This window comes from Hemicordylus capensis, chromosome 1 (assembly GCF_027244095.1).
Source record: "Hemicordylus capensis ecotype Gifberg chromosome 1, rHemCap1.1.pri, whole genome shotgun sequence".
Classification (NCBI taxonomy): domain Eukaryota; kingdom Metazoa; phylum Chordata; class Lepidosauria; order Squamata; family Cordylidae; genus Hemicordylus; species Hemicordylus capensis.
The window spans coordinates 449773834-449916521 of record NC_069657.1 but is presented as its reverse complement, the minus strand read 5'-3'; the positions used below and the strand labels follow the sequence as shown (position 1 = coordinate 449916521).

The window sequence follows — 142688 nt, the reverse complement described above, 5'->3', positions numbered from 1 at the left end:
AATACAAAGAATATGGAGGCAAGTGTTATCAGGAATCAGATTAGGGGAGCCCATCAGCTATCATCTTTTGCCGGATGCCAATTGCAGCTGCACAGAACTTGTCAACGATCTTTATGGTGATGGTGGTGGTGGTGTTAGAGTCAGATAGCAGCAATTGAATATAGAAGTGATTTGTACGCCCCGGAAGCTTGTTCAGCAGTGGAGAAATAAGGGCAGCACGAATGTCTCTGTTGAACAGGCAGTATAGAAGGGCATGTTCAGTGGTTTCAATTTGCTCTGAGCTGCAGGGGCATAATCGCTCTGCGTACAGGATCTTTCTGTATCGACTCTCTATTACTGCTGAGGGGAGACCATGGAAGCCGGCCAGAGTGAATGCCGTTCTGTAGCTTGGGGCCTCAAGTTGAGAAAGGTATGTTGCTGAAGAGGCCCTATATCTATCTAAGCACCTCACTTATACAAAATTTTGGGGCACTGCTGAGATCGGCTTGGCACTCAGTGTCTATAATGCGCTGCTTGATGATAGCTTTTGCCTGATCATATCCCATGTTCCCTAACATGGAACTGGCCTTTTCCACAGCTGCTGCACTTGGAGTCAACACATTCAACAAGCTGTCTACCATGACCCCAAGATTCCTCTCCTGGTCAGTCACTGACAGCTCAGATCCCATCAGCGTATATGTGAAGTTGGTGTTTTTGCCACAATGTGCATCACTTTATACTTGCTTACATTGAACCTCATTTGCCCTTTTGTTCAACAACTGTTTGAATTGTACTCATGCTTACCAGAGTCCACCAACCCCCTGTTTTCATTTTTTTTAAAGAAAGATTTCATCTATCTATATAATTCTCTGGCTAATCCTGTGCGTGGCAGCTCTCGCTAGATTTCCTGGCAGAACAGAGGGAGCCTCTCTCCCTGCCAGACTTCCAAGGCGTTAGAGAGGTCGAGGTGGAGGCACCACTGCAAGCCAGCAGAAGAGTGCACATTAGGGATGTGCACGAACCAGTCCTCAGGGCATGCTAGAGGCCTGCGAACCAGTTTGACGGTTCGGCACTGGAAGGGGGTGTCACTTTAAGGGTGGGGGGTTGTACTCACCCCTCATGCCGCTTTCCCCACCGCCAGCGCTCCATTTCTAAGTGAAATTTTCAGGGTGGCAGCAGTCCTCCCTGCCACCCCCTGCACCCTTGTTGCCTGTGAAAAGCAGAAGTAACTTCCGCGCATTCATTCATTCATTGGAGGCGCCACTGAGGGGCACACCATGCAGTGTGTGTGACGTGTGCGGCACACATGTGCAGAAGTTACTTTGGCTTTTTGCAGGCAACAAGGGGGCAGGGGGTGTCAGCGAGGACTGCTGCTGCCCTGAAAAATTCACTTAGAAATGCAGTGCCGGGGGGGGGGGGAGTGGCAGGAGGGATAAGTACAACCCACCGCCCTTATAGTGACACACACACCTCAGCGTCAGACCGTGCCTCAGCAGTCTGTGCACATCCCTAGAGCACGTAAGCTCCAACCTCCAGCCTCCTAGTGAGGAGGTCAGCCAAGAAGGCGGTGGCACGGGCAGCAAAAGCTCAAGGGATTGTGTGTGTGTGTGTGTGGGGGGGAGAGAATAAACTGGCTGAAGCAAGTGGATGAAATGAAAATGAGGCAGGGAGCCAGATCAATTGTGGGGTGGTGGGGCAAGGACAGAAAAAACTAGGAGCACAGATGCTCTGGGCTGGGTCAGCTAGTTCTAGTTTAATACTTTAACATGGTTAGCGTGTTTTGCTCCCACCCCACACCTACTTACCTTATTGATTTAGGCAAGGCAAGGTTGTGTCGTTAAGTTGGTGTTGACTCCTGGTGACCACAAAGCAATGTGGTTTTCTTGGTAGAATACAGGAAGGGTTTGCCATTGGCTTCTCCCATGCAGTATGAAATGATGCCTTTCAGCAGTTTCCTATATCGCTGCTGCCTATTCTAGGAAACACACCAGTGGGGATTCAAACTAACTGTCTCCTGCTCTCCAGGAAGGTTGCTTCCCCACTCCACTATTAGGTGGCTCACCTTATGGATTTACAATAAAATATGTTTTCTACTCTCTCACCTAAATTCTCTTGGTTATAAATTTTTGAGAGACAGAGGCATCAGTGAATGGTAGTGGAACCAGTTTTTTTTAAAAAAAGATAAAAATCATGAAATGGTGGTAGTGGGTGTTCAAATTGTTAAACATATAGAAGAATAGGCCCCGCTGAAAGAGAAACAGCATGGCTTCTGCAAAGTAAATCTTGCCTCACTGACCTTATGGAGTTTTGAGAATGTCAACAGGAATGTGAATAAGAGTGATCCAGTTGACATAGTATGCCTGGACCTCCAAAAAGCTTTTGATAAGATTCCACACCAAAGGCACTTGAGTAAACCTAGCAGTCATGGAATAAGGGGACACGTAACTGGTTGAAGGACAGGAAACAGATGGTAGGAATAAATGGACAGTTTTTACAATTGAGGGAATTAAGACGTGGGGTCCCCCAGGGTTCTGTGCTGAGACTGGTGCTCTTTGATTTGTTCATAAAAGATCTAGAAGTTTGGGTAAACAGTGAGGTGGCCAGATTTGCAGATGATACCAAACTATTTAGGGTAGAGAAATCCAAAACATATTGTGAGGAGCCCCAAAAGGATCTCTCCATTCTGGGAGAGTAGGCAACAAAATGTCATACGCAGTTCTAAGGAAGTGTAAAGTGATGCACATTGGGGCAAAAAAATCTCAACTTATCATATATACTGATGGGGGTCTTAACCTATTAGTGACTGATCAGAAGAAGGATCTTGGGATTGTTGTGGACAGCTTGTTGAAAGTGTCAACTCCATATGCAATGGCTGTGAAAAAGGCAAATTCCATGCTTGGAATCATTAGGAAGGGGATTGGGGGAAAATGTTGGCAGGTGAGTTTTACCCATGATGGGTTTTGTGATTAATTAGCAGAGCACTAAAGAAGCTACCCACTCCAATTACAGAATAGAATGCAGAGTTTGTTGCAGCTATTTATAGAAGACAAATGAAGATTCTTGTAGAACCTAAATACTATTTATTGGTGAAGTATACTTTGGATAGGAAAGACCTAATCTTATCTATAGGCTACATAATGCATAGGTAGGGAGACAGAGAGAGATGTTTCCATCTGATCTAAGAGGAAAGGAAGGGATTCTGATTCTCACAGGAAATGCCTGAGGAGTCACAGCAAGGGTCATAGAGCAGAGGTAAAGCAGGGACAGGTAAGGAGACCCTCACTAGCTACCTCTACTCCCAATGCCCCTAGTGGTCATTAGCATGGATGTGAGAATCAATTCAGATACAAAACGATTTGTACCTGAATCTACCTGTTTTGGGCGATTTGTAAGCTTCAGATTGGTGACTTATACCCTCCTAAGCTTCAGATCGGTGACTTACAGTGTGCCTCGATTGGCTGGTGATTCCCCCCTGGTTCCAGATTGGCTCGTTTCCGTTCAAATCTTGTGTTGCCCAAGGTGAATGACCCCACATGGCTAGGGGAAGGGTCAAAGAAGGGACAAGGGTGAGGGGAGTTCGGAGTTTCAAATGTACTTGAGGCAGGCAGGCAGCCAGCCACCATTCTGCCTCATGGGAGGAGAGAGAGAGCCAGAAGAACTTTGCCATGCCTGCCTGGAGTGGGCTCTCTGCTTTTTGTTCCCACTTTCCTGATTGAGGAAAAGAGAAGAGAATTTTTTTTCACCCCCCTTCCTGTTGCTGAGAGAATAACTGCCTGTGCAAATTGATGTGGCTACAAAATGATTTGTACCCGAATCTACCTGTTTCAGGAGATTGGTGGACAAAACAAATCACCCCTGTGCTAGCTGGCCAGGTTTGGACCCAGAACAAATGGGGGGCAATTCAAGTCGGGTATAAATAGAGTTTTAAAAAATCAATTCGTACACATCCCTAATTATTAGGATAGTGAGTGCAAAAGGTCTATGCATTGGAACTCCATATGCAACAAAAAAGATTGCTCTTATACAAATATATGATGCAGCCACATTTGCAATATGGTGTAAGGATTTGGTCACTGTATTTTGAGGACACTGTAGAACTGGAAGAGGTGCAGAAGATGGCAACACAGATGATCAGGGGCCTGGAGCACATGCCTTATGAGGCAAGGATACAACACCTGGGGCTCTTGAACTTAGAAAAAGATTTCTGGGGAGTTATGATAGAGGTCTATAAAATCATGCATGCTGTGGAGAAAGTTGATGAAATTTTCTGCCTCTCACGTAACACTAGAACCAGAGGTCATCTCATGAAATTGGCTGCCAAGTAATTTAGGACAAACAAACTAAAGTACTTCCACACAAAACATAATCAATTTGTGGAATTCTCTGTCACAAGACATTCTGACAGCCAGCAGCCTGGATGGTTTTAAAAGATCAATTCATGGAGGACAGGTCTATCAGTGGCTACTAGCTATTGGCCACCTCCAGCCTCAGAGGCATGCTTTCTTTAAATACTAATCCAGGGGGTCAATGGCAAGAGAAGGCATACCTTCATCTCTTGACTGTGGACTTCTCAGAGGTGCCTTGGGCCTAATCTAGCAGGTAGTTCTAAACAATCCAGCTTGTTTAAGTCTAAAAAGTTGACATCAACCCAACTTGAGTTTCCCTCCCCATGTGAAAGTAGCCACATACAACCCACTTCACTACACTCAGTACCTCAGTTTTCAATGGCTGTTTTAACAAACATCTTTCTCCAATAAGGTCTACAATGACTTTCAGCCAAGTAGCAGCAGCTCTTTTCTGCCTCTGCTAAAAAACCCATTCTAGATAAGATGGCCACAAAGGAACTTGGAAATTCACCAATGTGCCACAGTGGCTAGAGTGTTTGACTAGGACAACTGGGAGACTGTTTTAAATCCTTCCTCACAGGAGGAGTAAGGATAACAGGGCGTGAGGGCAGGGAGAAACATGCCTATAACTCAGCGCTCCTTGGAGGAAGGCTGGGGCATGTTCTAAATAAGAGTTCTTTATAGAAGGACAGCTACTGAGCATTCAGAAATCTTTATTTAAATTGATTAGATCCATTCACCAGTTGATTAAGCCACTAAGACTACTCGTTGGTCAATAACCTAAACACAACTGTCAGGTATGTTTAAAAATAACTCAGTTCTGTTTCATAAAGAGAAGTTTAAAAAGACACAATCGTAGTTTTAAAAACTATGACTAAGACAGTCATAGTGACAGATACTTGTTGCCGACTCCAAATAATGCCACGGCCCTATCACACCATGCCCGCTCCCACCCCACCACCCCGCATTCAAAATCCAGTCCTCTAAGAATGGTTGCCAGTCATCCACTTCTGCTAAAAGGGATTGCATTTCTTTCTCCTCCATTCATGGATTGGCGGCCACTGTTTCAGCCATGGGGACCCTGAATTCTGCAACTCTCCAGTCCCTGTTCAAGCTGATGAGTGAAAGCCTTGATGTAATTTTCTCTGCCCCGATTAAGCATTCATTCCCAAGAACCTTGTCTGAGTACACAGTGGTGGGAGGACATGAGAAATACTGGAGTGCCACTACAGAGAGGGAGGGCCAGGTGTGCCGCTTGGTGTTCCAGTAGACCATGGGATCCAAGTCCAACTTGGTAGGGTCTATCTTGTCCTGCAGGTAGGATTCCAGTTCTTTTCTTGCCACCTCAGTCGCTATGGATGGGTCTATGGTTCCACCAGACGAAGAGCAAGTTGCATGACCACTAGACACGTTTCTCAAGTATTCCTTCTCGGTCAGCAGTATCACCCTTTCCTTCACATGCTCCCTTCCCTGCTCCACATCTCCCTTTGGATATATCCACACACACTCCCTGAAGTGTGGATGGAGGAAGGCTGCATTCTGGTACAGAGTATTTTCTCTGAGGCATTGCAGGTGCTTGCTATTTCCCAGAGATTTCAGCAGCTCAGTGGCTAAGGGGACAACAGCAGCAGCATCTTCCAGTCCCTGCAGCTCCTGGAGGTATCCTTTCACCCCACTTTCGAGCATCTGGAGTGCATGAAGGATTTGTCCTAGTGTAACATTTTCCTTCCTAACTGTAGTGATAGTATCATCAAATTGCTTCAAGAGATGGATTAGATGTTGCATAAACCTCCAGTCCTCGGGCGCAAGGTTGCAGCCCGCTTTCTCCAGGTACTCATGAAAGGCACATTCTTGGGCAAGAAGAAGTTGCATCACACGAAGGATGGCTCGCCATGTTGCTGGTGGCTCTTGTGGCAGCTGTTCCCGGGGGAGACCATGCTTGGACTGCAGTTCGCTCACGGCTGCCTCGGATTGTTGGAAGTGTCTGCAGATTTCCTGCAGGGTATACAAAAGCTTTGCGAGTGAAGCATCTTCCCCTGCCACTTTTATCATCACTACATGTGTCAGCATATTCAGGCAGTAGGCAAGGGAAGGAATATGTGCCAGACAACCATTCTCCACCGCCTTTGCTATTTGGCTATAATCTGCAGCCACATATCCCACTTCCAGCTGCAGGGGATGGAGCCAGTACTCACTCATCCCTTTTAGGAAGCGGGATATTCTTCCAGCAATGTCGCTTTGCTGGACTTTCAACAAGCCCAATACTGCCTGGCGCCTGCAGAGAATCCCATCTTTATCCACAACCCAGTGTGCTATGAAACATATAAAGCACACTGTTGGTACAATCTCCCAGCCATCAATGGTGAAATGGACCAGAGGACAGAGGGCCTCTCTCAGCCCTTGCTTAATTGCTGCAACGAGGCTACATTCCAAGGCTGGCATAGCTTGCGTGGCAAAGAAACTAAATGGAGGCACCTTCCACTTTGGGACCTCCAGAAGTATAAACTCGTGAAAACCAGAATCCAATAGGGGGCATGGATGTGTTATATCTGCTAGCATCAAGGTAAATTCCGTGTTGTACAGTGCCACCATCGGGTGTGTAGGACCCCAATGCTCCGATTTCTTAGACTCACCAGCAGGTTGCAACTGTGCAGCAGCCCAGGCAGTTTGTTTTTGGAGTGCTGGTATCGTGATTGCAATGAGTGAGTGGTAAAGCTCCAGATGCACAAGCAGTGTGGCTGTGCCCAACCTCTTGAAGTTCTCCTGGGAAGATAGCTTGACTTGCCTCTGGCATAGCTTGCACACAGCCACATTTGTTTCTGTTCTGTGCCTCTCAAATTGTTGAAAAATGACAGATCTGGTTCTCCTTTGCTTTGACTGCAAGCTCTGGGAGGGTTCCACCTGCTTGGCTGTAGAAGCATGTGCACCTTGGAGCATGTCTTGGACACTCTGGAGTCCAAAGACAGAAGCATTACTTGCACCAGCAGATGTGTGGTACGTCGCTGGGTCTGCATCGCTGCCATGATGGCTCTCTACACTAGAAGCCGAGAACGAAGCAGCTCCAGGTTGAGCGAGTGGCACAGGGACAGCATTCTTTGGGTTGGCCGAGCATAGTTCATCTTCCTCAGAGTGACAAGGCTGCACATCAGAGGTCTCCTTTTCTGACAAGAGGGAGAGTTGTTTCCCGAGGAGATCCTCCAGCTGCTCTCTTGAAGAGGGAGGATCAGTGTGGCTTTCTTCTTTCCCAGATGCCCCAGGAGCTGGGAGGGAGTATTCCAAAGGCACTGGAGATACTGGATCTTTGTCTTCTGGAATGGGTGCCTCTTCTGGATGGTTGCTGAAGCGCCTCATGGTGGAGAACTGCAATGCAAGATGGAGACTAGCTTACAACAAGTAATAACAATAGTACTAGGCTTTATATACCCACCCCACCCCCAAAGAGCTGGAGTATCCCAATATCCAAAAGTGCAATTTCCTGGGTCAGCCTTGAACTTACTGGCTTGTCTTAGGCAACACCATCAGGGCAGATCATGACAGGCAGGGGCCAAACCTTTCTGCTAATGTACATTTAGAACCTTCTCCCAGAAGATGTAAGCAACTTACTTTATTGGCTGTCTTATAAACCTATACATGGACTGGACAGTCAGGATCAGGTCCAACCCCCCAAATTTGAGTTGGGGTCCTTTGGATCCTTCTTGATTTCAGGGTTGGGATCGGATCTGAGTTGGGATTGAAGAAACCAAGGAAAAATTAAGTATTTGCAGATACTCACTGTGAACCAGCAAGGGGGAAAAAGCTAGCACACCAGAGAGTTGCAGGGGAAGTGAAGTAACAAAGAATCTGAGGGCAAGTTACTACAGACCAGAGACCTGCTCATGAACAGCTGAAATCAAGGCATTTAAGCTCCAATTTGGCCAGACACCCCTCAACAGGCAATGGCCATCTTAGTTGTGCCATTTCATAACAGCATGTCTTTGAGGTCTAGTTACTGAGCTTGCAGAGGCAAATGTCCTGTAACAATTTCACACACACACGACCCAGAATGCGCAAGTGGTGTACAATGCCACTGTGCAAAAGCACAAGATGTATCCTTAAAAAATATTTGCACATCTGCCTATGGAGAAAATGGGTAGATGCTCCAGGGGAAAAAAATTGTCCAGTGAGAAATCCATATTTTGTGAGCTTCAGGGCCATTTCAGGGATAGTACCAACAACACATTATCCCCCAGGGTTTATTTCATGTATACATTTCCCCCTTTTAAGCTCTGATCCTAGTCCTGGAAACACCTGAAAAGTGTTTCTCACAGGGCTAGTGAAGCCTGTCACCATTACCACTCAGGAAGACATGTCAAGAGGGGTAGCCATTACACTAGAATGGTTTAAGTCATCCAAGGCCGACTGGGCTTGTTCCCCATCACATGGGCCTTGTCAGGCTTGCGTTAAATGAAGGAGGCTATTGTTGTCAGCCATGCTTATTCTGCCTGGCTCCCAGGAGCCTACCTGTTTGCAGTAGCATCTCCAAGCTTGGAGATTGCACTTTGGACATATCCGGGAGCTTCACAGCAATGTGAGCTCTCAATTTATGGCACACAGGGGGACAGGTCACTTAATTGGTAGTGGGCTAGTCACCCCCCCAGTTTGGCTTCAGATAAAGCAAATTGGAACAGGGATTAGATCCACACACCCCTTCTTCCTATGTGGGGGTTCCAGCTAAGTAGACTCCCAAGGCCATTCTGAACATAGAGTGAACTCTCTTAACTCCCCTCCTCCTATTGCAAGAAATAGCAGCACACCAATGAGCTTAATCCAAGTAGGAAGAAAGGAAGATAGTGTGGTGTAGCAACAGTTTCCCCATCACAAAGGAGATGAGTCGCTGACATAGGTCTAGAGGTGTACGGATTGAAATTACTGAGTTATTGGAGAGTCAGTCCCAGCACGGATACTCTTTAATGCCCCTGCATACTCTGATTTTCATCACAATCCCACATTGTCACACCCAGGAAGAGCAATTGTTAACAATGCATTCCATGCAGGTCCATCCTGGCACTTCTAATCAGCAAAGCATGACAGGAGGAATGTGCCTCCAAGGCACATTTTGGGGTATAAGTATCCCTAACTTGATGACCCAGTGTGCTCTCTTGTGCTTCACACTTTGGACTCCATCCTGTGCTTCTCACTGGAAACCAACTGCAAACTATTGTCGTCCTTCCTCGTGCACTACACCAGAGACTCCAACAAGCAAATCTTGGTGTCTCCTTGTTTATTCGATCGTGTTTTATACCTGGGACTCCATTGGGACCTGCAATCCCAAAAGAGAGCCTTAAAACACTATCTGGATCAGTCTGTGTGCCAATCCATCCAGCTTGCCTTGCAAGCATAGGAAGCTGGGCCCATGGAGAAATCCTTCTCATGGGCATCCCTCATTTCACTCATCTACACCCCTCCTGCTTCCAATCCCATCGTCTCGGAGGAGCGAGACGCTGAAGCCTAGAAGTCCCACCACCCAGATCAAATTAAGTTGGCCCTTTGCCTGGCAACTAGGCTTAATCTTTCCTTCTCATATCCAAGCTACCCACTTTCTCTTGCCCGCCTGGGAAACTAACCCAATTAGACCTCAGGTTAAGAAGCTTCACTGAAGTTCATATATTTAGAAAGTACTTTATTGCTCTTTGAGCCACCAAATGGCACAGCAGGAAATGACTTGCCTAGCAAACATGTGGTTGCTGGTTTGAATCCCCACTGGTACCTATATCGGGCAGCAGTGATATAGGAAGGTGCTGAAAGGAAAACTCATACTGCATGGAGAAGCTAATGGTAAACCCTTCCTGTATTCCACCAGAGACAACCAGGGCTCTGTGGTCATCAGGAGTCGACACCAACTCGATGAGACACTTTACCTCATTGCTCTTTAAAGTTAGAAATGCCTTTCTATAGTTAACCTGCATAGTAACAATATTTTATTGCTTTAATCACACAACTTTTTTGCTGTACTCCCATTCTTTCCAATAAATTCTTCTTCTTAATTTTAAAACTATATCTTGCCTCAGCCCAGTCATTTCTTGAATCCAGATGTTGGCACAAATTAAAACTGGTGGAACTGACCCTCTTAAAACAAATTCTAACCCCTCCCCCCAGCTAATTGCCCATGAAGCCTGAACATTGAAAGTGGCGATTCTCTTTATTGAGCAGGGGGGAGAGCATCTGACCCTATCCAAACCAGCCCAATAGCCCTCCCATCACTGTTGCTGGTTTCTATCCTATGTTTCTTTTTAAGATTGTGAGCCCTTTGGTTTATTTCTATGTAAACCCTCTTTGGGAACTTTTGAGCTAAAGCAGTATATAAACATTTGTTGTTGGAGTACTGTCAGAGGGAAGTGGTTACAGATGAGGAGTTAAGTCTCAGTACTGCCGTTTGGTTTTACCACTCTTCAGCCTTGTACCTCATAATTGAGAGGGAGCTGCTGTGCTCCTTCAAACAGTCAGAGGGCCCAGGAGATCCAAAAGCTGCATGATAGAACTTAGGAACATAGGAAGCTGCCATATACTGAGTCAGACCATTGGTCTATCTAGCTCAGTATTGTCTTCACAGACTGGCAGTGGCTTCTCCAAGGTTGCAGGCAGGAATCTCTCTCAGCCCTATCTTGGAGATGCTGCCAGGGAGGGAACTTGGAACCTTCTGCTCTTCCCAGAGCGGCTTCATCCCCTAAGGGGAATATCTTGCAGTGCTCACACATCAAGTCTCCCTTTCATATGCAACCAGGGCAGACCCTGCTTAGCTAAGGGGACAAGTCATGCTTGCTACTACAAGACCAGCTCTCCTCTCCTTTCTTCTGCCTAGGGTGTGGTTTTATGTAGCATTTGAGGGTGGAAGAAGCACCTGTGGGTGGAAGAAGCACCTGTTGATCTTCTGACTGTACTTGAGCTGCATGACAGCCAGGACATTGAACATCCATGGCTCCCATCCCTAGCTGCACCACCTATTGAGTTTCTGCCCATCATGCAGCACTTAGAGCTCCAGGCACAGTGGAAGCATGGTTGTTTTGACAACGGAAACATTGCCCTGCTTCCATCACACCTTCAGGACTCAGCAGCTTTGCCCTGCTACATGAGTTACAAGGGTGGAGGGTAGTAAAACCAAACAGGAGCACCGAGATTGACCAGCTCCATGCTAAATGATGGAGGCCACTTTCAGAAGCCTTCACAGCTGTGAAGCCAAGGCCTTGGTCACGGGGGAACAGGCCAAATCTGCCTCACACACCCATTAAGCCATTCAAGTGTAATGACTGCCCTTTATTTTCAAGACTTCTCTCCCTCCTTGGGTGTGGGGCAATTTCATCAGCCCTGAGTGGGGCCCTTCTCAGCTATTTTCAGGGCAAAAGACAAAAAGCAGCATTGCGTATGGGCCAAACACTGTTCACTCCCTTCTGTTAAAAAAAAAGAAAGAAGAAGGGTAGAGAATTAAAAAAAAGTTTCCCCCCTAAACTGGCATGCCATATTAGGGGCAATACATTTGGCAGGGGCAAGTCACAAAGCCAGTTTTGATATCGGGCCACTGCAGGAGAGCACAGTGAGAATGTGCGCTTTCCTCTGCTGGGAAAATGGGTGAACCATTTCTGTTCAGCATTTTGACAAGAGAAGATGGAAAACCATCCTACTCAGCTCTCACATGATCACCTTCCCCCTACCTTGAATCTTACAAATACACAACTCCCAATTGGAAGCAGGCACAGCTCTCCTCCCTGAATGGGCACTCCTCCAACTTTGTTGAGTGTCATGAGAACAGCCCTGATGGTTATGGAAGTAGCAAGAGAAGAGAAGTAGCGAGAGAAGAGAAGTAGCGAGAGAAGAGAAGTAGCGAGAGAAGAGAAGTAGCGAGAGAAGAGAAGTAGCGAGAGAAGAGAAGTAGCGAGAGAAGAGAAGTAGCAAGTGGTCAGCTCCAGTAGCTCCACCATAGAGATAGGGAGATATTTCTAAAAAGTGAATTCAAGGAACACATTTCTCCACAACCCTGGGATGCTCAAACACAGAACATCCAAGTCTCTTCCAAAATCCTAGGGAGAATCATCCTGAACTCCTTTAGAAGTTGCACCAGCACATCTGCTGCCAACTCCAAGCTGTCCAACAAGCCACTGCAAGAGCTCCTCCACCAGTGCTTTAGTCCATTCTCTCTTCTCCCTTTTTGCATAGGGGAAACTTACATTAATTGGTGGGTGTGAGAAACTAGACCTTGTGTGCCTAGCAAAGTACGTAGACAGGCCTTGATTGGTTTTCCATGTATCTTTAAGATCTGCATAGAAAAGAAAAAGAGGGAGAAGCTAATTCACCTTTTCCTCATCACACCACTGCATTAAGAGAAGCTACAACCCTGGAATTTTCTCTTTGATGCAATTCTAAACCTGGAAAAATCCCTAGAATTAGAAAGTAGCAAACTAGATTGCTTCTTCCATCAGATAAAACAATTGCTCACCATCACCCCAAGACAGAAAGAAAGAAGAAAAAAGCCCTACTTACTTATTTGCCCACACCAGAATCAAACTCCTTGAGAAACAAACTTGTAATAAAACACACTTTAGAAGAAGTGGGAGGAGCTCTTTTTATGCCAGGTTGCAGAGGCCCAGCCAATCCCATGACAGCAGAGTAAATGACAAACCAAATTGGTCTCATTGGAATGAACGGAGAAGGCTGCTCGCACCTGTGGCTTTGGGGATTGCTTTCTAATCAGTGTTTCATTAGAGGCGGAACAAAGTGAGAGAGTAAGAAAGCAGAGAGAAGGAAAAACTCTGGGAGACAGAAGAAGTTGCTCAGCACAATAAGGAGGAGGAAGGGAGAGAGAGAGATTGGATAGAGGAGGTTAAGCAGACTTGTTCAATAATAAAGGATAATCATTAAAAGTTTGTTTTATAGATTCCTAGTGTGTGTGTTTTAATTTGTTATAAACAAATAAAATTGTCCTCTTCTGAATCAGAACATGAGTCTATTCAATTAAAGCCCCCCCCCCCAGCATCCTTTGGTTTACAGGGTTAGCTATAAGTATGGCAACTCCAACTGAGCTCCAAAAAGCAAAGGAATTCAATGGTCTGTGATGTTTGCACCATAGGGTTATGAGGCCTGATGTCCAGTCTGAGATGTTTTACTGACCTACAGAATCACAACCATGGGGACACAATTTGGCTTGGTCCTCCATGCTCCAGTCTGCTATCATGTTCTCTGGTGGCAACAGCAGAAATGAGATTAACGTTAGAGGCTCATTTAAGAAAAATTTGATAGGAAGAGCCTCTGAGCATATTGTGAGTAGGCAACAACTACAATCAGGAAACAACTACAAACCATCTCCCTATCTTGATTTGGGGCTCAAAGACCAAGGAAAAGTGTGACGGCATCAAGGACAAGTTGTAAGAGAGCACAATTTGTGACATTGCACAACACCATTACTGACCACGTGGCACGTCTGTTATGGCATCAGTCATAGGTTCCAATTTCCTGGCTTTGTGGTGCTTGAGCCAAAATGAAATAAACTCTGGGCTTAATCCAGCAGGTTTCTGTGGTTTATGAAAAGGAAATTTATCATTACAGGGTTGACAATCCAATAGGCCTGTGCAAATTCAGATTCAAAATCCTGATTTTTCCCCTGAAATGGCCCAAATGGGTAAGAATAGGTAAAATCTGGATCCATTTTTAAATTAGATTGATAAAGTCAGAATTAATTCCAAAATATCAAAATTAATTTTGGAAATACTTTTGAAATTTGGAAATAGCAAAATGGAATAGGAATTTTCCCCAAAGAGGATAAAAGCAGGGGGGGGGGATTCACCAGAAAGCACAGGTTGGTCCTAGAGCCTTGAGAATTTCCACAGTTGTGAGGAAGGAGGTCAGGGCTCCCTGTAGTGAATTTGAAGAGAACCAGGCAATCCCCTTATTTTTGGTGAATTTTTGATTTTTATTTTATTTTTGTTAAAAATCCCTAAATATTATAAAATCTGCCATGTTTCCTACCTGTGTTTGAATCAGAAATTTCAGAAGTTGCTGCTATGAGTAAATACCTAATGAAAATAGCTTGTCTCAAACATAAAACCTAATACAAATTTGACAGATAGTAATATACTGCTTTTCAACATAAGTTCTCAAAGTGGTTCCTGTAGAAAAAATAATAATAAAGATGGTTCCCTGACCCTAAAGAGTTCACAATCTGAATAGAAGGATAAGATAGACACCAGCAACAGCCACGGGAGGGATGCTGTGCTGGGGACGGATAGGGCCAGTTGCTCTCCCCCTGCTCAGTAAAGAGAATCACCACTTTTTAAAGGTGCCTCTTTGCTCATTTGGCAGGGCTTTGAAAAACTAAGCAGAAGCAAACAAGCTCATCCTCATTTAAAATGTAAATGTGCTTTAGAGAATAGAGAATGGTTGGACAGGATTTTGTGAATAGGCAGTAAATAGGCAACATTTCACTTGTGAAGTGAGTAGGACTTAAGTCAGGTATAGTTTCCCTGTCGGTATTATGAGAGTTTGGATGGGCAGCAGGAAAGTGAGGTAACGCTGAAACCTGAAGGAGTCACTCTCTACCTGACAGACATTTTAATTGATATACTGGTGACACAATATGTATAATGGATCTGCAACAATACTTTCCAAAGTTCTGGAATCTCCAAACCTTTGTTGCAGTTTTTCCCTTTTAATTTGCACAATAAAAAGACCTGGAGAGAAGTATTGTTGCAGATATTTAAATGTTAACAAGACAATGGGGGAGTGGAGAAAAGAGATGCTGCAGGCCTGGGCAGGCTTACTCAGAAGTAACACCCACTGAACCATGAAGGACTTTCGGTCCAGACTCCAAAATTGCCTCGGTGCATCTCCACATGTTAAGTCCACAGGCATACAGACTATTATTTATTACTAAGCAAATCCACTCCGCTTTCCCTCCCCTCTCTCTGCTGTTACCATTTTGGGAACTTGGGTTGAAAAGCAATATATAAATATCTGTCTTATCCATAGTATTCTGTTATTGTTGTGCCAAGAAACTTCTTCTGTATTGCTCCACTGAATCATGGAGTTATTGCTGCGGTCTGTTTCCTGGCTGTCTCACATTTAGTTCCACTCAAGAGAAACCTGAATCAAACTTCAAAGCCCCAGGTGTGACCTACGTGTCTCAATCAGTTCAATAAGACCTGGTGAATCTGCTATTCTCTCTGCTCTCAAGGGATTGGCTGGCCTCCTGCAACTCTGCCAATCTTCGGTTTGCAATAAAAAATGTCCCTCCTCCTACCTAGTCCAGAAAGCCTTTTGTTACAAGTGGCTACAAGGTTGTTTTTCAAGTGGTTTGGCTTTAGCTTGGATGAATAAGTAAGTGGGGCTTTATTTTTTGGTCTGGGAGTGGTGATGGTGAAGAACAATTCTTTTAACCCAAAGAAGCAGTAATCTGGCCTGTCAACCTTCTTGTTCTAGGGAGTTTCCCAGGTTTAGAGCTGCATCCAAGGGTTTTATCTGTTCCCAGTGCTGTGGTGTGATGGTGAACAGCTGTAGCTAGCTAGTTTTTCCCCTCTTTTCCTCTTCTACACAGCTCTTAAAAACATCCAAGAGCCCAATCATGTTCTGAATCAATAGCTCTTGCCAGAAAGGAAAAGATCTGGCTGGTTGCAACCACTGTTCCATGTAAACCTATCCCTGTAGAAGGGTCAGGAAGAGAGAAGGAATTAAAGCAGAGATGAGGGAGTTCCTGAAAGAGCCTCTTGTGTGGCCTCGGAGTCTGAGAAGTGGCTGCTGTGGAAAGGCAGCTTTAAATGAGTGATTCACACTATGTTGCTGTGGATTTTGAAGCAGAGTTGGACTTGCTGTATTTGAGAACAGAGGATACTGATTACTTTGGAGAAACTGCCTGCTTAATCTGAAATATCTCACTAGCTCTGTGGAGGAGCTGATCATATGCTACTTTCCCCACTTGAGTAAACCTAGAGGATGTTTGCATGAGTAAGGTTGAAGGAATGCCCAGCCAGGGGAGTCAGCTGTATCTGCTGGGTGCTTTCCAGATTCCCCACCAAATGTCACTTCTGTTCACTAAGCGTGTTTCTGTACTGCATGTGTTTTGACATCTTAGTCCCTGTGATGTCAGTAAAGTGACATTTACCTTTCCAGTGCCTCTTTTGGGATTTCATCCTTCCATTTTAGTCCTACAGCATTACGTGTGTGTTGCAAATGAATAGCTGTATTTTCCTATTGTAGGATGTATAAGCTATTTAGGTTTTCAAAATGATCCTGCTGTTGGAAGTAAAGGACTTTACTCTGTCTTGTGTTTCAGTGACAGAGGGGGACAGACTAGTGAGTCAGAGGGCTAGAGAAGTTAAGACATTGGTCATCCCTTCTCTATTGCTCTGACACTATCCTTTTGGTATGTAGTTTGCTACTCTTAGGACTAACTGCCTGCCTGCCTTGCTACTTCCTTCCCTTCCCTTCCTTCTCCTTTGCAACATGCAGGCTCCTCTCTCCCTGCACCATGTGTGCAGAGATGCATCCAGCTAGCTAGCTAGATGAGAGATCCTATCTCTCCACTTTACTATCTAGAATGGAGTTCACTAATAAATACTCCTTATATTGATTTGAAACTATGAACTGGCTCCAAGTTATTTTGCTCTCAGTATACACACATGCCTGGGCAGACGCCACTGTGTTGTGCCTCTGAGCATTCTGCTATATTAGAAGGGTATCTCTTACCAGAGAGAATTCCCAACAACTGACAAGTTGAAGCATTTTAGTGCTGAACATTGTGTAATTTGGAAAGTGCCCTGGTTATGTGTATGCTGCTGATGAGCACTCCTGTGTTTGCAAAGATCAAGGGAGGGGGATCATGTGGGCGCTGGGTAGAATGGTTTTGTACCCACCTGTGGAAGAATGCTGGGCATGGAAATGGGGGTTGGCCATTCCTGCCCCACCCATCTCTCACAAGAGTACTCTCTCCTTCTCCTACCATGAACTCTGCAAACACACAACCACTGATTTGGAGCACGCTCAGTTCCCCTACCCTGGCTGAGCACTGCTCTGACCTTCTTGAGGGCTGTGAGAACAGCTCTATAGTCTTTATTGGTGTTTGTCCTTCCCACTTAGTTGTCTTGTTCGCAGCATCACTTGAATCTAGGTTGAATGTGGGTTACTGACATGAAGGTGATGGTACAGACCACAGCAAGGTGGGGATATGTTGAACCTTGGAGCATAACATCCTTGGTATGGGTTTACAAAAACTTATTAATAATAATTAATAATGGTACTTAACATGGAACCTTGATTCAAATGATAGTGGGAACCAGGCCAGTATCACTTGACAGAACATACTGCTATATGTTTCCTCCTTTCCACCAAATCTTACCAAAAGGTGTGCAAGGGTTCTCTTTCTCCTTTCAACACCCTTTCTCCCAAGGCCTCTTAGTCCAGGCTCCAAAAATACATAGGTGCACCTCTGGATGCAGAGCAAGGCGTCTCCAGTCTCTGACTCAAGTTTGCCAGCGGCTGACACTGAGCTCAAATGACATTCTTGCCCCTGGGCAGGGGCAGAGCCACCATTGGGCCAACGGGTTCAAAGAACCCGGGCTGCCGACCAATCAGGGGCCATGAGAGTGGCCCAGACACACACCCCGCATCTGAAGTCAGATGCAGGGAGGCTAGTTTAGCTCCCGAGCGGGGGGCTAGAAGCCTTTTCAGGAGCTAAACAAAGGCTGGCGCTGTGTTTGCAGCGCCAGCCAGGAGCAGCTCTTCCCTGCAAAGGCAGGGAATTAGCTTCTCGGATGCCCCATGGATTAAAGCCATGTGTGAATAACTCCCTGGAGAAGAAAGGGCAGTCATTACACTTTAATTCACATGTCTGGGGCAGAGCGGGCCTGTTCCCCTATCATATAGGCCTTGACTGTGACTACTTCTCTCTGACAGGGCCCATTTCTTTCTTTAGAGCTGCTAAGTCTTGATACTCATATTTGGTCTCACTACCCTCCAATGTTGTACCTCCATAAAACTAGGTGGATGGAAGCTGCTGGCCTCTGAATGTATGATGGAAGCATGGTAATGTTTTGGCTATACAAATGACTGTGCTTCCACCATGCCTGGAGCTCTGTGTCTAACAGCTGTATGATGGGCAAAAACTAAGTAGGTAGACTTGAGTTGAAGCGGTGGAAGATCTGCCTGTACTTGAGCTGCATGACAGCCAGAAGATCACCAGGTGCTTCTTCCACCCTCAAATGCTACATAAAACTGCCCCATAGGCAGTAGTCCTAGCATGCTACTCCTGGGCCCTTTGTCCTTTGCATAGGACTCATAGCTCCCTCCCAACTATGAGGTACAGGGTTGGAAGGGAGTAAAGTCAGACAGGAGCTCGGAGTTGCATGAAGGAGGCCACTGTCGGAGGGCAGCAATCACAGCTGAGGCCTCTGTGATGAACAAGCCACAATGAACGTGAATTTCTCACTGGCTAACTCTTCTTCCTGCCACATGGACCAATGCTCTTCCTCACTTATTCTCTATAGGTAGATGAACCAAGTTCTCTTGAGGATTCTCCTTCCTGTGCTCTTGCAGTACAGTACTACACAGCCCTTGTACTTGCTGGATTCAGTCTCTTTTTCTCTTTTTGTCAGATTAGCACAGGTAACTTGCTTCTGCATGCTCACTAATGAGGCCTGAAAGACAGACATGCAGTTGTGATGTGACAGCTCAGCTAAGACAGCGGTTGCCTGTTTACAGGTGTGTGGCAAAATCTGGGCTTAAATCTTGACTTCAGCTGTTTATGAGCAGACGTTGGCCAAAAAAATCTTGTAACCCCTTCCCCATGAGTACAGAACAAATAGGTAGATATTTAGAAGTGATCCATATTTGAAAGGGAGGTTTAAAAACGGTTCATGAACACCCCAAATTGCAGATCGCTAGCTGATAAACTGCCCTTAACAGTTTATGTACTGCTTTTCTGAAGCATGTAACAATATTCAACTCTTTCATAAAATTAATCAAAAGGAGCACAAGAAAAAGCAATTCGTGGGAGGCTTGATTTTTTTTTTAAAGCACATTGCATTTTAAAGCACACTGAGAGAGACCAGGGAGGAAGATTGCTAAGGTCAAGGAGCAATTACCATAATAGGTTGGCCCCTGCCTTTCCCTATTGGCCTGATGGTATTGCCAAAAGCTGGCCAGACATGGCTGACACACGAAATCATACTCTTGGTTATAACATTACACCTGGTCTTGGTGTGGAGCATGTGTGAAGAATAGTATTGTTACTACTTGCATTAACCTGGTGTCTCTCTTCTCAGTTCTCCACCATGAGATGTTCCAGTAACAGCCCCAAAGAAGTGCCCTTTCCAGAAAATGAAGATCTTGAACCTCCAATGCCTTTGGAGAAATCTCCACAAGCTCTTGGGACATCTGGGAGAGAAGAAACCACAAATTCTCCATCTTTACTGATGCAGCTGCAGGACCTATTCAGCGAACTTCGCTCCATTATGTCAGAAACGGAGAGCCCCGGTGAGCAACTTTGTAGTTCTCAGGAGGGAGATGGGCTATGCTCCACCAACCCACAGGATGAAGTTCCTGTACCACCAACTGAGCCTAAAGCTGCAGCACTCTCTGCCTCCTATCATGGTGGTGATGCAGGCCCAATGCTGTACCCTACATCTGCTGATCAAAGTAATGCTACCTTCCTTGGACTCCAGAGTGCCCAAACTTTGCTCAGAGGTGCACACACATCTGTAGCTGAGCAGGGGGAATCCTCCCAGAGCTTGCAGCCAAATGAAAGGGGAACCAGATCAAGACTTTTGCTGCAACACTTTATCATGGGGGTAACAGAAGAAAATGTGGCTGTGTGCAAGTCATGCCACAAGCAAGTGAAGATTGGCAGGGAAGATGGCTTAGCGAAGTTGGGCACAGCCCCACTGCTTGTACATCTGTTGTTTTACCACCCAAACATTGCGGCGCAAATGCCCACGTTACAAAAACGAACGATATTGGCAGCTGCACAGATGTCAACTGCTGATGAGGCATCAGTTGGGAAAAGAGCCCATTGGGGTCCCATACACCCAATGGTGGCACTGTTAAACACTGAATTTACCTTGATGCTAGCAGATGGAATGTTTGCATGCAAGGTAGTGGATAAGCCTTGTTTCCGGGGCTTCATGTCTTTGGAGGTCCCGAAGTGGAAGATGCCTCGAGAGAGGTTCTTCTCCAAGCAAGCTGTGCCAGCCTTGGAAAAACACATCGGTGACGCAATTAATCGAGAGCTGAGCAAGTCACCCTGCCCAGTGGTCCATTTCACCATTGATGGCTGGGCCTCTGGGCCAACCACAGGCTACATATTTTTAATAGCACACTGGGTTGCAGATAATGATGGGGTTCTGTGCAGGTGCCAGGCAGCGTTGGCCATATGTGACATGAAACAGAGCAACTTCACAGAAGTAATATCCGGCAACCTAATAATAGTGAAGGCCAACTGGCTCCATCGACTACGGCTGGAAATAGGTTATGTGGTTGCAGACAATAGCACAATAACCAAGGAGGTGAAGGACTCTTGCCTGGGACATGTTCCTCCCCTTGACCACTGCTTGAATGTACTGTTGCGAGTAGTGATGGCCAAGGTGGCAGTGGAAGATGCTCCCATCGCAAAGCTTTTGCATACCCTGCAGGATATCTGCAGCCACTCCCAAAGATCCCAGGCAGCCGCCTGCCTCCTGCATGAACTGCAGTCCAAGCATGGTCTCCCCCATGAAAAGCTTCCGCAAGAGTTACCAATGAGATGGCAAACCACCCTTTGTGTGCTGCAACTTCTTCTTGCCCAAGAGCGTGTTTTCCGTCCTTTTCTAAAGGAGCACACTGACTTCTGGCTCACAGCTGCAGATTGGAAGCTGATGCACCATCTAACCCATCTCTTGAAGCCATTTGATGATACCATCACTATGGTTAGGAAGAAAACTGCTAATCTAGGCCAAATCCTTCATCAGCTCTACTTGCTTGAAAGCGGGATAAAAGGATGTCTCCAGCAGCTGCAGGGACTAAAAGATGCTGCTGCTGATGCTGCTGTCCCCTTTGCCTCTGAGCTGCTGCAATCTCTGGAAAATAGCAAGCACCTGCGACTCATAAGAGAGAATACTCTGTACCAGAATGCAACCTTCCTCCATCCGCAGTTCAGGGAGTGTGTGTTTATATATCCAAAGGAAGATGTGGAGCGGGGAAGGGAGCATGTGAAGGAAAGGGTGATACTGCTGACTAAAGAGGAATACTTAAGAAACTTGTCTAGTGGTCATGCAACGTCCTCTTCACCTCGTAGAACAGACCCATCCAAAGCAACTGAGGTGGCAAGAAAAGAACTTGAATCCTACCTGCAGGATGAGATAGACCCTACCCAGTTGAACTTGGATCCCTTGGTCTACTGGAACGCCAAGCAGCACACCTGGCCCTCCCTCTCCGTAGTGGCACTCCAGTATTTCTCCTGTCCTCCCACCACTGTGTACTCGGAGATGGTTCTTAATATTTCAGAATGGATCCGATCAGACAAGTTGCAGGGCAGTTTTGCACTCATCAGCTTGAATAGAGACTGGATATCTGCAGAATTCAGGGTCCCCCCATGCTACTGCTGAGACTGCGGACGCCAATCCATTAATGGAAGAAAAAGAAATTCCCTTTTAGAAGAAGTGGTTGCCGGGGAACCCTTCTCGGAGGACTGAGTTTTGCATGCATGAAGGGGCATGGAGTGATAGGGCTTTGGGCTTATTTGGAGTCCACAACAAGTAGCTGTAACTATATCCTTTTTAAAGCCATGACATTTTTTTAAAGTCTCCTTATAAAACAGAACTAGGTTATTGTTTTTAAATGTATCCCATGCTAACGTTTGTAGACATTTTAAGGTTATTGACCAATGAATAGCCTTAGTGGCTTCATCAACTGCTAAATGGATCTATTCAATTTAAATAAATGTTTCTGAATGCTCAATAGCTGTGTCTCTCTTAAGCAGGGATTCTCAACGTTGGGTCCCCAGATGTTGTTTGACTTCAACTCCCATAATCCCCAATCAAAGGCCACTGGGGTGGGGGATTATGGGAGTTGAAGTCCAATAACATCTGGATACCCAACGTTGAGAATCCCTGCTCTAAAGAACTCTTATTTGGAACATGCCCCACCCTTTCTCCAAGGAGCTCTGAGTTATATGCATGTTTCTCTCTCTCCCACCCTGTTATCCTCATGACCACCCTCTGAGGGGCGTTAGGTTGATGGGGGCCTAGACCACCCGTGGAACTTCATGGCTGTATAGGTATTTGAACCAGTCTCTCAGTGGTCCTGCTCCAGCACTCTAGCCACTGTCACACACTGGCTCTGGAAAAGGTTAGATTATTCTAATCTTGCCTCCAATGATCCTAGGGTTCAGGATGTCTACCTTGGTGTAGTGGAATAATACCTCCTCTTAACATAGGATGGAATGGCTGTCTCCTTCCCTGGCTTTATGGGAAGGAATAAACTTTTCTTTGCTGATGGGAAATTTGTGGGGCATGAACTGGGTTTCAGCTCTGTCTCCTGTTCCCACCATGGTGCCCTGGTTCTAAGAACATAGTTGAGTCTGGCTAGGTTCTTAACAAGGCTTTGTGGGCTGGTTCAGATATAGTAAAGGGGCCTTCACAAGTAAAGGGGGCATCCCTATGCTAATGGTGTGGGGGTGGAGAGAGAAACCCACCTCCATACCTTAAGAGCAGGCCTGCTCAACTTTGGCCCTCCAGCTGTTTTTGGACTACAACTCCCATAATCCTCAGGCACTGTGGCCAATATCCAGGGATTATGGGAATTGTAGGCCAACATCTGCAAGAGGGCCTAAGTTGAGCAGCCCTGCTTTAGAGGAAGCCCACATTGGAGGCTGCGGCAGGGGCTCCTCCAAGCCCCCACCAGCCTCCCAAATGATAGCCTTGGTGGGCTGTGGCCCATTTCAGACCTCTGCATATGCACAGAGGCCCCAACTGCAGCAAATCATATGATTCAAATGGCCTATGTGCATGCGTGGAGGCCACAAAATAGCCTCTATTCAAGTGCAGAGGCCCGAAATGGGCCACAGTTAGCCCAGGCTGTCATTTAGGAGGCCAGTGGAGAGGCTTGAAGGAGCCACTGCCCTCCACTGCCTCTGTTTCTTTGCCACCGGCTCTGCTGAAGGCTGACGCAAGATGCTTTCTCTCTTGTCATCTGCACATCCCTACCGGCGGGGAATATACCCATACAATCATCCATCCCCTCCTACTTGCCAGAGCATAAAAACAAGGAAAAGGTAGCATCCATTAAGGAGAACCCGGAGATGTAAAGGGCAGCAATCTATTATGGGTATGTTCAGTGGCTATGCCCTCGGTTTAAACCTTTAACATGATCTATTTTCTAGAGACCAGAAAAAGAGACACCAGTAAGTGTCCACAAAACACACCCCTGACTGACTAAAAGAAAGAGGCCAGGCCAGAAGAGCTTGCATGATTGGGTCCTGAGGCGCCAGCTCTGGTCTGAAGGAGAGGAGAGCTTGTCTTGTGGTAGCAAGCATGACTTGTCCCCATAGCTAAGCAGTGTCTGCCCTGGTTGCATATGAATGGGAGACTTGATGTGTGAACACTGGAAGATCTTCCCCTCAGGGGATGGAGCCGCTCTGGGAAGAGCAGAAGGTTTCCAGTTCCCTCCCTGGCAGCATCTCCAAGATCAGGCTGAGAGAGACTCCTGCCTGCAACCTTGGAGAAACCACTGCCAGTCTGTGAAGACAATACTGAGCTAGATAGACCAGTGGTCTGACACAGTATATGGCAGTTTCCTATGAGCTGTTAAGCAGCCCTTCCCGCACCTTCCAGGGCGGTCCTGCTCAAGCCTTGCATGGCCTGAGGGGGGCCTGATCCAGCAGGGATGTCCTTATGTAAAAGAGCTTAGCCTATCCCCACTCTTCTAGTTTTTGGAAAACTTAAATTTGGGGCTTGTCTGCTGTATTGGGGCGGAGGGAGTGTTGGGTAAAGCAGCATTTGATTTACTGTTCATGGTAAAACAGGCACAATTGAAGAGGATCCAGAATTTTCTGAATCAGAAGATTAACCTCAGGAGGACCCAGGCTGGGTGAAGGCCTACAGATTTCAGGACAAAGCAGCAAATACCAGATGTTAACAACATCCTGAAGGGATGAATATGAAGTGTGAGATTTGTGGGATATATCTAGGAAGATGGCCCTTGCTTTTTGGACACTAAATGTGAAGCAGGTGTCTTGTTTTGCTATTAGAAAGCAAGTTCAAATTTGAAGTGAAAGCATACTGCCTGCTTGTTTCCTCATTCACAACTTCAGCAATTGGTGAGAGTCACAAGATGGGATCACGCTACCAGTGTAACGGAATCTAATACCCCTTATTTGTGAATACTAAATTTTAAAAAAGATTTCCTTTCAGTTCCAAAGGTTTCCACCATTTCCACTTCCAACATTGGGCCACAGAGTTTTGCAGAAGTTTTCCAGGGAAGGGGTACCTCCGGCTGGCAACTGGGTCTTGGGGGAGTCCCGCAGAATGGCAACCAGCCTGGTTGCTGTATAGGGGAGAGGTGTGGCACTCTGGAAATAACTTTTCCATGACACAATGGTGCAGCTGTTCCTGCAGCCCGGGGTGCGTATCATGCAAATTAATTTGTGATAGCCTTTCTGGAAGATGTTACCTACCCGTAAAGGTGGTACCTCACAAAGGCACATGGCCCCCACCTTTTGCTTGGAGGGTGGGGTGGGTGGTTTGGCCCACATTCTGTGCATCCAGAGTTTAGAGAAGGGGGGGCTTTTCTGCACCTGTTTGCAATGGTGGCATTGGGAAGGGTTGTGGGGATATCCTCCTTGCCCCCTGGCAAACCCTGCACTGAAGCATTCCCTGCAATTCAATGGCAACCTGAGAGCAGCAGGGGACTCGCCCTAGGGGGAATTAAACGGCCAGCTGCTCAGCCATGAGTATTAATAAATAGCATGGAAAATGGTTAGTTACTGATTAATAGAAGGATTTCTGTGTCCCCCTTGTGGGGTCCTCTTTTAATCTCCCTGGGTTTAGTCCTCCCACTCTAGGAAGAAGGGATTTGGGACACCCCCACCCATTCTCTCTACCACCACCACCACCACCACCACCCAAGAAGAGAGGATTGGGCCCATCTCTTTCCACCTCTACTCTTCAAATATAGACGGAATGTACCTTGTGACCATAGCCACACCTGCTGAGGCCTTTCTTTCCCAAACAATAGCCCATTCTTCTTATGCTTTACAATGGGGAAAAGGTTCTCTTGGCAAGGGGAGGTAATAAAGGGGATATTTGGATCCTTGGCCCCCACTGCAACAGTGTGCTGACAGACTGCAACAGCTCTCGCCTCAACTGCTCCCACTTTGGGTTATTATTTCTGCCTCAGGCGTTAGTGCAGGCAGGTGGGATACCCATGGTCCCTAATAACAGGGAATCCCTCCTGTGCATCCAAAGCCACCTTATCAATGTCCCCTTACCTTCTTTCACCACACATCCTACAAAGTAGCCAAACTCTTCCGCATCCCACCTGGTCTCCTCTTCCTAGTTGGTCTCCCCTCCCCACCCGTAAGCCCTTGGGGCAATTCCCGAATAAAATGCCAGCAGAGAAGAAGCAGCAAATATCAAAATTCCCAGACACTCCCCGCCTCCCCACAATTTCCTACACACATGCCTGGTGTAGGGCAGGTAGCATAGCCTGCAATCTTGGAAATGCTGCTGCCATTCTGTGTAGACAATACTGAGCTATATGCCCCTCCTAACTGAGCAAAGAGGCATCTTTTTAAAGTGGTGATTTTCTTTATTTAGCAAAGGGAGAGCAACTGGCCCTATCCAGCCCCAGCACAGCATCCCTCCAGTGGCTGTTGCTGGGGTCAACCTTATGTTTCCCTTTAGATAGTGAGCCTTTTGGGGACAGGGGACCATCTTATTTATGTAGTATTTATTTTTCTATGTAAAGCGCTTTGAGAACTTTGGTTGAAGAGCAGTATATAAATATCCGTAATAGTAGTCATAGTAGTAGATGGACCAATGGTCTGACTCACTATAAGGCAGCTTCCTATGTTCCTAGATATAAGCACACAACAAGTTTTGTGGGTAGAATGTCAACACTTTATTTCCCAGTACAATCCTAGAAGGGTTGCAACAAGTGTGGCCATGTTTGTTCTAGATCGACCTGTTAAGGGGCTACATGTGCACCTGTTTGTGGCACCCAACCTTCTCTCAATTAAAGAGTAGGATGCCCTTCAGGCACCAGGAAACTGAAACCTTGCAGGTGGGCTGATGGAAGATGCTCCCATGTGTGAATGTTGCTCTTACTGCTTGTGCCACCTCCAACATGGGGTAGCTGTGTTGTAAGAATACCATCTCCCTAACCAGGATCCCTGTCAGGGAATTGGCCTGTATTGAATGTCTAGGGATGAAGGATAGATTGGGACTTCTGTTGGTGTACAGATCACCCCAGTGCCCAGCAGAGTACCTAACTGAACTTACAGTCCTGGTTGTGGAGGTGTCATTGTGGTGGCCCAGGTTACTGGTGGTATGGGACTTCAGTGTTTTCATTTTGTTCATTTTGGGACTGTATTGCTGAGCACAGCTCAGGAGTTCATAGCAGCCATGACAACTATGGGCCTCTCCCAATTTGTCTCTGAACCAATGCATAATGATGGTCACATGCTCAATTTATAAGCATGATAAAGGCCAAATAAATGAACTTGGTCTTTTACTCTGATCAGGGTGGTGTCCCATGGGTGGGGACTCCTGTCATTTCCCACTGTCATGGATGGATCACCATTTGGTTGAGGTAGGACTGGCAACCACAATCTACCTCTGCAGGGTGAAAGACCTCATAGGTTGGTCTGCCCAAGGAGGTTATTTAGAGCAGTAGACACAATTGCTCCTAAGTGACCTTTCTGACCTGCTTCAAAGTCAGTCCCATGGTATTTGGAAGAACTACAGGAGCTGAAGTGGAGAGGCAGACAACCAGAGCAAGTGGAGGAAGACGTGGCAGGATCTGACAGATCACAACAGAGAACATTTAAAGATCTTTGTTCTGGCAGTGCGGGTTGCAAAGAAGCAGGTTTTTTTTCTGCCCTGATTGCTTCCACAAGTTCATGTCCAGCAGAGTTTTCTAGGTTTGTGAGGAGGCTAGTATCTATGACCCTATCAATGAGGTTCAGAACTTCAAAGCGGTTCCTGATGTTATCCTTGAAAATGGTGGGTACATTCTCAAGATCATCGTGGGAGCTGGATAGGTTTGTTTTTCCGCTTTAGCTTGACTTGGAGCTTGCACATGAGCAGTTTGTGATCGGTTTCACAATCGGCCCCCAGCCATGTCTTTGCTGTTATAACTGAGCTCTTCCACCTGCTTGCACCAATAATGTAATCAATTTGATTTCTATGTACTCCATCTGGTGATGTCCATGTGTATAGGTGACATTTTGGTTGTTTGTAGCAGTGAAGAGATCATTGGCTTGGCAGAAACTAATAAGTCGTTCTCCTGCTTCATTTCTGTTTCCTATGCCAAACTTTCTGTGTTTTCCTCCTTACCTTTTCCAACTTTGGCATTCCAGTCTACAACCACCATAATCACAACTCACTTGCATGTTCTGTCAATTTCAGACTGTTCTTGAGCATAAAACTCATCAAGTCTCTCTTCTTCTACATCAGTTGTTGGGGAATAGACTTGAAGAACTGTCATGTTTATTTTTCATGTCCTGAGTAGTAAACGGTATAGTTTTCTGACTGAAAGTATCCCATTCCAGTCCATTTTAATTCACTGATGCCCAAGATGTCAATCTGTAGTAGATCAATTTCATCTTTCACTGTGTCACGCTTTCCCATATTCATGCTTCTTACGTTCCATGTCCCCATTAGCAGTTACCCCTACTAACTGGGCATTACCCCTGCTAACTGGGCATTACCCCTGCTAACTGGGCAAAGAGGCACCTTTTTAACATGGTGAGTCTCTTCATTTAGCAGGGGGAGAGTAACTGGCCCTCTCCACCCCCAGCACAGCATCCCTTCAGTGACTGTTGCTGGTTTCTGTCTTGTGTTTCTTTTTAGATCGTGAGCCCTTTGAAGACAGGGATCCATCTTATTTATTTATTATTTCTCTGTGTAAACTGCCCTGAGCCATTTTTGAAAGGGCAGTATAGAAATCGAATTATTATTATTGTAATTCTGTCCTTGCTACTTCAGATTTTCCAGAACAGGCAGAACAGACCTCATCTAGAACAGGCAGATCAAACTCATCTCCTGAGTTTTGACCCCGCACAATAAGTACCTCCGTCTTATCTTGATTCAGTCTCAGTTTGTTATCCCTCATCCGGCCCATCACTGACTCCAGGCAGGCATTTAGGGAGGTTATGTCTTCTCCCAATGAAGTTGACATGGAGAAAAAGATTTGGGTGTCATCAGTATAGTGAGAGCACCCTGCACCAAATCTCCTGATGATCTCTCCCAGCAGTTTCATGTAGTTATTAAACAACATCGGAGACAATACAGAGCTCTGCGGGACACCATATGAAAGTTCAGATTTTGAAGAACAACAGTCCCCGAGGGACACCATCTGGAATCTGCCCGAAAGGTAGAAGCAGAACCACTGCAGAGCAGTGCCCCCCCTCCCAACCCCCTCAGACGCTCCAGAAGGATACTATGGTTGATAGTACTGAAAGCCACCGAGAGGTCAAAGGACCAACAGAGTCACACTCCCTCTGTCAATTCCCAATTAGAGATCATCCATCAGGCTGACCAAGGCAGTCTCCACCTCATAGCCCACCCGAAAGCTAGTCAGAAATGGGTCTAGATAATTGGTTTCCTCCAAGACTGTTGAGCCGGGAAGCCATGACCCTCTGTTACCTTGCCCAACCACAGGAGGTTGGAGACAGGCTTGTAGTTACCAAACTCTGAGGGATCCAAGGCAGGCTTCTTTAGAAGTGGTCTAATAATTGCCTCCTTAAGACAAGGAGACATCCTGCCCTCCCTCAGAGAAGCATTTATGATCTCTACCAGGCTTCCTACAACAATCCCCCTGCTAGATATTATAAGCCATGTCGGGCAAGGGACAAAAAAATAGGTAGTAGGCTGCACCACACCAAGCAGCTTGTCCACGTCCATAGGAGTCACAAACTGGAACTGATCCAATCTAACCACACAAGAGGCATTGCGGGATACCTCCACATCAGATTCTGAAGTACTTGTGGAGACTGGGTCTAAGTCGGCCCAAATACGAGAGATTTGTATTTCTCCAGATTCTGGTTCAAAGAGGGAGGGGCACGTACTAGCCCTCCCATAACCCTGAACTCCTCTGCCGGATGTGAAAATTTTAATTTGTATTTTTAAATTGTAAACTGCGCAGAGCCATAAGATTTGGGTGGTATATAAATGATAAATAAATAGAAATCTTCTCCAAAGAGTCTAGAAAATTGAGAATTTCCTATTGCCCTTCAGAATATTCACCAAATGATTCTCACACTATCATTTCCAGAAATTGTGTTTTCTGGAATAAAGGTGCCCTGAACAGGCTTATTTTCAAGTTTCTTAGAAAAAAATCAGTTAAGGTAGAGAGCCTTGGATTAATCTTTAAAATTTATAAACTTTCTTTGTTGGAGATTGCTGCAAATTCATCAGAATGTCCAAAGCATGTCCTTCAAACAAGTCAAGAGATCTGGTTGCTCTTGTTTAGCTAAAAGCAGGCTTGGAACTGCAAATTAACAAAGTCTGAGTCAAGGCCTCTAGACTTCTCTTTTCTGCCATGCCAAAAAGTTATTTTGTTCGTTAAATAGAATATCAGACACATTATAACAAGCTGTATCCTCCCCCCTTCCACCCGCCAATGTATGCTCTAAGTATTCTAGAGTTCTGAATTCTTTGTTTAAGTGTCCCCAAGGAGCCATCTATGAAGCGATGTGAATTCAAATTATTCCTGTGTGAAGCGATATGAAGAATAACTATTTGCAGATCTGGAGAGTAATTCTCCAAAATATTCTCAGCTCCTTCTAGATGACGAATGTGAGACTATTCTTGTTTAGGTCAAACAGGTTGACATCCACCCATCTTGAGTTTCCCTCCCTACTTCACCACTCTCAGATGCCGCAGTTCTCAATGGCTATTTTAGTAAACGTTAGCCTTGTTTCTAGAACCAAGCACCTCTCCAATAAGGAAGCTTCTCTTTGCAGCCTTTCTGCAAAACTTCTCTAGATCAAATGGCCCAGAGGAACCTGGAGACAGAGCTGGAACAAAGTTCATGCCTCACAATTTTCCCCATCAGCAAAGTTAAGCTTCTTCCTCCCCTAAAAGCCATGGAAGGAGATGGCCATTTAATCCTATGTTGAGGAGGCATTATTCCCCTAGCCCAAGGTGGGCATGTCCTGAAACCCAGGATCATTTGAGGCAAAACAGTGCCTAGACCCAGGATCATTTGAGGTGCAACAGTGGCTAGAGTGTTGGACTAGGACCACTGAGAGCCTGGATCAAATCCTTCCTCATGACACTAAAGACGTGCTAGGCTGTAAAGTATGTATCAGTTATGAATATGGATAAGAATGGGTATTTTATTAATACACAGAATAGCTTCACACACAGTTAAGGTCATTATATAACCTATTTAAGAGATGACAAATGGGCTCTATTTTATGGCTCTGATAACTTTGCAGGAGATGGCTAAATTTTTTTATTTTTCAGTTTTTACAACAAGGGTCTTATACATAAGAATAATGTGCCTGTAAGTGAGCAGGGGAACTTGAAGTCTAGAGGAGTTATGCCCTCATGATAGCACATGATAAAGTCACTGGAGAAGACATCAAGGTTGAAACATGTTTAACCTACTGGACAAGACTTTAAGGAGACTTGGCCACAGCATTGAACTGACTAGCTTTTAAGAGGATTTTAGCTGGCACCATTTTACTACATATAATTCGGGTCACTTTTATAGTATTTTATTGGTATTTGTATGAGGATATTTAATACTGTATTTTATTTTTTTAATAATGACCTTAATTGTGTTAAGCTGTTCTATGTAGAACTTTCAATTCCTATTAAAATACCCATTCTTAAAAATATGATGAATAAAAATATTCACTGCATATATATATATGTTCTTTCCCTGATCTTTTGGGTGGTTTGGTTTATCTTTTGGAACAGGGATACACCCTGTTTTGTGTGTGATTAGAGATGTGCACCAACCTGTTTGGTGTTCCATTGAAGGACCCCTGAACAGGTTTGGAACCTCTACGTTCAAACAGGTTCAACCTTGGGAGCAGGGTGGCTTTAAGGCATGGGGGTGTGTAATCTTACCTTGCCTGCTGCATTTCCCCCTCCATAGAGCTACCTTAAACAAATACTGGTGTGGGGCAGTTGTATTCCCCCTTGCCGCCGGACGGTTGTATTTTCCCCTTGCCGCATAAAACGAAGTAGTGGGTGCATGTGGGCATGCATGGCGCATGTGCGGCGGCCACTTCTGGCTGTGCATAAAACTAGTATTTTTTAAGGCAATGCTGGAGGGGGAAAGGTGGCAGGGAAGGCAAGAACACCCTCCCCATGCCTTAAAGCCACCATCCCGTGTCTGGAACCAGTTCCGTGCACACCCCTAGTTGCAATTATGTCAAATCCTTCCAGGGCCTTGAAGCTCACTGAGTGGCCTGGGGCCCATCAGTCTTTCAGCCTAACCTCCCTCACACGGTTGTCATGAGAATAACAGGGTGGGACAACAGCAGTTCTTTAGAGAGGCACAGCTACCGAGCTTTCAGAAATCTTTATTTAAACTGAATAATCAATTTAGCAGCTGATTAAGCCAAGAAGACTATTCATTGGTCAATAACCTTAAAAATGTCTACATAAGTTAGCATGGTGTAGATGTAAACACAATAACCTGTTTCATAAGGATAAGATTTAAAAAGATATGTCATGGCTTTAAAAAGGATAACCAGGAGAGTCATAGTTACAGCTACTTGTTGCGGACTCCAAATAACCACAAGGTCCTATCACTCCATGCACCTCCAAGCACTCAAAACTCAGTTCTCTGGAAGGATTCTCAGTCAGCCACTCTTGCTAAAAGGGACTCCATTTCCTTCCCCTCTGTAGATGGATGGGCGCCCATCGTCTCAGCAGTCGCAGGGGGGACCCTGAATTCCGCAGATCTCCAGTCTCTGTTCACGCTGATGAGTGCAGAATTGTCCCGCTCCAACTTGTCTGATTGGATACAACTTGAAATATTAAAAACCATCTCCGAGTACACAGTGGTGGGAGGACAGGAGAAATACTGGAGTGCCACTACAGAGAGGGAGGGCCAGGTGTGCCGCTTGGCGTTCCAGTAGACCAAGGGATCCAAGTTCAACTGGGTAGGGTCTATCTCGTCCTGCAGGTAGGATTCCAGTTCTTTTCTTGCCACCTCAGTTGCTTTAGATGGGTCTGTTCTACGAGGCGAAGAGGATGTTGCATGACCACTAGACAACTTTCTCAAGTATTCCTCTTTAGTCAGCAGTATCATCCTCTCCCTCACACACTCCCTTCCCCGCTCCACATCTTCCTTTGGATATATAAACACACACTCCCTGAACTGCGGATGGAGGAAGGTTGCATTCTGGTACAGAGTATTCTCCCTTATGAGTCGCAGGTGCTTGCTGTTTTCCAGAGACTGCATCAGCTCAGAGGCAAAGGGGACAGCAGCATCAGCAGCAGCATCTTTCAGTCGCTGCAGCTGCTGGAGACATCCTTTTATCCCACTTCCAAGCAAGTAGAGCTGATGAAGGATTTGGCCTAGATTAGCAGTTTTCTTCCTAACCATAGTGATAGTATCATCAAATGGCTTCAAGAGATGGGTTAGATGGTGCATCAGCTTCCAATCTGCAGCTGTGAGCCTGAGGTCAGTGTGTTCCTTTAGAAAAGGACGGAAAACACGTTCTTGGGCAAGAAGACATTGCAGCATACGAAGGATGGCTTGCCATGTTGTTGGTAACTCTTGCAACAGCTTTTCATGGGGGAGATCATGCTTGGAATGCAGTTCACAAAGGAGGCAGGTGGCTGTCTGGGATTGTTGGAAGTGCCTGCAGATATCCCGCAGGGTATGCAAAAGCTTTGCGATGGCAGTATCTTCCACTGCCACCTTGGCCATCACTACTCGCAACAGTACATTCAAGCAGTGGTCAAGGGGAGGAACATGTCCCAGGCAAGAGTCTTTCACCTCCTTAGTTATTGTGCTATTGTCTGCAACCACATAACCTATTTCCAGCCGTAGTCGATGGAGCCAGTTGGCCCTCACTGTTATTAGGTTGCTGGATATTACTTCTGTGAAGTTGCTCTGTTTCATGTCACGTATAGCCAATGCTGCCTGGTGCCTGCACAGAACCCCATCATTATCTGCGACCCAGTGTGCTATTAAAAATATGTAGCCTGTGGTTGGCCCAGAGGCCCAGCCATCAATGGTGAAATGGACCACTGGGCAGGGTGACTTGCTCAGCTCTCGATTAATTGCATCACCGATGTGTTTATCCAAGGCTGGCATAGCTTGCTTGGAGAAGAACCTCTCTTGAGGCATCTTCCACTTCGGGACCAACAAAGATACGTAGGTCCGGAAACAAAGTTTATCCACTACCTTGCATGCAAACATTCCATCTACTAGCATCAAGGTACATTCAGTGTTTAACAGTGCCACCATTGGGTGTGTGGGACCCCAATGGGCTCTTTCCCCTACTGATGCCTCATCAGCAGTTTGCAACTGTGCAGCTGCCCATGCAATTCGTTTTTGGAACGTGGGTATTTTCGACACAATGACTGGGTGGTAAAACAACAGATGTACAAGCAGTGGGGCTGCGCCCAACTTCGCTAAGCCATCTTCCCTGCCAATCTTCACTTGCTTGTGGCATGACTTGCACACAGCCACATTTTTTCTTCTTACCCCCATGATAAAGTTTTGGAGCAAAAGGTTTGATCTGTTTCTCCTTTCATTTGGCTGCAAGATCTGAGATGATTCAGCTAGAGACTCAAGTGTACTTCTGAGTAAAGCTTGGGCACTCTGGAGTCCAAGGAAGGTAGCATTACTTGGACCAGCAGATGTAGGGTACAGCATTGGGCCTGCATCACCGCCATGATAGGAGACAGAGGGTGCTGCAGCCTTGGGCTGAGTGGGTGACACAGATACTTCATCCTGTGGGTTGGTGTGGCATAGTACATCTCTCTCCTGAGAACTACAATGTTGCTCATCGGGGCTCTCCGTCTCTAACATAAGGGAGCAAAGTTCTCCGAGTAGGTCCTGCAGCGGTACCAGTGAAGTTGGGGGACTGGTGTGGCTTTCTTCTCTCCTAGATGTCCCAAGAGCTTGTGGGGATTGCTCCAAAGGCATTGGAAGTTCAAGATCTTCATTTTCTGGAAAAGGTGCCTCTTTGGGGCTGTTACTGGAATGTCTCATGGTGGAGAACTGCAAAGAAAGAGAGACCAGGTTAATGGAAGTAGTAACAATACTTTTTCCACACATACCTCACACCCAGACCAGGTGTAATAGCATAACCAAGGGTATGATTTCGTGTGTCAGCCATGTCTGGCCTGCCTTATGCAATATTGTCAGGCTGACAGTGGCCAACCTGTTTTAGCAATTGCCTCTTGACCTTAGCAGCTCATAACACAAGAACACAAGTTCACAGAAGGTAAGGTCACACTCAGTTCTACTCATGAATGGGGAGCTACTCCTATGTATTGCAATGAAATGGGGAGAAAAACTTTAATTTTTTTAAAACAATAAATTCTACAAACTTGGGGCTCCCTGGGGGGAATCGAGGCCAGACCTGCCATATCCCCAGACCCACTTTGGGGTGCCCTGGCACCCCTCAAAGGTGGGGAATGGGGCATCCTCAAATCCCCATTATTCTCTATGGGAGAAATGCAGAAAAAATCTTGAGAATATAATTAATAATCACAGGAGTGTCCGATTGCTTTGGCATTCAGTGGGTGGTAGGCACCCCTGGCTGCCTACCACCCACCTCAGTTTTGTACCCCTAGGTACTCCACATAGGGAATAATGGGCCAGTTCAAATCCCCATTATACCCTATTTAGAACCTTTTAGAGCCAGTTTGAATTCAAACCTGTTTGAGCCAGTTTGGAGGTTCTAGAGGCCATTTTAGGTCCTATCCTCCATTTTGTGTTACTTGTTTTGCTTGATTGTCCTTTGCTGAGCTCATGCTTTCCCGATTGGCCAGACGGGTCTGGCTCTCTGGTACACTCTAGAGTAGTGCCAGTGCTTGAGAACTGGCACCCTATTGGCCAGGGGGAGGGCCTAGGTGGGGGCTCCCAAAGGAGGGAGTTTCAAATCCGCTTTAAAGGCAAGCCTCTGGCCAAGAAAAATCACTGTGGTTGCAGTCTTCCTTGGTTTCCTTCTGGCATGGTGGTGGTGGTGAGAGTCTAATTGGCAGACCTGGCTGTATTTTTGCAAAATGCATGCCCGAAGAGAAGAAAAAAGATTTGTGTATTCTCCTCCATCACTGTGGTGTTTGTTTGTTTGCCTTGCCCCTCTTTTTTTTGCAGTTCCTGTGATGCCAGGTTGCTTTTACGACCTTGTGCCACTGTCTTGATAGGTCTCTTGTTGGTATGTGTGCTGTTTGGTTCCCTTGGCTTTGCAGTTGTGTGGGCACAGAAGCAGCAGGTCAGTTTCTGTGGTGTGTGTGTGTTTTTTTTTTAAGTTCTTAGCTGGGTGTCTGTTCAGTTGTGTCACTGTGTATTGGTAGTGTGGCCTGCTAGGGGCACAAACCTGGGGTGGGTGGTAGGCACCCATGGTTGACCACCACTCACTGAATCCCCAAACAATGGGGATTTTATGTGATTGTTTTTAAAATGCATTTTTTTTAGTTTCTCCCATAGGGCACAACAGGGGCTTGAGGTGGCCCATCCAGCTCATTTCTCGATTTTGGGGGGTGCCTAGGCATCTCAAAGTGGGTCTAGTGGCACAGCAAGTTGTGTCAAAACTCCCCTCTAGCAGCCCCTCTGAGGAGCTTTGCATAATATTATATACAAACCAGAGAATCCACTCTGAGTTAAACTGTTGAGAGGCCAGAACTAAAAAAAATCCCTGGTAAAAAAAACCCTGTAAGCCCCACAGACTTGGGGCTGCTTGGCAGGAGTTCTGGCACAACCTGCTGTGCCCCCAGACCCAATTTGCCCCTTTTGGGGTGCCCAGGCACCCAAAAAGGGGGGGATGGGGCATCCTCAAATCACCATTATTCCTTATGGGAGAAGTGTAAAAACTGAAAAAATCTTCAAAAATTCATTAACAGGAGGATTTAGACTCCTGGCACCCACAGAGCCCTGTGGTTTTCTTTAGTAGACTACAATGCTAACCCCTGCTAACTTGGCAAAGAGACACCTTTTAATGTGCTGATTCTCTATATTTAGCGGGGGAGTGTAACTGGCGCTATCCACCCCCAGCACAGGACCTCCAGTGACTATTGCTGGTGTCTATCTGCTGTTTCTTTTTAGATTGTGAGCCCTTTGGGGACAGGGATCCATCTTATTTATTTATTATTCCTCTATGTAAACCACCCAGAGCCATTTTGGGAATAGAAATCAAATAAATAAATTTCCTTTTTTAGATGTGGTGAACAGAATTGTATGTAATACTCCCGGTGTGGCCTCATGATAGTTTTGTATAAGGGCATTATAATGTTAGCCGTTTTATTTTCAACCCCCTTCCTAATGATCCCTAGCATGGAATTGGCCTTTTTCACAGCTGCCACACATTGAGTCAACATGAGAGCTCCTCCTAGACAGCGAATAAGCACTGTCTCCCTCATTTCTCTCAAGAGCCTGTAATGCTTTATTTTTTATCAAGCCTCCCACACATCTCTTTCTCACGTGCTCGTTTTGATTATTTAACTAAGATTTTAGTTATGGGGGAAAGCTGAACATTCGTTCATTCTTCAGAACTGCAGTACATAAATAAGGGCCGCTTATCAGCTAGAGATCTGCAATTTGGGGTGTTCATGAACAGTTTTTCCCCCCTCCCTTTCAAGTCGGGAGCACTTCTTAATATCTATCTATTTGTTTCGTACTCATAGGGAAGAGGTTAAAAGTCAGCTTTTTTGTTTTGGCCAACATCTGCTCATAATCAGTCCAAATTTGGCCACAGCCCCATAAAAAGGCAGCCGCCATCTTAGCTGAGCTGTCACAGCACAACTGCATGTCTGTCTTTCAGGCCTCATTTAGCAGGGGGAGAGTAACTGGCCCTATCCCCCTCCAGCACAGTACCTCCAGTGACTGTTGCTGCTGTCTATTTTGTGTTTCTTTTTAGAATGTGAGCCCTTTGGGGAAAGGGATCCATCTTATTTATTTATTATTTCTCTGTGTAAACTGCCCTGAGCCATTTTTGGAATGGAGATAGAACTGCTAATATTATAATGCAAAACTATTGTGCAGCCACATCTGGAGTCCTGTGTACAATTCTGGTCACCACATCTAAAAAAGGACATTGTAGAACTAGAAAAGGTGCAGAAGAGGGCAAGCAAGATGATCAGGGGCCTAGAGCACCTTTCTTATGAGACAAGGCTACAACACCTGGGGCTATTTCATTTAGAAAAAATATGACTGCGGGGAGACATGATGGAGGTCTATAAAATCATGCATGGTGTGGAGACAGTGGAGAGAGAGAAATTGTTCTCCCTCCACATAACACTAGAACCAGGGTTCATCCCATGAAATTGATTGCCTGGAAATTTAGGACCAGCAAACAGAGGTACTTTTTCACACAATGCATAATCTACTTGTAGAATTCTCTGTCACAAGACGTGGGGACAGCCAACAACCTGGATGGCTTTAAGAGGGGGTTGGATAACTTCATGCAGGAGAGGTGGCTACTAGTCGTAGGGTTACAGGCCACCTCCAGCCTCAAAGGCAGGATGCCTCTGAATAGCAGTTGTAGGGGAGTAACAGCAGGAGAGAAAGCATGCACTGCCTCTTGCCTATAGTCTTCTCAGATGCATCAGGTGGGCCACTATATGAAACAGGATGCTGGACTAGATGGGCCTTGGGCCTGATCCAACAGGGCTATTCTTATGAGCTCAGTATCTGCTCCAGGCAACCCTGAGCCAGAGATGGGAGAAACCTTGCTCTGTATCACTGTGGCAGCTCACCAAAAAAAAAAAAAAAAGAGGCCACTTGCCTGCTGGGCTTGGGAAGTATTGATGGGACTGGCTGGAACAAAGTACTGGAACTTGTAAGTCTGACATGTGACCAAAACATCCAATATGATTCCATCTGACCTTTTAAAGCTTCAGTTGTTGACCTGCCTCCTGAGCAACTGAGGTTCTGTTCCCCGACTACCCCATAAAAGACAAGGGGTGTTGAAAGGAGGAAGAGAACCCTTGCATGCCTTTTGATAAGATTTGGTGGAAAAGAGAAAAAATATATAGCAATATATTTTGTAAAGGGATACTGGCTTGGTTCCCACTGTCATTTGAATCAAGGTTCAATGTGGCGCATCATCATTAAAAAGATTGTGTGAACCCATACCAAGGTTGTTATGCCCCAAGATTCAACAGATCCCCACCTTGCTCTGGTCTGTACCATCACCTTCATGTCAGTAACTCACATTCAACCTAGATTCAAGTGATGCTGCAAACAAGACCACTAAGAGGGAAGGACAAACACCAAGAAAGATTATAGAGCTGTTCTCACAGCCTTCAAGAAGGTCAGAGCATTGCTCAGCCAGGGTAGGGGAATTAAGCATGCTCCCAGTGAGTGGCTGTGTGTTTGCAGAGTTCATGGTAGGAGGAGGAGAGAGTACTCTTGTGAGAGATGGGTGGGGCAGGCATGGCCAACCCCCATTTCCATGCCCAGCATTTTTCCACAGGTGGGCCCAAAATCATTCCACCCAGCTCCCACATGATCCCCCTCCCTTGATCTTTGCAAACACAGGAGTGCTCCTCAGGAGCAGTCTCAGCCCTGCTTCCCTGCCTGGCTAGGCATGCCTTCAACCTTGCTTAGGGGCATGCAAACAGCCTCAAGTGGGGGAAAGTAGCATGTGATCAGCTCCTCCACAGAGCTAGTGAGATATATCAAAGAGGAGAAGATTAAGCAGGCAGTTTCTCCAAAGTAATCAGTATCCTCTGTGCTCAAGTACAGCAAGTCCAACTCTGCTTCAAAATCCACAGCAGTATAGTGAGAATCACTCATTTAATGCTGCATTTCCACTTCTCAGACTCCAAGGGCACACAAAAGGCTCTTTCAGTAAATTCCTCATCTCTGCTCTGATTCCCTCTCTCTTCCTGACCTTTCTACATGGATAAATGTACATGGAACACTGGTTGCAACCAGCCAGATCTTTTCCTTTCTGGCAAGAGCTATAGATTCAGAACATGATTGGGCTCTTGTATGCTTTTAAGAGCTGTGTAGAAGAGGAAAAGAGGAGAAAAACTAGTTAGCTACAGCTGCTCACCATCACATCACATCCCTGGGAGCAGATAAAACCCTGGAGTTTCCACCTGGATGCAGCTCTAAACCTAGGAAACCACCTACAACAAGAAGGTTGACAGACCAGATTGCTGCTTCTTTGGGTTAAAAGAATTGCTTACCACCACCACCACTCCCAGACCAAAAAATAAAGCCCTACTTACTTATTTAGCCAGACCAAAGTCAAACCACTTCAGGAAAAAATAACCTTGTAGCCACTTATGACAGAAGGCTCTCTGGGCTTGGTAGGAGGAGGGACCTTTTTTATAGCAAGTCCAAGATTGGCAGCGTTGGAGGGGGCCAGCCAATCCCCTGAGAGCACAGAAAATGGCAGATCCACCTGGTCTCATTGAACTGATTGAGACAGGTAGGTCACACCTGGGATTTTGGGAGTTGTCTCAGATTTCCCTTGAGTGGAACTAAGTGAGACAGCCAGAAAACAGGCTGCAGGAATAACTCCAAGATGCAGTGCAGTAAGAGAAAAGAGGTTTCTTGGCACAATAATAACAGAATATGATAAATATGACATATTTGTATATCGCTTTTCCACAAAAGTTCCCAAAATGGTAACAGCAGAGGGAGGGAAGAGGAATAAGTAGATTTCCTTAGTAATAAAAAATGTCCTTTATGTGTGTGAACATAACATGTGACCAACTCCACTTGCATACAGAGTTGTATGTTCATACAGAGCACACATATTGTATGTACATTGGAGATAATGTGCGAATAGAGCTCTTGCCGGCGTGGAATCTGAAGGCAGCAGGGAAGCACATGACCTTTGTTGCCTGGTAACATTAAAAAAAAAATTCTGCAGAATCCATGTATTCTGAGATGTCATCATTGGCTGCGATGTAATTCAGTTTCACTGCTCGGTGTGTGGAAGATTTTCTAGACTGAAGCACTGAGAAGAATTTCATTAAAGAACATCAAGTGGGATTAGTGCAGGGGTTCTGGCGCAGTGAGAGAGCAACCTGCCTAAAGAGCAGGAGGTTGCCAGTTCGAATTCCTGCTGTTGTGTTTCCCAGAGTATGGGAAACTCCTATATCAGGCAGCAGCACTATAGGAAGGTGCTGAAAGGCATCATCTCATACTGCATGGGAGGAGGCAATGGTAAACCCCTCCTGTATTCTACCCAGAATACCACTTTAAAACAAAAACATTTATATTCCACTCTTCCTCCAAGGAGCCCAAAGCAATGTAGATAGTTAAGTTTATCCTCACAACAACCCTGTGAAGTAGGTTAGGCTGAGAGAGAAGTGATTGGCCCAGAGTCACCCAGCAAGTATCATGGCTGAATGGGGATTTGAACTTGGGTCTTCCCAGTCCTAGTCCAGCACTCTAACCACTACACCATAAGAACAGCCCTGCTGGATCATGCCCAAGGAAGCCCATCTAGTCCAGTATCCTGTTTCACACAGTGGCCCACCAGATGCCACTGGAAGCCTACAGGCAGGAGTTGAGGGCAAATGATAACATTTCTAAAAAAAATGGAGCGCCAGTGGGGGGAAAGCAGCAGGAGGAATAAGTGCAACCCCCCCACCACCCTTAAAGAACCACCACCACCACCCCCGGCACCGGACCAGGCTACGTTCGAACCGGGTTGGAGGCCTCTATAATGGATCTGTATCTTTTATGTGTGCTTAACTAATTAATAAGTTCAAAGAAGCTTTAAATGTTTATAAATCCTTGAGTTTGGCATTAGAATTTGTGGATGACACCAAACCAGACAGAGTGGCAAAATCCAATATGGATTATCAGGAGCTCCAAAAAGATTTTCCCCAACTGGGTGAGTGGCCAAAGAAATGAAAATGTGGTTCAGTGTAAAATAAGTGTAAAGTGTTGCACAGCAGCTGTGAAAAAAAGATAAATTCCAGACAAGGGGTCATCAGGAAGGAGAGTGAAAATCAAAATGTGAACATATGATTATATAAACCTATGATGTGGCCTTATTTGAAATGTTGGCTGTCAAATTGAAGATGGGGTACCATCTGGCAACTTTAGGCCAAGATTCTGGACTATTTTTAATGCTCTCCAACTATTTCCATGTTGCAGGGGGTGCACAGAATCTAGTTCATGCCACCACTTACCTTCCTACCAACCGCCACCAATTTGAATCTCCTCTGAATCTCCAGACAGCGAGCTTTACACTGCAAGAAGTGGTGTAAACTGCAACCTTTTATGGTGCCAGTTTAAAACTGCAGTTGAAATCCATTGCCTCCTACAATGGGCAAATACACCTTTTTCTTCTTGCAACTCAGAAGTGACGTTATAGGGCTGTATTGCAGCAATAAAACACGAAAGGCGGCATCAGAAATGTGAACAGCACCTTGCTTACAGCGCAGGGGCAGCAATCTCAAGACACAGGCAGTATGGAAGGACACTTAAGGTGTCCGCCATGACATTGCGTGCAATCTGGAAAGCACCCAGTGCTGGCCAATTAGAGGGCTGCGCATGGAGCCCTCCTCCCCATACCCAACCATCAGCTGTTGGGCGAGTGGGTAGTCTATGAATGCAGTTTATGCTGCATCTGCCAATCTTCCTGCTTCCGCACCAGCCAATGAGAAGTGCTCCCACCCACAAGGCAGGCAGGCAGGGATCCTACTACTAGGCCACTCCACTCTCCTGAAGGGTTCCCCTGTAGTGCCTACCAGTGCCAGCCAGCACCAGGAAACTCTTCCGTGCTGCTGCTGGCACAGGTTCTCTGCAAGCAGTGCCCCTTCTGTCAGGCGGATGCTGCTGCAGAGAGCCCAAAAGTGTGTGGGGGTCCCTCTTGTGCATGCGCTGCTGCCTCCTGTGCCTGCCTGTCCTCATTCAGAGAGCCATCCTTCATGAAGCCCAGAAGGACAGATGTGGGACTTGGCAGCTGTGAGGGCTATTCTCCCCCCCCCCCCGTTGCCCGGTTAATGAAAATCTCTCTCTCACAATCTGTTTTGTGAAAAGACAGTTCTTGTTGCACACCGTTTTCTTTTAATCTAATCATAAACCCTTGATTATTTTATTTATTTATTTTTACACTTATTTCCCACTTTCCCCCCCAGGGGGCCCAGCGTGTTGTACATGGTTAGGTTTATTCTGGCAACAACCCTGTGAGGTAGGCTAAGCTGAAAGATAAGTGAGTGGCCCAGAGTCACCCAAGTGTGGTGGTCTACATTTGTGGGTCTGCTTTGGGCATATGCCTTTGGACGCCTAGGAATGCTCAAGCCTTCGAAGGAGGGTTTTGCCATTTTACACCCTGCCCCCAATGAAATCATATGTGGAAAGAGAGGTTTATCCCACATCAAAATAAAGTGGAGAGTGGCGGCTTACTTTGAATCCTTTACAGCAGGGATTCTCAACGTTGGGTCCCCAGATGGTATTGGACTTCAGCTCCCATAATCCTCAGCCCCAGTGGTCTTTGGTTCGGGATTATGGGAGTTCAAGTCCAATAACATCGGGAGACCCAGCATGGAGAATCTCTGCTTTACAGTAAGGGATTCACCCCTGTGAACTTCCCCCACCTTCAGGATCACTCAGATGGCCAGTGTGCATGTGCAGCAGCCTCTAAAATGGCCACTGCCAGTACAAGGAGGCCCAGAACAATCTGAAAACAGACTAAAATGGTCCAGCTCAGTTGATGGGAGTCCAGGGGGATATATATATATCCCCCCTATGTGCCACAATAGATCATCCTAAATTATTTTTTAAAAGGTTTTGTAAACTGTGGACTGTGGACGATGCAAGTCATTTAATGGTACTAGAGAAAGACATGCTGTTCTGGTAGCCTCAGGTCTTAACACTCACATCAATTTCGGAGGATGAATACAATGGAAGGAAGCCCGGGCAGGGGCGCGGCTGGGGGAGTAGGGATGTGCAAAATGTTTTGGGCACAGAACGATCTGTGCCCGAAACGACTAATTTCGGGTGATTTGGAGCCGAACCGAATCACCCCCGACGATTCCTGAAAAATATCGGACCCGAAACGAATCACCCCTGTTTCGGGTCTGAATTTTTTGGGTGTTTCGGGTCTCCTTTTTGTGCCCCAGAAAAGTGCCAGCCTTGTCGTCGTCTTCCTCCTCCGTTTTCAGTTTGACGTCTCTTTGAATTTCCCGCCTTTTTGCCTCCATTGATTTCAATGCAGAAATTGCTTTCCTGTTACTTTAATTGAAAAGGACCTGGGGCCAAAAGAGCGGGGTGGGATGATAGTGCCCAATGGATGGAGGCTACCACCCGAATTCAAGGGGGATTGGGCAGAGGACTGATTTTTGGTGAATTTCTGAAGTGTAAGCGTTTTTAAGGTTTCCCCCCTTTAGGTATAATCGCTTCATGTTGGGGGGAAAGGGGTGGCCTAGAGTGGGGTGGGCTTAGTGGTGGTGCGGGGTAGGGGCAAGGAAGCTACCTGAATTTTTTCAACGGATTTAGGCAGAGGGCTGGTTTTTGGTGATTTTGTTTGTTGGAGTTTTGTTGCTTCTGAGGTGTTCTGAGTGTGGATTCTGTGATAGCAAATGAGATTTTTCAATGACACACCATGAATCCACTCTCATCTGCTATCATAGAATCTAAACCTTAGACATGTGAACTTCAACAATTAACCAAAAATCAGCCCTCTGCCCAAATCCTTTGAAAAAATTCAGGTAGCTTCCTTGCCCCTACCCTGCACTACCACCAACCCCACACCGCTCTAGGCCACCCCTTTTCCCCCGACATGAAGTGATACATCCCCCATTCTACCTAATGGGGGAAAACCTTAAAATGCATAAACTTCAGAAATTCCCAAAAATCAGCTCTCTGCCCAATCACTCTGCAATTGGGGTGGTAGCCTCCACCCATTAGGCACTACCACCCCACCCCATGCTTTTGGCCAAGATCCCACTTTCTGCCCCTGATCTGCCCCAAAGACACAAAAACTTCAAAAATTCACCAAAAATCAGCCCTTTGCCCAAACCCCCTGAAATTTGGGTGGTAGCCTCCACCCATTGGGCACTACCAACCCACCCCATTTTGGCCCCAGGACCCATTTTTTTTACCCAAATCGATTCAGATTCGGATTCAGGTTAATCCGAATCTGAACCGAATCAGGGGTGATTTGGGTGGCCGAAATTCGGGCACAGAACAGAACAGGGGTGTTTCGGTTCGGGTCCAAACCAAAACACAGAAAATCCGAATTGCACACTCCTATGGGGGAGTCAGCCATGTGACTTGCCTCTGGGGGCCCCCAAGGCAGTGGGCCCCTGGACAAGTGTCTGTCCCTTGCTCTATTATAGTTACACCCCTGGTTACAGCTTAGGAGTTAAGGCCTATGTGATGGGGAACAGGCCCAATCTGCCTCAGGGAGACGACTCAAACCATTCAAGTAGAATGGCTGCCTTTATTTTCATATTTCTCTGTTCCTGGTGGGCTTCACCTTTCACCATCCCTGACAGAAACCCTCAGCCATTTTCGGGGCAAAAGGAGGCTCCCCCAGCTTGCTCAGCACAGTTGCTTCTTTAAGAAAAGAAAGGCAGAGAAAAATCAAATAAAAATATTTTCCCCACATTCGTGTGCCATAGAGGAGGGATCGTGTTTCAGTTATAAAACCAGGTCTGATATCTACACACCGCAAGAGAGCAGAGGGAGGTTGTGGAGGACTTGGCCCTGCTGGGGTTTGTATACACACTCACACACACACACAGACACGCCACACCGCCTGCACGTGACTTTGAGCTTCAGAAAAAGAGAGGAATGCACACCCAGCTGGCAATCAAGTGTCAGCTGAGAATAAACTCTGGTGGGCTCACACGGCTCTTTTGGGGTTTTGGCCATGCCCCCTTGTGCATGTCACCACACACAGGGGGCATGACCAGAACCCCAGAAGAGCCGTGCAAGTCCTCCATAGCTGGTTTCCCAGATGGCACTTCATTGCCAGCTGGATGCTTTTTCTTTTCTGCCCTTTGAGAGAGATATTATATTATTTATATTATTTATTATTATTATTATTTGCATTTATATCCCGCTCTTCCTCCAAGGAGCCCAGAGCGGAGTACTACATACTTGAGTTTCTCTTTCACAACAACCCTGTGAAGTAGGTTAGGCTGAGAGAGAAGTGATTGGCCCAGAGTCACCCAGCTAGTTTCATGGCTGAATGGGGATTTGAACTCGGGTCTCCCCGGTCCTAGTCCAGCACTCTAACCACTACACCATGCTGGCTCTCATATAGAGAGTGTCATACCCAAGGGGGCATGGCCAGAGTCTCAGAAGAGCCACATGAGCCTTCCAGAGTTTATTCCCAGCTGTTGCTTCATTGCCAGCTTGCTGTGTGTTCCTTTCTCTCCCTCAAGCTCAACCTGTGGCCAGCAGTGGTGGGTTTAAGGAGAGGTAAAGCAGGCACTTGCCTATGGCCGCAAAAGTTGAGGAGTGGTAAATTTTGCTGCTCCTCAAATTTTGCCACCCCTCTCTGGGGGCAAGGGCAAAGTCCTCCCCCTTTTCTTCTAAAAACTACCACTGCACAGCAGGATCAGGGCTGCAGAGTCCACACAGCTGCAGCAGCAGGAGCAGCAAAAGGCTTAATCCACCCCTGGTGGCCAGAGCTCTGGGGCTCATTTCCCGGCACTCTTCTTGTTGGGTGAATGGTTTGTTCTGAGCAAGGAACAAAACATGCTCAGTTTGCAATGAATACAGAGCGCCTGTCGGAGCTCAGCTGAGGAGCAAGGATAAGCCGCCTAGAGTCTTTGGAGTCAGGTGGTATATAAATAAAATAAGTGGCAAGCCAAGCAGCCCTCAGGACCTGGGCAGCTTGGGTTCTTTGTGCTGGAAATTCTCTGTGGTGAGAGAATCCCTTTCTCATGATAGCAGAGTGCACAGAGGCACAACACAGCGGTATTTGCTTAGGCATGCATGTATGCTGAGAGTAAAGTAACTTGGAGCCAATTCATAGTTTCAAATCAATATCTAAGGCATTTATTAAGGAACTCCATTCTAGATAGAAAAGTGAGGAGTTAGGATCTCTAATCTAGCTAGCTAGCTGGATGCAGATGGATTCTGAATCCTCTCTGCACATATGGTGCAGGGAGAGGAGCTTGCCATGTTGCAAGGTAGGCGGCCAGGTGGGAAGAGAGAAAAGGAGGAAGGAAGTTGAATCCCTAAGAGTAGCAATCTACATTTCAAAGGGATAGTATCAGAGCAGTGGAGAAGTGATGACCACTGTCTTGACTCTCTAGCCCTCTGACTTACTAGTCTGTCCTCCACTGTCTGAGACAAAGAGACAGCACAAAGTCCTTTAACTTCCAACACTTTGAACCCGTCCATCCCCTGAATCTCAGAGCGGGGCAACACAAGAACTCAAAGTCTGCCAATGCCCTTTCCACAACCACACATTCATCTACTGATGATCTTCAGTAAGCTTATGCCAAAGCATGAAGGCACATATTTGGGCAGATGCTACAGGATACCCCTGAAGAGAACAGCTTCTATTCAGCCCAAATACTGAAACCTTCGTATTGGCTCTAATGGGTTTTTAAATACCAACTTTAAATCATAAGCTATGACGTCTGAGCTATCTGTCATGACACCTTTTCCCTGTTTTTCATGGCAGGACATTTATACCACCTCTGGATAGCAATGCAAATTTTATTTTATTTAACACATTTGTATACTGCCCCAAATGCAAGTCTCTGGGTGGTGTACAACAAAAAACAAAACAAGTTAAAAAAATTTAGAACATTAAAATTATTAAAAATCAAACCATTAAAACAGTATCTAATGAAAAACCTGAGTGAACAAATGCATCCTGACTGACTTTTAAGAAGTTGTCAGAGATGGGGAGGCTCTTATTTCAGCAATAAGCGTGTTCCAAAGCCTCGGGGCAGCAATGGAGAAGGCCCGTCCCCGAGTAGCCACCAGACAAGCTGGTGGCAACTGCAGTGAACCTCTCCTGAAGGTCATCTCAGGAGATGTAATGAATAAAACACAACCTGGAAGGCTCTAAGAGGGGTTTGGATAACTTCATCCTCACAGGCAGGCTGACCCTGAATACCAGTTGCTGGGGAGTAACAGCAGGAGAGAGGACATGCCCTCAGCCCCTGCCTGTGGCTTCCAGTGGCATCTGGTGGGCCACTGTGTGAAACAGGATGCTGGACTAGATGGGCTTCCTTGGGCCTGATCCAGCAGGGCTGCTCTTATGTTCTTAATTTAAAATATTTATATCCCACCCCTCCAGCACACTGCTGTTTCGAATGCCTTACAATACACAATTTGCAATTTAACTTATTTACAACAATGAGCTTCTTGCTAATCATTGCCATCCCAAGAGAAAAACCAACAGCTTATTGTCTTGCTTACCCCTGCAGTAGTTAGATTAGATCAGGATCTTTTCCCTGCTGTTTCTGGGCTGCAAAACACAGACAGGCAGCTTTTCTGTTTAATCTTTTGGTTCCAGAGGAAGGGGAAAGAAATACACAAGCAGCTCCTGTTGAGGATTCTCCTTGCATGTTCCAGAGCTCATGAGATCAGAGTTCTTCTGTCCCAGTTCGGACAAAAGACTGCTACATCCATGCTTTAAGGATTTAGATTCTAAAATCTATCCTTTTGCAAACAAGACTGTCAGCCTCCTTGCTTAAGAATGTCCAGACTAGGATGTAGGTAGAATGCTTGATGCCATTTTGAACAATGTCTTTTCATAAAAATAGCCCTGCTGGATCAGGCCCAAGGCCCATCTAGTCCAGGATCCTGTTTCACACAGTGGCCCACCAGATGCCTCTGAGAAGACTATAGGCAAGAGGCATGTACATGCCCTCTCTCCTGCTGTTATTCCCCTGCAATTGTTATTCAGAAGCATCCTGCCTTTGATGGAGGTGGCCTATAGCCCTCCAACATGATAGACCTCTCCTCTATGAAGTTATCCAACCCCCTCTTGAAGCCATCCAGGTTGTTGGCTGTCACCACATCTTGTGGCAGAGAATTCCACGAGTCAATTACACATTATGTGAAAAAGTACCCCCGTTTGCTGGTCCTAAATTTCCGGGCAATCAGTTTAGGAACATAGGAAGCTGCCATATACTGAGTCAGACCATTGGTCTATCTAGCTCAGGATTGTCTTCACAGACTGGCAACAGCTTCTCCAAGGTTGCAGGCAGGAATCTCTCTCAGACCTATCTTGGAGAAGCCAGAGAGGGAACTTGGAACCTTCTGCTCTCCCCAGAGCAGCTCCATCCCCTGAGGGGGATATCTTACAGTGCTCACACTTCTAGACTCCTTTTCATATGCAACCAGGGTGAACCCTGCTTAGCTAAGAGGACAAGTCATGCTTGCTACCACAAGACCAGCTCTCCTCTCCAATTTCATCGGATGACCCCTGGTTCTAGTGTTATGTGAGAGGGAGAAGAATTTCTCTTTATCCACTGTCTCTACACCATGCATGATTTTATAGACCTCTATCATGTCTCCCTGCAGTCGTCTTTTTCCTAAACTAAATAGCCCCAGGTGTTGTAGCCTAGCCTCATAAGAAAGGTGTTCTAGGCCCTTGATCATCTTGGTTGCCCTCTTCTGCACCTTTTCCAGCTCTACAATGTCCTTTTTTAGATGTGGTGACCAGAATTGTACACAGTACTGCAGGTGTAGCCGCACCATAGTTTTGTAGAAGGACATGATAATATTAGCAGTTTTATTTTCAGTTCCCTTCCTAATGATCCCTAGCATGGGACTGGCCTTTTTCACACCGGCCGCACATTAAGTTGACACTTTCAATGAGCTGTCCACCACAACCCCACGATCTCTCTTCTGGTAAGTCAACGTATACTTGAAGTTGGGTTTTTCATCCCAATGGGCATCACTTTACATTTCTGTTGTCTGTTGTCTGTAAACTGTTCCTTTAATCTTTACTTAACAATTGGAGACTTTTGATTTGCTTTTAGAGTAACTCTGGTCTTGGCTGGATCTTATACAACATTAAGTCCTATGTCCGCAGTGTAGGAGGGAAGTGTGAGGTTGTGCTAGACTGATGTCATAGTCACCTCGACCAATGGGAAACCTTCTCTCTGTCAGGGAACTGTGAATCTTTAAACAGGTGCTTAACACAAACTTCACAAAGATCTAAAAAGGCTGTAACGTCTTCATGTTACCTGAATCCAAAACTAGTTTTTTTCCAAGTTGATTGATTGATTAAGTGTGCATCGTCAAGTCGGTGTCGACTCTTAGTGACCACATAGATAGATTCTCTCCAGGATGATCTGTCCTCAACTTGGCCTTTAAGGTCTCTCAGTGGTTCATCCATTGCTGTCATAATCATGTCCATCCACCTTGCTGCTGGTCATCCTCTTCTCCTCTTTCCTTCTACTTTCCCCAGCATTATAGACTTCTCAAGGCAGCTGGGACTTCGCATAATGTGTCCAAAGTTTGAGCCTGGTCACTTGTGCCTCGCGTGAAAGTTGTGGATTGATTTGTTCTATGACCCATTTGTTTGTTTTCCTGGCTGTCCATGGTATCCTCAAAAGTCTTCTCCAGCACCAAAGTTCAAAAGCGTCAATGCTTCTTCTGTCTTGCTCTTCAAAGTCCAGCTTTCGCATCCATAGAGTGTCACTGGTAAAACCATTGTCCAAACGATTCTAATCTTCATAGGTGTAGACACGTCACTGTTTCTAAATATCCTTTCCAAGGCCTTCATTGCAACCCTACCAAGTGCTAGTCTGTGGTGTATTTCTTGACTGCTGGATTGACTACTGTTGACGGTTGATCCAAAAGGGCAGAAGCTCTCCACCACTTCAATGTCTTCATTGTCAGTTCTGAGGCTGGTTGCTGTACCCGTTGTCATTAGTTTAGTCTTCTTGACATTTAGTTGTACTCCTTGACTTTCGTTACTAGAGCTTGCAGATCATGTGCATTCTCAGCTATCAGTGGTGTCATCAGCATAGCGCAGGTTATTGATGTTTCTTCCTCCATCTTTAAAACCATGCTCATCTTCTTCCAATCCAGCTTCTCTCAGTATATGTTCAGCATATAAGTTGCATAAAGAAGGAGAAAGTATACAGCCTTGCCTTATTCCTTTGCCAATCTGGAGCCAGTCTGTTTTACTATGTTCTGTCTGGATGAATTAGATACTAGAAATCTGGAGTTCATCTTCAATTCAGAGTCCTGTTCCTTGCATGTAATGCTGTTATAACCTATATTTAACTTGTGCATTTTTAGGGGAGCCTTCTAAAATTCAGAGTAATCTTTGATTTGGGTAAATATAGTGAATATAGAGGTTGTTCTCATGATCAACCCTACCCATGGAGTGTTGGGTAGGTGTGAGAATGGTTGTGTGGATGAGTGGGTAGCTGGTAGCTCTTTTTGTGTGAGCATGCAGCATGGCCCATCCCGGAGGAGCAATTGCTCATGTCAGGTGTTGGGGCAGGTGGAGGGGAGGTAGGCAGGCAGGCTTCTGTCTTTCCTCCCAGCCCTAGAAGAATCTGTCAGGAGAATGATCTCAATATGACTCAAGGGTCTAGATGTCAGAGCAGAAACCATGTTTGTTTCTTACAATTTTCCCATCAGCAGAATCTAGTTTTCCCCCACCTGCCTTAACAGCCAGGGAAGGTTCTGGACATTTCATCCTATGTCAGGTGGTGGGTGGAGGCCTGTTATCCCAATACCTCGAGGAGGTTTCAGGAGTGGCTTCTTTGCCCTACCTGTCTCAAGAGCACACTGGAAATGTAGGATTCCTGAGTTGAGCAAATAAACTTTCCCATTCCCAGAGCTAGTGTGATATAGTGGTTAGAATGCTGCATTAGCAAGACCCAGATTCGAATCCCTACATAGCTATGAAGATTGCTGTGAATCTGTGATTGAAGATTTGCTGTGATGGAGGATTTTATTTTATTTTAATGTAAACTGTCCTGAGCCTTTTGGAAGGGTGGTATAATTAAAAAAAAAACAAAAAACAACAAACATTGATCTTAGTCCAGTCTCTCTCTCTCTTAGCCTAACCTCCTTCAGAGAAGTAGTGATGCTAAGGGAGAGGAAGAAACATGCAGGCCACCCTAAGCTTCTGAGAGAGCCATCAGGCTATTTGATAAATAAAAGTTAGAGAGGCACACCAATTGCTATTTTGTTAACCTTTATTTAAATATAATAGATCTATTAAAAGCAGATAATCAAGCAGCACACATCTGTTAACCCTTAAGTCAGCAAGAAGTGATAAAGTGTACACATCAACATGAGTGTGCTTAATGCAAAAAGTTTTTTTTAAAGATGCAGCAGTGTAAGACAGACATAATTATTAGCACAATTATTTGCATGTTGCAAAGTCCCACCACCACCAAGATCCAATCATGCCCTGTCCCTCCATGCATCCAATACTCAAGTCGATTCCCCATCATCAGCTTCTGCAAACAGGACTTGTATTTCATACTCCCGGTGTTGCATTTCCTTCTCTGTTCACGAATGCGGTTGGACAGGGGACCCTGAATTCTGTAGGTATCCAGTCTCTGTTCACGCTGAGGAATGCAAGCTTCTCCTGAAATCTGACTGATGTCATTGAGCAATTAGTACTAAGGAGCTTCTCCCAATGCATGGTGGTGGGAGGACAGGAGAAATACTGGAGTGCCACTACAGAGAGGGAGGGCCAGGTGTGCCGCTTGGCATTCCAGTAGACCAAGGGATCCACGTCCAACTGGGTAGGGTCTATCTCGTCCTGCAGGTAGGATTCTAGTTCCTGTCCTGCCACCTCAGTCACTTTGGATTGAGGTATTGCTTCACCAGGCAGAGGGGAAGTTGCACGATCAGTTTTCATGTGTCTTAGGTATTCCTTTTTAACCTGCTCTATCAGCCTCTCTTTCAATTGCTCCCTTCTCAGCTTCACGTCTCCCCTCAGATATTTGCAAATGTGGTCCTTGAAACGTGGATGGAGGAAGGTTGCAGTCTGGTAGGGAATGCTTTCTCTTATTATTCCTAGGTCCTGACTGCTTTCCAGGGATTGCAGCAGCTCAGAGACAAGGTGAATAGCAGCAACAGGAGCATCTGTCTCTTGCTGCAGCAGCTGGAAGTATCCCTTGATGTTGCTCTCAAGCAACTGGAGCTCATGAAGGATTTGGCCAAGGGAAGCATTTTCCTTCCTAATCGCTGTGAGGGTATCCACAAATGGCTTCAGGAGGTGGAGTAGATGGTGCATCAACCTCCAATCCCCAGGTGCAAGTTCAAGGCCAGGGTTCTCCTTCAGGTAAGCACTGAACACATCCTGTTGGTCAAGAAAATACTGCAGCCTGAAATGGAGGTAACTTGATGGCTTGGGCATCTCTTCCTTCAGCAGTTCCTCACAGACACCATAGAGCAGCTGCAGTTCTCTCAGGTGGCAGCGAGCTTCCGGGGATTGCTCAAAGTGCATGCTGATTTTGCCCAGGCTTTGCAAAAGTGGTGCAATGGGAGAGTGCTGATTTGCTATCACGCTTTTTATCAGCCGGTTCAAGCATTGGGAAAGACAAAGAAGAGGCCCCATAGAAGACTCTTCCACTACCTTTGCTAGAGTCCTAGTGGGTGAAGCCACATACCCCAGTGTGAGCTGCAGGGGATGGAACCACTTGACCCTCATCTCTTTTAGTTTCTGGGATATGGTTTCAGTCATCTTGCTGTACTGAGTCTCACACACAGCCAACATTGCCTGGTGCCTGCACAGAATCCCATCATTGTCCATAAGCCAGTGTGCTATGAAAGCTACATAGCAAGTTATGAGATTTATGGGCCAGATACCAGTGGTGAAATGGACCACTGGGCAGAGTGATTTCCTCATCTCTTGCTCAATTGCTTTGATGAGTTCTCTTTCCAGGGCTGGCACAGCTTGCCATTTAAAGTAACTCTGTCCAGGAACCCTCCACTTGGGGGCCAGCAAATGCATGAACTCCCGGAATTCAGTATTATCAACCAGGGAGTATGGAAGCATATTCTCCACTAGCACCCAGGCACATTTGGTGTTGTACTCTGCTACTGTTGGATGGGTAGGATCCCAGGGCTCAAGGTCCTCAACACCTGGCTGCAACTGGGCAGCTGACAATGCTGTTTGTTCAGGGGACACAACAAGTGGGTGGCAAGTCACTAGATGCCCACATAGTGGAGCAGTGCCCAAGCTGCTGCGGTCACTGTTGAGGTTGCACAGTGCCACATTTTTCTCTGTTCTGTGCATGACAAAGTGTTGCCAGACATCTGAACTGGTTTTCCTCTGCTTTGGCGGCAAGATGTAGGAGGTCTCTGCCTGGTAAGCTGCAGAAGCATGCACACCTGGGAACAGAGCATGGCCGCTTTGGTTTTCAAGGACAGTAGCATCACCTGGACCAGCTGACATAGAGTGCAGTCCTGGGCCTCCATCACTGCTATGAGGTCTCCCAGCACTGGAGGAAGATAACCGGGCAGTTCTGGGATGCATGGGTTGTACAGGGACAAGAGCAGCATCCGCTGGATCAGTCAGATGGCTCAGAAGGGGGTATTCAGCACTGGCAGGATGGCTTTCAGTACCAGAGGCAGAGATCAAAGGGATTATATCCAGTATGCCTGTCAAGCAGAAATGAGCTTCTGCCTCAAGAGGAACCCACTGCATATCAGAGAGCTTGAGTGCCAGCAAGGGAGACTCCATGTCTTCTGGCTGCACCTCTGAAGATGGTGGAACAGTGGGGCTTCCTTCTCTATCCTGGGTCCTAGGAGTTTGTAGGGATGGCTCTGAAGGCCTTGGAGGTTCACGGTCTCCATCTTCTGGAAAAGGTGTCTCTTCTAGGCTCTCGCGGAAGCGTCTCATGGTTGAGATCTGCAGAGACAGAGGCCAGGTTAACACAAGTAGTAACAATAGTCCTAATCTTTATACACACTAGGCATGTGCCCGAAACGTTTCGGCGCTGGGGGGGAGGGGTAAGCGTTTCAGTGCCAGCGAGGGTAGTACTTTAAGGGCAGGGGAGGGTGTACTCACCCCTCCCACCGCATTTTCCCTACCTGTGCTCTGTTATTTTTAATCCCCTCGGGGCAACATTGTTCCCTGCATTGGCCAGAAGTAGCGAGCGCGCATGCACCCATTGTGCATGCATGTGGCAGAAAGGCACGCACACAACAGGCACATGCGCACACGCTACTTCCGGCCAGTTCTAACCGATGGGGGGGGGCGGCAGGGAGGAATGCTGCTGCCCTGAGGGAGTTAAAAATAGAGCGCCGGTGGGGGACATGCGGCGGGAGGGGTGAGTACACCCTCCCCTGCCCTTAAAGTACTAACCCCACTGGCGCCGAAGATCTTTGTGCACGTCCCTAATACACACACCCCAAGAGCTGGTGTACTGCAACACCCAGGAGTGCATTCTGTACTGTAGGTCAACAAACCTCCAGTTCTTTTTTTCTCAAATTCAATTTTTATTAGTTTTAACAGTAGTAATATTATCATTCATTGCAAATATACACAAAAAGGTGGACTTCCCGCACACATCTCTTCGTGAATCATCAACTATAAAATTTACCCTTGCTATAATAATAATCCAAAACATAAATTCAAACCCTTACAAACATAGCTAGTCTACCCAACCTGCAGTTTTTTACTAAATTCCAAACCCTAACAAACCTCCAGTTCTTGTGCCAGCTAGGGATGTGCACGAACCAGTTTGGAGGCCCTGTTATGGACCCCCGAACCGGTTTGAAGGACGGGCGGAGGGTGCTCTTACCAGCACCTCCTGCATATTCCCCACCAGCACCATCTTTAAAAATGGTTCCATGGGGTGGTAGCAAGATACCTCCTTGCTGCCCTGGAAGTACCCAGTGCGTGTATGTCACACATACCCCCACATCCCTAACCTGGGTTGTGGCATATGAGAATAGCCTCACTGTAAGACCTTAATAAAATGACAGTACATGTGTCCGTCAGAACAGGAACAATAATTTATTAGTAGTGTGGTGTATTAAAATTTACATACTGCTTTCCCAAGAATTCATGGGTAGCATTCAGACCAAGTTAGCCATAACTGAGTTCCATTGAAATTTATGGCCCTTAAGGTAGTAAAGATAACTCAATGATTGTAGTGCTTCTCGTGAGTAACTTTGTCTGAATACTATCCCATAATAAGCAATAGCATTTTTGAAAAGCAGCATAAGAAAACATAGATAACAGTACAAGCTCAACCCATGTAAAACAGATAGCACATTAAATTAAAGTTGCTTTTTGCCCTTAGACTCTCTTTTCCATGAGTTTTATTGGTTACTCTTTGCAGTATTTTTGGTTATTCCATATTTATTTATTTGAAACATTTAGTATTTTAATATTTAATTTAAACATTTAATATTTAACCCCTGCTAACTTGGCTGAGAGGCACCTTTTAATGTGGTGATGCTCTTTTATTTAGCAGGGGGAGAGTGACTGGCCCTCTCCACCCCCAGCATAGTACCTCCAGTGACTGTTGCTGGTGTCTGTCTTATGTTTCTTTTTAGAATGTGAGCCCTCTGGGGACAGGGAGCCATCTTATTTGTTTGTTATATCTCTATAAACCACCCTGAGCCATTTTTGGAAGGGCAGTATAGAAATCAAATAAATAAATAAATACAAACATACATAATAAAATATACCACCCACTCCAAAGACTCCGGGTGGTGCACAAAAACATGCGAAACAAGGCAACGTTAAAAATTACATTCTAAATTAAAAACTAAAGTAACTAACAAAAAAACCCACAAATAGGTAAACTACAGGGAAAAAGCCTGGCGAAAAAGAATTGTCTTCAATACAGATTTGAAGATCAGTAAGGAAGGGGCTAGATGAATCTGAAGGGGAAGAGTTCCAAAGAAGTGGGGCAGCAACCAAAGAGGCCCTTCCACAGGTCCTAGAGCCCCAAACCTCTCAGAAATCAGGGACCAACAAAAGGGCCATCCAAGATGATCTAACCAGACAGGATGTAACTGGATGGGAGAGGCCAGTCTGTAGGTAGTCAGGTGCCAAGCCCTGCAAGGCTCTGAAGGTCAGAACCAGGACCTTTGGGGGCAGCGCCACCCCATCTAGAACAAGGTTCACATCCAGCTGTTGGCCAGTACGAGGGCTGAGGAAAAGTAGTTCAGTCTTAGTGAGATTCAGTCTGAGCTTGTTTTGATTCATCCAGACCTTAACAGCTTCCAGGCATCGAGTGCCTGGAATTTTGGCATCGTAAGCTGCCCTGAATAGCTTGGGAGGAGAACTGGTCTTGTGGTAGCAAACATGCATTGTCCCCTTTGCTAAGCAGGGTCTACCCTGGCTTGCATTTGCATGGGAGACTACATGCAAGCACCATAAGATGTTCCCCTTAGTGATGAGGCCGTTCTGGGAAGAGCGCGTGTATGCAGAAGGTCCCAAGTGCCCTCACTGGTGTCTCCAAGATAAGGCCGAGAGATACTCCTGCCTGCAATCTTGGAAAAGCTGCTGCTAGTCTGTGTAGACAGTACTGAGCTAGATGGACCAAGGGTCTGACTTGATTTAAGGCAGCTTCCTATGTTCCAGCTTACTAGAAAGGCAGGACACAAAAGTCTTAATGTATAAATGCATAATGTACAAATAAATAAATGTATAATGTCTAAAGGACATTGTAGAACTGGAAGAGGTGCAGAAGAGGGCAACCAAGATGATCAAGGGCCTAGAGCACCTTTCTTATGAGGCTAGGCTACAACACCTGGGGATATTCAGTTTAGAAAAAAAGACGACTATGGGGAGACATGATAGAGGTCTATAAAATCATGCATGGTGTGGAGACAGTGGATAGAGAGAAATTCTTCTCCCTCTCACATAACACTAGAACCAGGGGTCATCCCATGAAATTGATTGCCAGGAAGTCTAGGACCAGCAAACGGAAGTACTTTTTCACACAACACATAATCAACTTGTGGAATTCTCTACCACAAGATGTGATGACAGCCAACAATCTGGATGGCTTTAAGAGAGGTTTGGATCACTTCATGGAGGAGAGGTCTATTGACAGCTACTAGTCAGAGGGCTGTAGGCTACCTCCAGCCTCAAAGGCAGGATGCCTCTGAGTACCAGTTGTGGGGGAGTAACAGCAGGAGAGACGGCATGCCCTCAACTCCTGCCTGTGGCTTCCAGTGGCATCTGGTGGGCCACTGTGCGAAACGCGATTCTGGACTAGATGGGCTGCCTTGGGCCTGATCCAGCAGGGCTGTTCTTATAAATAGAACAAGGAAGCTTGATGCAACCATCCAGGCTCAGTAATATACACATATTAGCAGCACAGAAGAAATACTAGTGTTCTTAACATTTTTCAAATAAAGTGAGAGTAGCTTTGTCACCAGAGAGAGCCCTTCAAATTTCTTTCACTTTCTTTTAACTGGTAAAACGAGAGAAAAAGAGATACCTTATTGGCTGCTGATGAACTTTCATCAGTTAGAAACTTGAGTATGACTTATTTTGGCCCCTCACTCGAATGTTGCAAACGTGAGCTTCTCCAGCTGCATGCTATTTCACCTCACACACTCCACCGTGCGAAACTAAAGAGTCTATGCTGTGTATATTGTAGTGAGCTTTCAAAGCATCATCATGCACTCTAGACAACAGGATTCCTTTTCCCATTCTTTGATATTTTTGTATTCTCCTGCCTTTTTTGTTGTATGTTGGACGGAAGATGACAGATAGCTAGGCTGCTCAACACTAGGGAGACACATTTGCAGGATGGGCCACACCTTCACAGGCTTGGCTGCTGCATAAGGCTCAGCCTCCTCCGATCACTTGCAGGGGCAAAGGTGAACTTTTGCCTCCAGAAACAAGCTTCATCATTGTTGTGGAGTGGTAGTACTCAAGTACAATCTGCTATCCAGCCTGCAGGGATGAAGAAGACTGTATTCTAGAAGCCTGCAACCAGAGGCATGCTAACCACTGGACCTTGGGGACCTGGTCTGGTTCTCCAAGGTCCGAGGGGCCTCCAAATGCCTGTTGTCAGGGGCCTCTGGCAGCCACCCCACTCCTTGCAAATCCTTGCTCAGGTCCCCACCACCGCCTTGGGAGGGGGGAGAAGGGAGAAGGGCTGCTTCGCTCCCACCCCCCACAGCCACAGTAAGGATTTGGGGGGAAAAACAGCAGAGGTTTGGTGGCATGGGCCTCCCAGAGGAGGTGTGGGGCTTGCAGATGGGCAATCCAGGTGCCCAAATTACCTAGGTATACCCCTGCCTGCAAAATGAAGCCTGTCTCTTGTGTTCACTGCAGTCAGTCATTGACTGGCCTACCCCAGAGTGCTGAAAATATAGAACATAGGAAGCTGTCATATACCGAGTCAGACCATAGGTCCATCTAGCTCAGTATTGTCGACACAGATTGGCAGCCGCTTCTCCAAGGTTTCAGGCAGGAATCTCTCTCAGCCCTATCTTGGAGGTACTGCCAGGGAGGGGACTTGGAACCTACTGCTCTTCCCAGAGTGGTTTCATACCCTGAAGAGAATATCTCACAGCGCTCATACCCCAAGTCTCCCATTCATATGCCACCAGGGTGGACCCTGCTGAGCTAAGGGGATAAGTCATGCTTGCTACCACAAGACCAGGTCTCCTCTCATTACAACCTGTGTTCTTTATTGATAAAGAACAGGTACATATTAGTGCTAAATACAGAACTGTTATCTGAAATAAAGAACAGGTGGCAAGCCTAATCGATAGACCTGTCCTCCATGAATTTGTCTAAGCCCCTTATAAAGCCATCCAAGCTGGTGGCCATCACCACAGCCTGTGGCAGAGCCATAGGTTAGTTATGTTCTGTGTGAAAAAATACTTCCTTTTGTTGGTCCCAAATTTCCTGGCCTTCTGGTTCAGAGAATGAGCAAAGCCTTTGACAGACATTTTCTTCCATGTGGACTACCAAAAAACATGAGCTATCATAGTCCTAAGGAAGAGCTGTACATTGTTTCAAGCTTTGGAAGAACAGCAGATATACCTATTAGTAAGAGCAGCCTCTTAACCAACAATCTGCAATACAGAGTTAAATCATGAACTTTTTAAAAACCCATCTTCCAGATCCTATGGAAAGTCAAAGATACTTACAACTACAGAATTATTTTATATGGCTACCTCACAACAAGTTTGTGTCTCAAAAAAATTTGGAGGTTAAGCACAGCAAGTCACACTCACAAAATAAGGCAATCTTCTGTTTTGCCATTTTATTTTATATAGGCTTTTAAAAATTTGAAGCAAGATGAATTTTTCTATCTAAATTTACTATTTGTACTTTCAGTGCTTTGTGCATTGTTTTAATTATATTGTAAACCACTTTGGGATTATTTCTTATGAAAAGCAGTATATAAACACTAAATAAAACCATCCATGCAGTGCAATGAGACAACCCAAATGAGGAAGAGTGTAAGACATAGCAGCACAGCCTACAATAAGTCACAGAGGAAGAAAAACCACCCCTCTCAAAAATCAAATATGATCCAAGAGCCGTGCAACAGACCACCGCATTTATCCACCCCCTGCTGGCATGCATCTCATTTGGATTTCAGCATGAGGCACTAGCAACCTTGAACCAGAGATGGGAAACACCTTGCTCTGCATTGCTGACTTTCCTTCTACCTGCAGCATGGAGGATGTTGCTTGTAAGCAAGTACTGGACAATTGTAGTGATAACTAGGGCCAATGGAGATGCATCCAATCCTGTAAGGCCTCAGATGCCCCCCCCCCCCGCCCCGCTCCTGAGCAGCTTTTCTTAAAAGCATGGTTATTTTATTTTATTTTTTTACCGTCCCATACAAAAAGGTCCCTAGGCGGTTCACAATCTAAAAGCCATTAAAACAATTTTAAAATCCAAACAAACATGCTAAAACTTGAAGCTTTAAAACTATCAACTAAAAGCCTGGCTAAGCAAGTATGTTTTCAGGTCCTTCTCAAAAATATTCAGAAGGAGAAACTCTTAATTTCATTAAGAAGTGTGTTCCAAAGTCCTGGGGTAACTCTAGAAAATGTCCGGTTTTGAATCCTGGCCATTGCCTCAGCCTGAGAAATCACGGAGAGGTTGGGGTCCAGAAGTAGTCCCAGACTATGTACCTGTGCTTTTCAGGAGAGTGCAACCCCATCCAGAACAGGCAGATCTAAACCACTTCCTAAGTCTCAATCTCCCACAATGAGTACCTCCATCTTGCTTGGATTCAGCCTCAGTTTGTTCTCCTTCATCCATCCCATTACTGCCTCGAGACAGGCATTTAGGGAAGTTAGGATATTTCCTCATGAAGCCAACATGGAGAAATGGATTTGTGCATCATCAGCATATCGATAATACCCTGTAGCAAGTCCCCTGAGGACCTCTCCCAGTGCTTTCAAGTCAATGTTACAAAGCATTGGAGACCATATGAAGATTGCAGGACTCCATACCAGACCTCTTGTTTTGAAAAGCAACAGTCTCCAAGCAACACCATCTGGAACCTACCTGAGAGGTAGGAGTGGAACTACTACAAAGCAGTGCCTCCCACCCCCAACCCCTTCAGGCACCCAGAATGATACCATGGCTAGTGGTATCAAAAGCCACTGAAAGCCACCATTGGTCAGTAGGGGAGCCAATCGGTATGAGGAGATTTTACTGGTTCTGGATGGGGTTGCACTCACCTTGAAGGAGCAAGTATGCAGCTTGGGGGTACTACTGGACCCGGCTCTACTTTTGGAAGCTCAGGTGGAGGCGGTGGCCAGGGGTGCCTTTGCACGGCTTTGGCTAGTGCGCCAGCTGTGTCCCTTTCTCTAGAAGGCAGATCTGACCACAGTTACCCATGCCTTAGTCATGTCACGGCTGGATTACTGCAATGTGCTCTACGTGGGGCTGCCCTTGAAGAATATCTGGAAACTGCAGCTTGTACAAAATGCGGCAGCTAGGGTTCTATCTGGAGCTGCCCGGTCTGATCACATCACACCTATTTTGAAGGAGCTGCACTGGTTACCAGTGTGTTTCTGGGTCTAGTTCAAGGTGCTGGTTTTGACCTTTAAAGCCCTTAACGGCTTGGGCCCGGGATACCTGAGGGACTGCCTGCTCCCAAAAGTTGCTGCCCACTTGATGAGATCATCTGAGGGGGCTCTGCTCCGAGTGCCGACTAAGAGGGAGGCTAGGTTGTCGTGCACTCGGGACAGGGCCTTCTCTGTTGCTGCCCCCAGGCTTTAGAATGCTCTCCCAGTGGCCATTCGCTCCTCAGACTCAGTCACAGTTTTTAGAAAGCTGGTTAAATCTTGGCTTTTTATCCAGGCCTTACATGATTGTTTTATTGCTGCTTCTGTGTGTCCATGTATAGTTTTCTGTATTTGTATATTATATATTTTAATATCAGATAGTTTTTATGTTTTTAGCTAAATACTTTAAACTCACTTTTATTATGTGTTTTAACTTTTGTAAACCACCTTGAGATTATTTTTAACGAAAGGTGGTATATAAATCTAACAAATAAAATCAATAAATAAAGATCCAAAAGGATCAACAAAGTCACACTCTCCCTGTCGATTCCTAATTGGAGGAACAGGCTGACCAAGACCATCTTAACCCCAAAGCCTGCCCAAAAGCCAATTTGAAATGGTCCAGATAATCAACTTCCTCCAAGACAGCCTGGTGCCGAGTCATCACCACCCTCTCAATCACCTTGCCCAACCATGCGTTGGAGACAGGCCTATAATTGCCTAATTGTGGGATCCCAATGCAGGTTTCTTCAAGAGTGCTACAACTGTGTCCTTGAGATGAGGCGGCATCCTGCCCTCCCTCAGAGAAGCACTGATGATCTTAACAAGATCATCTCCAATAACCTTCCTGCTAGTTCATATCATCCATGTTGGGCAAGTGTCAAGAGGACAGGTGGTAAGGCAAAGTGTCCCAAGTATCTTGTCCACATCCTTGGGAGTCACAAACTGAAAGGGATCCAGTTTAACCACACAAGAGGAGCTGCTGGACACCTCCACAGTATACAGTCACTGTAGCATCTAGTTCAGCTCGAATATGAGAAATTTTTTCTGCAAAAAGCTCATTTAAAAACATCACAATGGGTAACTGATGGATCTAAGTACTCCTTCATGAGAGGAGGGCATGTACTAGCCGTCTCACAACACTAGACAACTCTGCTCGACATGAACTTGCAGAAGGAATCTGCTTCTTTGCTGCACGCATTGCCAGAGCATAGATCTTCAAATGCCCTCTGTGTTGTAATCTGTTGAATTCTAGCAGAGTCTTTCTCCACTTGTGCTCAAGCCATCTACCTTGCCCCTGTAGTTCTGTATACCATGGGGCTACTTTAGAAGCAGGTCAGAGAGGGTGCTCAGGAGCAATCATGTCTACTGCCCTAGTCAATTAGTTATTCCAAGTTTGAACCAGGGAATCAACAGAATCACTGGCAGAACCAACCTTAAAACCATCTTGGAATCCTATGGGATCCAATAGCCCTTTTGGGTGGAACAACCGAATAGGTCTTTCACCCCTGCAGGAGGATTGAGGCTGCAAGTCCATCTTTAACCAGATGGTGGTCCATCCATGACAATGGGGAAATAACAGGAGTCCCTACCCACATAACATCTGGAGTAAAAATCAAATCGAGAGTGTGACCAGTAGTGCAACTGCTCATTACTTAGATCTTCTTTTAAATTTAAAAAAGACTAGCCAGGTATATCCCATAACTCAAAGATACTTGCATGAAACGATTGCTGATAAAACCAATCCATTTTATTGTTTAGGATTTTTATGTGTTTTTCATGTACAACATTTTCTCGATTTGGTTTCATTTTTTCCTTACTGTAAAATGCCTCATGCCTTCAGTTGGGCAGTATCCCACATAAACATGAATAAGACTAATATTTATATACTGCTCTTCAACAAAAGTTCCCAAAGTGGTTCACATAGCTATATATAAATAGATAGGCTCCCTATCCCCAAAGGGCTCACAATCTGAAAAAAAAAAAAAAAACATAAGACAGACACCAGCAACAGCCATTGGAGGGATGCTGTGCTGGGGATGGATAAGGCCAGTTGCTCTCCCCCTGCTCAAAAAAAGAGCATCAGCAATTTAAAAAGGTGCCTTCTTTGTTCAGACAGTAGGGGGTTATAGGGCTATAATCACACAGTAAGACCACAACCATTTAGTGATCATGGAAGAGATCACTAAACTGCCCTGAGCCTTTTTGGAAGGGTGGTATAGAAATCGAATAAATAAGTAAATAATAAATAAGATATCCCCAAGAAGAGCCAAGCAGGAGAGACCAAGGAGCACCTTTAGGCAAGGATATAAGTGCCAATTCAGGGACAATGTGGCAGTTATATCACAGCCTCAGAGCAATTGTAAAAGGCCTGATTCTAGTCCCTTGGTTTTTGTTGTGTTTATATTATGACACACAACTGAGGGAGCTCATAATCATAGATTGCCACCATCAATAGTATTCCAAGCAGGAGTAGGAAGAAGGCTAGGGCTGTTGAAAGGCAAGAAAGAGTGGAAGAGCCCTTCAAGCCTTACGTGAGATGCACTGGAAATAATTGAATAAAAATACACATGTTCTGGACAGCATTGCCATCTGCTACCATTCTGGGTAGTAACTGGATTTTAAGCATGTCACCCAGCCTGCTTAGCCCACCCAGATTCCTGTTTTCATTATTTTTTTAAAAAAACCATTTTTAAAAACAAAACAAAACCCTAAGCTCTTTGCAGAAGTGGAAGTATGGAGCAAAATGTGCTGTCACTTTTCTGCTCAACTGCTGGATTTGGATTAAGGCAGGTAAAACATAGGAGGCTAACTGAGTAATTCCCTGAGGAATGCTACCCGTGTGTGTTGCTTTTTTAATCAACAAGGGATCTCTATCAGGCAGTTGAGAGGATAACTTGCTTTTTATGTAAATCACTGCCTGCCAGGCTATGTGTGGTGATGTTTAATGACTTTGGCTTTACTTTCTGTACATGCCTACTTAGAATAAGCACCTTTGGTTTTACTCTGATCTTCTCTCAGGTAAGTGTGTACAGAATTGTAGCCTTCACTGAAATACTGTGCATTTTTTTTTGGTCTATTGCTGCCATTAATATGTCAAGGAAAGATCTCTTTCCCAACTACTGTTGGTAGATATACAGAGCAAATACAAGTCAACTGGAAAGTATACCTGCTAATTTGCATGTTATGCATATTTGCAAGCCAATTTACACAATATGCAGATTAGGGTGCCCAGATTTGGAGAGCAAGGAATATGGCAACTCTAGATCTGAAGCAAGAAGATTCACCCCAAAAATAGCTTTTTTATTTGAGTGGCAGTAGTAGTATGTAACCCTGTCCTGGTTAACTAACTCCACCATAGAAATAAGATATTTTAGAAAGATGAAATTCAAGGTGATAATTTCTTCACAACTCTAGGCTCCTGCTGTTCTCAAGCCCAGATGTGTTTCAAAACCCTAGGTAGATGGATCAGAGTGATTAACATCAGTGGTATTCACCCTGAAATCATTCATAGCTGCATCACCACAACTACTTCAAATTCCAGGCTATCCAACAGTCACTGAAATAACTTCCCGACCTCTGGTTTAGCTCCTTCTCCCTTCCTACTCCTTTGCATTGGGGTTTCTATAGGGATTCATGCAAAACATCACACATTCTCCACCTGGCAAGGAATGTAGGTCCAGATTTTGACCAGATTTCTTTATATTTTAGAGCCAAGTAGAAAAGAGAGAGAAAGCTAAATCCACCTTTTCTCCATCAAGCCACTGTGTTAAGAGAAGAAGCTACAACTCTGGAGTTTTCTCTGTGCTATAACTCTAAAACAGCTAAAACTAGCAAGGCTGTGAGTCAGAGTGTTCCTTCTCTCAGGACAAAACACTGGTCACCACCTCCTACAGACTGAAAAACCATACTTACTCAAAACAGGTTCCCAGTTTAGAACAACCACCTTGTAACTACTTGCAACAAAAGTCTCTGTGGGGTGGGTGGAAATCGCTGTTTTTTAATAGGAAATCCAAGATTGGCAGAGTGTCCCCCCAGCCAATCCCCTAAGAGCAGACAAAAAGGTAGGTTAATGTAGTGCCATTGAACTGAATTGAGAAGGCAGATCACACCTGAGTCTGTGGGGATTGTTTTCTAATCAGTGCTAAGCAATCTGTTTTACTTCGGTGCAGCTGAATAAGCGCATAAGGAAGCTGACAGGAAGAATAGCTCAGAAATTAGTCAGTGCAGTAACAACAACAAGAAGAAATAGTAGTAGTACAAGCGGTAGAGGTGTTTAAGGAGACTAATTTGTTTTGTATAATTCCTGTCTGTCTTCTTATTTGCTGTAAGCATATCAAGCTGTCTTATACAGGGTCAGATCACTGGTACATCTAGGTCAGTGTTGTCTATACCAGGGCTATACAACATTCATCCTCCTTCAGCTGTTGGACTGCAACTCCCACAATCTTTGACTTTGGGCCACTGTGTCTGGGAATGATGGGATTTGTAGTCCAAAGGCAGCTGGACAGCCATTGTGCAGTCCTGGTCTACACTGAATGGCAACAACTATCCAGGTTTTGAGGCATAAGAACATAAGAGCAGCCCTGCTGGAACAGGCCCAAGGCCCATCTAGTCCAGCATCCTGTTTCGCACAGTGGCCCACTAGATGCTGCTGGAAGCCACAGGCAGGAGTTGAGGGCGTGCCTTCTCTCCTGCTGTTACTCCCCTGCAACTTGTACTCAGAGGCATCCTGCATTTGAGGCTGGAGGTGGCCCATAGCCCTCTGACTGGTAGCCATTGATAGACCTCTCCTCCATGAAGTCCTTCTAAAGCCATCCAGGCTGTTGGCTGTCACCACATCCTGTGGCAGGGAGTTCCACAAGTGGATCACGCTTTGTGTGAAAAAAGCACCATAGGGTGCTGGGTTCTGTTGTTTCTGAGGTGTTCTGAGTGTAGATTCTCTCGTAGCATATGAGATTTTCAATGACAAACCATGAATCCACTCTCATATGCTACCAGAGAATCTGAATCTACACTCAAAAGTTGTTGTTTCGGATTGGCTGATTTAAAACAAAGAACAAAATGGGGGTGTTTCAGATTCGGGCCAAAAACAAAACAGGGGGGGAAAACGCACAACCCTAGTTTATACCCAGGGATAACAGTGGCCCACTGATTCTCACTGTTCCACCACGTTTCTGTTATGCCCACTATATGTATTTCTGCGTTAGCAACCAAGCACTCCAGCTCACCCATCTTGGCTCAGAGGCAGGGTCTTTGGAAGCCTGATTTACAACTGGTTGAAGGACAAGAAACAGAGGTTAGGGAGAAATTGACCATTTTAACCATGGACAGAAATGGAATCACCCAAGGATCCGTACTGAATCCAGCACTTTAGGGATTTATTCATAGATCATCTAGCAAATGATATAAACAGTGAGCTGATCAAATTTGCAGATGACACCAAAGTATTCCGGATGGTGAAATCCAAAATGGACTGTGAGGCGCTCCAAAAGGATCTCAAGTTAAAAAATTGGATTCATCAATCATCATCATCATCATCATCTCTTCAAATTGGGTGAGTGGGAAACAAAATGGCAAATGTGGTTCAATGTAAATAAGTGTAAAATGATTCACATTGGAACAAACATTCCGAACTTCAGACATATCATACAGTGATGGGGTCCAAGACGTCAGTGACGAGTCAGGAAAGGGGTCTTGGAGCTGTGGCTGGTGGAATGGATGTGCGAATCGTATCGATTCAAATGCGATTTGAATCAAGCTGCAGTTTGAATCAACCCAGACTGGTTTGGCTGGTCTGAGTTCGAACTGGCCTGCCCCACACAGAGGTGTAGTCATTCCAGGTTGTTCTTCAGGAGGCCGGCAGGTGGTTTGGAGGAGCCCCCACCACTGCTGTCCCCCACCATCCCTGCCATAGGTGAAGGTTACTAAGTACCCTTTCTCTTGCCCTGCCACCTTAGTTGTAAAGGTGCCTCTTTACTTGTAATAATGCCCCCCAAAAGCCTCTTTACTTGTAAAGGGGAATCCTCGCTGGATTCTCCTTTACAAGCATATCCTGATGTACCGACCTGTTTTAGCCCAGTTCGGTGGCTGAACTAGACTGGACCCCAGTTCAGCTGGATCCAGAACCAGACTCGGCCAGGTCGGTTTGAATTTGGTCAGAATTCGAACCAAACTGGCCAAACTGTTTCCGTGTGCACCCCTAGTTGGGGGTTAGCTCAATTAAAAGGTTGATCTGCGGGGTTGTTGTGAAAAGGGCAAATTCCATCCTAGAAGTTATGAGGAATGAGACTGGAAATAAACCTGTTAATATTACAATGCCATTATACAAATCTATTGTGCAGCCACATTTGGAGTACTGACTAAATTACTCCTATTGAAATAAAAGAGTCCATTAGAGGAACTCTTGAGTAGTACTATTCAGCAAGTTTAGACTTGGTGTCAGCTCCAATGCAAAGTTCTGATCACCACACCTCTCCCTCCCTCTCTCTCTCCTCCCCCCTCTCTCTCTCCTAGAAAGGTTTTAGAAGAGGGCCACCAAAATGATCACATAGCAGCAGAGCCTTTGTTGTGAGGAAACACTATGACATCTGGGGCTTTTTAGTTTAGGATAAAGGGGAGTAAGGGAGACATGATAGAGGTTTATTAGACATGGGAGTGCCTTTGCGGTAAAAGTAGTCCCTTTGCATTATGGGTGGAGAGGTAAAACTCAATTTACCTCTCCACCCATAATAATAGGGCGCACACAGGTCGCACACGTCCAAGCCACCCTGCTTTGCCAAGCTGTGGATGACCGCTTCTTTCTCCAGCAGGTGCCAGAGCAAGAGAAGGATGGAGTTCCACCAGAACATCCTGAGAGATCAGGTTTTCAGGTAGGCCCAGCTCAAGCTGCCTCTCCTTGAGCATAGCCTTTTGACTCCGATTTAAATGGCTGGATATTTTGTGGCACATCTCGACAAGATCGGTCATGGGAGCAGGACTTCAAGCCTCTCTGTACACATACCTACTAGACATTAGAGCTTCATTTATTAACTCACACTCTGACCTTGAATTAAACTCATTGTTCTCTCTTTTTATATTATTGTCTAAAGAAACACAGCATTGTTAAATTCATGCCCTTGTGTTTTATTAAGAAAGACTGGTTTCCACTGCACAAAGGTATTATGGTAAGACCTTGCCATGTGCTTCCCATTACACCAGCGTGGTGTAGTGGTTAGAGTGCTGGACTAGGACCGGGGAGACCCGAGTTCAAATCCCCATTCAGCCATGATACTAGTTGGGTGACTCTGGGCCAGTCACTTATCTCTCAGCCTAACTTACTTCACAGGGTTGTTGTGAAAGAGAAACTCAAGTATGTAGTACACCGCTCTGGGCTCCTTGGAGGAAGAGCAGGATATACATGTAATAATAATAATAATAATAATAATAATAATATTCTATTTGGGGTTCACAAACCGTTTCTCAGCTCTGTATCTCTTCTAGAGTTCCCAAATGGATGAGTATATTTTTGGATTGTCCTTCAATACATGTACTTTGCATTAGAAGCTTGTTGCCTCACCTTTGTATCAGCCTCACGTCAGTGCCGGGTTAGCCCTCACTGTGAAGTTCCCCCAACATACACGTGCCTTGCCCTACGTGTCCTAACAACCCCCTGCCAGGGGTTAATCCAAAAGAGGCACCTCACCCCATGGTTACAAAAGCATGGCCCTTTTTAACAGTTGAAGCATTATTTGCTTTTCCTACTTCCAGAGATCTGTGTAACAGCACTTACCATATGTTCATAGGCATGTTACTAAGGGTTTTTTAAACACTGTCTTCACTCTAATACCTGCTGTTGCCAGATTGGTTGCCACCAGACCACACAACATAGGTGATTGGAGCACCAAAGACCTAGCCTAGCTGTGTTCCCATGATTGCTTCGGTTGGCCAGTATAGTGCAAGTCTCGCTGGCTGAAATGTGAACCCTGCTTGCAGAAGCTGATGACTGAGAACTGTGCCTAGGGGTCTGAGAGTGTTGGATGCGCAGAGATGTATGACCTGATAAAAGCCTCTCAAGTCTTATGCCTTCATGGTGCTCATTTTTAGTCTATTATCCATTAGGCTTATGAGATCACCCGGCATTCTGTATGTGTATCCGTGTGTGCCCCGTCCTCAACTTCGCAATGCCTGGACCAATATGAACCAAATTGGGTACAATTGTAGAGACACATAGGGACACCTCAATGGTGTAGGATGTCATCCACCCAGATCCAAGATGGCGGACGTGCAAACTTTTGAAGTGCAAGTGGGCTAACCTCTGAACCACAAAACCGATCTGAACCAAATTTGCTACAGATGTAGGGACACTAGGGATGCCCAGATGGCTTGGTGTGTAGTGATGTCACCCACTCCAATTCAAGATGGCAGCCACATGAACATCCAAGGCACAAGCAGGCTAATTTGTGGACTGTTTAAGCAATTTAAACTAAATTGCATACAGTTGCAGTGAGTGACACACAGGGACACTTCAACAGCATGGTGTGTGATGATGTCATCCACTCCAATTCAAGATGGCGGCTGCATGAACATCTGAGGCACAAGTGGGCTAATTTATGGACTGTCTAACAGATTTAAACCCAATTAGGTACAGTTGCAGTGAGTGACTCACAGGGACACCTCAAAGGCATAGTTTGTGATGATGTCATCCACCCCAGTCCAAGATGGTGGATGTGTAAACTTTGGAGGGGCAAGTGGGCTATCTTGGGAACTGCTTAACTGATTTGAACCAAATTTACTACAGCTGTAGGGACACATAGCGATGTCCCAATGGTGTAGTTTGTGATGATGTCATCCACCTTGATCCAAGATAGTGGGCATGTGAACTTTTGAGGTGCAAGCACACTAACTTGAGGACTGTCTGACCCATTTGAACCAAATTTGATCCAGTTGTAATGAGTGACACCTCAATGTTATAGTTTGTAATAATGCCATCCACCCTGATCCAAGATGGTGGATGTATGAGCATTTGAGGTGCAAAAGATCTAATTTGTGAACCTTTATATGAACCAAATTTAGTCCAGTTGTAGAGACAGTGAAAGGAAAGTAGGCTGATTAGTTTTTACTAGAACAACTTATTTTGAGCTTGGTTGGTGAGGCCCCAGCTAAAATTACACTAAAACAAAATATTATCTTTAATTGAATATTATCTTATCAATAAACATTCAATAGAGGTCTTAGTAACCTTTATTTAAATAAGATATATATATATATTTTAAAGGAGATAATCAAGAAAACACAAACATTTTCTTCTGTCAGTAACTACACACACACACACGAAGTAACACACACAAAGTCTTCTGTCAGTAACTACACTACACACACACAAAGGTTGCAGTGGTGTACATTTAAATGCAAAAGCTGGCTTCCATTTCATGCAGAGAAGTTTTAAAATTAGAATTGATGCAGCAATGTAAAACAGTCGTAGTTATTAGCACCACCTGTTGCAGAAGTCCCAGTAATACCAGGATTCTACCAGGACATGCATCTCTATGCATCCAATGCTCAGACCTCTGGGAAAGGTCCCCAGTCATCAGCTTCTGCAAACAGGGGTTGCAATTCAGCCTGCAGTTCTTGCATTTCCTTCTCTGTTCACACATTAGTTCCCAGGGTCTCTGTGGTAGTACGGGGGGACCCTGAATTCCACAGGCAACCAGTCTCGGTTCAGGCTCATGAATGCAAGCCTCTCCCAATAACTGCCTGGTGTGAGCAAGTTGACAATACCAAGAAACTTCTTCGAGTACACGGTGGTGGGAGGACATGAGAAATACTCGAGTGCCACTACGGAGAGGAATGGCCACATATGTCGCTTGGCATTCCAGTAGACCAAGGGATCCACATCCAACTGGAGAGGGTCCATGTTGTCCTGCAGGTAGGATTCCAGTTCTCGCCTTGCCACCTCACTCGCTTTGGAAGACAGGAATTGGTCTATTGTTTCATCAGACCAAGGGGAACTAGACAGGTTTCTTAAGTATTCCTTTTTAGTCTGCTCTATTACCCTCTCCTTCAATTGCTCCCTGATCAGTTCCACATCTCCCCTCAGATATTTGTTAATGTGGTCCCTGAAGGATGGATGCAGGAAGGCTGCACTCTGGTATATAATATTTTCTCTTACTATTCCTAGGTCCTTGCTGCTTTCCAGAGCTTGCAGCAGTTCAGAGGCAAGATGAGTGGAAGCAACAGCAGCAAGCTCTCTTTCTTGCTGCAGTAGCTCAAAATGTCCTTTTATCCTGCTCTCAAGTGAATGGAGCTCATGAAGGATTTGGCCTAGACTTGCACTTTCCTTCCTAATCGTCATGATGGTATCTTCAAATGGGGTCAGGAGGCAGGCTAGATGGTGCATCAACCTCCAATCTTGAAGTGTAAGCACGAGGTCAGGGCTCTCCTTTAGGAAGGTACAGAAAGCATGTTCTTGGACAAGAAATTGCAGCATATTCAGGATCTCTTTCCATGCTGATGGCACCTTTTGTGGCAGCTGTTCCTGGGGGAGACCATACTGTGACTGCAGCTCACTCAGACAGGAGCGGGCCTTCTGAGATAGCTGAAAATACCTGCAGATTTCCTGTAGCGTTTGCAAAAGCCACTCTATGGGAGCCTCTTTCTTTTCCATCACCGTTTGCATCACTTGGTTCAAGCAGTCGGCAACGCAAGGAATGGGTCCCAGACAAGACTCCTCAATTGCTTTCCCCACTGTACAAATGTCTGTAGCCACATACCCCAATTGCAGCTGCAAGTGATGGAGCCACTTGTCTCTCACCTCTTTTAGTCTGCGGGGTATTATTTCAGTCATGTTGCTTGGCCGAACCACACACATAGCCATCACTGCCTGGTGCCTGGACAGAATCCCATCAGTGTCCATAAGCCAGTGTGCTGTCAGAGACATATAGCCTGTATGGGGGCTTCTGATCCAGCTACTAATGGTGAAATGGACAACTGAACAGAGTGACCTTTTCAGACCTTGTTCTATGGCTTTCATGATGTTGTTTTCCAAGGCTGGCACCGCTTGCCATTTAAAGAAACTCTGTCCAGGCATCTTCCATTGCGGAGCCCTCAAACGCATAAACACCTGGTAGTGAGTATCATCAACCAGGGAACATGGGATCATTTTCTCTACTAACATCCAGGTGTATTCAGTGTTGAACAGCATGGCCATTGGGTGTGTAGGACCCCACGGCTCCAGTTCCTCAACAGACCGCTGAACAGTAGGTTGTGATGGCACAACTGCTAAGTCAGAGGGTTGTGATGGCACAACTGCTAAGTCAGAGGGTTGTGATGGCACAACTGCTAAGTCAGTTTGTTTTTGGAGTGCAGCTTCCTGGGACACATGGTCTGGGTGGTAAATCACCAGATGCACAAAGACTGGGTCAGTGTCCAAGCTGTTGTAGCCACCTTCAGTGGGAAGCCTGACTTCTGCATGGCAGATCTTACACACAGCCACATGTTTTTCTGTGCTTTGTGTGTCAAATTGTTGCCACGTGTCCGGACTGGATTTCCTTTGCTTTGGCTGCAAGCTGTGAGAAGTTTCCATCTGTTCAGCTCCAGAAATATGTTCACCTGGGAACAAGACTTGGCCACTTTTGTGTTCAAGGATGGCAGCATCACCTGTACCAGCCGACATACACTGCATTGGGCCTCCAGCAGTGCCATGATGGCCCTCAGCACTGGAGGCAGAAAGCAAAGTAGTTCCGGGATGTGTGGCGGGTAACATGATGGTATCCTGTGGGTTCGACAAGCAGAATGCCTCTTGCTCCTCTTGAGAGAAGACATCGTGGAACTCAAAGGCCATCTGGTCCACTACAGAAGCATGTGTACCTGGGTGTGGAACCTGACCACTTTGGTCTCCAAGGAGAGTAGCATTAGTTGGGCCAGCTGACATATACTGCAGCATTGGGTCTCCAGCACTGCCATGATGGCGCTCAGCACTGGAGGCAGAAAGTGAAGAAGGTCTTTGTTGCATAACTGGTGCAGAGACTGTATCCTGTGGGCTGAAGGACTCACAGGCCACTGCCTCAGTTTCAGAAGCCTGGGCACCGGGCAGAAGAACTTGACCTCTTTGGTATCTGGAGATGGGAGCATTATTTGTACTGGGCGATGTACAGTGCAGCATTGGGTCTACTTCACTATCATGACGTTTCTCAGTCCTGGAAGCAGAGAATGAAGGAAGTCTGGGTTGCGTGAATGGTACAGGTGCAATGTCCTGGGAGTTGGTCAAGCAGGATACATCTTCTTCAGAGGAAAGAGTTTGCACTTCAGAGATCTCCGTTTCCTGCAAGAGGGAGAGAAATGTCTCCAAGTTCATGTCCTCCAGGTGCACCTCTGAAAACGGAGGATCGGTGCAGCCTTCTTTCTCATGTGCCCATAGAGGGCTTAGAGGTACAAGATCTCCAACTTCAGGGAAGTCACTCTCGTCTGAACAATCGCTGAAGCGTCTCATGCTTGAGAACTGCAAAGACAGTTAGAGGCCAGGTTAATGCAATTAGTAAGAACAGACCTTGGTCCCTACCCCATATATTTACTCAGAAGTAAGCCCAGAGAAATAAATCACCCAGGGACCTTCAAAAAATGTTATAAAATAAATAAATGGTTCTCCCCTAATACATTCTTCTATGCTTTGCTAAGGGGCTGGAAGGGAGGGAAGACAGAGCTCACATTCTTGCCTAGGATCTCTGCTGGTCCCAATTCCTATGTATGTTTACTCTCAGAAGTAAGGACCAGTGAAATCAATGGACTTCTCAGTAATTTGTTCCAAGTTTTGTTTTTCCCTTTTGGAGGAATTGAAAGAAAGAGAGAGAAAGGGAGCAGAGAGAGGGAACAAAGGTCCATGAAAGGAAAGGGAGGAGTGAGGGAATGGTTATCTGACTATACAAATGCCAGCTGACACACATTATTTCATTTATTTATTTATCAAATTTGTACACTGCCCCAAACTTTCGTATCTGGGTGGTTAACAATAACATAAAACAAGTTAATACATACACAAAACTTTAAAGAATTTAAAAATCAAAAACAGATTAAAACCTGAACATTTCAAAAGCTTAAAAAGCTTGGGTAAAGAGGTGGGTTTTCAAATGCTTTTTAAAAATTGCCAGAGATGCAGAGGATCATATTTCCTTAGGGAGCACATTCCACAATCTTGGGGTAGCAACCGAGAAGGCCTGTCTCCTTGTGGCCCCCAGCTGAGCTGGCAGCAACCAGAGATGGACCTCTCCAGATGACCTCAAAGGGCAATGGGATTCATAGTGAAGAAGATGTTCTCTTAAATACCCAGAGCCCAAGCCATTTAGGGCTTTATAGTTTATAACCAGCACTTTGTATTTTCCCCGGAAACCTATTGGCAGGTAGTGTAGCTCTATCAGCAGAGGAGTGCTGTGGTCTCTCCGAGATGACCCAGAGACCAACCTGACTGCTGCATTCTGTACCAACTGGAGTTTCCAGACTACGTACAAAAGCAGCCCTACAAAGAGCACATTGCAGAAGTCAAGTCTGGAAGTTACCAGCATATGCACCACTTTTCTGAAGTGGTTCATCTTGAGAAATGGACACAGCTTGCATATCAGCTGAAGCTGATAGAAAGCCCCTCTGGCCACTGCCTCAGCCTGAGATACCAGCGAGAGGTGTGGATCCAGAAGTACTCCCAGACTTTGTAGCTGTTCCTTTTGGAGAAGTTTGACCCCATCTAGAACAGGCAGATCAAAATCACTTCTGGAGTTCTGACCCCCACAATAAGTACATCCCTCTTTTCTGGATTCAGTCTCCGTTTATTCTCAACTTACCACTCCGAACTCTAGCTTCAAAGAGGCATTAGAGCATGCTTTCCTGCCATTTACATGGATCACAATGGGCAATTCAAATGCAAAAGTACAAAATGAATTATCCTTTAACAAAGGATTGAACTTGAGGACACACTTTAGTTTCAGAATATCAGTTAAAACCACAGGAGAAAAACCAGCAACCCTAAGGTATGTTAATTGATGGCCAAAAAAAGGTTACCAGCACTTGGGAAGTGTTCCCCTTAGCTTAGGGGGTAATATTTCAACTGTTGTGTCTGGGCCATTTCCCAAAGGATCTGCTTCAAATTTGGTGAGGTGGTGGTGCTAATAACCTGGTTGATGTATGAAAAGTATCAGGACATTCCTGACAGTTGGTTTGGCTCTCATAATGAAGGGGCTTATAATGGCTTATTTCAGGGCTTATAATGGCAAAATGCTAAAACAACTCCATCTTAACTAGACTGGCATTTCTGTGCCAGAATAATGCAGATGTGTGTCTTGTGGAGGGTTATTAGGAAGAGGAAGCTCCATTAAGAAAAACTCTGTTCCTTAAAGTGAGAGCAATAGTATTTAACCTTTGATCACATCAACCAACTCCGTCACAGAAATGATGAGGCATTTGAAGAAAGTGAAATTCAGAACTACGGCCTGAGGTCAATGGCAAAGGAGAAATGAAGGAAAATTTAAAGCACATAGGCCATAATAAAAGGTGCAAGTTACATTTGTGTGTCACCTCAGAGAATGCCTTCTTCTGTATGATCCACCGCACGTTAAGGTAATCTGAGGAGGTCTGTCTCCAGTTAACCACCAGTACGTCTGGTGGTGACTCAGAGCCAAGCCTTCTCTGTAGCTGCTCTTCGCCTATGGAATGCACTCCCTGTAGAAATCCATAATTTGAACTCTTTATTGACCTTCAGGAGAGCCCTTAAGATTTATCTGTTTGGCCTGGCCTTCCAGGGTTTTTAAATTGTTGTAAGGGGTTTTTAAATTGCTTTTTTAACTGATTGTTTTATGGTATTTTTTTTTAAAAAAAGTTTTTATTGTTGACTGATTTTAACTGTGTTTGTTTTATTTGTAAACTGCCCTGAGCCAGATTGAAAGGGGCAGTATAAAAATTCAATAAATAAATAAATACCCTTGCTCTCCCAGGTTTTTCCCCTCTGTGTCAGTTTAACAGAGCTATTAACAGGCATAGCTGTGAGTCATCAATCTTCTCCTCCTCTCTCCTCCACTTTGTTATGTATTAACCAGGTGTTTGATTAAATTGGGGAAAGTCATGGATATAATAGTGTGGACTTAACAGTGGGACATAGAACACTGAAGCTGATGTATATACATCCAAACGTCTGTTCTTTGTTACAGTTCCCTTTTTGTGTTTTAACTTACATAGTAAAAAAGGTCTGGAGAAACATTTTGTAGCAGGATGTGAAATCTGTAATTTCTCCAAAGCCAGAGGCTCCTGCCATTTTGAAGTCCAAATGTGCTCCAAAATCCTAGGTGTGATAGTACCATTGTGATAGGATTCACTTTAAACTCATTTGAAGCCCCTTCACTAGACTATCTAATAATCTACTGTAGTAGGACCCCCCACACACACACACCTCTGCTTCAGTTCCTTTTCTCCTCCTGCCCCTTGGCATGGAGAAGTTCTATATGAATCTGTGGTTGCGAACCAGGTAAAAGCTTACCAGACCTCTACCTGGCAAGATTTGTAGGGTCAGAACTGGACTTCTGCATAATCGTAAAAGCTGTATAGAAACTTTAAATTTTAGAAGAGAGAAAAACTAGATACAGCTTTTCTCCATCATTTCATTAAAAGAAGATTCTATGACATTGGAATTTTTCTCTCTCTTTGATACATCTCTACACCTGGAAAACTCCCCAGAACTGGAAAGTCTATATAGGACAGATTGTTTTTTTCCATCAAGTAGAACTATTGCCCAGAACCACCTTAAGATAAAAGGAAAACCCCTACTTACTTATGGATTCCTTTTGAATACAAAACCAGATGCCCCCCCAAAACAATCTTGTAATTAAAAAAAACCTCTCTAGCTCAGACGGAAAGAGTTCTTTTTATAGGAATGCCCAAAATTGGTAAAGATGCAGGGGCCCAGCTAATCCCCTGGAAGCAGAGAGAGAGAAAGGCAGGCTAACCTAATCCGATTGAACTGAATGGAGATGGCAGGTTACACCTGGGGCTTTTGGGATTGTTGACTAATCAGTGCTAAATCAGTTTTCCTTAGGTGGAACTCAGTAGAAAGTAGAAAGGAAGAATAGCCCAGAAACACAGTGGAACAACAATGAAGGAATCATTTAGCACAATAACAACACCACAGCACCCGCAGATGGCTTCCCACAGCTGAGCGGCGTGCTGCTGCCCAACACAGTTTTTAGGTGCAGCAGGAGGAGAGCTAAGCCCCTACCAGCTTACAGTTAACAGGGCTTCCCCCGCTACAGCTGCCGCTACACTAGACCTGAACTTACTTGTGAATCAACATTGCACCTTATGAGTGAGCAGACCATTGGCCCTCCTCCTGAGTTGCCTTTCAAGCTTACTTGTGAGTAGGCAGTCCATCCTTGCTTTGAGCAGCCATCAACCACAAGAATAAATCTCACCCCTACATATGAGAAGGTCTGCTCTTGAGAAAGGATGCAAGGTTGGCTTCTTGTAGGTCTACTCATAAGTAAAGGTGCTATCTACTCATGAGCAGTGGCACACCTAGGTCCAAAATCTGGACCTGAAGGGCTTCGGAGCCCCCCCCTCGTGAGGACCCACCTCAATTTTTTCTAAATACCTGCTGCTGCCCCACCACTGCTCCTGTCTCAGTCGGGGCGGGGGACTCCAAATGTTTTTTTGGGGGGGCTCCCCAGAGCCCCGCTGCTGCTCCATGCCCAATGCGCTGATATTTGCCCCTTGCACGGCTGGGGGTGGGTGGGATGGGTGAGCCATGCAGGCCTCTTCCGTGGTGGCAGAGGTGGGTGCAGGGGCTGGTGGACACAGGAAGAATCTCCTTGGCTTTGGAGCAAGAAGGGAGCGATCCATAAGGCAGGGAGAGCTCCAGTTGGTCTGCAAGGACCAACCATGGAAGAGGAGGGGAAAGAGCTGCCATAGTGGAAAACCAGGAACATGCTGCATTCAGGCCCACCCCGCTGCGCCCGCCGCCGCTACCATGGGGGAGTTCTACTCAGCTCACCCCCACCTGCACAATTGGCAAATATTGGTGAGGCAGGCACAAGGCAGTGGTAGGGCTCTGGGGAGGCCCCCCCAAAATACTTGGAGGGGCCCCCGGAGGCAGGAGGCCACGGATCAGATTCCCAAGATCCATGGCTAAGAGCGCCTCTGCTCATGAGAGAAAGTAGGGCTTGACTAGTGAGCAAGGCGGTATCCCTACTCATGAGTAGACAGTCAGCCTTACTAATGAATAGACCAGGCCTGCTCAACTTCGGCCCTCCTGCAGATGTTGGCCTACAACTCCCTAACCCCTGGCTATTGGCCACTGTGGCTGGGGATTATGGGAGTTGTAGTCCAAAAACAGCTGGGTGGCCTAAATTGAGCAGGCCTGGAATAGACCCTCCACTGAAGTCTGAGGCTCTGTTATCTCATAATCAAGAATGCAAGCTGTTCTCAGGAGGAAGGTTGTGGATCTATTAACCCGTAAGGGGATAGGGTGTATTGGCAAGAAGGCGTGAGGTCTAGTCATGTGTAAAGGTGTGCGTGTCTGGAACCATTTCCAAAGCAGCATAATATTCAAGACTATACAAAGTCTTTGCGGCTGATATGTTGCAGAAGTGAAGATGGGCACTTGAACTTGGAATTTGCCTTCTTTCTAGAGCATGAGTGAAAATGGAAAGCCATCGTAATTCTCATCACACATGGAAAGTTTTTGGATAACAGTTTACAGTATGCACCTCAAGCTGCCTTATACAGAGTCTGACCATCGGTCTGTCTAGGTCAGTATTGTCTACACTGACCGGCAGCAGCTTTCCAGGGCTTCTGACAGAGGCTTTATCAGACAGGTGGATAACATTCACATGCGCAAAGACACAGAATAAGAGTGTTTCTTGAAGAGAAAGAGAGCCTGTCAAGCACCCAGAGCACTGGGATATGTAATCTTCCCCAGTGCTTTAGGAAAAGTGAGGGGAATGACTACACTTCCCAGCATTCCATCCTGTCCACCTTCTAAGACAGGGATTCTCAACATGGGGTCCCCAGATGTTGTTGGACTTCAGGTCCCATAATCCCCAGCCAAAGGCCACTGGACCTGGGATTATGGGAGTTGAAGTCCAATAACATCTGAGGACCCAACAGTGAGAATCCCAGGTTCATACTGCCCTGTATCACAGTAATGACTGAAAGATGCTACGATAATTTAGGTTATACTATAACTGTTTAAGAAATATATAACATATAATGCAGTTGCCTGTCTCCTTAGTATTAATACTACATGTGATCTTGGGGAGGATATTGAATTACCAGCACTTTACTGATAAATTTCCTTCTCACAAACCATGGAAATTTGATAGTTTAAAAAAAAAAATCTGCTGATTTAAAACGAGAATTAAGGTGATCTCATTGTGGCTCAAACTCCACAAAGTGGGGAAATTACATTCTAAGATTGAGGCCTTAACATATGTGCCATAGGATAAGTAATGAGGTTGTGCAATGTTACCAATATACCGCTTCTCAACCAAAGTTCTCAAAGCAGTTTACATAGAAAAATAAACACATAAATAAGATGGCCCTCTGCCCCAAAAAGGTTCACAGTCTAAAATGAAACCTAAGGCAGATACCAGCAACAGCCACTAGAGGGTTGCTGTGCTGGGGTTGGAGAGGGCCAGTTGCTCTCCCCCTGCTAAATATAAGAGAATCACCACTTCGAAAGGTGTCTCTTTGCTCAGTTAGTAGGGGTATTGGTCACTGAGGCCCAAATCAAGACAGGGAGGACAGAGTGCCTGGCACCAGCAAAAATGCTCCACACTGCCTTGTTGAGTGCTGCCTTATGAAACATCTCAGCCTTACCATGGAGGAATTCCAATGTGAGTTGACCCATGCCTGCTTGGGTCATCATGATCTTGCAGGATGGGTTCGGCCAGTGGTGCTCTTACCCTGGACTTTGGGGCTGAAGTCGAGGGTCTCCACACACACACACCCCAATCCTCTTTAGACTGTCCCAGGTGTTGTGGTCTCTACTGACCTACACTGCCCCAGGGTGGCCGACTATGATTATGAGCTGTGCTGGGTCTGGCTTTAGAGTCATAGCAAGGTGGAGAGGGGAAAGAAATATGTGGGATGGGAATATGTTAAGCTGCATGTTGAAATGTTTCTGCTACTGCATACTTGCATAAAGGAGAGGAGAGCTGCTCTTGTGGTAGCAAGCATGCCTTGTCCCCATAGCTAAGCAGGGTCTGCCCTGGTTGCATGTGAATGGGAGACTTGATGTGTGAGCACTGCAAGATATCCCCCTCTTAGGGGATGAAGCCGCTCTGGGAAGAGCAGAAGGTTCCAAGTTCTCTCCCTGGCAGCATCTCCAGGATAGGGCTGAGAGAGAGTCCTGCCTGCAACCTTGGAGAAGCCACTGCCAGTCTGTGAAGAAAATACTGAGCTAGATAGAACAATGGTCTGACTCAGTGTATGGCCGTTTCCTATGTTCCTAAATATACTCCATGTGTTAAAAATACTGTGTTTGTCATGGTGTGTGTGTAGGAGGAGGATGCTTAACTTGCAGCAGGAGGAGGGCCTTCAGCAGGGATGGGGGCGGGGGGCGGGCTTCCAAAGGACTTTAGGTCCAGGCTCCAAAATTACCTCAGTGCATCTCTGGGTTTGGCAGTGAGCACTCTTCTACCATCCTCACCAACCTTATCCTTACTAAACACAAACGAGGTTTTATAGGGCAATCCAGTAAAGGCTGAATGACACTGTCAGCCCTGACCTTGTCCCACGCTCAGGGTGAAAGGTTTTCTCGTGCCCCCCTATCACCGGCTTTCATCTTTTTTGTCAGGGGTCATGGACTTAGAGGATGCTAAAAACTGTAGCATTTTCTATATAATCCTATAATCTAGGATCCCACAGACCAAAGAAGATGCTAATGCTAGAGTCACGAATGCCTTCTACAGAATATGGTTCCTTCTGGTTCTGTGTTTAAAGCCCAGCATGCAGAGCTGGATGGAGGAGAGAGCCACACCAGATCATGAAAGGGGCTTCATAGGGCAATGCAGGAACAGGATGATGTGGGGCACCTTTTCTAGAGTTAGGAACTCCACCCTTCCCATCTTGATTTGATTCTCAAAGTCCTAGGAACATAGGAAGCTGCCATATTCTGAGTCAGACTCTTGGTTTATCTAGCTCAGTATTGTCTACCCAGATGGGCAGCAGCTTCTCCAAGGTTGCAGGCAGGAATCTCTCTCAGCCCTATCTTGAAGGTGTTGCCAGGGAGGGATCTTGAAACCTTCTGCTCTTCCCAGAGTGGCTTCATCCCCTGAGGGGAATATCTTGCAGTGCTCATACTACATCAAGTCTCCCATTCAGAGGCAACCAGGGCAGATCCTGCTTAGCTATGGGGACAAGTCATGCTTGCTACCACAAGACCAGCTTTCCTCCTCTAAGAGTAAATTCCTCTTAGTTGTTCGTTCTCTGTGCTTCCTTACTCACTGAGTTCCACCTAAATCAAACTGATTACCTAGCACTGATCAGCAAAAAAAAAATAAAAAAATTTTTTTAAGTCCCAACAATCCCAGCTGTGGTCTGCTTTCTCCAAGGAATGGAATTTGGTTCACCTGCCTTTTTGTCTCCTACCAGGAGCTGGACCGTGCAACTTGGTCAGTCTTCCACTTTCTATAATAAGAGCTCCTTCCAGCTACCCATTTTTCGCCAAGTGAGTACAAGGTTCAGAGAATCTTGTTCTGCATTGAGTAAGTGATTTGTTTGCTTCACTTAAAGAACTGATGCAGTGCTGACTCAAGGGGTTGTGGCACCCATGGCCAAAATAGTCCCCCATGCCTGAGTAGTCTCTGACTGGCAGTTGCTTTCTCTGCTCCCTGAGGAGGTAGAGGGGGAAAGCAGCTTCCACTGGGAAGCGCTTAGGGCTGGCAGCCCCCACCCCCTGCATCTGACATCACACAGGGGGCGGGGTCACTGCCTGGGAGAAACGCTGGAATGTTGGCTGGGGAGAAGAGGGGTGTGTGTGCTCCCAGCCGGGGCAAGGGGGTGCCCTGGCTGTGGGTGTGCTGCAGGTCTTTTTGGCACCCATTAACCACTTTGGCCACTGCCTTAAGGCAGCCCTGGAGTGCTGTGTAGTGGTTACACCTCAGGGCTGCTCAACTTTGGCCTACAATGCCCATAATGGGAACATAGATCATAGGAAGCTGCCATATACTGAGTCAGACCATTGGTCCATCCAGCTCAGTATTGTCTACCTAGACTGGCAGCAGCTTCTCCAAGGTTCCAGGCAGGAAGCTCTCTCAGCCCTATCTTGGTGATGCTGCCAGGGAGGGAATTTGGAACCTAGATGCTCTTCCCAGAGCATCTCCATCCCCTAAGGGGAAGATCTTCCAGTGCTCACACTTCTAATTTCCCTTTCATATGCAACCAGGACAGACCCTGCTTAGCTAAGGGGACAAGTCATGCTTGCTACCACAAGACCAGATCTCCTCTTTGCATCCTGTTTGTATGCAATGAACTCTGAGAACAAACTATCTTTTGAAAAAGAAAACCGAGGAAACTTTCCTAAAGTTCTTCCCGGAAGAGGTTCAGAAGTCAAAGAACATTTGACTTTTGCCTGTGTCAGGCTGCCTAAGGCAAGGCAGACAATAAGTTCATAGATACAATACCGAGGGGTATACTCGTTCACAGATTGCACTTGTGGATATTGCACTACACCAGACTGGGTTGGGGTGTGTGTATAAAGAATAATACAATTGTTACTACTTGCATTATCTTGACCTCTTATCATTTCAGTTACAACCATTAGATGCTTCAGCAACTCTCTAGAAGAGGAACCCTATCAGAAAGTTGCAAGTCTTACAACTGCATGATCTTTGGGAGCAATCTCCTCCATTTTTATGGAACATATGAAACAGACAGCAGCCACATGGTCCCACCATCTTCAGAGGTGCAGCCAGAGGGCAGAGTCGTCCTTGCCAGAACTCACACTCCCAGATGTGCTAAATGTTCTCCCCGAAGAAGAAGATTTATTCTGTTCGATCAGCCAACTAGATGAAATGTCCAGGCCACCCATGCATCCCGGAGCTGTGACACTCTCTGCCTCTAGTGCCACAAGCCATCATGGCAGTGCCAGAGGCCCAGTACTGCACTATACATCTGCAAGTGAAAGCAATGCTACATTCCTTGGACACCAAAGAGGCCAGATTTTGCCCACAAGTGAGAATGCATCTGCAGCTGAGTTAGGCTTGGAACACCAAATCAATGGAGCAATTGAGCAACTCCTGAAAAGGTCACTCTGCCCAGTTGTCCATTTCACCATTGATGTCAGGGCCACTGGGCCAACCACAGGCTATATGTTTATCATGGCACACTTGGCTACGGACCGTGATGGAGTTCTGCACAGGTGCCAGGCAGTGATGGCTATGTGTGAGGTTGAGCAGAGTAACTTGACTGAAATCCTGTCCCACAAACTAAGAGAGGTGAAGGACAAATGGCTCCGTCCCCTGCAGCTGGAGGTGGGGTATGTGACTACAGCCACAAAGGGAGTGGAAATGGTCGTGGCAGGTGCTTGTCTGGGATGCATTTTTCCCCCCGTCCACTGCATATACCTGCTGTTGAAAAGGGTGATGGAAAAGGTGAAAGATGAAGACGTCCACATAGGACAGCTTTTCCAAGCCCTATGCAAAATCAGCATTCATTTTGAGCAATCCCCAGGGGCTCACAACCGCCTACTAGAAATACAGTTGCTGTGTGGTCTCCCCCAGGAACTTCTAAAAGAGAAGATGCCAACGCCATCAAATAACCTCTTTCTCTTGATGCACTTTCTACTTGCCCGGCAGAATGCATTCAGTGCTTATCTAATGGAGAACCCTGAACTCAACCTGACGTGTCAGCAATGGAGGCTGCTGCATCATCTAGCCTGTCTCCTGAAGCCATGTGAAGATACCATCACTACAATCAGGAGGGAACATGCTAACCTAGGCCAAGTCCTTCATGAGCTCTGGTTGCTTGAGAGCACGATAAAAGGATGCTTCCAGCAGCTGCAGGAAGAGGCCGATGCTGCTGCTGCTGCTGCTGCTGTTACTCTCTTTGCAACTGAGCTGCTGCAATCTCTGGAAGGCCATAGTATTCTAGCTGTGGTAAGAGAAAACATTCTGTACCAGACTGCAACCTTGCTTCATCCATACTTCAGGGACCACATCTGCGAATATCTGAAGGGAGATGTGCATCTGCAAAGATGGCAATTGAAAAAGCATTTGATGCAACAGATTAAGAAGGAATACTTGAACTTCTCTAGTGCTTACGCAACTTCCTCTTTGACTGAGGTGGCAAGTCAAGAACTGGAATCCTACCTGCAGGACAACATAGACCTTGCTCTCTCACGTATGGATCCCTTGTTCTACTGGAACACAAGGAAGCACATGTGGCCATTTCTTTCTACAGTGGCATTCCAGTATTTCTCCTGCCTTCCTGCCCCTGTCTTTTTGGAGGAGGTACTTAGTATTGAAGACTTGATGATATCGGAAAGATTTTGAGAGAGAATTGCACTCAACAGACTGAACAGAAGCTGGATAGCTGTGAGATTCAGGGTCTCCAGTACTAGCACAGACACTGGAAGCCAATCCATGGCCTGAGGAGAAAGAGATGACTGGTAACTATTCAAAAAATGTTGGGCTCGTGGAAGGACATGACCCAATTGGACACTGGCATTATTGGGACTTTGCGACACATAGTGCTAAAAACTATGACCGTCTTGCATTGCTGCCTCTTTTAAAAACTACTCTGCATGAAACAGAATTGGGATATTGTATTTAAATTTACACCACACCACCTTTTACAGATGTAAGGCTTATTGACAGATAAAAATGTGTGCTTTGAATGGATCTGGTCTTTTTAAATAAAGGTTACTGCAATCTCAATAGGTGATCATCTCTAGAACATTTATAAGATATCCCATTGGCCCTGTGAGATATTGTGTAATAGCTTCACAACAACCCTGTGAGGGAGAGTTGATTGGCCCACAGTCACCCAATGAGCTTCATAGCTGAGCAGGAATTGGAATCTGGGACTTCCTAGTCCAGCCATCTAACCTCTACATGACAAAGACTCTCGAAAAGGGAAGATTAACTTTAGCTTGGGAATAATAGGTTTCCAGTCCCAAATACTGGATAGCCTACAAGCTTCATAATCATATACAAAGTTAGGTAGTCCAACACCATCATTTTTCCAGGGCTTACACAAGCAGCTCAGGGCTATTCAAAATCTTTTCTCTTGCCATATAAAAGAAATGCATAATGTTGGCAAACTTTGTAGTATGCTTTAACTTCAAATGGATATTAACAGAAGCAGCACTTTAGACAACAATATGTTCATCTTAATGATTGATACACATCCCATCCACTTTGAACCATTGATTTAGATATTTTGGTATAGCTTTTTGTGATTAGACTCTACTAATTCTTCCAGAAATTATTACCTACATATTTATCATCAGATGTTTGCCAGTTTATTTATTTATTTTTATTTATTTAAAATATTTCTGCACCCCCCAAAACATGCGGTGGTTTACAATTAAAATCATTTAAAACATTTTAAACATTTTAAACCCAATATTAAAAATATTAAAACTCTGAATCTAATTAAAAGCCCGGGGGAACAAATGTGTCTTCAGTGCCTTTTTAAAAGTTGCCAGAGATGGGGAAGCTTTCCAAAGTCCAGCGGCAGCAACGGAGAAGGCGTGTTCCGAAGTTGGTGGAAACCACAGACCAGCCTCTCCAGATGATCTTAGCAGGTGGTGGGGCTCATGGTGAAGAAAACCCTTAAATACCCAGGGCTTAAGCTCTTTAGGGCTTTATAGGTACATAAAACATAAAAACAGCCCTGTTGGATCAGGCACAAGGAAGCCCATCTAGTCCAGCATCCTGTTTCACACAGTGGTCCACCAGATGCCGCTGGAAGCCTACAGGCAGGAGTTGAGGGCATGCCCTCTCTCCTGCTGTTACTCCCCTGCAACTGGGACTCCCCTGCAACTGGGACTGCAGCTGATACCAGCATCCTGCCTTTGAGGCTGGAAGTGGCCTATAGCCCTCCGAATAGTAGCCATTGATAGACCTCTCCTCGCATGCCCTCAACTCCTGCTTGTAGGCGTCCTGTGGCATCTGGTGAGCCACTGTGAGAAACAAGATGCTGGACTAGATGGGCTTCCTTGAGCCTGATCCAGCAGGGCTGTTCTTATAAGCATTCACCCTATCTTGAATTCTCTTCAACAACTGCTTGCCATCTCCTTGCATTCCTTCCCAAGTTCATACACCAGTCATGCTGCAGCCATGGAAGTCATGTGGGGGAGGAAGCACACTTCCCTGATGTCCTCATGAACTTTCCCCATGTCCCATGAGTGATGCTTCCTGCAGAAGAGGTTCTTCCAGCACCAGGAATCTCATGAACTGCACCAGAGATGGCCATGGTGCAAGCAGTACCAGGAGCTTTCCCACACAGGGGCTCTCTTCCAATCTCTTCCAGAAGGCAGGGCGTGTGCTTGCACTACAGCCAGATTCCTGCCGAGTCAGTCTTTGGAAGTTTCCCCCACAAAATTGGGCTTTTCCTTCGGGTTTCCACCACATCCCAATTTATGTCCAAGTTTTAAAAATCCTGTATTTTACTGGAGTTTGTGGGGGGTAAACCTCAGCAAGGCGCTGATTTAAGTCTTCACATTAACAGGAGAAGAGCAAGTCACGCCTATGAAATGCAAATATTGTAGAAAGCTGCCCAGGGGCAAGCTAGGAAGGGGGCTGTAAAAGCAGAGGCAGCACTGCGGGAGGGCTGACACATGCTGGGGTCTTGTGTCCGTGTGTTGGGGTCATGGTGGTGGTGGGTGGGTGGGAAATAGAAAGCTAAAGTTGATAGCTAATTAAGCAGAAGTAAGTGTGTGTGTTTGTGGACTTCAATGGAGCCAGATCACAGAGGGTGCTTTGATTACACTACTAAGGAATTTTCTTTTCCTTGTGAGGGAAAAGGAGGATGCCTGGTGTCCCACTTCCACTAGGAAACCATTGGCTACAATCAAAACACAGAAGCAAGCTGTGTGTGAACCTACACAAAAGAAAAGTCGGAGTAGAGAAAGGAGGGGCTGCTTCCCTAATGCGAGTCTAATTCGAAGTGGCTTCGCTGGTTGGATACCCCAAAAGCTGGAAGCTCTATCTGTAAAGGCAACTGGGGGATGCGAGAGATTCATTGGGATTGCCACACCCAATAAGCAGACCTAATAGCCAACACTTGTTTTCTAGAGTTGGCGGGTCAGTTTTTTAAACTGCTGCATCTTAGCCACTTATTTATTTATTGCTTATTTATTCTGTTTCTATACCGCCCTTCCAAAAATGGCTCAGGGTGGTTTACACAGAGAAATAACAAACAAATAAGATGGCTCCCTGTCCCCAAAGGGCTCACAATCTAAAAAGAAACATAAGATAGGCACCAGCCAGCGGCATAGCAAGGTTGGAGTGGGCCCAGAGACAAGATTTTAAAATGGGCCCCCAGTGAGTGCCACAATAGAACATCATCCTTAAAAAATTTTTTTTTAAGGTTTTTTGAATTGTGGACAGTGCAAGTCATGTAATGGTACTAGAGAAAGACATGCTGTTCTGGTAGCTGCAGGTCTTAACACTGACATCAATTGGGAGGATAAATACAACTGAAGGGAGCCTGGGCGGGTGCACGGCTGGGAGAGTCAGTCATGTGACTTGCCTCTGGGGGGCCCCCCAAGGCAGTGGGCCCCCAGACATCTGTCTCTCCTTGCCCTATTATAGTTACGCCCCTGGCACCAGCAATAGTCACTGGAGGGGTAATGTATTGGGGGTGGATAGGGCCAGTTACTCTCCCCCTGCTAAATAAAGAGAATCACCACATTAAAAGGTGCCTCTTTGCCAAGTTAGCAGGAGTTAACTTTACATTGATTTGTACCAGATTTGAAGGAGTGGTGTCTCCTTGCTGATACCTCCACACTTTCAGGCAGATTGGGCAGAAAAATCTCATCTTTTCACCAAGAGAATAGCCAGGGCTTTTGTTACAGTATAATGCTGAAAGAACTTCCCCTATCTTAATTATATGAGCAGAACTGTGACAATAGGAGTTTCCTTCATCACAGAAGCTCCCTCAGGGATTGGAGGATAAATTTTCCTTTCTAGTGAAAAACTGCTGGTTTTGACCAGCATTTTTTGGAGGATACTGTGGTAATTCAAGTCTTTTTTGACAGGAATTATTACCCTTGCCTATCCAGACTAATAGCTTTACAGGCCTCAATAACTGGGCTGGACACGGAATTGATGTTCAAATGCACAGCATACCAACCCTACTTAAGTGGCAAAGATCTCTTTTTCATTTTCGACAACACCAACACCAAGTTATTAATGGATATTTTAAGTCCATACACTTGGCAATGCTCCACAAACCCAACAGAGCGATCAGGATCTAAATGGTAAAGTTCTCAAAGTTCTGCTTTGATTGAGTGAGCCAGAGTGGTGTAGTGGTAAGAATACTGGACTAGGACCGGGGAGACCTGAGTTCAAATCCCCATTCAGCCATGATACTAGCTGGGTAACTCTGGGCAAGTCACTTCTCTGTCAGACTACTTCACAGGGTTGTTGTGGGTCCAGTATCAGCATTGCTGATGACACCATCCTGAAGAGAATTAAGTCAAGCAGGAAAACGATGAGGATTGTGGGAAATTTCTGGGAAGATTGGATCCAAAGTCTAAAGCAGTTGTTATTTTGAATGACTATGGGGTATGGGTGTGGTGGGGTGTTAAATACAATTTTTAAAATGAAGTATTTCACAAATACGTAGGTCATGTTTTGGTACTTGGGTATAGAAATGTTTCTTTAAAAGTTTACAGGTACATGTTTATAGTATCACCCTGTCTCAAGAGCTTGGCACCAACAAACAGGAATCCAATCAATCAATCAATCAATCAATTAAAATAAAATAAAATAAAATAAATGTCACAGCATTTCTCCATCTCCTCCCAGGGTTTCTGAGTTTCAACTAGTTGTGGCATTCACTGCAGAATAATCATGAGATGAAATCACTCTGCTACTGTTGCTGAATCCACTAATTTCATTGAATTATGTTGGTGGGGGCGGGCGAAGAGTGTGACTTTATCTTAGTTGAAGGTATAACACATGGATAGCAACATTTTGGGTGAGCAAGTTCTAGCTTGCGGTTTGAGCTCACATGATTGTATGTATTATTATTTATTATTATTATTATTATTATTATTATTATTATTACATAATGTCAATTATTATTTTTATTTTACATTTATATCCTACTCTTCCTCCAAGGAGCCCAGAGCAGTGTACTACATACTTAAGTTTCTCCTCACAACAAGTTGATTTGGGGCTCCAAGAGTTGACTGCTCCTCCTTGGCCATGCTGGTTATGATGGACTACATACACAACATATGGCTCGTGGACCAAATCCACCCTTTTCCTGATCCATGGTAGAGCAGGCGGGTGGCAGGGGGAGTTTCAAAACAACTTGCCACTGCTACTCCCGACCACAACAGAAAGTCAGCCAGAGCACATAGCGGGGCGGTGGTGTATGGTGGCACCCCTGCAGTACTGCCCTGCCTTACCACCACTCCTGCCCACCAAGGTTCCCAGGTCTACACAGCTTCCACTGGGCCCCAAAGGGAGGTGGGGCCAGCCCCTGTAAACCAAGTCCCAGTTGACTTCAGACCACCAGGGCATTAGAGTTGTGTACCTCTGCCACAGAAAAATGCAGAAGTACAGATACTATTCAAAATGAACCTGCATGTAAATCCATGTGAATGGACAGTGAACTGAGGAGCGCCATCTGCAATGGGAAGTGGCCACAGTGGCCTAGCCCCTACAAATCCTAGCAGTACTGATTCACTGTGCTTTGAGCTTAGGAAATAAATTAGATGTAAACGCCTCTACACTATACCCCTGGTGCCCTGTCCCTCGTTGTTGTTAGGAACATAGAAAACTGCCATATACTGAGTCAGACCATTGGTCTATCTAGCTCAGTATTGTCTACACATACTGGCAGTGGCTTCTCCAAGGTTGCAGGCAGGAATCTCTCTCAGCTCTATCTTGGAGAAGCCCGGGAGGGAACTTGAAACCTTCTGCTCTGCCCAGAGCAGCTTCATCCCCTGAGGGGAAGATTACATATCAAGTCTCCCATTCATATGCAACCAGGGCAGACCCTGCTTAGCTTTGGGGACAAGTCATGTTTGCTACCACAAGACCAGCTCTCCTCCCATTCTGAGTAAATTTCTCTTTGTTGTTCCACTGTGCCCCTGAGTTCTTTCTCCTGTCTGCTTCCTTACTCTCTTACTCATATTTAGTTGGTTTCCCTTTGAAATGAGCCCTCAGAGCACCTAAGTAAAGCTGATTACTTATCACTGATTCTCAAACGTTCCCAGCTGTGATCTGCCTTCTCCATTCAGTTCAGTGGAACTAACTTAACCTGATCTTTTCTCTGCTGCCTCAGGATTGGCTGGCCCCTGCAACTCTGCTAATCTTAGACTCTATAAAACTAACTCTTTCCCTCTTCCCAGGATGCTTTCTTGTTGTCAGTTGTTGCAAACTCATTTATCCATAGATTCTGGTTCTGTCTTGAGCAAGTAAGTAGCCTTTTCTCCTTTTTAACTTGAGGGGTTGATGAGCAATGGTTCCACCTGATGGAAGGAGCAATCTGACTTGCAGACTTTCTAGCTTTAGGTTTTTCCAGCTTTAGACTTGTACCAAAGGGAGAACTCCAGGGTGGTAGTTTTGCTTCTGATTAAGAATAAGTGCACATAGCTTTCAGTATCTCTTCTACATATCTATTAGAAGTTGAGAGAGTCCAGTTAAATTCTGAACCTATATATATTTCACAAGGTAAAGAAAGCAAGACATTTTGCAGCCACTGGGTAATGCAAGGATTCTCTCTTCAAAGGGGTCAGAAGGGAAATGCAGCTAAAGCAAAGGTGAGGGGACTACTGCAGTGCCTACTAGGCAGGCTGGAACTGGAAGTAGATGTGACAATGCCCCTCTGCCTGAGTTCAGGGTGAATTGTATCACACTGATCCATCTACCTAGGAGTTTAGAGCACATTTGGTTTTGAGTTCTGGATGCATTTTATGTGAAATGATTGTCCAGCTTGTTGGGGAGTAGTCCACTGTATAGACCAACTTTATAAGGGTACTTCTGGTCAAATTAATGGTGCAGACCAGAAGGTAGCTTACATGTCTTTTGCAAAACCCAACCTTAAGGGATTCTCCAGAATTAAACCAGGAATATTTTCTCCATGTCAATGAAGTAAGCTCAGGTTTAGAGGAAGGTGTTGTATGGGTAGGTGATGTGGATGGAATTCTAGCTAATAATAGTATGGTCAAAGGTGGTAATATGGGTTGCAGCAACACCCCACGAGACATATCTGTTGTTGGAATGCAACTTTCTAACTTCTCAACACCAAAATTGATAGTGACCTCTATGGATTTGTAGGTAAAACTGACTGTACCAAGCAAGCTAATTTTAGGTCACAGTTTCAGTCAGAAAGTGCTCCTTTCAGATTTATGTATGGATCAAAAGAGAATAAAGCAGTTAATTTAGAACAGGAAATCCATCAACTTCTACATATATGACTTGACTTGGAACCAACTTCTTTGGGCTGATGACTTTAGGAAAATTTATTCCACAACAGTGGAATATCTGCAGCTTGCCTAGTTAAAACCTTCAGACCTAGGAGCAATAATTTATCAGATATTTATTGATTTGATCACAAGTGTAGGGAGCGAGTGTAAGGAGGGAAGTAGTGAGGGTAACACAAAAGGCAAGATACTTCAACTTCACACAGGAGATAATAGAGTTTGCCAGCAAAAGGCATTCTTATAAACCATCTTCTGGAGCTACATATTGGCTCACTCCAGCTCCTGCCATAGGTACCTTTGGAAGAGAAGAAGTTGCAGTTCCAGAAGACTGTTTATAACAGGGATTCTCAACTTTTGGTCCCCAGATGTTATTGGACTTCAACTCCCATAATCCCCAGCCCCAGTGGCCTTTGGTTGGGGATTATGGGGGTTGAAGTGCAATAACATGTGTGTATCCAACATTGAGAATCCCTGGTTTATAAGAAAGCCTTTGGGTGGCAAATTCTATCACCTAGGTAAAATTACAGTATCTTGCCTTTTGTGTTAGTATACTCTTGGACTCAACCCTCTTCCTGATATCGCAGGTGGAGGTACATAAGAACAGCCCTGCTGGATCAGGCCCACGGCCCATCTAGTCCAGCATCCTGTTTCACACAGTGGCCCACCAGATGCCACTGGAAGCCATAGACAGGAGTTGAGAGCATGCCGTCTCTCCTGCCATTACTCCCCTGCAACTGGTACGCAGAGGCACCCTGCCCTTGAGGCTGGAGGTGGCCCACAGCCCTCTGACTAGTAGCCATTGATAGACCTCTCCTCCATGAAGTCATCCAAAGTAGTAGTGGTCAGGAAATGATTTCTATCAGCTTCGACTGGCTTGCCAACTGCACCCTTTCTTGGAAGTGAGTGTCCTTAAGATAGTCATGCACATGCTGGGAACCTGCAGGCTTGACTACTGCAATGTACTCTACGTGGGGCTGCCTTTGTAAATATTCTGGAAACTGCAATTGGTGCAGAATGCTGACAGTTTGGTCTCCAGGATCTCCCGAAGAGACCATGTCAATTCAGTTTTAAAGAACTACACTGGCTACCAATAGGTTTCCATGCAAAACACAAAGTGCTGGTAATTGCCTATGAAACTCTTCATGGCTTGGGCCCATGGTATTCTTAGTTATGAGCCCTGCCTATCAAGATCTTCAGGGGAGGGTCATCTGTGGGTGCCACCTGCTCGTCTGGTGATGACTCAAAGGAGAACCTTCTCTGTAGTTGCCCCAGAGCTCTGGAATGCATTTCCTACTGAGATTAGAGCTGCTTCCTCCCTATTGGCTTTTAGGAAGCAGCTAAAGACACACCTCTTCAGCCAAGCTTTTTAGCTCTTTGGTAGTGTTTATAGGTATTTTAATCTGACCTTCTAATATGTTTTAACTGCTAGAATTCCTTGGTTTGTTTTGTTGCTGCCTTGAGACTTGAGCAATGGGCAGTATACGAATATGTTAAATAAATAATACTACCATGCAAGTTGGTACTGATCATTTGAGTGGACTGACTGAGAAAATTTGGACTACTAGAGGTGAAAGATAAGCTCATCTTCTGGCACCACTCTTATGTTTATGTAGTTTCTATATCAACAATGTAGCTGATCATCATCTCCTTTCTTTCCCTGCCTTATCCATAAGTGAACATAAGACCTCAGTTCTTCTGTCCACAGATGACATGGTTATTTTGTCCTCTACACAGCTAGAGAGGCATAGATTATTAAAAGGTTTGAGGAATACTGCAAAGTTGAATTTGATAAATTATTATAAAGCCAAAATGTGTCTTTGGGGGCACTTTGCAAAAGACAAATGGATGTTGGATCAGTGACCTATCCTGCAGTAGTGCTCCTCAAATTTTTTTTCATAATCTATATCCTGGCAGCATCATAAACCAGCAGTGAAATTATCACTATCCAAATCAATGAGTGCCTTTTGCAAACCAAGGAGGGGTCATATTGGTACTTGCAATAAAAACGTTTTTGCAGGAAATAATAGCACAAATACTCTATGGTGCAGAGATCTGGGATTGGTGCCAGTTGACCTACAAATTATTCAGTATTGGCTTATACATTTCACTGGCCCTTCCATCTAGCACCTCTGATATCCTCCATTGAGCTGAGACGGGGTCATCTTCTATCTTTTTAAGAGCAAGGAAGGCAATCTTTCTCCACCTCGAATGGTTGTTAGATATGCCCAACCATTATTTGGCTAAATATTATTGGGGGGAAAGAATGCACTCAGAACTGTAGTGAGAGACTTAAACAACCTCGCTGTTTTAACCAACCTGAATACAAGGTAAAGCTTAGACTGGCTGTTTTGCCAGGCTTCTAGACAAGAACTCAGAATCATTCAGTAAGGATGCTTTAGCATATGGTACCAGCTTGCCAGTTGGAATCCCTGCTGGTATGTTTCCCAGACTATGGGAAACGCCCATATTGGACAGCAGTGATATAGGAAGATGCTGAAAGGCACAATCTCATACTGTGTGGGGGATGGCAATAGTAAACCCCTCCTACCAAAGAAAACCACATGGCTCTCTGGTGACCAGGAGTCGAAAATGACTCTACTGCATACTTTACCTTTATCAGTTCTTTAAAGCGAATATCTGTTTCTTTCATTATCAATCAATGAACCATTATGCTTTGGGATAAGCTTTCACTGAACCGTGTTTTCAAACTATGCCATCATATGTAGATGGGAGATATGCCAAGGTCCGGGTTGAACAACATCTCAGTATCTGTGGTGACCCTCAGGTGGAGGATGTTCTTACACAATGTGCTGTTTTGTGCTATATATGCAGGTCCTAGGGAGGAATTTCTAGTGCCCTTTGTGGGAAAATAAAAGAAAACCACCTTTGATGGGACTTCTATGGGTGAGCAAATCTGTAGCTTACTTCCAGATTAGGATCCTTGTTACTAACCAAGTGGGTCTTAGATATAGCTGCTTTTAAAAATGCATCATGGTTTTGAGGTCTATAGCCAGAAATTGTGTGAACAATGAAGGGCTTTGCTTTTACCCTCAAGAGCAGGCTTTTATCTTGGAATGTGCAAGTTCTTTTACTGAAAAACTGAACATAGATTTGGCTTTGCTGCTTAGAACAAACAGGCTCTTTATGACTGCCTAGAGACTTTGGCAGTGGGTGGTATACAAATATGCTAAATATGGAATATTGTGGTGACCAATGTTTGTATGCAATACATTTTGGGAGACATCAAATAGAGAAGCCTTAAAAAAAAAATAGAGGAAGTTTTCCTAACCCATTTTTCTAGGAGGAGGTTGTCATACAAATAAAATAAAATGGTAAAAATAAAACGGCTGGCTGTCCCAGGCTGCCCAAGGCAAGCCAGCCAACAAGGTCATGGATGACACAAGAACGGAGAGGCTTGCTGAGTCAGATTGCATTCCTGGCTATGGCTGTACAACATCTATTGGAAGCTGTGTATAAAGTATAGTGCTGTTACTACTTGGCCTCTATCTTCCTTTGCAGTTCACAACCATGAGGCGCTTCAGTGACAGACCAGAAGAGGCACCCAATCCGGAAGCTGAAAATCTTTTGCCCACAGGCCCTTGCGAACGATTCTTCCAAGCTCTTGCTGCACATGTGAGAGAACAGGGCCACATATTTCAACCAGAGGGCAGGGAGTCCCCCTTGACAGAGTTTGAGCTCCCAGCTGTGCTAAATGTTCTTCCCAAGGAGGAAGAGGCATCCTGCTCGCTCAACCCATTAAGTGCAATCCCTGTACCACCCATGCACCCCAGTGCTCTGTCACTCCCTGGCTCTAGTTCTGAAAGTTATATATCTGCGAGTGCAAGCAGTGCTGCATTCCTTGGACACCAAAGTGGCCAAGCTTTGCCCCCAGCTGAACTTGCTGCATCAGATGAACTAGCCTTGGAACACAACATCAGTAGAGCAATTGAACAAGACCTGAAAAAGTCACTCTGCCCAGTTGTCCACTTCTCCATTGATGTCTGGTCCACAGGACCAGCCACAGGCTATATGTTTATCATAGCACACTGGCTTGTCGATAACGATGGGATTCTGCACAGGCGCCAGGCAGTGATGGTCATGTGTGAGGCTCAGAAGAACAACCTGACTGAAATAATATGCAATAGACTAAAAGTGGTGAGGGACAAGTGGCTCTATCCCCTGCAGCTGGGAGTAGGATATGTAGTTACATTCAAAAAGACTGTGGGAAATGCAGTGAAAGATTCTTGTTTGGGATACATTCTTTCCCCTAACCTTTGCTTGTACCAGCTGATAAGAACAGTGTTGGAAAACAACAAAGATATTCTCATAGGATGGCTTCGGGGAACACTACAGAGAATCATCATTCACTTTGAGAAATCCCTGGATGCCCAAGACCGTTTGAACGAACTGCAGTTGCTGTCTGGTCTCCCCCAGGAATTTCTGGAAGAAAAGGCACCCAATGACACTTTTCTTATGATGGTGTTTCTACTTGCCCGACGGAAGGCATTCAGTGCTTACCAGGAACAACACCCTGACCTCTACATTAGAAATCAGGGCTGGTGCCTGCTGTACCATCTAGTCTGCCTCCTGAAGCCATTTGCAGATGCCATCATGTTCATTAGGGAGGAAGATGCTGACCTAGGCCAAGTCCTTCATGAGGTCCAGACGATTGAGAGTGAGATCAAGGACCACCTCGAGCAGCTGAAGCAAGAGTTGGATGTGGCTGTTGTTGATGCTGTTACTCAATTTGTACATGAGCTGCTGCAAGCTCTGGAAAGCAGCCAAGATCTAGGAAGAATAAAAGAACATATCCTGCACCAGACTGCAACCTTCCTTCATCCATGCTTCAGAGACCACATCTCCAAATATTTGAATGGAGATGTGGAGTCGGAATGGGAGCAATTGAAGAAGTGGGTCATATGGCAAACTGAGAAGGAATACATGAGAAATTTCTCAAGTGATTATGCAGCTTCCTCTTTGACTGAGAGGGCAAGTCTAGAACTGGAATCCTACCTGCAGGACAAGATAGACCCTATGCAGTTGGACTTGGATCCCTTGGTCTACTGGAACTCAAAGCGGCACACCTGGCCATGCCTTTCTGTAGTGGCGCTCCAGTATTGCTCATGTCCTCCCACCCCTGTCCTTTTGCAGGAAGTTCATAGTATTGAAGACTTGATGACATTGGGAAGCTTTCAGGAGAGACATGCATTCAACAGACTGAACCAAGACTGGATGGCTGCAGAATTGATGGTCCCCAGTACTAGCACAGACACAGGAAGTGAATCGGTGGCCTGAAGGAAAGAAATGCAACCCCTGTTCACAGAAGTTCTTGACTGGGAACCATTCACGAAGGACTGAGTGTGGGATGCATGGAGGGACATGACAGGATAGGACCTTCATATTATTGGGACACTGCAACATGTAGTACTAAAAACTAGGACTCTCTTGCATTGCTGCATCTTTTATATACTACTTTTCATGAAACAGATTGAGCCTATTGTATTAAAACTTACACCGTAGCTCTGCTTGCAGATTTTTAAAAGGGTTTTTGACAGTTGAAACTGTGTCTTAATGGATCTATCTATTTAAATAAAGGTGTCTTGAATATCAATGATGTGTTTTCTCTAGAGAACTTAGATCTATAAAATAATAAAAGTTATAAGGTAACTTGTATCTATGAGATAATATCCCACCAGTTATCTGAGGGGCTTAGGGCAGCATATATGTTACTTCCTTCTCTGCCCTCTTCTCCTCAAGACAACCCTATGAGGGCAGTTCGGCTGGCCCCAGATCATCTCTAACCTCTACATCACAATGACTCTTGAAATGGGAAGACTAACTTCAGCTTGGCAATCACAAGTTCCCAGTGTACTCTTGAGACAAGAAAGGCAAAGAGGCCCCTCCCGAAATGTATTCCTTGGGATAATGGACCCCAGACCAAGATGCGATGGGCCAGAACCGCCCCTGCCTGTAACGGGAGGAGGAACTGTGGGGGACAAACTTGGTTTCAGCCCTGCTACCTAGATTATCAGTCTTTCTGTTTAGAGGACTTCCATAGGAAGGGAGGTAAAAAGTAGCTTCTCCATGGCTGAAACACAGTGCAGGCCTTATCAGCGAGGTAGCTGGAGCTAGGAAAATATCGGATAAAGTCGCGCCATGGGTGGAGTGTGCCTATAAGCCATCTAGGCCATTGGCTTGGGCACCAAGTTGGCACCTGCAGACTGTGTGCTGCCATGTTTTGGGTTCCTGCCTGAGCAAAACCTCAGGCCCTCAGCATGCTCCCCGGCCCTCGGAATACTCTCGGTTATGCCTTTTCAAATTTATGTATGCTTCACACAGAACCGCTGCCCCGGCTGTAGAATCCCTTAGGTTTCCAACATTTAAGTAGTGGTCTCAAAAGCTTCCCTTCTTTCACTTGGGACATACATGGCTTAAGCAAGCCTGGGAAGGTGGGGGAAAGGGCTGCTCCACAGTTCTGTCAGGCCAAAGCTGGCTGCTCAGGAACAGTTCTTCTGGCCTTTAACAAAGTTGTGGTTTGTTTGGATGGCAGCTGTGGCGGTGTGTCTTTCCCTGCTGTCTACAAAGCAGTGCAGGTTGAGTTTCCAAAGGGCATAGCCCCTGAACATGCACTGAATGCAAATCTCCCTTTAAGCCCCCAGGGTCCTGCTTCATTGTTGCTACCTTTTTGTTGTATTCGGGGGTGCCGTTAGGCATCGACATGGGAGCCCATGTGCCCACTCTCCTAGAGAGCCCATGGCTTCCCCCCTTTTTATATTTCTAGAATGGCTTGGCCTAGAGTCCTGAAACTGGAGTCAGATCTAATGCAATGTAGCAGGACTCTGTGCATTGATTTTGAAGAGGACCAGCTAGTCTCATGTGTAATGGTTTTTAAAGCTTTTTTCAAAAATTAAAAGTCCTATAAGTCCCTGGTTTCATTGCAGAACACATTCACTGTTGGATTAAAGGAGAGGGGATTTAACTTTTTAAAAATAAACTTTAAAAACTATTTTTTAACTTTAATCTACTGCAGCATGACAGCACTCTGGCCCAGAATGTGGGTTTGTGGTGAAATGTATATTTATGGAAAGGATGCTTATTTTGCAGGGGATGGGGAGGTGCTGGTTGTATTCTTTATAAAGTAGGAGAGGACGGGCTACACGCGTACTAACATCCTGTCCCCTGTGCAACTGTATGGATAATGGGAAACTTGTATGAGCACAGTCTCTTTGTGGTGGTGGTGTTTGTCGCCCTTATTAGGGATTGTTCAGTTGTATTAGCCTACTTTTCAGTAGGCTTATGAGATCATCTGACATTCTGTGTATGTCCCCATGTGTGTCCCCCATCAACTTTGCAATGCCTGGACCAATATGAACCAAATCGGGTACAGTTGTAGGGACACCTCAATGGCATAGTTTGTGATGTCATTCACCCCAACCCAAGATGGCGGACACAAGTTTTTGAGGTGCAAGTGGGCTAACTTGTGAAGCACCTAACCGATTTGAACCAAATTTGTGACAGATGGAGGGACACTAGGGATGTCCAAAGGGTGTGGTGTGTGATGTCATTCACTCCAATTCAAGATGGTGGCCACATGAACATTTGAGACACAAGTGGGCTAATTTGTGGACTATATCAGGGGTTCTCAACGTTGGGCCCCCAGATGTTCTTGGACTTCAACTCCCATAATCCCCAGGCCCAGTGGCCTTTGGCTGGGGATTATGGGAGTTGAAGTCCAAGAACATCTGGGGGCCTAAAGTTGAGGATCCCTGGACTATATAACCAATTTAAACCAAATTAGGTACAGTTGCAGTGAGTAACACATAGGGATAAATCAGTGGTGTAGTTTGTGATGTTATCCATTCCAATTTATGAGGGTGGACACAAACTTTGAGGCACCTGTGAGCTAACTTGTGAACCGCTTTACCGATTTGAACCAAATTTGCTACAGCTGAATGGACACATAGGGATGCCCCAATGGTGTGCTTTGTGATGTCACCCACCCTCATCCAAGATGGTGGATGCATAAACTCTTGAGGTACAAGTGCACTAAGTTGAGGACTGTCGAACCAATTTGAATCAAATTTGGAACAGCTGTAGTGAATGATACACAGCAACACCTCAGTGGTGCAGTTTGTAATGGTGACATCCACTCCAATCCAAGATAGCGGACACATGAACATTACAGGTGCAAGAGATCTAACTTGATTTGCACCAAATTTAATCCAAGTGTATAGACAGTGAAAGGGAAATAGGCTGATTAGTTTTTACTAGAACAACTTGTTTTGTTTTACCTTCACTGACATTCTTAAAAAATCTTCACAATGCTTTTCAACCACATTTTTAAATGGTGCAGCAGAAACCTTCCCATTTCTTTCACTCTATTCTTTCAGAATTATTCCCTTTTTTGTTTGACTCATTGATCTAAATTGAGCATATTCCCTTGTAAGTGTGCATATAGAACTGCATGCTCAGTCCTCAAAATGCTGCTTGGAAAGGGATTTACTTTGTATGTACTCCTCTGCTTTAAGACATAAACACTGGATTCGGCCAAGGGGCCATCTGGACCAACATCGTGCTTCAGGCAGTGGCCAATCAGGTGAATCTAGGAAGCCCAGAAGCAGGGAAAGAGGAAAACTCCCCCTACCCTTGATGTTCCCTAGCGCTATTCAAAGTAGTCTTCTTGAAACTGAAATGAGATTTGACCAAATGAGGCCATATCTATAATATTCAATTAAAGCAAAGGCTTCACTTAACAGGATAGTTATGTGTGTAACAGCTCCAACTAAACTCCAAAAAGCAAGGAGATTCAATGTACCATGATGTACATGCCAGGGGGGTATGCGAACTGATGACCAGCCTGAAATGTTTACATGGTTATGATTTTGTAAGCCAGTATAATATCTGACTAGACATTGGGCCTCATGCCCCCCTGGCAAGAACATCATGAGGCATTGGATCTCCTTGCTTTTTGGAGTTTAGTAGGAGCTTACACATCTATAACCATCCAAAAAACTTAAAGTACAGGTTGTAATTGTCTTTCCTTGCTCTTTTTCTTTGGCTGCCAAGCAGCTGAAGTACAGGCAGAAATACCAGCAGGTACTGCTTGCACTATTCTTGGCTAGCCAAAGTTGCACCTGAAAAGTTTCTGCCTGTTATGTAACTGTTAAATGCCCTGGCCCTTACAAGGAGCTCAGTAGGCCTTATGAGGAACAAGGCTGGAAGGTGTTTAAAGCCATACAGGAACACTGTGGCCTACCTGTTCCAAGGTAAAAATAAACCAAACAGCAAAGCCTGTTTTCTTATCCCCCCTCAGAGGCATGAGTTACATCATTCAGTGGCTATTTATTTATTTATTTGTTTGTTTATTTATTTATTTGTTCCATTTATAGACCACCCTTAAAGAATAGCTCAGGGTGGTTCACAAACATCATAAAACAGTTAAAATCAATCAATGATTGGGAATGAAAATTATAAAATACAATCAAACAGCTAAAAAAACAAACAAAACCCAGCACAGTATCTCCAGTGACTGCTGCTGGTGTCTGTCTTACGTTTCTTTTAGATTGTGAGCCCTTTGCAGACAGGGATCCATCTTATTCATTATTTCACTGTGTAAACCGCCCTGAGCCATTTTTGGAAGGGTGGTATAGAAATCAAATCAAATCAATCAATAAATAAACAATTCAAAACCTTATTTTTTTTAAAAAACTTGATACATTAAAAAGCCTTTAAAACAATTTAAAAACCCTGGAAGGACAGGCCAAACAGGTAGGTCTTTAGGGCTCTCCTACATGCCAATAAAAAAATACAAATTATGGATTTCTGCAGGGAGCGCATTCCACAATCTAGGAGCGGCTACAGAGAAGGCCCGCCTCTGGGTCGCCACCAGATGAGCCGGTGGCAACTGGAGCCGGACCTCCTCAGATGATCTTAGCATGCAGTGCATATCAGACTGAAGGAGGTGCTCTCTAAGGTAACCTGGACCTAAGCCATTCAGGGCTTTAAAGGTAATAACCAGCACTTTGTATTTTGCCTAGAAATGTATTGGCAGCCAGTGCAGTTATTTCAAAATAGGCATAATATGGTCTCTCTGAGTTGCCCCAGAGACCAGCCTGGCTGCCACATTTTGAACGAACTGAAGTTTCCGAACTACGTACAAAGGCAGTCCCACCTAGAGCACATTAAAGTAGTCAAGCCTGGAGGTTACCAGCTGGTGCACCACTGTTCTGAGGTCATCCTCCTGAAGGAATAGATGCAGCTGTCAAATCAGCCTAAGCTGATAAAAAGCACTCCTGGCCACAGCCTGCAACTGAGATACCAGGGTGAGGTCTGGATCCAGGAGTACCCCCAAGCTGCGTACCTGCTCCTTCCAGGGGAGTGTAACAAGTCAAGCTTGTTAATCTTTTAATATTTAAAAAACTTTTTAGCAGTGGATGTAGCCAGACCAAAAAATGCTGGAAAACTACAAATTTCAGTATGCTGGGGCTCATGAAATACCCCAATACTATGTGGAGGTGTACTTGGAAAACTAAACAGAAGTGCCTGTCTAATTCTCTACTATGCATTGTAGCATCACTATTGCATAAGTTGTAAAAATAAATGGACAATTTGACTTTCCCCAGATACTCTGAAAATAATTAAAGGATATGCAGAGTAAACTGTGTCACTGCTTGGAATATATTCTAGTCTTTCAGAAAGACAGTTAAAATGAGAGAAAGAGAGCAAGAAACTCCCAGTGGGCCTTAATATTAAGGGTTTCACACTGATTCAGAGACAAACTCACCATTAATAACCATATTATTAAGACATCACATTTAACTCACTTCTCACAAGAAGCAAAGTAAGAGCAAATGAATACCATCCTAGCTCATAAGCTTCAGCTCAGCATTCACAAGCCCTGATTCTCTGTACATAGTGCCAATCTGAATATATGTACAGTGTCTTATATTATTATTTTTTTATTTTTTTATTTACCTATAGCCCCTTTAGGGGGCTTCCTAAAGGCTGTGGCGGGGGCTGCCCTCCCCCCACTGGCCTCTAGGGCCTCGCAGGGACCAATTGAGCATGTGTGGTGGCCATTTTTAAAAATAATCCTTTTTTAAAAAATGGGCACTGAAAACAAAATGGCCAAGCGAACCAACAGAGTCACACTCATTCTGTCGATCCCCCGGTACAGGTCGTCCATCAGGCCGACCAAGGCTGACTCAACCCCATAGCCCACTCTAAAGCCAGTTTGAAATGGGTCTAGATAATCAGTTTCCTCCAAAAACCCCTGGAGCTGGTCGGCCACCACCCTCTCTATCACCTTGCCTAACCAAGGGAGATTAGAGATTGGCCTATAACTATCCATTGCTGAGGGATCCAGGGAAGGCTTCTTAAGAAAAGGTCTAATGGTTCCCCTTTCTAGACACTTCTTTCTTTGGAGAAGGAGCAGTTTCCTGGGCAAACCAGGGCAGAATCTATGGACCCTAGCTTCTCTGCACATTCACTCCCTCCTCACAAGCATGGAGACTGATCTGAGCATGCTCCAACTTGACATTTATTCTTAATTTTTAGGAATTCCAAACATTTTTATTTTGATTAACTCATGAAAGTGCATCATACAGAACACAGACCATCTGAAGAGACATTTCCCAAAGCAATTGAATCAGCCTGTACTCAAGGCTAAAGATTCCATTACAAAGATAGGGGGAAGATCCAACTGTGGTAATGACATTTCGTGGTGGGTTTCAATTTTTACTCATAACTTTGCCATGTTTCCAAGTTTGGGGTTAAAAAAAAACAAAACAAAACCCTAATACTGTTTTTGAGCAGGTGCTTCTGAGTATAACATTGCCCCCTTCAGGCACAAATAGTGCTGAAGTTCTGAAGGAATTCAAATGTGAAATTGCTGCTATCTGACCAAAAATATGTAGCTTGTCCCTACAATCATGGGAAATTACAGGCCAGTCAGCTTCATGTTGGTGCCAGGTAGATTGATGGAAAGCATACTTAAGAACAAAATTGTGAAACATATAGAAGAAAGGTCTGGCTTAAGAAGAACCAGCATGGTTTCTGCAAGGGTTTGCCTCACTAACCTTTTGAAGTTCTTTGAGAGTGTCAACAGGTATGTGGATAAAGGTGATTTTGTTGACATAGTACACTTGGACTTCCAAAAAGCTTTTGATAAAGTTCCCCACCAAAGGCTCTTGAGAAAACTTAGCAGTCATGGGATAAATGGAAAGGTTCACGTGTGAATTGATAACTGGTTGAAGGACAGGGAACAGAGTAGGAATAAATGGACAGTTTTCACAATGGAGGTAGGTAGGAAGCGGGGTCCCCTAGGGATTGGTACTGGGACCAGTGCTTTTTAACTGGTTCATAAATGATCTAGAAATTGGGGTGACCAGAGAAGTGGCCAGATTTGCCGATGACAGTAAACTATTTAGGGTTGTGAAACCCACAACTGATTGTGAGGAACTCCAAAAAGATCTCTCCAAACTGGGGGAGTGGGTGACAAAATAGCAAATGCAGTTTGGTGTAAGCAAGTGTAAAGTTACACCTTTGGGGGCAACCCCCCCCCAACTTTACATATATGCTGATGGGATCTGAGCTGTCGGTGAATGACCAGGAGAGAGATCTTGGGGTCGTGGTGGACAGCTCATTGAAAGAGTTGACTCTGTACATGGCAGCTGTGAAAAAGGTTGATTCCATGCTAGGAATCATTAGGAAGGGGATTGAAAATAAAAATGTTAATATTATAATGTCCTTATACAAATCTATGGTGCAGCCACATCTGGAGTAGTTCATACAGCTTTGGTCATTGTGTCTTAAGAAGGATATCGTAGAACTAGAAAACGTGCAGAAGAGGGCCCGCTCTCCCCACTTAGCTTCACAAACTGGGTCTCACTGATCATGAGACTCGGCTCCTTGTATTTTGCCTGTAAACTTATTGGTAGCCAGTGTAGTTCTTTTAACAGAGGAGTAATATAGTTTCTTCGAGATGTCCCAGAGACTAATCTAGCTGCTATATTCTGTACCAACTGCAGTTTCGGGATGACATACAAAGAAAACTCCACAGGGAGTACATTGTAGTAGTCAAGTCTGGGAGTTACCAGCATATGTACTACTGTTCCAAGGTCATATATCTCAAGAAACAGATTCAGCTGGCATATCAGCCAGAGCTGATAGAATGCACCTCTGGTCACTGCTTCAACCTGAGACACCAGAAAGAGGTTTGGATCCCGAAACACTACAGACTGCATACCTCTTCCTTCTTGGGAAGAGTTGCCCTTCCTCCCCAATCCAGAACTGGCAGATCAAAATTGTCTCCTGACTACACACAATAAGTAACTCTGTCTTATCTGGATTCAGTCTGTTGTGTCCCTCATCCAGACCATCACTGCTTCCAGGAAGGCATTTAGGGAGGTTGTGCCTTCTCCTGATGATCCTGCTATGGAGACATAGATTTGAGTGTCATCCATATACCGATGACATCCTGCACCAAATCTCCTGATGATCTCTCCCAGCAGTTTCATGTAGATGTTAAAGACCCTGGGGGGTTGCCATATAAAAGTCTGTGTTTTGAAGAACAGTCACCAAGCAACACCATCTGGAATCTGCCCCAAAGAACACAAGAACAGCCTTGCTAGATCAGGCCCATCTAATCCAGCATCCTGTTTCACATTGTAGCCCACCAGATGGCTCTGGGAAGCCCACAGGCAAGAGCTGAAGTCCTGCCCTCTCACCTGCTGTTACTCCCCTGCAACTGGTATGTAGAGGCATCCTGACTCTGAGGCTGGAGTTGGCCTATAACTCTCAGACTAGTAGCTATAGACCTGTTCTCCATGAATTTTTCTAAGCCCCTTTGAAAGCCATTCAGGTTGGTGGCTGTCACCACATTCCATGGCAGAGAATTCCATAGGTTAATCCAGGAGTGGAACCACTTCAAAGCAGTGCCTTCCACTCCCAACCCTCTTGGACTGTCTCATGGTAGAATGTTGAGCATCTCATGGTAGAATGTTGTTTGACTTCTGCACCCATAATACACAGCATTCCTGTGCCTGTTTCATAAAGCTGCTTGGGCCTGATTGATGCATGAAACTCTTAGACAAAACCACAAAAATTAGAAACTTGCCATTTTCACAGGTAGATTCCAGATTCCATCCAGACCACTCCCCCACACACAAAAAGGTTGTTCCAGTATTTTATCTAGATGATATAGGTTTTGATTGCTTTTAATGTTGTTTTAGAATATTGTTTTTAAAATTTAAAATTATTGTGTTTTAAATTTCTTGTTTTTGTTTTTTAAAATAACTTTTTATTCAATTTTTCACAACATAAGATACACACACGCACACACAAAAAGAAAAAAAGAAAGAAAAACACACACACACACACACACACACACACACACACAAAATACAAGAGGACTTCCATCTCATCATTAGAACAAGTATCAGTTAAAATACCCAAGTCTTGCCTGTAATTTAATCGTTCTCCCCCCGATAAATTGTACGAAAGTCAGCTCTAGGGCATTTTAAAAACATTTTTGTTACCACTCAAAAGCCTGATAGAAATCAATTTTATAATATGTTTTTAGGTAAATAAGAAGAAGGTCTCACTCCCTTTTAAATGCTTCAGATTTATTTCTTAATAATGCTGTTAGCTTTGCCATTTCTGCCAACTCTAACACTTTAAGTATCCAATCCTCTTTACTCGGGCTATGGATGTCTTTCCATTTGTATGCAAATGTCAGTCTTGCTGCTGATGTCAGATACATGAAGAGGATCCAGTATTTCCTAGACAATGGACTGTTGTCAGTGCCTAATAGTATTGTTTCTGGGATCTTAGGGAAAGTCATTTTAAACACTTTCTTCTGCTCATTGTATATTAAATCCCTATCCACTTTCTGCACTCCATGCATGGTCTTTTTTCTAAACTAAATAGCCCCAGGTGTTGTAGTCTTGCCTCATAAGGAAGCACCTTGTATTTTGCCCGGAAATGTTTTGGCAGCCAGTGTAGTTCCTTCAACAGAGGAGTAATATGGTCTCTTCTAGATGACCCAGAGACCAACCTGGCTGCTTCATTCTGAACCAACTGCAGTTTCCAGACTATGTAAAATGGCAGCCCCACACAGAGTGCATTGCAGTAATCCAGCCTAGAGTTTACCAGCATATGTACCAAATAATTATCAAATTATTTGACATTTTGAGACAATTCATCTTTTTGCCATCTAGTCATACTGATACCCATCCGTGGACTTCATATAAGTAATTTTGCAACAAGATATAGTAGCAGATTGCCTTAATAATTATATAGCTAGCAGAAAGATTATTGTTAAGAACATAACAGCCCTGCTGGATCAGGCCCAAGGACCATCTAGTCTTGCTTCCAGTCACACACAGTGGCCCTCCATATGCCTTTGGGATGCCCACGGGCAAGCTGTGAGGGCATTCCCTTAGGGATGTGCAAACTGGTCTGAATTCAAACTGGTTCAAATTCAAACCGGTTCGAATTCAAACTGAACCAGCCATTAGGTCCGAGCTGCTGGTTTGAATTTGAAGCAAACTGTGGGGGTTTGATTTGAACTGGTTTGAACCTCCCAAAGTGGGTGGGATGGTAGTTGGCACCTATGGGTGCCTACCACCCAACCCCCAAAGCAATCAGACACTCATAGTTTTTAACAAATTTTTGAAAAATTCTTTTATTTCTTCTCCTAGGATATAATGGGATTCAAACCATCCCATTATTCCCTATTGTGGAGCACCCATGGGTGCTAACTACCACCCAAACCCTGAAGCAATCGGACACTCCTACAATTTTGAATGAATTTTTGAAATATTATTTTCTCATAGTGTATAATGCGACACGAACCAGCCTATTATCCCCTATTGTGGAGGACATAGGGGCACAAAAGTGGGGTGGGTGGTAGGCACCCAGGGGTTCCTACCACCCACCAAACCCCAAAGCAATTGGACACTCTTCCAATTACTGATGAAATTGTAAATTATTTTTGAATTCCCCATAGGGAATAATGAGGATTCCAGCAAATGTATAGCTTCACATCGGCGGGAAAGGGGTGGCCTAGAGCGGAGTGTGGTGGGTGTTAGTGCCCAAGGGCACAAGGAAGCTACCAGCATTATTTGAAATGAATTGGACAAAGGGCTAATTTTTTAGTTAATTTTTGAAGTTTACGTGTCTTTAAGGTTTTTGTCCATAGGGAAGAATGGAGGTTTTAGCAGCCCCATGATTGCACTTGGCGGGTGCTGGGGTGGCCCAGAGTGAGTGGTAGTGTAGTGCACATTGGTTGCCAACCACCCCCATTGCTTGCTAACCCATGGGGTATTGGGTTTTGTTTTTTCTGAGGTGTTCTGAGTATAGATCCTCGGGTAGCAAATGAGATTTTCAGTCAGCTCTTTCTAGTTGTATTCTTTACAAAGTAGGGGAGGAGGGATGATTGGCATGCTTATTTTAAATATATTAACAGATTCTATGCCTTTGGGGATGCTGTGGCTAATGTCAAATCCTGTGAGAACAATCTGTGTGGAGAGTAACCTCACAGGACTTTGACATTGTTTTATACTCACATTTTTCAAAGGACTTTTCCATTATTCTCCCCTCCCCTGAGACCATTCCCCAGGGATTGTTTATGTGCTCCTTTTTTTGACCATGCTTATGAGGAAGATTGTGGCAGGAAGCCGGCAAAAGAAGTTGATTTGGGGCTCAAAGAGTTGACTGCTCCTACTTGGCCGTGCTGGTTATGATGGACTACATACACAACATATGGCTCGTGGACCAAATCCACCCTTTTCCGGATCCATGGTAGAACGGGTGGGTGGCAGGGGGAGTTTCAAAACAACTTGCCACTGCTACTCCCAAACCACAACAGAAAGTCAGCCAGAGCACATAGTGGGGCGGTGGTGTATGGTGGCACCCCTGCAGTACTGCCCTGCCTTACCACACAACCTGCCCACCAAGGCTCCCAGGTCCACATGGCTTCCACTGGGCCCCAAAGGGAGGTGGGGCCAGCCCTTGCACACCGAGTCCCACTTGGCTTCAGACCACCAGGGCATTAGAGCTGTGTACATCTGCCAAAGACAAATGCAGGAGTACAGATACTATTCAAAATGAACCTGCATGTAAATCCATGTGAATGGACAGTGAACTGGGGGGTGCCATCTGCAATGGGAAGTGGCCACAGTGGCCTAGCCCCTACAAATCCTAGCAGTACTGATTCACTGTGCTTTGAGCTTAGGAAATAAATTAGATGTAAACACCTCTACACTATACCCCTCGTGTCCTGTCCATCGTTGTTGTTGTTCTGAGTAAATTCCTCTTTGTTGTTCCACTGTGCCCCTGAGTTCTTTCTTCTGTCTGCTTTCTTACTCATATTTAGTTAGTTTCCCTTTGAAATAAGCCCTCAGAGTACCTAAGTAAAGCTGATTACTTATCACTGATTTTCAAACAGTCCCAGCTGTGATCTGCCTTCTCCATTCAGTTCAGTGGAACTAGCTTAACCTAACTTTTTCTCTTCTGCCTTGGGATTGGCTGGCCCCTGCAACTCTGCCAATCTTGGACTCTCTATAAAACTAACTCTTTCCCTCTTCCCAGGATGCTCTCTTGTTGTCAGTTGTTGCAAACCCATTTATCCAGAGATTCTGGTTCTGTCTTGAGCAAGTAAGTAGCCTTTTCTACATTTTAACTTGAGGGGGTGGTGAGCAATGGTTCCACCTGATGGAAGAAGCAATCTGACTTGCTAACTTTCTAGCTCTAGACTTTTCCAGGTTTAGAGGTGTACCAAAGGGAAAACTCCAGGGTGGTAGCTTTGCCTCTTAAAGCAGTGGTGCGGTGAAGAAGAAAATGGGGACATTTCCAGCCAGCCAGCCAACAACCTGGATGGCTTTACGAGGGGTTTGGATAACTTCATGGAGGAGAAGTCCATAATTGGCTACCAGTTAGAGGTCTACAGGCCACCTCCAGTCTCAAAGGCAGGTTACAGGGGAGTAACAGCAGGAGAGAGGGCATGCCCTCAACTCCTGCCACTGGTATCAAGTGGCATCTGGCGGGCCACTGTGTGAAAAAGGATGCTGGACTAGATGGGCCTTGGGCCTGAGCTAGCAGGGCTGTTCTTATGTTCTTATGGGGAACATAGCTTTCTGTATCTCTTCTACATATCTCTTAGAAGTTGAGAAGTGTCCAGTTAAATCCTGGACATATATATTACACAAGGTAAAGAAAGCAAGGCATTTTGCAGCCATTGGTTAATGTAAGAATTCTCTCTTCAAAGGGGTCAGAAGGGAAACACAACTAAAGCAAAGGTGGGGGAACTACTTCAGTGGCTACTAGGTTGGCTGGAACTGGAAGCAGTGCCCCTCTGCATGAGTTCAGGGTGAATCCTATCCTAGTATAGAGCACATTTGGATTTGAGTTCTGGATGCATTTTATGTGAAATGATTGTCCAACTTGTTGGGGAGTAGTCTACTGTATAGACCAACTTTGTAAGGGTACTTCTGGTCAAATTAATGGTGCAGACCAAAAAGTAGCTTACATGTCTTTTGCAAAACCCAACCTTAAGGGATTCTCCAGAATTAAACCAGGAATATTTTCTCCATGTCAATGAAGTAAGCTCAGGTTTAGAGGAAGGTGTTGTATGGGTGGGTGATGTGGATGAAATTCTAGCTAATAATAGTATGGTCAAAGGTAGCAATATGGGTTGCAGCAACTAGACATGTCTGTTGTTGGAATACAACTTTCTTGGAAGTGAGTGTCCTTAAGATAGTCATGCACATGTTGGGAACCTCCAGGCTTGACTACTGCAATGCACTCTATGTGGGGCTGCCTTTGTAAATATTCTGGAAACTGCAATTGGTGCAGAATGTTGCTGCCAGTTTCATCTCCAGGGTGTCCTGAAGGGACCATGTCACTTCAGTTTTAAAGAACTACATTGCCTACCGATAGGTTTCCATGCAAAATACAAAGTGCTGGTAATTGCCTATAAATCTATTCATGGCTTGGGTCCAGGTTATTTAAGAGAATGGTCTCACAATCAGTGAGACCCGCCTCCAGACAGTTTGTGGGGAGAACGGACTAAGCCCACTCTCCCTGTAGATTTATTTATTTTTATTTATTATTTATTATTAAAACTTTTCCAAAAGGCTCAGGGCGGTTTACATTAAATTAAGATGATCATAAAGCCCTTTCTGGGCAGCCAGATCAGCCGCCCGCCCACATGACTTCCAGCTCCATCACTGAGCTGGCAGGGGCTGCGGTGATCAGGGGCTGCAGGACAACCAGAAGTTCCAGCATGCCCTGCACCCATGGTTGTTTTGTCCTCTACGCAGCTGGAGATGCATAGATTATTAAAGGGTTTGGGGAATACTGCAAAGTTGAATTTGATAAATTATGATAAAACCAAAATGTCTCTTTGGGGGAACTTTGCAAAACACAAGTGGGTGTTGGATCAGTGACTTATCTTGCAGTGCTCCTCCTCAAAATATTTTTCAGAATCCATGTCCTGGCAGCATCATAAAACAGCAGTGAAATTATCACTATCCAAATCATTTTTGCAGGAAATAATAGCACAAATTCTCTATGGTGCAGAGATCTGGGGTTTGGTGCCAGTTAGGAACACAGGAACATTGGAAACTGCCATATACTGAGTCAGACTATTGGTCTATGGAGCTCAGGATTGTCTTCACAGACTGGCAGCGGTTTCTCCAAGGTTGCAGGCAGGAATCTCTTTCAGCCCAATCTTGGAGATGCTGCCAGGGAGGGAACTTGGAACCTTCTGCTCTTCCCAGAGCGGCTTCATTCCCTGAGGGGAATATCTTGCAGTGCTCACACATCAAGTCTCCCATTCATATGCAACCAGGGCAGACCCTGCTTAGCTATGGGGACAAGTCATGCTTGCTACCACAAGACCAGCTCTCCTTTCCGAAAGTTGACCTACAAATTATTCAGTATCAGCTTATAAGTTTGGCCCTTCCATCTAGCACTTCTGATGTCCTCCTTCAAGCTAAGGTGGGGTCATCTTTTATCTTTTTAAGAGCAAGGAAGGCAATCTTTCTCTACTTCGAATGGTTGTTAGATATGCCCAACCATTATTTGGCTAAAAATTACCGGGGGAAAGAATGGACTCAGACCTGTGGTGAGAGACTTAAACAACCTCTCTTTTTTAACCAACCTGAATACAAGGTAAAGCTTAGACTGGCTGTTTTGCCAGGGTTCTAGACAAGATCTCAGAATCATTCAGCAAGCATGCTTTAGCATATGGTACCAGCTTGCCAATTGGAATCCCTGCTGGTATGTTTTCCAGACTTTGGGAAATGCCCGTATCGGGCAGCAGCAATATAGGAAGGTGCTGAAAGGCATCATCTCATACTGCGCAGGGGATGACAATAGTAAATCTCTCCTGTATTCTACCAAAAAAAACACAGGGCTCTCTCATCACCATGAGTCAACACCGACTTGAGCACATACTTTACCTTTACCAGTTCTTTAAAGCGAATATCTATTTCTTTCATTATCAATCAATGAACCATTATGCTTTGGGACAAGTTTTAACTGAACTGTGTTTTCAAACTATGCCATCATATGTAGATGGGAGATATGCCAGGGTCCTGGTTGACCAACATCTCTGTATCTTGGGTTAGGGATGTGCAGACTGGTTTGAGTTCGAACCTGTTGGAGTTTGACTCAGCACGGTCTGAAGGTTCGAACTTGGACTAAACAGGGCTTTGGTTTTGCCCTTCTTGTCCGAGTTCGAACCAAGTCCGAACCGGTTCGAATCTTTTTGAACCGGTTTGAATGTCCAAAGCATTCTATTGAATCTGTTATTGTCTCCTGTGAGTCTGTCTTCCATTTTGTGACAATTCTGTTTGGTCCCTTTCTGTCCTCCATTTTGTAAGATGTATTGTGCTCAGTTTGCAGACTTTGCATTGGCTGAGGTTTGATTCTGTGATTGGCCAGAATGAGTCTTGTGCTCTGGTTGGCTGTTGACTATGCCACTGTGAGAGTTGGCACCCTGTTGGGGCTCCCAAAGGAGGGAGTTTCAAACCTATTTAAACCCCAGCTCTGGCCTGGAAACTTCTCTCTGGCTGCAGTTGTTGGATCTCTGTACCGTGTGCTCGGCAACTGGTGTGATTCATTCAGACTGTGCTTTTTTGTCCCTGTCTTCTTCCCTTCCTTGCCTTCTCTCTCTGCCTGCCCTGTCCTGAGTCCTCTCCTCTGATTTACACCTCTCCTCATTTTGTGTCTCCCCCCCTTTGTCTCTCTCTGTATTGTTCCTTCCTTTATTATTTGCCTTCTACTTCTTGTCCTCTTCTCCTTTCCTGTGTGCTGCTCCCCACCCCTTCTTTTCCCTACATCCCATCCCATTCTCTGGCTTGTATAGCCCTCCCCTGCCCCTGCCCCCTCTGTGCTTGTCTTTTTGCTGTGCAGTTTGTGTTTGTGGTGTTTGTGTGCTGTTTGCCTGCCCTCCTACATCCCATCCCAGGCCAATCCCTGGCTGGCCTGGGCCCTGCCCAGACTGGTTCCCCCAACCCCCTCCTGCCATCTACCCCTCTGAAATCCCCCCACTCCCCTCTGTGCTTTGGATTTTTTGGATTTAATTACTACTGTTCTCTGTGTTGCTAATTATTGTTCCCCACTCTAAGTCCTTTTAATTCAGGCCAGGGCCCAGGGTGTCCCTTGGGCCTGGTGTCCCTCCCTGAAACTCCCCCCCTTCTGCGCTCTCTCTCTCTCTTCCAGTCTCTCTCTCCCAATCAGTCCCTTTTAACTTTCATCCCCCACTAGAAGTGTGTGTGTTGCGGCTGGTGGTTTTTCCTCCCTCTCTCTCTTGATCTCTTTCACTGTTCTCTCTCTTTAACTTCTCCTCCTTCACTCTCCAGTCTCTTTATCTCCCTCCCTGTCTCTCTCCCACACAGCCAGTCACACATGCCAGACTTTTTAATTTATTTTTAAAGTATTTATTTTACTTTTTCTGTGCTTGGGGGTGGGTGAGTCACAAATTAGTGGCTCATTCTGCCCTCACCCTTGCCCCTGGCTGACTGAGAGACTGCCTGTGCCGCCCAGTAGTGTGCCAGACTACTGGTCCACTGCCCCCCCCGGTCACTTTTGACCAGTGTGGGGTAGGAGAAGAACCAGAAGAAGAGCCCCTGGTGGCGCAGTGGTAAAACTGCCGCCCTGTAACCAGAAGGTTACAAGTTCGATCCTGACCAGGGGCTCAAGGTTGACTCAGCCTTCCATCCTTCCGAGGTCGGTAAAATGAGTACCCAGAATGTTGGGGGCAATATGCTAAATCATTGTAAACCGCTTAGAGAGCTCCGGCTATAGAGCGGTATATAAATGTAAGTGCTATTGCTAAGTGCTAAGAGGGGTGAGTGTGTGCACTGTGCAGACCTTTTGTTGTCCCCCTTTCCCCTAGTTGGTGGTTTTAAATAGGGCCTCCTTTATTTTGCATTTGGGTGTGGGGAGGGATATATTCCTTTATTGATAAAACTTCTGTACCCCCCAAACTTTAGTCTCTGGGCGGTTAACATAAAAACAATTAAAACACATATAAAAGTGAAAACAATGCAACAATTAAAAAAGAGTCATAAAATTAAAAACACAGTTTTAAAAAGCTGAGAAAGCTTGGGTGAAAAGATGGGTTTGCAGGTGTTTTTTAAAAATTGCCAGAGATGGGGAGGATCGCATCTCAGCAGGGAGCACATTCCACAATCTTGGAGCAGCGACTGAGAAGGTTTGTCTCTGTGTAGTCACCAGACGAGTTGGTGGTAACTGCAGACGGACCTCCTCAGATGACCTCAATGGGTGGTGGGGCACATAACAAAGAAGATGTTCTCTTAAATACCCAGGGCCTAAGCCATTTAGGGCTTTATAAGTTACAATTAACACTATGTATTTTGCCCGGAAACCTGTTGGCAGCCAGTGAAGCTCCCATCAGCAGAGGAGTAATGTGGTCTCTCCGAGATGACCCAGAGACCAACCTGGCTGCCTCATTCTGAACCAACTGGAGTTTCCGGTCTACATACAAAGGCAGCCCCACATAGAGTGCATTACAAAAGTCAAGTCTGGAGGTTACCAACAGATGTACCACAGTTTTGAGGTCATTGATCTCAAGAAACGGGCGCAGCTGGCGTATCAGCCAGAGCTGATAGAAAGCACCCATGGCCACCGCCTCAACCTGAGAAACCAGGGAGAGGTGTGAATCCAGAAGTACTCCCAGACTGTGAACCTGTTCTAGTTGGGGTCACACTTCCCCAAAAGGAACAGGCAGATCAAAATCATCTCTAGAGTTCTGACCCCGCACAATAAGCACTTCCGTCTTATCTGGATTCAGCTTCAGTTTATTCTCCTTCATCCAGCCCATTACTGCTTCCAGGCAGACATTTAAAGAGGATATGCCAGCTCCTAAAGAAGTTGGCATGGAGAAGTCAATCTGGGTGTCATCAGCGTACTGGTAACACCCAGCTCCAAATCACCTGATGATCTCTCCCAGCGGTTTCATGTAGATGTTAAAAAGCATTGGAGAAAGTACGGAGCCTTGAGGGACGCCATACTTAAGCTCAGATCTCAAAGAGCAACAGTCTCCAATCAACACTATCTGGAAGCTGTCTGAGAGGTAGGAGTGGAACCACTGTAAAACAGTGCCACCCACCCCCAACACTCTCAGATGTTCCAGAAGGATACTATGGTCGATAGTATCGAAAGCCTCCGAGAGATCCAAAAGGACCAACAGAGTCACACTTCCTCTGTCAATTGCCAATTGGAGATCATCCATCAGGCCTACCAAGGCAGACTCCACCCCATTGCCCACCCCAAAACCAGTTCGAAATGGGTCTAGATAATCAGTTTCCTCCAAGACCGCCTGGAACTGAGAGGCCACCACCCTCTCAATTATGTTGCCAGCCATGGGAGGTTGGAAACAGGTCTATAATTGCTCAACTTTGATGGATCTAATGCAGGCTTCTTTAGAAGTGGTCTAATAATTGCTTCCTTAAGACAAGGAGGCATCCTGCCCTCCCTCAGAGAAGCATTTATGTTTTCCATCAGGCTGTCTTTAACAGCCTCCCTGCTAGATTGAACAAGCCATGTTGGACAAGGGTCAAGAGAACAAGTAGTAGGCCTCACCACTCCATGCAGCTTGTCCACATCCTCAGGAGTCATAAAATGAAATTGATCCAGTCGAATTGCATAAGAGGAGTTGCTGGACACCTCCAGTTCAGACACCAAATTAACTGTGGAGTCTCCATCTAGGTCGGCCCGAATCCAAGAGATTTTATCTGGGGAAAAAACTCTTTAAACACATCACAGTGGGCTATGATTTTGGTTCAAGGGAGTGGGGTTGGATACTAGTCCCCTCACAACCCTGAACTCCACTGGCTGTGAACTTGCAGAGGCAATACGGGCAGAAAAGAAACACTTCTTTGCAATACATACTGCCTGAGCATAGATCTTTAATTGTGCTCTATGTCGTAGTGTGTCGGGTTCGAGTTGAGTCTTTCTCCACTTGCGCTCCAGTCGCCTACCTTGCCGCTTCAGCCCCCACAGATCTTCCGTATACTAAGGGGCCAATTTTGAAGTGGGTCAGAGGGGACACTTGGGGGCAATCGTGTCTACTGCCCTGGTGAGCAAGCTTTTCCAATTCTCAACCAGGGCATCAACGGGATCACCAGAAAAGCCAACACTGAATCCCTCCAAGGCTTCTTGGAATCTTACTGTATCCAATAACCTCTTTGAGTGGACCATTCTGATAGGCCCCTCACTTCTTTTGTATACTTTTGTTTGCTTGCTGCCTGTTCTCTTGCAGATTGTTTCTCTTTTTACAGGTTTTTTCTTTCACAGCCCCCCCCCCCTTGTGGGCTATATTGATTGCTTGTATTATATTTATTGTATTGCTTGCTGTGGGTGGAATGGGTGGGTAGGCTTCTGTTAAAGGGGTGATTTAAAATAGGTTGTTTTTTTTAATTAAAAATAAATAAAACTTCAGATTAAAAAACTTTTTGTTTTGATTTTTAGGTTCCCCCATCTTTTCATTTAAGGTTCATTCATTTAAGGTTTTCCCCAATTCTCTTTCCCCCAAAAAGCTTGCCCCCCACTTTTCTACCTGGTTAAGAAGTTAACTGCCTGCCACCCCAGGGAACTATATAACACCTCCCGATTTTCTTTGAAAAGGTTTCCCTCCCTCCAGTTGGCTTTTTTTCCTGCAAAAAGTCTTCCCTTCCCCCCCCCCCTTGGCATTTTCCAAAAAGAATCTCTCCCTCCCAACTAATTGGCCTCCCCTGCCTTTAAAAACTATTTTGCTCCTTTCCGGCCTTTCTCATAAAGTCTCCCACCTTTTAATATGTCTGAGCAATGCGAGTGGTGTGTGCAGGCCAGGCCTCGCAGAAGGTTGCTAGGCAGAGGTGCGAGAGGCCAGGGGCTGGCTGTGCCTGTGGCTGTGGGGCAGAGAGGACGAGGACATGAGGAGCCTGATGATACCCCAGTGCTCCCCATTTGGGAATTCTTTGCCCCAGCTGAGGCATTTGTGTGCAGGATGAACTACCCCCAGCCTGCTGCCAGTGCTGGATGAGGACAAGGGTGAGGCACCTGTGGTGAGTCCATCACCTGTGGCGAGTCCATCATCACGAGGCGGTGGTGCACCACCAGTGGTAGTGGAGTCTGGTGGTGCAGGGCAGGAGGCAGAGGGCAGGGAGGATGTGATGGCTGCCAGTGACACAGCCAGATTCTCCCTCTCTCTTGGGGCCCTTCCCCCTATTATTTTGCTTCTCAGTGGGTCCCCCCTCATGAAGTCCATGCAGTCGTGTCAGGGTCCGGTGGTGTGTCCTCCCACTCTGGCTCTGATGAGGAAGGGTCTGCTGAGGTAGTGGAAAGGTCTGCCTCTCCTCTGCCAGTGGAGCTTGGCCATTCCTCCTCCATGTAGGGCGGAAGGGGGTGGGTGACAGCAGTGGGCAGGTAGTGGCAGCTCCCCCCTAGGACTTCAGTCACCCAGGAGCAAGAGGGCGCCAGAGGCCTTCCAGGGCAGTAGTGTCTGGCAGCATTTTGAGGTGCCTGAAAATGCCCAAACCTATGCGTGCTGTGTCAACTTCAGGGCACAAGTCAGTTGAGGAAAGGATGTGAAGTACCTAGGTACAATGCCCATGTGGTAACACATGGAGCATCATCACCTACGTCTCCTTGGCCTCACTGGTAGTGTTAGTGTGCCTCGTGTGCCTGCAACGAGTGCGGACAAGGGTGGTGTGCCAGCTGTCAAAAAGCAGGCAACACGGCCAGTCCAGCGCTGGACACAGTTGTTGGGCAGCAAGTGTGCTAGTCAGGTGGACCATTGTCACCTCACCCGCCTCATAGGGGAGATGATATCCACCGACAACCAACCTTTTCAGGTGGTTGAGAACTCTGGCTTCCTCCAGGTTCTCCAGTACCTTGTTCTCAACTACATGATCCTCAAAAGGACTATGTTTAGCTGGAATGTGGTCCCCTCCCTGTACCGCTGGTGCAGGGAGCTTGTGTCAGCCAGACTCCGGGTGGCACCAGCGTGCATTTCACAACTGATCTCTGGACCAGTGTCAGTGGAATGCACGCTGCCTTCCTGGCCCTCACTGCCCACTGGTGGGGTCTGGAGAGAGAGGGGGACTCCGTGGGCACTGCCTCTGGCTCCAGCATGGCACAGGTGGGCCGTTCTGCATGTGGAGACCATGGACGTGAGGCACACCATGGATGAGGTGGTGGCCATACTCGGATTGGCAGGTGTCCACAGCTCTCCTAGGGCTTCATTGTCACAGACAATGGCTCCAACATAACCACTGCCATTGAGACAGTCATGGGCTGTGTGAACATACGGTGTACGGCACATATGCTCCTCCTGGCTGTCAGGGATGCCCTCAGCCTTAGGGAGCTGAAGGTGTCCAAGGAACAGGCCCCCCCCCCCACAAGGTGGTGATGGTGCTGCTGCTACTGCCATGGCCACGCTTGTCGAGAAGGCTCGCAAGCTGACCACGCATTTCCACTGCAGCTAGAAGTCCAGGGGCCTGCTTTGCGAGAAGCAGGCTGACTTTGGGCTTCCTAGCCATGTCATCCCAACGGATGTAAAGACTCCACCTTCCTCCTTTTCCAGCGCCTGATGGAGCAGGAAAGAGCCCTTGGCACCCTGGCGAGGGACAAGTCCTTGGCTGTGTACAACCTCTTGAATGCAGAGTGGAATCGCATGCCTGAAGCGGTGTCATCACTCAGGCCCTTCCAGCTTGCCATGAAGGGATTGTGTGACAACACCATTCCCATGAGCCAGGCGCTGCCCACAGCTGTGGGTCTTTAGAAGCAGATGGGTGAACTCCAGACTTCTCTGACCATGCCAGAGGGTCGTGCTCTTGCTGGAAGGCTGAAGTCTGAGGTGGCCAAGAGGCTTGTTGGTGAGTTGGATAGCAGGGAGGGTTATGTCCTTGCTTGTCTCTGCAACCCAGCCATCAAGGGCAATTTCATGAGTGTCAGTGACTTGCCCAAGTGGAGGGACCTCCTGGTCCAGGAAGTTAGGGAGGAGGAGGTCACGGGACCAGGAGGTGGTGTTGGTGCAGGTGCGACTCCCTCTGAGTGACCCGCATCCAGCAGCAGTGTGGGTGGCCAGGCGTTGGCTACCCCTTCTGCTTCCTCTTCCCAGTCCAGCAGCATGGCATCCTAGGCAGCAGCACCAACACAGCAGACACTTCCTCCTGCCGTGAAATCCACCCAGTGGTTTCAGCGGGTGTGCCTTGGCACCTTGCCTGGTGTGCGGGAGGCTTGACCTGCCAGGCCCTCCAGTGCTGAGCAATGCGTTGCCCAGTACTTGGAGGAGCCTGTTGAGGAGGACACCTCAATGGACCGCGCACAGTTCTGGGTGACCCGTCAGTGAGTCTGGCCGGACCTGGTGGTGGTTGCTTTGCGCCTCCTCTCCTGCATGCCCACCAGTGTCCAGAGCGAGCAGGTGTTTTCACGTGCTGGGGACATGGTAAGACCCACTCATTCTGAGTTGGATGTTGGTCTGGTGGAGCAGTTGGTCTTCCTGAAGGTGAACCTCTGCTTGCTTGGCTATTCCGAGCTGGAGGTTGAGCTGGGTGAGGGATTACTGTGATTGGCCCATGGTTGGTCACCTGCCTGGCTCATTCTCTGCTCATCCCTACCCTCCCCCTTCCATCTCTAGCTGAGCTGATGTGATGGCTGACTGAGCCGTGCCTGCCAGGTCACAGTTTGCCCACTACTAGTGCTGTGACTGGCCAAAGGATGATACACCCCACGCCCACTTAAGAAACCCAGTGCTGACCACAAGCCCCTATTTCTTTCTACCTGATAGCTTTCAGGGGCCCGGCACACACAAAAAATAGTAACACAGCCCCATAATAATTCTAGACCAGCCTCCTAGGCACAGGCACCGGCACCGGCGGCCTAAACATATTGTAAATATGTAAAAAATAAAGAAAAAAATTAATCCTCCAAAAATATAAAAAAGGTTATGTTTGAAAATGATGAATCACAAAAATATTGATTTTACAAAATATAAAAACAAAGAAATCATGTTGAGTAGAATTGCATTGAATGTTGATGACAAGATGAATGAATTCTCATGTTGATTTTGATTTACTGTTGATTGATGAAAAAAGCACGATATAGATGAATAAATAGTTCTTGTCAACATATTGATTTTTTAAAATGAGTTCTTTGCGGGGAGGGGAAGGAATTGGGTCTGTATAATTCAGTGCCACTGTGCTTGTACTTGTACTTGAGAGAAGGGTGTCTGTTCCCTCTCCTTTTTGTGTATTAGAATTGCCTGCCCAATTCTAATTAGAATTTTGTGTATTAGAATTGCCTGCCCATAATTATGCCCTCCTCCCCTGTTTCTTGTAGTTGCATCATGGGTTGGCTACTACTGCCTTGTGCCATCTTGTTGGTTTGTGTGGGCAGCTGTTGGCTGTGTGCTCACTGTGGTGTTGGTGTAGCTAGCTAGTCTACTCTGTGGTTTTGTTTGGCTTGGTCCCCTGGACCCCTTCTTGGCTTTTTCAGCTGTAGTGTGCATGATGCAGGAGGAGAGCAGAGCAGAGCAGGTCTGCTTCTGTGGTGGCTTCAGTGGGCATTGGGGCAGTGGTTTTTGTGTGTGTGCATCCTGCAGGAGCAGAGCAGGTCTTTTCTCTATGTGTGCTGTGCTGGCAGTAGGCAGTGGCTTTTCAGATTATTGTCAAGTTGGTGGTTTGTGTCATCTTAGTTGCTTTGGGTAGGTGGACTGACCTGGCTGGTGTTAGGGTGGCTGGATAGGGGCAAAAAACTGAGGTGGCAGTTGGGTGCTCCTAGTATTAATGGTGAAGAAGAAAAATTTCCCTGTAGGATATAATGTAGATTTGGGGCCACCACAAACCCTTCCTCTGGGGTGGCAGGGCACCCCAAAGTGGGTCTGGGGCCATGGCAGAAATGGCCTCAATCCATTCCAGACATCCCCAGATTGATAGGAGCGATTGCTCTATTTATGAATTTCTATAGATTTTAAAATATCTCATTGGAATTGATGGCATGACCTTTCACCCACTGACCCACATTCAGTGATTTCCAATGAGATCTTACTTAAACATAAGAACAGCCCTGCTGGATCAGGCCCAAGGAAGCCCATCCAGTCCATCATCCTGTTTCACATAGTGGCCCACCAGTTGCTGCTGGAAGCCACAGGCAGGAGTTGAGGGCAAAAATCTATGGAAATTCTCTCTAATAAAAGCCTTGGTGTCCGTCCGTGGACGGACACCAAGGCGTGTGTTCGTGCCTCCCTCAGCCATTCTGGGCATGTGCGGAGTGCATGCCCAGAACGCGCTGAGGGAGACATGACCACGGCAACCAGGCGGCCATGATGGCCGGGGGAAGAAGCGGCGGCTGAGGAGAAGCGGCCGCCACGAAGCCGGGCAGGGAGAAGAGGCGGGGGAAGCTGGCCGAGGCGGCGGTGGAGCCGTGGCCGAGGCCTGGCCGCAACGCCGAAGACGGTGGGAGGGAAGAGGCGGCGGGGGAAGAGGACATCGGGGCCAGGCGGGCAGCAATCTGGCCGGCGGGGACGGCACTCTGGGCGGCACTCTGGGAGGCGGGAGGGAAGAAGAAGCGGGGACCGGGGGAAGGCAGCCAGGCGAGCTAAAACTCTAGCAGCGGCTGCAGAGTTAAATAAAATAAACCCTTATTTTAATGGGTGCCCAAGAGAGCAGCCGCGAAGGCGCCCCAGCGACTCCCCTCCTTCCCCCCTTCCCCCCCCTCAGAGGCAGACGGCGGGCCACAGAACTCTGCGCACGACGACGCCTCCATGGCGGTTGCCGTTGCCCTTCTTCGCCCACCGCCAGGAGAGGGAGAGGAGGAGGATGTGCTGCCGGATGGCTGCGGCTCCTTTGGCCCCGCTGCGCCCCCTCACAGCGCCGCCGCTGAGCCCCGAGAAGAGCTGCTGCTTCTGGCCCAAGCCTGAGATGGCGGCGGCACCGTCAGCAGCAACAACAGCGGTCCTGGAACATCCCGCCGTCTCGCCATGCCCGCCAGCCTCGCGTTCTTGCCCGTGCTGCTGCCGAGAAGCCAGGCGAGTGGGCTCCGGCTCCGTGTCTCTGCCCCACATGGCTAGCAAGGTGTTGCGTCTCCCTGCGCTGAGCTCTCAGGTTAGGACGGGTCCGGCCCGGGCACCCTTATTTTAACGGGCGCCCAAGAGAGCAGCCGCGAAGGCGCCCCAGCGACTCCCCTCCTTCCCCCCCTTCCCTCCCCCCCGCTCGGAGGCAGACGGGCGAGCATACCAGGTCTTAAACCAGTTCAGTCCCACTGAACTGTAGGGTGTGCTTTAATATTCCATGTTAGCTTAATTTGGTTTAGTCCCCGAATCTTCAGTGGGGCTAAAGTAATAAGTCCAAATATACTGCTTTAAGTCATTTGCTGCTTGCCAGATTAGAATATATTTGTATACATGTATGCCTTCTCCCACTTTTTCTGACTGCATTTTTAAAAAAACTGCATTGTCTTGATCTTTGGATTTATTTGACTCATTTTTTCATGTAATGCAAATTGTCTTGGGAGCCCTTGGTAGGGTGAAAAGGGAGCATATATAAACCTAAAGCAATGAAATAATAATTAAATTAAATAGACATTAGACAACAGACTTCAAATCCATATGCTAATGCTCTGATGCAGAAATGGACCCTCACCCTGCAACCTCTTTCCTATTCCTTTTAATGAGGGGAGCACATTTGTTTGTATATTCTTTGGGTCCACAGAGACCGGCTCCTTCCATTCGAATGAATGCAACAATGTGTGAATGGAACGGAATGTGTGCATACATCAGGGTGAACATGAACCAGGATCAAATAAGATGTTACATCAAGCATGCAATTGGCCCTGGCATGTGAACCTTTTTCCCTTTTCCTTTCCTTTATTCTTTTGCTTTTTGCTAAATAATAGCTGCAGACCTAATCTGTATCGGGAACACAGAATGGAGGAGGGGGCTTTACTCTTTGTTCTTGCCATGGTCCTGATTCAGACTCCTCCCCCCACAACCTACAGCTGTTTGCCCCTGTTGGGGAGTCTACACACGATAAATCACTTGACAACCTGATTAGAAGGGTTCGTCATAACTTTTTGATTCACTGACTGTCTTCGTATAAGGCCAAATTAACACATACTGTATTTGATTAACACAGAGGATATCCTTGCTAAAAAAAAAAAAGTTTACAACATTAAAATAAACAGTTTTATATCAACTCACAATGCAGCAGTAGGGCAGACTATGACTGTAAGCTGCACACTTTAGAGAGACTTCTATAGCTTTTAATTTATCAAAGGAAACAATCAGCACACTTTGTGGCAGAGGAAATGAAGAGGTTTTTTGGCAGTGCTCTCATGCAATGAGGGAGAGGGAGAGAGAAGGGAGGGAGGAAAGAGGGAGAGGGGGGAAAGGAAGGAAAGGAGGGTGAGAGGGAGAGAGAAGGAAGGAAGGAAGGAAAGAGGGAAAGAGAAAGAAAAAAGAAAGAAGGGAAGGAGAAGAGGGGGAAGAAAGAAGGGAGAGAGAGAAAAGGAAGGAATGAAAGAGAGAGGAAAAAAAAGGAAAGGAGGGCTAGAGAGAGGGAGAAGGAAGGGGGGAACGGTACTAGCGCCCGTTATTTTAACGGGCTTAAAAATACTAGTTCATAAATAAAGAGCAATCACTCTGATCAATTTGGGGATGTCTGGGATGGATTGAGGCCATCCATGCCATGGCCCCAGACTGACTTTGGGGTGCCCTGCCATCCCCCAGAGGAAGGGTTCGGGGCTGCTGCAAATCTACATTATATCCTATGGGGAATTTTTTTAAATTTACTATTAATACTAGGAGAACCCAATTGCCTTGGGAATTGGTGGATGGTGGGCATCCTTGGGTGTTTACCACCCACCCCAGTTTTTTGCCCCTAAGTATTCCACATATGAAATTATGGGCAATAATAACAAATAGTTTAAAAATTCATTAAAAATCGTAGGAATGTCCAATTGCTTTGGAGTTTGGGTGGTAGTTGGCAGCCATGGGTGCCTACCACCCAATCTACTTTTTGAGGCTCGAACCAATTTGAAACAGTTCAAACTGGTTCAAAAAATGTTTGAATTCAAACCAAACCAGGGGGTTCGAACAAAACCAAAACCATACCTCCCCCTCCCAGTTCAAATTTGAACCAAACCAAGCAAACCGGGTTTGTGCACATCCCTATCTGGGGTTACCCTAGGATGGAGGATATACTTACACAATGTGCTGTTTTGTGCTATATATGCAGGTCCTAGGGAGGGACTTCTAGTGCCCTTTGTGGGAAAATAAAAGAAGAAAACCATGGGTGATGGGAGTTCTTGGGATGAGCAAATCTGTATCTTACTTTCAAATTAGGATCCTTGTTTCTAACCATGTGGCTCTTAGCTGTAGCTGCTTAAAAAAAATGCATTGTGGGTTTGAGATCTATAGCCGTAAATTGTGTGAACAATGATTGGCTTTGCTTTTACCATAAAAAACACACACCAGACTTTTCTTAGAATGGGCAAGTTCTTTTACTGAAACATTGAACAAAGATTTGGCTTTGCTGCTTAAAAAGGCTCTTTATGACTGCCTAGAGACTTTGGCAGTGAGTGGTAAACAAATATACTAAATATGAAATATCTGAAGTACACAACCTGGCATCATGTGCCTCAATCATTCTAAACTGAATATTGCTTGCTATGGATAAAAATTTTGCTACCCTCCTGTAAGCATACTCTGACTTAGCAGCAACCAGGAAAAGAACCTTGTCGTTGCCAGAAGGGCAATTAGAATTGTGATGAGTTAGCAGTGGAGAGAGAAGCTTTCCCCTTAATTCAGTATAAAATCTGCACTTCAGCATCAGATGTTCCATAGTCTCCACTTCACCGTTCTGGCAGGGGCATAATCTTTGATCATAGGGCACCTTCCCAAAACGTCCTTCCAATACTGCCGTATGAAGGGCGTTAAGTCTAGCCGCTGAAAGAGCCCTACGATGATCCCCATTAGAGATCCTAAGTAAATATTCAGCGGGGAAATGGCTACTGATTTGGCCTCCTAGGAATAGGCCAGGACCTATTTGGGCAATATCCCCCTGCTTTGTCATGTCCCAGATACGTTGGGTTATGTCAATTTTGGCCTTGCTGTGGCCCAAAGTCCTAATCAGGGGCAGCAAAAAACCCAAGGACACTAACATAGCATTGATATCCTTTTTCCAGTGGGTCATAAAACCATCCTCCAGTATCAAGGGAGCAATGCCCGTAGGGTGAAAAATCAAATTAAGCCAATAAGAGAAAACCATTTTCCAGAGTCTCGCTTCTACAGATGGCCATCCAATCTCGAGCCTCATAGCAGCATTTGAAACTGAGCACAGTAATCTAAGGAGAGACCTAATAAACTTAGACTGCACCATCTCCAACTTCAGATAATTCGTTTTACTCCCTAGCACGCCTCCCACTAGGAGCAAGGCAAGAGCCTTGGCCTTAAAAAAGCTCTAAAGCTACTTGCAGCGAGTGAGCTCGTTTCTTTATGTGCAATGAGCAAATTGCTGAGGTAGCTTTCTGGGTGTTGGCAACAACATAATCCCTATGTGCTATGTACAACTCCAAGATACTTAAATTGTCTGGTCTGCTCTAAAGTATGCCCATTAAGTTTCCATGTAAGCATCCTAGGTCTAGCTGCAAAGACCATGATTTTGGTTTTGTCATAATTCAAAGACCTTGGGCCGAAATAAACCAATACATACATACAAACAATATGAAATATTGTGGTGACCAATGTTTGTATGCAATACATTTTGGGAGACCTCAAATAGAGAAGCCTTAAAAAAAACCACACACAGGAAGTTTTCCTAACCCATTTTTCTAGGAGGTTGTTGTCATGAAAATAAAATAAAATGGTAAAAATAAAACGGCTGGCTGCCCAAGGCAAGCCAGCCAACAAGGTCATGGATGACACAAGAACGGAGAGGCTTGCTGAGTCAGATTGCATTCCTGGCTATGGCTGTACAACATCTATTGGAAGTGGTGTATAAAGTATGGTACTGTTACTACTGGGCCTCTATCTTCCTTTGCAGTTCACAACCATGAGGCGCTTCAGCGACAGTCCAGAAGAGGCATCCAATCCGGAAGCTGAAAATCTTTGCCCTTGCGAACAATTCTTCCAAGATCTTGCTGCATATGCAAGAGAACAAGGCCACATATTTCAACCAGAGGTGCCACCAGAGGGCAGGGAGTCCCCCTTGACAGAGTTTGAGCTCCCAGCTGTGCTAAATGTTCTCCCCGAAGAGGAAGATTTATTCTGTTTGCTCAACCCACCAGATGCAATCCCTGTATCATGCATGCATCCCAGTGCTCTGTCACTCCCTGGCTCCAGTTCCGAAAGCTGCCATGGCAGTGATGGAGGCCCAACGCTGCACTATACATCTGCGAGTGCAAGCAGTGCTGCATTCCTTGGACACCAAAGTGGCCAAGCTTTACCCCCAGCTGAGCATGCTGCATCAGATGAACTAGCCTTGGAACACAACATCAGTAGAGCAATTGAACAAGACCTGAAAAAGTCACTTTGCCCAGTTGTCCACTTCTCCATTGATGTCTGGTCCACAGGACCAGCCACAGGCTATATGTTTATCATAGCACACTGGCTTGTCGATAACGATGGGATTCTGCACAGGCACCGGGCAATGATGGCCGTGTGTGAGGCTCAGAAGAATAACTTGACTGAAATAATATGCCATAGACTAAAAGTGGTGAGGGACAAGTGGCTCTATCCCCTGCAGCTGGAAGTGGGATATGTGGTTACACTCGGAACGGCAGCGGCAAAGGCAGTGAAAGATTCTTGTTTGGGATACATTCTTTCCCCTAACCTTTGCTTGTACCAGCTGATAAAAGCAATGATGGTAAACTACAAAGATGTTCTCATAGGATGGCTACGGGAAATGCTACACAAAATCAGCATTCACTTTGAGCAATCCCTGGTGGCCCAGGACCGTCTGAAAGAACTGCAGTTGCTGTCTGGTCTCCCCCAGGAATTTCTGGAAGAAGAGATGCCCAAAGACCTCTATCTTTTGATGCGGTTTCTAATTGCCCGACAGAGGGCATTCAGGACTTATCAGGAAGAAAACCCTGGCCTCAACTTTAGATATCTGGGTTGGTGCCTGATGTACCATCTAGTCTGCCTCCTGAAGCCATTTGAAGAGGCCATCATGACAATTAGGAATGAAAATGCTAACCTAGGCCAAGTCCTTCATGAGGTCCACTCACTTGAGAGCAAGGTCAAGGACCACCTCCAGCAGCTGCAGCAAGAGTTAAATGTGACTGTTGTTGCTGCTGCTACTCGCTTCGCACATGAGCTGCTGCAAGCTCTGGAAAGCAGCCAGGACCTAGGAAGAATAAAAGAACACATCCTGCACCAGACTGCAACCTTCCTTCATCCATGCTTCAGGGACCACATCTCCAAATATCTGAATGGAGATGTGGAGTCGGAATGGGAGCAATTGAAGAAGTGGGTCATATGGCAAACTGAGAAGGAATACATGAGAAACCTCTCTAGTGATTATGCAGCTTCCTCTTTGACTGAGAGGGCAAGTCTAGAACTGGAATCCTACCTGCAGGACAAGATAGACCCCACACAGTTGGACTTGGATCCCTTGTTCTATTGGAACTCAAAGCGGCACACCTGGCCATGCCTTTCTGTAGTGGCGCTCCAGTATTGCTCATGTCCTCCTACCCCTTTCCTTTTGCAGGAAGTTCATAGTATTGAAGACTTGATGATATTGGGAAGCTTTCAGGAGAGACATGCATTCAACAGACTGAACCAAGACTGGATGGCTGCAGAACTGAGGGTCCCCAGTACTAGCACAGACACAGGAAGTGAATCGGTGGCCTGAAGGAAAGAAATGCAACCCCTGTTCACAGAAATTCTTGACTGGGAATCATTCACAAAGGACTGAGTGTGGGATGCATGGAGGGACATGACAGGATAGGACCTTCATATTATTAGGACACTGCAACATATAGTACCAAAAACTAGGACCCTCTTGTATTGTTGCATCTTTTACATACTACTTTGCATGAAACCGATTGAGCCTATTGTATTAAAACTTACACCGTAGCTCTGCTTGCAGATTTTTAAAAGGGTTTTTGACAGTTGAAACTGTGTCTTAATGGATCTATCTATTTAAATAAAGGTTTCTGGAATATCAATAAATGTTTCTCCAGAGAACGTATATGTATAAAATAATAAATGTTATAAGGTAACTTGTATCTATGAGATGATATCCCACCAGTCTTATGAGGCAGTGTATATGTTACTTCCTCCTTTGCACTCCCTGACCCAATGAATTAGTTGGAGTAATTAAGGGCCACTTTGTTATTGTACAGCGATAACAGAACTTGCGACGAGGTTCCAACTAATCAGAGTGCAGGTACTTTTCTCATGTCGTAGCCCCTCCTTGTGAAGGGCATCCCATACCTGGTGAAAGGCTGGGTCCTGATTTGGTCAGGCTCCATGTCCTGACCTCCTCTCATGGCGAGGCTTCCCCCTTTGAAGGGTGGTGGTGGTCCGACACACCCCAAACCCAAGCCGTCAATGCTCTGAGCAGGTTAGTCGTGTCCACACCCCTGAGTGGGGGCCATTCCCAGCCCTCCGGGCCATCCAAACCCTGTCAGGCTGTTCCTTGACCCCGCCCTCACCCAAACTGGCCCTCCAGCCAATCCCTTTATCTACCTATCCAATACGCACACTCACCTGCCACAGAAGTGGAGCAAACCTCTGATTAGCCCCGCTTCCCACACCCAGTTAGGACTTCCCAAAGACCATGTTGCAAGTCCCGGAGGAACACGTCATTCCCCCAGTCGGAGAGATGCACTCCATCCTCCCTGTACAGGGCTGCGTCCTGCATCCATACATCAGGGTGCTGTATTACTGCCTTGCCCTGAAGCAAACCCAAGTCATTGCCTCCCAGTGAATGACCAAGACATGTGGTGTCCCTTTTGCGGCTACATGCTCAATCCATTTCTGCCGCTCCTGCCAGGCTACTCAGCACATGCTGGCATGGTACCCCAAACCCAGTTGGGTGCACACCACAGCATTGCCACACACCAGAACATGCCCAGGAGTGGGGTATCGGGTCATTCCCTGATCCACCCCCAGGGAGGGAGAGGTCATGAATCCGGCGGTGTTCACCTATGGCAAAGCGTAAGGCTGTGGGGGACCCCAAGGCCCAGGGAAGGGGCCTAACCCCTGCCCCTCCTATTGATTGCTCTGGAGATCCCGCCAAATGTCACAGCAGGGGGAGCAAGTTGACCTGGAAACATCCTATCCGCCACAGCCGAAGTGGTTGAAAGCCACCCCTCCAAAAGAGTCCAAGCACCCCATGACCTGCCTTAGGGGCAGGGTAGATAAGCCATCAGACTAGCAGCCTCCCAATCTGTGACTGACATTGTATCCCTTCAAGTGCTGCAGTGATACACAGCGGGCAGATGTTACCTGCTTAATCAAGAACAGTGCTAAACATTGGCAGCGCTGATAATGGATACATCTTCATATCCTCATCCATGCACCTCCCTACACCCCATTACAGCAACGTGGGCAGGGATGAGCTAACCTCGAATGAGTCTAACTCCTGTAGGTTGATAACCTGCCTCCCTCCCTTCATCACTGCCTTCTGTCATACCAGACAGTTACTGTTGGGTCCAGATGGAGCTACAGGGACAGTGGATGTAATGTCCCCCATCGCAAAATGGATGCAGTCCTTTTATTTCTGATCCCTTCATAGGACACCAAGCCAGGGTTGTGTGCTACCCATATATAAAAAAAACCTTTCTGGATCCCTATCCTAAATGTATTCCCCAATTAATTTCCGGGCTAATACCGTACAAAGCTCCGATCTGTGGAAATGTACTAATGTATGGATGTGAGCCTCCCCATGAGCGACGTGAGAGGCAGTTTAAAGAAAGAATGCTATATATCAACCTGATTGCAAGGCAACCCTCTGTGTCCGTCCCAATTCCTATTTGAGCTGCCCAGGGAGTCATCGCACAGGATGGAACATAGAATTCATGTACCAGGTCACCTGAGCTATATTGTATATGTTGTCCCCAGTGCACCCAAATCCCATGGGAGTATGGGCCCCTGGCACCAGAAACCCAGCAGATACTTGCCCAACCAGGTGTGTGGAGATGAAGCCATCCTCTTCAGTTGTCTAGGTCTACACATGTGCCCATCTGCACCACAAGCAGGACCTCCGTCACTGTTGTGGCTCTGAGCTCGTGTGTCTTGAAAAGCCACCCCACCTCTGATCCAATGTCCTGGTCCAGGTTTCTGCTACCTGATTCCGAGCCTATTGCAGGGGCATTGAGAGTAGAGGTTGTGAATAAGGGGCTCCCCAACGTTCTACCTGACGCTACTCTATGACCTCTGATATCCCTTAAGGTATTTCCTGGTGTGTCACCCTCTGTCCTTTCCTCCTCAAGGGCCGATGGAAACATCTCCCTTCCTCCTTACCTGTTCTTTATGTAGCTCTTAGATTAGGATTAGACCTTTCAGGATTTAGTTCTACAACAATCCCCATGTGTTTCCTCTGATAGTTGCAACAACTAAACTCTGCCAACTGCTCTATAATTGGAGTGTGTGCTCAGCCTTAGAGCGCTGCTGGTTACTGCTGGGGGTAAAATAACAACCCCTGGTCAGGCAGATGCAAGCCAAGACCCTGCCCTCTTTCCATTGACACGAACCCCAGTTGTCGTTCTGAGCATCCACACTGCCTCCTGTGGAGTCATCCATCCAGCCCACTATTGTCTGTACAGACTGGCTGTGCTTGTCTTCTGAGCAACCAAAGGACTTGTCCCTATCACTCATTAACCTTCCATTTCTATTCCAAAGGCTACATAAGAACATAACAGTCCTGCTGGATCAGGCCAAGGCCTATCTAGTCCAGCATCCTGTTCCCTACAGTGGCCTACCAGATGCCACTGGAAGCCACAGGCAGGAGTTGAGGGCATGTTCTCTCTCCTGCCATTACTCCCCTGCAACTGGTACTCAGAGGCATCCTGCCTTTGAGGCTGGAGGTGGCCCACAGCCCTCCAACTGGTAGCCATTGATAGACCTCTTCTCCATGAAGTTATCCAAACCCCTCTTAAAGCCATCCAGGTTGTTGGCTGTCACCACATCCTCTGGCAGAGAGTATCCCTCTCTGTCCATGAGAGTCCTCTCTGTAGACATGATAGAGCCAGGCCTATTTCTGTGGAACTTTCTCCTTCTTACAGGCAAAAGAGTGCTTTTTGTTTGCTGAAAAACATTGCACTTTGGTTCCAGCATGCAAATTTATCAGTCCTCTTATTAAGCTGAATTCCTCATAGGAACATAGGAAGCTACCATGTACTGAGTCAGACCATTGGTCCATAAAGTTCAGTCTTGCCTACACAGACTGGCAGCAGCTTCTCCAAGGTTGCAGGTGGGAGTCCTTCTCACTCCTGTCCTGGAGATGCCAGGGAGGAAACTTGGAAGTGGTATGCCTCTTCCAGAGCAGCTCCATCTCCAACTGGGAACATCTTATAGTGCCTGTCCTTCTAGTCTCTCACCCATATGCCACTGAGTTGGACCCCACTCAGCTAAGGGGTCCAGTCGTGCATTTCCATAACTGCCTGACCATGTGTGTGTAACAATGCCCCTAGAGAGAATGCTTCCCAATAAATTTGGTTAATGAACTTGCTCAATATGAACTTGGTCCATATCCCCACAATATGAACTTGGTCGATACCCCCACAATTCATCAGTGCCCCCAAATCAGTCAACGTTCCCCAATCAATCAAATGAATCAATGCTCCCCAACCAATCAAATCCATCAAGTATGTTCTCTGGATTTCCATTTAAAATCTCTAATTCCCATTGAATGTTTTATGTGTTTTCCCTTTTTTTGTTGCTGTCTTGGGGGCGGGGTTGGGTTAGGTGACCTCAAGGTAGTTTTCCCAGATGAAGAGGAACTCTTGGTTTGCTTAAAAAAATACATATCTTAACATGAGGCTTAAGCTGGTGAACAGTATAAATGATGGCATTTCTTTCTTTCTTTCTTTCTTTCTTTCTTTCTTTCTTTCTTTCTTTCTTTCTTTCTTTCTTTCTTTCTTTCTTTCTTTCTATCCCAGGCCTGACACTCTGGGGGAACCAACTTGGGAAATCTAGGCTTAACAGGGTTCTCAGTGTTCCTCCCAAGGAGCTGAGCATTTTCATGCCTTTTTCAGCATGGCTGCCATTTTGGGGCTCATGCTCTGCCGTGGCATTTAGAAAGCCACCTTGCCTTTTCTCCCTCGGTGCTGGTCAATGGTGGTAATATAGTAATCTAATCTTGTGCAAGGGTGTATTTGCTCAAATTTTGCCTGGCCAACTTTGAGTGAGATGTCCCCCATTCCAAGGGCCCACCAATGAGGTGGTAAAATAGGTGGGGGATTTGGGTTAGGCATATGAAAACGGGTCAAATTCAGACCGGTTCAGTTCGATGGTTCGGATTCAAACTGAACTAGCCATCAGGTTTGAGCTGCAGGTTCAAATTTGAACCAAACTCTGTGTTTTTTTATTCAAACTGGTTTGAGCTGGTTCAAACCTCCAAAAGTGTGTGGGGTGGTAGTTGGCACCCCTGGGTACCTACCACCCAGACCCCAAAGCAATCAAACACTCATTCGATTTTTTATGAATTTTTGAAATATATATATTTTTCTCATAGGGTATAATGGGACTTGCCCATTATCCCCTATTGTGGAGCACCTAGGGGCACAAAAGTGGGGTGGTTGTAGGCACCCAGCAGAAACTACCACCCATGAAACTCCAAGGCAATTGGACACTCCTCCGATTATTGGTGAATTTTTAAATTATTTTTAAATTCCTCATAAGGAATAATGAGGATTCCAGCAACCGTATCGGTTCACATCGGGGGGAGGGGGGGAGGGCTGGCCTAGAGTGGATTGTGGTGGGTGGTAGTTCCCAAGGGGGGCAAGGAAGGTACTAGAATTATTTGAAAGGAATTTGGCAAAGGGCTGATTTTTAAGGGATTTTTGAAATTTACACAGCTAAGGTTTTTCTCCATAAGGAAGAATGGGGGTTTCAGCAGCCCCATAACTGCACTGGGGGGGCCGGGGGGGCCCAGAGCAAGTAGTGGTATATTGCACAGAGGGTGCCAACCACCCCCATGGATTTCTAACCCATGAGGTACAGGGTTTTATTGTTTCTGAGGTGTCCTGAGTGTAGATTCTCTGGTATCAAATGAGATTTTCAATGACAAACCATGAATCCACTCTCATTTGCTACCAGAGAATCTACACTCAGAACACCTCAGAAACAACCACAGGCCAACCAAGGCAGTCTCAACCCCATAGCCCACACAAAAGCCAGTTTGAAATGGGTCTAGATAATTTGCATTATCCAAAACTGCCTGGAGCTGAGTGGCCACCACCCACTCAGCCACCTTGCCCAACCATGGAAGATTCTTCAGGTGTGGTTTAATAATAGTCTCCTTCAGACAAGGAGGCCTCCTGTCCTCTCTCAGAGAAGTATTTATAACATTAACCATCAGAGGCATAACTAGGGAAAATAGCGCCTATGGCAAGCACTGAAATTGCGCCCCTATCCAAACAGGAATGATGGGACTTGTAGTCAACAATATCTGGAAATCCTTGTTAAAAGGAACACTGTACCATCTAGACATGGTTGTTGATCAAAACCTGAAAACATGAGCCATCTCTGTAAAAGACTTAGAACAGTCAGGAGTTATGCGAGGATTCCAAGTGTCATTTTCTCTGTCTCATCTCATGCTTTTTAAAAAACATGACTTTGTCCTAGAGGATCACCTGCCCAAATAGCCACTAGCAAAATAGGGGAAGAAGAAGGTGGTGGTGGTGGTGGGGTGTCTATAAACCAGTGAATGATTCCTGCCAGCCTTTGTCTTGTGATGACTGTTGGCTCATGATGGGGTATATGTGCATTCACCACACCAGTGCTTACTTTGACACCAAGAGGGAGGAGGATACATTAGTTTGCCACACTAGACAGAGGCATTTGCAACAGGAGCAGACAGCCAAGTTCTGCCAGGGCCAAAACCAGCCCCTGCCAGACTAAGAAATCATTGTCATTTGCCCCTTCCTGTCACAAGCAGTGTGCTGTTCTTTTATTATTGACTCTAACTCTCAAATATCCCAGTCATGGATGGAAAATTCAGGGTCAATTTACAAGAGACATTTTCAACATGGAAGTTTCTTCTGTGCAGGTGTTGTGCAGAAACCCATGTGTAGTGACCGCCAGGGGCATAGCAAGGTTGGAATGGGCCAAGATGAGATTTTAAAATGGGCCCCCAGCCCCTCAAAGTCCAGGGCCTCCACACATCCCAGGCCCCCAAGGATTTAAGTCTGATATTTCAAAATAAGTATGCTGCCTGGAAATACATTTCACTGAATACACACATGCACACTTCACAGTATATAGTGATATACATTGAGTAATATATATTTGTGCTACTTTTAATGCCTAGAACACAGTGTAGCAACGCTAATTATTAAAATGGCCCCCTCGCTGCAGATTAGCAAAGGAGACTTTCAACCATGCAGGGTGAGTCTATGTTTGTTTTTTTCAGAATTCTGAACAAATTCAGTAAAGTTTGATTCCGGGAGGTTTTTCACACGAGGCTTTTAAAGCCCTTTAACACACATCTCCTCTGGAATGGAGGTGCTGCATTCACATGTTGGCCAGATTTACCCTGAAGTCCCTGCAAGTTATTGGGGAGCAGTTCACACACAAGAAAAATAAAATAAAATAAAAGCACAACACATGCTTCACAGTTCTCACTCAGACCTTCTGGGTTACAAAACAACTTGAACATAAGTGCATTTATAAATGAATGAAAGAATGAATGGATAAATATTTGTTCCAGAAGTTTTTGTAATTTTCTGCCCTGAAACAAGCCACTTATAGGCCTTTTTAGATAGTTTTTGTTTTTAAAGCCAGCACATTTTTCAGTCTGTTTTAAATTAAATATTCAGAGACTTCTCAGTCTCGCCCCACCACCCATATCAAAGCCCTATGGCAAGCAGATCCCTATATGGTGGCGGGGGGCAACCACAAAAAGGAATTCACAGTTTACCTTGCAAAAGCTGTGCTGGATGGTCCAGGCAGAGGATCTTCTGCTGCAGAGAACTCTGCCTGCCTGCCAGCCTCCTTCCTGCCTCCCTTGGGGCCTAGGGATGGGCCCGGACCGGTCCGGAGCTGGGTGGTTCGGTCCAGGGGTGGGGTGCGCAAAGGACTGCTGGGGTTTTTTGCAAGCAATGTCGGGGAAGGGGCGGCAGGGAGGTGTCCTGCCACCCCAATTACTTTGAAGATTACGGCGCCAAGCGGGAAAGTGGTGGGAGGGGTAAGTAAACCCTCCCGCCGCTCTTAAAGGTACCCCCCCATCCCAGTGCCGAACCGCAGTTGGTGGTTCCGTGCACACCCCTATTGGGGCCTGCCGAGTTCAGGCTTCAGGGAGGCCTCTCTGGAAGCCCCGCCCACCCGCCGATCAGCTGAGAGGCGGGGAGAGAAGAGCTCTTCAGTTTGCAGGCTGCTTCGATCCTAGGCCTCGCCAACGCCGATTCTACGTCGGAGCTGGAGGCAAGTGGCTGAGGGGCCCTGGGGCTGGGCAGGTGGGCAATGGGGTGGAGGGTGCAGGAACTTGCGTGGCACCCCCACCTAGGTGGCACCTAGGGCACGTGCCCTGCCTGCCCCCCCCCCAGTTCCGCCTATGTTAACCATTATCCCAGTAGTCTCCAAAATAACTGTGGAATCCAGCTCAACTGAAATCTGAGGGTTGTTATGCACAAAAAAGTAATTAGATGTCACAGCGAGTGACTGATGGTTCCAAGTTTAAATTTACGGGGGAGGGGTACATACTACCCCCCTCACAACCCTAGGTAACTCAGCTGGACGTGAATTTGTGGAAGCAATGCGGGCAGAAAAAAGATGTTTCTTTGCCACCCATATTGCCAGAGCATAGATACATAGGAAGCTGCCATATACTGAGTCAGACCATAGGTCCATCTCGCTCAGTATTGTCTACACAGACTGGAAGCGGCTTCTCCAAGTTTGCAGGCAGGAATCTTTCTCAGCCCTATCTTGGAGATGCCAGGGAAGGAACTTGGAGCCTAGATGCTCTTCCCAGAGCTCCATCCCCTAAGGGGAATATCTTATAGCGCTCACACTTCTAGTCTCCCTTTCGTATGCAACCAGGGCAGATCCTGCTTAGCTTAAGGAGACAAGTCATGGTTGCTACCATAAGACCAGTTCTCTTCCCATAGACCAGCGCTCTTCCCAGGTCTTCATCTGTGCTCTATGTTGTGCCCAATCTTCCTCCACTTGGGCTCTAATTGTCTACCTCACCACTTCAGCTTCTATAACTCATCCAAATAACATGGGTCCATCTTTAAAGCAAGTTGGAGAAGACACTTAGGAGCTATTTGTCTACTGCTCTAGTAAGTTCATTATTCAGCTTTGTACCAGAGCATCGACAGAATCGTTAGCAGAGTCAACCCTAAACCCCTCCAAGGCTTCTTGGAATCCTATTGGGTCCAATAACCTCATTTAAGGAAAGGCACTCTATCAGTATGGCCCCTCCATACATCTCAGAAGAAACATCAGCATATATTGAAGTATTCCCAAAAGCTGGCATAAGAATTGGAATCTTTTAGCTCATAGATAATGTGGGCTAGCGCCAATGTACAGGGGGTAGGATCTGAATCATGTATGAAGTGAACCTCAAAGCCTCACACAGACTCTGATGTACATCTCCATGATGTGTGAACACACACACCCCCTTCCCGTGCTGAAGCAAAGTAAAATCACCATCCGGGAATTGCGCAGGCCTGATTAAGACTTACATGTCTTGAGGGAGAAAGAAGAGGGCTCATGTGACCACCACCCCTTCGCTAAAGGCTGGAAACCAAGGAATGAAGGAGCTTGTCCTCTGCAGGGGTGGGATGGGGAAAGTGTTTCATGAAGCATGGTACAAATTATAAATAGGTAAACTTGGCATAATTATGAGAGGATTCAGAGGCTGAAGGTTTTGCTTAGGTGGGTGCCCAAAACATGGCAATGCAATCAACAGGTGCCTGCTTGGGTCCCAAACCAGATGCCTTTGGCGATGACCTAGGTTGCCGTATGCAGTGTCCACCCATGGTTACTTTATCACCTATTAGCCATAAAGCTCCCTTTGAAACCTTGGGCCAATAACTCTCTCAACTAGGGGCAGGGGGACAATGGTGTGTGTGTGTGTGTGTGTGTGTGTGTGTGTGTGAGAGAGAGAGAGAGGGGGGGGGGAGGGAGTATCTCTCGGTCACCAGAGTCTAACACCTTCTTGCCCAGGGCACCCTTGCCACTTTCTCATGAGAAGACAGAAAAGGGAATCTCCAGTCAGCAAGTCAATGCACCGCTGACTGGGGATACTCTGCAGCGGCTGACCAGCCCCATCCCTAGTACTGGCCACACCTCCTGCAGATTCTTTCAGATTCTAAATCACATGGGAGGAAAGCTGCTGGCCGGACGTAGTCCTCCGGCCAATGGCAAGCTCCCTACACCCCTGCTCTCAGCTTAACCTTCTCACAGGGTTGTCATGAGAATAAGAGGGCAGAGGAGCAAGGAAATACATGCCACGCTAAGCTCCTCAGTGGACCAGCAGGATATTATCTTATTAAGGTGCTCTAGAGAGGCACATGTACTGAGAGTGCAGTAACCTGTATTTCAACAGAACAGATGCATTAAAACAGAGAAAGCACACACATTTCCATGCATCAATAATACTGGAAAGCGCTGCAAATGGTGATATAGTGTTAAGTTTCAATGCAAAAGTCTGATTCGTTTACATGCAAATACGCTTTTAGAAGTCGCAACAACGAAAGGCAGTCACAATTATTATTACCCCTTGTTGCAAAGTCCCAATAATACCAAGGTTCTATTTTGCCGTATCCTTCCACACAACCAGCATTTAGTCCTCAGGGAATGGTTCCCAGTCATTAACTTCCACAAACAGGGGTTGCATTGCTTTCCCCTCAGGTCATGGATTGGCTTCCAGTGTCTTTGCAGCAGTTTAGGGGAAACCCTGAATTCCACGGCCATCCAGTTTCTGATCAGGCTGATGCCTCTCCTGAAACCTGCCTGTTCTGACCAAATCTAAAATTTGAAGAAACATCTCCAAATACATGTTGGTGGGAGGACATAAGAAATATCATGACATGCTACTGCAGAGAGGGATGGCCAGGTACACTGCTCTTCATTCCAGTAGACCAGGGGATCCAAGTCCAAGTGGGTAAAGTCTATGTCCTCCTGCAGGTTGGATTCCAGTTCTCCTCTTGTCACCTCAGTTGTTTGGGAATACAGGGATTGGCCTATTCTTTCATCAGAAAAAGAGGAAGTGGCATGATCACTAGACAGTTCTCTTATGTTTTCTTTTTCAGTCTGCTCTATCACCCGCTCGGTCTATTGTTCCCTGAACAGCTCCACATCTCTCCAGATATTTGCAAGTGTTATCCCTGAAGCATGAATCCAAGAAGGTTGCTCTGTGGTACAGAACATAGCTTTCTGTTCCCAGGCCTCTGCTGCTTTCCAATATACCTTCACTCTGATTAGGAAGGAAAATGCTATCCTGAACCAATCTTTTGATCCGCTTCAGTTGTTTGCTGCTGCTTCTGCTCACTTTGCCTCAGAGCTGTATTAGTACTTCAGGTACAGTAGAGAAGTATCCTTTCTCTCCTCCCATGGCCTTACTATAGGGAATGCCCCTATAGGGAATGACTCAAAATTCGAGTCCGACTGAACTGGGTTCAGTCCGGTTCAGCCACTGAACTGGTCCAAACTAGTTCATGGGCCAGTTTAGTGATATACCTGTGAAGGGGAATGCAGTGAGGATCCTCTTTACAAGTCAAGAGGGGCATTCCCTATAGTAAGGCCGTGGGAGGAGAGAAAGGATACTTCTCTACTGTACCTGAAGTACTAATACAGCTCTGAGGCAAAGTGAGCAGAAGCAGCAGCAAGCAACTGAAGCGGATCAAAAGATTGGTTCAGGATAGCATTTTCCTTCCTAATCAGAGTGAAGGTATATTCAAATGGCTTCAGGAGGCTCAAACAAGGATTCTCAATGTTAGGTCCCCAGGTGTTATTGGACTTCAACTCCCATAATCCCCTGCCCCAGTGGCCTTTGTTTGGGGATAATGGGAGCTGAAGTCCAATAACATCTAGGGACCCAACGTTGAGAATCCCTGGGCTAGAAGGTGCAGCAGACTCCAGTCCAGAGATGTAAGCTTGAGCTCAGGGTTCTCCTTCAGGTAAGCACTGAATGCCTTCTGTTGGGCAAGACGAAACACCATCACAGGAAAGAGGTCATTTGATAACATGGGCATCTCTTCATTCAGCATGTCCTGGGGGAGACCATTCTATGACTGCAGTGACTGCTGGGGATCGTTCAGAGTGAATGCCAGTTTTACAGGGGGTTTGCCAAAGCTGTGCTATGGAAAGGTCTTCCTGCTCCCCTTTTGCCATCACTCCTTGCTTCAGCAGGTTCAAGCAGTGGACAAGAAAAAGAATGTTTCCCAGGCAAACATCCTCAATTGCCTTTCCCTATAACTTCATACCCCACTTCCAGCTGCAGGGGGTGGAGCTAGCTGTTGCTCCTCACCTCTTCGTCTGCAGGATATTTAATTTCATTTCTTTTCTACCATTCTACACCAGCAAATATAGCCCATAGGGCGTTGTTTTAGTCATGTTGCTCTACTGAACTTCACACATGGCCAGCACTGCCTGCACAGAATTCCATAACTGTCCACCACTCAGTCTGCTATGAGAGAGAAAGTGTTTGGGTTTTGTTTGGCACAGCCACCAATGATGAAATGGTCAACTGAGAAGAGTGACTTTTGCAGCCCTTGTTCAGTTGCATGATTAATGTTTTACTCTGAGGCTGGCATGGGTCATCTTGAAAAGAAACTGTCCAGTCACCTTCCACTGTGGGGCCCTGATAACCATAAACTTCTTGAAGTCACTAGAACTGGACTGATTTCCCTCTGCTTTTGCTGCAAGCTATGGGAGGTTTCGGCCTGCTCAGCAGCAGAAGCCATGCACACCTGGAAGCAGAACTTAGCCACTTTGGTCTCCAAGGACAGTAGCATTACCTGCACCAGCTGCTGTGGAGTGCTGTCTTGGGCCTCCGTCACTGCTATGAGGGCTCCCAGCACTGGAGGAAGAGAGCAAGGTAGTTGGGGGATGCATGGGTGGTACTGGGATTGTATCTAGTAAGTGGGTCAAAAGGACTGCCTCTCTACCTCTCTCTTTTTCCACTTGAAGAAAGCGATGAAGGAAGTCGAAGGCTCAGCTGCAGAAGCATCAACACCTGGGAGTAAAGTTTGGCCACTTTGCTCTCCAAGGTCAGTAACATTACTTCTATCACCCGACAGATACTGCAGCACTGGGCCTCCATCACTGCCATGATGGCTTTCAGCTTGGGAAGCAGGGAGTGAACCATCTAGTTGGGAGTTGGCACAGAATGCCTCTTCCTGCTCAGGGAGAAGACATGGCCCAGTAGAAAGCTCGAGCAAAGGGGAGTCCAGGTCCTCTGGCTGTACCTCCGAAGATGGTGGAGCAGTGTGGCTTTCTCCTCTCACACATGATCCAAGTGGTTGAGGGGATGGCTCTGAAGGCCTTGGAGATGCATGATCTCCATATTCTGGAAAGGGTGACTTTTCTAGGCTGTCATTGATGCGTTTCATAGCTGAGAACTGCAAAAGAAGAGAGGGGCCAGGTTAACACAAGTACTAACAATAGTCCTATTCTTTATACCAAACTCCCCTTCCAGACATTGAAACTCTTCAGTAAGCTCATGCCAATAGATGGAGGCAACTGTTTAGGCACATGCCACAGGACAGGCCCTTCTGGCATGGATCTCAGTGACAGACAATGCCAACCTTGAACCAGAGACAGAAGACACCTTGCTCTGTCTCACTCTGGCAGCTCACAGAAGAGGGAAACACCTGTCTGTTAGTACCTGCAGTGCTGATGGTCTTGGAGAGAGTTCCAATGCATCGACCTTTTGCACTGACTATCCCAATGACCACCAAGGTCATTAGGAATGCAGATAGTGAGTAAGGGTCTCACTAGCTGTTCCTTTGTGTCTCTACTCTATGACTCCTGATATGACTCCTCAGGCATTTCCTGCGGTGAGTCAGAATCCCTTCCTTTCCTCTTGGAGAGCAGATGGAAACATCTCTCTCCCCCACTTATTCATTATGTAGCCTATAGATAGAATTAGGTCTTTCTTATCCAATGTATACATCACCAATAAATCTACTTAGTATTTAGATTCTACAAGAATCTCCTTGTGTCTTCTATAAAGAGCTGCAACAACTAAACTCTGAGTTCTGTAACTGGAGTGGGTAGCTTCTTTAGTGCCCTGCTAATTAATCACAAAACCCATCACAGGTAAATTCACACTCCAACAGATGGTGCTGGCTGGAACAAAACTGTAGCTATTTCCATTTCTGGAATAAAAATATTCCCAAAACTGTAGCTATACCCGTTTCTGGAATAGCCTCCCCAGTGAGGTTCACCTGGCTTCCTCACTTTGTTGTTTTAGTCACCAGGTAAATACCTTTTTGTTCACTCAGGTCCTTTAATGTTTGATTTTTAAAATTTTAAAAAATTTAAATACCCTTATGTTGCAATTCCATGTGTTATGTGTTTTTACTTGATATTTTAGTCCTATGTTGTGGGCTGCCCAGAGAACAATTTATTGTGGAGCAGCTAACAAATATAGATTAAGAATAGGTTAGAATGATTTAGGATTTGCTTTTAAAATTCTTGTTCCATTTTCCCACCAGTTTGTAGAGGAAAACTGAAGTACATGACATGCCACCCACTCCCAAGGATCAGCCCTCTCATGAGAATGGTGAACCCCCAGCTGACAAGCCGACACAAGGCCGAGTGTAGGTTGGACTTTCTCCAACAACCTGGCCTGGTTGCCTGAGAATGC

The 142688-nt window shown here is 45.9% G+C and overlaps 7 protein-coding genes across 13 annotated transcripts; 3 read left to right on the top strand and 4 right to left on the bottom strand.

Moving 5' to 3' along the window:
* Nucleotides 1-5018: 5018 nt before the first annotated feature.
* Nucleotides 5019-12963, bottom strand: LOC128324114 (zinc finger BED domain-containing protein 4-like). The gene is made up of 2 exons (XM_053248281.1): nt 12837-12963; nt 5019-7685 (listed from the first exon to the last, which is right to left on the bottom strand). The coding sequence occupies exon 2, from the start codon at nt 7674-7676 to the stop codon at nt 5370-5372; it is 2307 nt and encodes a 768-aa protein (XP_053104256.1). The 5' UTR covers nt 7677-7685; nt 12837-12963; the 3' UTR covers nt 5019-5369.
* A 6058-nt stretch (nt 12964-19021) lies between these two features.
* On the top strand, nt 19022-22271 carry LOC128324108 (zinc finger BED domain-containing protein 4-like). Its single transcript, XM_053248269.1, has 2 exons — nt 19022-19040; nt 19604-22271. The coding sequence occupies exon 2, from the start codon at nt 19613-19615 to the stop codon at nt 21917-21919; it is 2307 nt and encodes a 768-aa protein (XP_053104244.1). The 5' UTR covers nt 19022-19040; nt 19604-19612; the 3' UTR covers nt 21920-22271.
* Nucleotides 22272-32053: 9782 nt separating this feature from the next.
* On the bottom strand, nt 32054-40040 carry LOC128324102 (zinc finger BED domain-containing protein 4-like). The gene is made up of 2 exons (XM_053248256.1): nt 39914-40040; nt 32054-34733 (listed from the first exon to the last, which is right to left on the bottom strand). The coding sequence occupies exon 2, from the start codon at nt 34722-34724 to the stop codon at nt 32352-32354; it is 2373 nt and encodes a 790-aa protein (XP_053104231.1). The 5' UTR covers nt 34725-34733; nt 39914-40040; the 3' UTR covers nt 32054-32351.
* An 11735-nt stretch (nt 40041-51775) lies between these two features.
* LOC128324096 (zinc finger BED domain-containing protein 4-like) lies at nt 51776-65633 on the bottom strand. Its single transcript, XM_053248252.1, has 2 exons — nt 65490-65633; nt 51776-54465 (listed from the first exon to the last, which is right to left on the bottom strand). The coding sequence occupies exon 2, from the start codon at nt 54454-54456 to the stop codon at nt 52081-52083; it is 2376 nt and encodes a 791-aa protein (XP_053104227.1). The 5' UTR covers nt 54457-54465; nt 65490-65633; the 3' UTR covers nt 51776-52080.
* A 5145-nt stretch (nt 65634-70778) lies between these two features.
* On the bottom strand, nt 70779-77879 carry LOC128324092 (zinc finger BED domain-containing protein 4-like). The gene is made up of 2 exons (XM_053248239.1): nt 77864-77879; nt 70779-74052 (listed from the first exon to the last, which is right to left on the bottom strand). The coding sequence occupies exon 2, from the start codon at nt 74041-74043 to the stop codon at nt 71209-71211; it is 2835 nt and encodes a 944-aa protein (XP_053104214.1). The 5' UTR covers nt 74044-74052; nt 77864-77879; the 3' UTR covers nt 70779-71208.
* Nucleotides 77880-80284: 2405 nt separating this feature from the next.
* LOC128340049 (zinc finger BED domain-containing protein 4-like) lies at nt 80285-85459 on the top strand. 4 transcript variants are annotated; one of them, XM_053284699.1, is made up of 2 exons: nt 80285-80416; nt 83334-85459. In XM_053284699.1, exon 2 carries the CDS (start codon nt 83438-83440, stop codon nt 85073-85075), a length of 1638 nt encoding a protein of 545 aa, XP_053140674.1. In that variant the 5' UTR covers nt 80285-80416; nt 83334-83437; the 3' UTR covers nt 85076-85459. The 4 variants fall into 4 exon arrangements, with proteins under 4 accessions (XP_053140674.1, XP_053140672.1, XP_053140675.1 ...); XM_053284697.1 differs by lacking the exon at nt 80285-80416 and adding an exon at nt 82170-82288; XM_053284700.1 differs by lacking the exon at nt 80285-80416 and adding an exon at nt 82407-82422.
* Nucleotides 85460-91024: 5565 nt separating this feature from the next.
* Nucleotides 91025-128875, top strand: LOC128324077 (zinc finger BED domain-containing protein 6-like). Of its 4 annotated transcripts, XM_053248222.1 has the most exons (3): nt 91108-91182; nt 95023-95094; nt 95710-97801. In XM_053248222.1, the coding sequence occupies exons 2-3, from the start codon at nt 95080-95082 to the stop codon at nt 97483-97485; spliced, it is 1791 nt and encodes a 596-aa protein (XP_053104197.1). In that variant the 5' UTR covers nt 91108-91182; nt 95023-95079; the 3' UTR covers nt 97486-97801. The 4 variants fall into 4 exon arrangements, with proteins under 4 accessions (XP_053104180.1, XP_053104201.1, XP_053104197.1 ...); XM_053248205.1 differs by lacking the exons at nt 95023-95094; nt 95710-97801 and adding an exon at nt 126744-128875 and having other exon boundaries at nt 91025-91182; XM_053248226.1 differs by lacking the exon at nt 95023-95094 and having other exon boundaries at nt 91031-91182.
* The last annotated feature ends 13813 nt before the right edge of the window (nt 128876-142688 follow it).

Coding starts and splice junctions, on each gene's coding strand:
- LOC128324114 (XM_053248281.1), bottom strand. CDS start 7,676: ATGAGGCGCTTCAGCAACCATCCAGAAGAGGCACCCATTCCAGAAGAC.
- LOC128324108 (XM_053248269.1), top strand. CDS start 19,613: ATGAGATGTTCCAGTAACAGCCCCAAAGAAGTGCCCTTTCCAGAAAAT.
- LOC128324102 (XM_053248256.1), bottom strand. CDS start 34,724: ATGAGACATTCCAGTAACAGCCCCAAAGAGGCACCTTTTCCAGAAAAT.
- LOC128324096 (XM_053248252.1), bottom strand. CDS start 54,456: ATGAGACGCTTCCGCGAGAGCCTAGAAGAGACACCTTTTCCAGAAGAT.
- LOC128324092 (XM_053248239.1), bottom strand. CDS start 74,043: ATGAGACGCTTCAGCGATTGTTCAGACGAGAGTGACTTCCCTGAAGTT.
- LOC128340049 (XM_053284699.1), top strand. CDS start 83,438: ATGGAACATATGAAACAGACAGCAGCCACATGGTCCCACCATCTTCAG.
- LOC128324077 (XM_053248205.1), top strand. CDS start 126,753: ATGAGGCGCTTCAGCGACAGTCCAGAAGAGGCATCCAATCCGGAAGCT.